This window comes from Miscanthus floridulus, chromosome 8 (assembly GCF_019320115.1).
Source record: "Miscanthus floridulus cultivar M001 chromosome 8, ASM1932011v1, whole genome shotgun sequence".
Taxonomy (NCBI): Eukaryota; Viridiplantae; Streptophyta; class Magnoliopsida; order Poales; family Poaceae; genus Miscanthus; species Miscanthus floridulus.
Genome location: NC_089587.1, coordinates 228846860 through 228960182, shown reverse-complemented (window position 1 = coordinate 228960182; position 113323 = coordinate 228846860). Strand labels below are relative to the sequence as shown.

The window sequence follows — 113323 nt, the reverse complement described above, 5'->3', positions numbered from 1 at the left end:
TGCCAGTTGGGACAAAGGATAGAACGTTCGGCAAATGGTCTCCAAATTGGGAAGGTCCTTTCCGAATTGTAGAATGTGTGCCTGGCAATGCATACATATTAAAGACTTTGTTCGGAGAAGAGTTTACCAGAGCTATTAATGGAAGATTTCTTAAGAAATACTACCCCAGTGTTGAGGTTGGTTCGTGAATGTAGATCAGAAAAACCGACAGAGAGAAAATCGCCTTTGGCCTAAAAGATCGGATACAAGACTGAAAAATAGCCGATATTGTTCATATCGCCTTTAGCCTAAAAAAATCAGATACGAGATTGGAAATAGCCGATATCGTTTATATCGCCTTTAGCACAAAATAGCCGATGCAGTTTGCATCGCCTCTAGCACAACAATGTTTATCTGAAACTGGGTTGTTTTCAGCATTTTTTCTGACAGTTGCAAGTGGAATTCTACCGAAAAGAATCAAAGAAGTAAATATTATTCCAAAAGACGAGATTATTTATAAAAGTTCATCCTAATACAAACTACTCCTCAAACAACTTGTTGAGGACGGATTGGGGGTTTGTGATTTCGGCAAGGGCAGCAGCATGATCGTCGTAGGCCTCCAGACGCTCATCGATGTCGTCGACTTCGTCCGGGCGTCCTCCAACGAAGCCAACTGGCTGGGAGGAGTAGTCCTCGTTGGTTTGGGAGGTCATTGCCGCCAGCCCGAGAGAAGCGCCGAGGTGCACACCTTGGATGACGGCCTGATCAATGCGGCCGTCCACAGCATCCAGGCGTGCCTCGGATGTCTCCCCCTGAGCATTCACCTTGTCGGCAATCTTGTTCGCCGCCATCTTCAAGCGGTCATTCTCCGCGGAAAGAGCTGAGCAGAAAAGAAGAAATGGGTCGGCAAGCAAAGGAAGTCAGGATGACAAAACTAAATGAAGATATCAAACCGGTGATGGCGTCGCAGAATTGTTTCCGCTGGTCCTCCCATTCGGCTTGATCAATGCCGAACTTCTTGGAGACGTCGCCTAGCTCCTCCCGGGCTTCATCCCTCTCCTGGCGAAACTTGAGCGCCTCCTCGTGAGAGTATGGATGGTGTGCGTCTGCTGGCTCTGCCGAACCCCAAGGATTGGAGTGGTAAGAGCTTGAGGAGCTGGAAGACCCGGAGGAGCTAGATGATGGAGTTCCCGGTTGAGCTGCCGTTACTGGAGGAAGGAGATGGTATTGGCTGGAGCTGATGACCCTTATCCTGATGAATGGGGAAGGAGAAATCGGAATTAAGAGATGGACGAGGAAATTACAAAGGGGGCAAAGAACCGAATCATACCCACGACGCCGGCAGCGCGATGCTCTGCTTCCTTCAGCCTCTCCGTCGACAGGACGCTTGCCACGGTTGCCACTGTTCGTCATTTGCTTTGATGGAGGTTAGGGTTTCCTTCTGGGGTGAATCGGATGAAAGAAGTGGAAGAGGCGGATGTGAGAACGCTGAGGCAAAGATAATGATGAAGGCCAGTGGAAAGGTCTATTTATAAGCCGAAGCGAAAGATCGTGGCGAATTCCACGGGGTTGTGGGGCGAGAATCCCGAACGGCGGGGTAGGTTTTCTCCCTTTCGGCTGGACCGTTACTGGACTGGGCCAGGCCTGAGTTAAGTCGAACGTCGCTTGAATATCTCCATGATTTATTGGAGCCAACATTGTTCGGCTATACCCTCACAGTATTTGGATTGGATTCGTTCGGCTATCGGAGGAGTGGAGACAATCGGCTACATTCTAATCGAGTAATTTAAGGGAAAATGGCCGATTGCTTTTTTCCGAACGAATGAAAATAAGTGAACATAAAGTTGTTTAATCAAGGAAAAAAGGGTATCACACTTAAAGTTTATTACAAGCCTAATGTCTACTGGTTCAGAAGATGATTGATTGCTTCTATGGCCTCAGTCCTGATTCGGCTAACATTATCTAGCACTTTTTGATCTTCATCTTCAGAACTCTGGATGCTGGACAACTTATTTTTGATCTGCTGGTCTTCTTTGATGGTCGAAGCTATCTTTAGTGAAGTTGCTTCTATGTTCTTCGGCAGATTGGCTATATGGGCCCTGTGAGACTGAATTTTGGCATTCAGTTCGGCTAGTTGAGCTTCTAGTCTGATTTTTTCATCCTCCATGGATCTCAGTTCAGGCTCCAAGGTTGCCAAAGAATTTCTCGTGGTCTGGATATGAGAGTGAAGATCTTTAATCTCCAGCTTTTTCAAAGATCTATCCTTCTGCAGAGCGGCCCTCGAAGATATGTTCTTGGTTGCCCTTCTCACCATAGCAAAGTGATCATCAAGATGGGCTGCAGATTCTAGGGGAGCCTTGAGAGCAGAAGGGATATCTTGATCAATGAGTTCGAGGAGGTCTTTTATCTGGTCTGCATCCTGAACCAGACTAATGGTATCCTTATTCAGCAGAATAATTACTTCTTTTAGCCGAGCCTGATTCTCCAGTGACAAAGTTTGATGAGAAGTGATCTCTTCACCTTTCTCAGTAATGTAGTCCTCAATAGAGAAGGAGTAACTGGTGGTCGGTTTAGTGATGTTCTTCTAAGACAAAAAGAAAGAAAGAAGGTGTTAGCCGATTGGGTAATTTTGCTAAAATATAGTATGAGACAAGGCATTACCTGTTGGGCTGATTGGTCATCAGGATGGGTTATACCCTGGCTTGCTGGAGGACTTGATTGAAGGTTCAGAGGAGACGGATCTGGAGATTGATCAGGAGAAGTTTCCCTTGCCAGTTCATCTAAGATCTCATCTATTTTCAATAAAGTAAATGATAATGTGCATAAGGGATAGATGTTGTTAAAAAGAAAGGAAAAGAGAATTGGTTGAACAATGTTACCTATAGTCTCATCAGGATTATGAGCCTTTAAATCTTCAGCCTCATGAGTCTCTGAAATTTCTCTATCATGAATTTCTTCATCTTCAGTAGAGACTTCAGGGGTTGGTTCTGCAGGTGCTGAGGTATTGCCCAGTGTGGGAATTTCAACTTGTGGCTGCAATGGAAGTAATGGATATAAAGGTAGTCAGGCTTACTGCTAAGTGAAATTGTTGACCTGATAAGAAAAATAAAAGATTCATACCTTAGGAGGTAATCTGGCTTTCTTGGTCCTTGGTTTCTTGGGTAAGGGGAAACTTTCAGGTGTTTTCCTTTTGCTTTTTCCTCTTGAAGATGCAGCAGCCGAAGTAGTAGGAGTTTTCATGAATGCCTTTAAAGGTGCTGAATCCAAAGTTACAGGAGTTTTCATGAATTCCTTTAAGTCTGGAGCATCAAACCCCAGAGCAGGTTTGGGACCAGCCGGATAGTACTGAATTGCTTTGGTAGGGGGAATAAACTCGAGATCCTGTGCATGACCAGATGTTAAAGTAAGAAATGGATTCAAGAGCAAGAAATGATGAGCATAATAAAATTACCTCACTGTCAGAGGCAAAATCGGGTTGCAAGTTTTTGCATAAAGAATGAACTGATATATTGAAGATATGAGCATGCCATTCTTGCCACCAAGAGACAAAGAAGGGATGAGCAGCATCTATTAGCCCAAATGGAGATGGTTCATATATTGGTAATTCCCATCCTAATTCAAAGACCTTCTTGGCTTCCATTCCTTCTGTTATTACTTCCCTTGATTTTATGATTGTTGAGAAGAGGAATTTTGGAGGCAGTTGACCGCATCCTAATTGTCTGGCCACCATGTTTGGATAATAGAATTCATAGGTGGACTGTACTAATCTGCCATGATGAAATTCGGCTGGCAAAGTGCAAGGTTTGATAAAAGAGTTGAAAATCTCTGTGGATTCTTGGCCTGAGCAACCAATTTCATAGCTAAACTTGCAGGGTAGAGTCAGATCTTCATTTTCTCTGTAAGGAAACCAGAGCACATTGCCGAATCCTTTGAAAAATAGCTTGAAGAGATGACCAATGTCTATATCAATGCTTATAGATGCTGCTGCTTCCCCATAAGTCTGGCAAGCCTTAACCTTTGCTGTGCTGCCTTCAGCATAGTTAACTGAGGGGAAACTTAGGTTGAGGAGGCTCACAGGGGTTATCTGATGCATATATAGTTGGAGCCACATTTGAATTAGCCACCAGGGACCATTCACACAAGAAATTTCTCCACTTTGGCGCATCTGAAGGGTGATCTGATGCATCATATGATAGGCCGACCCTAAAAGATATTTGCCTAATGGGATCTAGGTGCCTGCAGCTAAGTCTTCAGCCATTACCATGTGATTCAGGGTTGGTTCATTGGATTTTCCACAGAAGATGAATCTGCATAACCACATATTCATGAAAGCTTTCAACTCTTTGTCAGAAAAGGTGCCGGATGCATTCATATAGTTCTGGATATGTTTGACCCATCCACATCCAGAACTGACGGCTCTTTGATTACTCTTGCTCTTGTACTTATGAGGATATACTGGCAATGACACATTCAAACTAGTCATCATGAATACGTCGGCTAGAGTGATGGTCATAATACCATGACCAAAAATAAAGGCATTGGTAGCGTCAGACCAAAAATGAGAAGCTGCTATCAGAAGGGAATCATTCCTGGGTGTCTCAGCTAAAGATAACTCCAGACAATGACTGATGTCCTGACTTTCCCAGTGGCTGCTGCTCTTCTCCAACATTCTCCTGTACCAGTTGCGCCATCCGGTAATTGGGGGAAATGGCCAATTCTTGAATGTGTTTGGCCATCGGTTTGGTGAAGTAATCCCAGACTTGAAAAGAATTCTTTGGGTTTCCTTCTTAATGATTTCAGAAGGGTCAGGATTTCCCATTGGGCCGAGGAAATAGGAATCGGGGTTGGCAGCATGAGGGATCAAAATCTGGCTCTTGTACTCCTTTAGAAGATGATTGAAATCAGAGGGGAGTAAATCAAGAGAGAAGCGGAAGAATGAAATGAAAGTTGCCGAATATAAATAAAGTTTACCTCTGGGATTTCATCCTGGGTCGCCATTGAAGATTTGAAGGAGGTCCGAGGTTGCGCTGAAAGCTTTTCTTGGGCAGCGGCTGCGGTTTTGAACGGTGATGACCTAGGAGGATGAAAGAGCTTGTGGTCAATTTCAGAATAAAACAACTTTTATCCCGAAATTGAGGGGGCATGTGTTAACACTGGATTTTGGTCAATTCTGGAAGATGACAGGTAGGCCCACATGCGGGAAGAAGGGTGTTCGGCAAACAACGCAAGCGGTCGGCTAGATGCTTGTGCGGTCGGTTATTCTAGAAGGCGGTAACTCTATTCGGGAAAACAGAAGATGGCAGGCAAGACCGATCGGAAAGATGAGAGTTGTATCAATAAAGGAATCTATAAGTTTAGGGTAAGGAATCGTAAGTTTCCAAGTTTGTTTAGAAGTTCTTTTGTAAATCGTAGTCCTCTGGGACTCACATTTTGTCTGGGGTATAAATATTGACCCTCGACCATTGTAATAAGGGTTCACAACCAAATCAATACAACCGGCCCCGTGCCAACTTTCGAGTCCTTTTGTCGTGTCGTCGAGTTCTTCGAGAGGAGTCATCGATCCGTCGACCTCCGTAAGTTCCGACAACCTTGTTATCATGTTTAGTATCATGCGGTGGATTTAGACGTGATGCAAGTAGTCTTGTTTGTTTTCAATGGTCGTGCGGCGGATCTTTGTTTGACAATCAAGAAGTCTTTGCTTATGCTTTGTTTATGAGTAGATACCGTGCGGCAGGCGTTTGCTCAATATGCTTAGTGAAAGCAAGATAGTTATCGGCTCTTTTAGATATGGCAAATCTAAATAGATTCATTAAGTTATCTAGTGTTGCATGTTACGGAATATTTTATATATATATTTGTAACACACTTTTGCCCAATCTAGATTGATATTATTCGGCCTTCTATCTCTTGTGGTTTCATTCATGCTTCAACGATTATGGCTTCCCATAATACCTTTGCAACTAGATAACGTGCATACAATGGCTGAATTATTTTAATCTAGATTGTCACGTGTCGCGGGTTCATGCATGTTAATCACGTTTAAGCTTTAACAAAACCAGGTGTCGTGCGGCAGATGCAGGTTTTAGATTAGTTTAATCGTTCTTTATTTGCACGTTCCTTCTTCATGGACCCCAATTCGGCTGAACTGCTGAGCTTGGTTATGCATTAACTCATAATTATTTTCACTTGTTCAAACGTGTCTTTCCATGCACGTGTATTCGGCAATCAGGTCTCCACGTGTATTCATCTTACTATTAGCCGAATGGTTTATGAACTCATTGGCAGACAGTTCTCTATAACTGTATGTCGTCGTAAGTGGCTTCTGGGCCGTACATGTGGAACTGTCTGGTATTACTCGACATGTTCCGGTTTGACATTTAATTGTTTTATCCCTTGTTAGTTTTTCAGGTCAAACTGACTGGCACGCTTCCGGATAACGAAGCACCCGGGAACCCGATTGAAGCTACGCTTTTCGGCTTGCTGTGTGTGAGGCACAGTGCGTCACATTTTGTGTCAACAACCGCTCACAACTTGAGTTGGGTCATCCACAAGCTCTGTTGGATGATCACCAAGCTCCCAATCACCATCGAGCCGTCTAAGTGATGGCGATCACCAAGAGTAACAAGCACAAACTCTCACTTGACCATAACAAGCCTAATGAGAAGGGTGGATGCACACTTGCTACTCTCCTTACACTAATTAGGACCTTAATCTTGGATTCTCAAATCTCAATCACCTCACTAGGTGAAAGGTCCTAATGGCTAGAGGGGGGTGAATAGCCTATTAAGAAATTCTACAACTATCGATGTTTGACCACCGATAGCCTACCACGGGGGTCCCCGGGGCAGTATGTTCGGGTTTCAGCGTATGCGGAACTCTACGATTAACGCAAGAGACAGTCGATTTATCCTGGTTTGGACCCTCGATCTTTGATCGAGTAATAGCCCTACGTCCAGTCGGCGTTAGCCTTTGCGTTGGATTGATCGTAAAGTGTTGTGTTGTACAATTGTCGTCTGAACTCCCGATCCAAGGAGCCCTGCCCTCCTTTATATAGTTAGGAGGCTAGAGTCCTAGTTGGTTTACAATAAGAGTTCCTAGTAGGATTATAAAATAATACTACTACTAAGATTACAGGGGAAGAATCCTAGTTAGACTAGTTCTTCTCCCTTCCTTGTGGGGTATCCCATGGGTCCCGCACCGACAAGCCCCCGAGCACTTCATGGTTGAGTTCTGGAAGCCTCGTCTTGTTCCTTCAAGTCTTATCGAGTGGAAACAAGTGTCGTTCGAGTGCTTTCTTGAGCGAAACCGTGTAGCGCTTCGTGAGATCTTCGCGTGGCGTGTACCTTTTTGAAGAAAAAAGTACTCCCATTTGGATGTAGCCCCCGAGCCTCATGCTATTGGGCACAAGGAGCTTGAGGGTCTTTTCTTGAAATCTCCTTGATTCTTCGTCGAAGGGCTCCCGAGCATATACCCGGGTTCTTTGTCGAAAAGAGCTCGGATTTAGCTATGTCCGGGTTCTTTTTGTCGAAAAGAGCTCGGATATAGCTATGTCCGGGTTCTTTCTATCGTGTGGCCTTGAAGTCGTCTACCCTGAAGAAGTCTTTTCTATGACGTGCGCTTTTGAGAAAAAGTGCACTCACTGAGTGTTGCCCCCGAGCCTCTTGCTATTTGGAACAAAAAGTTGGAGGGTCTTGAATCTTTATGTTGTTTGAAAATTCCTGTTCTGAAGAAGTCTTCTGAGTGATGTGCGCTTTTTTGAATAAAAAGTGCACTCACTGAGTGTAGCCCCCAAGCCTCTTGCTATTTGGAACAAAAAGTTGGAGGGTTTTGAATTTGAGTTGTTCAACGAACTAAAAACTTCCCCTGTTGCAGCCCTCGAGCATTGTTCAAAAAGAACTTGGATACAGAATATTGGCATATTCTCTGGTAGTCTGCTGTTGTTAGATGTAGAGTCTGCTGCGTTTAGAGTCTGCTGCTTTCAGATGTAGAGTCCGCTGTTGTCAGGTGTAGTTGTATGGTGGTGGTTGAGTGTAAATGCCTTTTATTCACGGGTTGTACTGTGTTGGTATATTCTCCCGAATATACTTGTTGTTGAGTACTGTTCCTTCATGCCTGAGTTCCCTTTCATTATTGAGTTCTGTCTTTTCACTGTGTCCTTTGTTAGGCTTGTTCCATTGGTGCTCTTGGTCCATGTGCACCGCTCCTTCGGTCTATAAATAGCCCCCTAGAGTGCTGTTTTGATTCATTGAGCATTCTGTTGCTTGTTCTGAAGTCTCTATAGTCATGAATATGGTAGTTTGTGAAGTAGAGCAGCCTTCGGGCACATTTTGTAGTTCTCGTATATCTTGTCATAGCTGGAGGAAGTCTTGTGATAGGGATTAGAGGTAGACTAATCCCACAGCAGTAATGTACTAGGAACTACGTGGCAGTAGTTGGAGGAAGTCTTGTGATGTGGGCTTCGTTCCTTCATCTGGCAGTTCTGGGTTGATCCTCGCCGCTTGTCTTGAGACTGTCCGGTGTAGATCAACACCATATCCAGCATCACATTGGACTTGGGTAGACAGATGCCTGCCGGCCTTCTCTGCTCCATGTTGTCCCGCCATTCTGCTGATTTCTGCCTTGGGTGCACTGTGTCCGTCAGGGGGGTGAATTGGGCTAATTCTAAATTCTTTGCTATAATTAAACCCTACAATTAGCCCACTTCACTCCTTGTACCTAGAATGTGTTTCTATTGATCTTACGCACAAAAGTTTTGCACCCTAGGTTCCAATCCTACTCTAGCATGGCAATTCTAGGAATGTAAAGACATGAAATGAATTGCTCAAATGTAAATGATTAAAGTAAAGAGAGGGAAAGGAACATGGTGATGCTTTCTCGAGGTATCGAAGAGTCGCCACTCCCCACTAGTCCTCATTGAACCACCCACGCAAGGGTGTAGCTCTCCCTTGATCTGCGTAAGGATCAAGTGCTCTCTATGGGCTGATTGTTCGACACTCCGTCGCGGTGAATCGAGCACAACCGCTCACAACTTGAGTTGGGTCATCCACAAGCTCTGTTGGATGATCACCAAGCTCCCAATCACCATCGAGCCGTCTAGGTGATGGCGATCACCAAGAGTAACAAGCACAAACTCTCACTTGACAATAACAAGCCTAATGAGAAGGGTGGATGCACACTTGCTACTCTCCTTGCACTAATTAGGACCTTAATCTTGGATTCTCAAATCTCAATCACCTCACTAGGTGAAAGGTCCTAATGGCTAGAGGGGGGTAAATAGCCTATTAAGAAATTCTACAACTATCAATGTTTGACCACCGATAGCCTACCACGGGGGTCCCCAGGGCAGTATGTTCAGGTTTCAGCGTATGCGGAACTCTACGGTTAACGCAAGAGACAGTCGATTTATCCTGGTTCAGACCCTCGATCTTTGATCGAGTAATAGCCCTACGTCCAGTCGGCGTTAGCCTTTGCGTTGGATTGATCATAAAGTGTTGTGTTGTACAATTGTCGTCTGAACTCCCAATCCAAGGAGCCCTGCCCTCCTTTATATAGTTAGGAGGCTAGAGTCCTAGTTAGTTTACAATAAGAGTTCCTAGTAGGATTATAAAATAATACTACTACTAAGATTACAGGGGAAGAATCCTAGTTAGACTAGTTCTTCTCCCTTCCTTGTGGGGTATCCCGTGGGTCCCGCACCGACAAGCCCCCGAGCACTTCATGGTTGAGTTCTGGAAGCCTCGTCTTATTCCTTCAAGTCTTATCGAGCGGGAACAAGCGTCGTTCGAGTGCTTTCTTGAGCGAAACCGTGTAGCACTTCGTGAGATCTTCGCGTGGCGTGTACCTTTTTGAAGAAAAAAGTACTCCCATTTGGATGTAGCCCCCGAGCCTCTTGCTGTTGGGCACAAGGAGCTTGAGGGTCTTTTCTTGAAATCTCCCTGATTCTTCGTCGAAGGGCTCCCGAGCATATACCCGGGTTCTTTGTCGAAAAGAGCTCAGATTTAGCTATGTCCGGGTTCTTTTTGTCGAAAAGGGCTCGGATATAGCTATGTCCGGGTTCTTTTTATCGTGTGGCCTTGAAGTTGTCTGCCCTGAAGAAGTCTTTTCTATGACATGCGCTTTTGAGAAAAAGTGCACTCACTAAGTGTAGCCCCCGAGCCTCTTGCTATTTGGAACAAAGAGTTGGAGGGTCTTGAATCTTTATGTTGTTTGAAAATTCCTATTCTGAAGAAGTCTTCTGAGTGATATGCGCTTTTTTGAATAAAAAGTGCACTCACTGAGTGTAGCCCCCGAGCCTCTTGCTATTTGGAACAAAAAGTTGGAGGGTTTTGAATTTGAGTTGTTCAACGAACTAAAAACTTCCCCTATTGCAGCCCCCCGAGCATTGTTCAAAAAGAACTCGGATACAGAATCTTGGCATATTCTCTGGTAGTCTGCTGTTGTTAGATGTAGAGTCTGCTGCTTTTAGAGTCTGTTGCTTTCAGATGTAGAGTCCGCTGTTGTTAGGTGTAGTTGTATGGTGGTGGTTGAGTGTAAATGCCTTTTGTTCATGGGTTGTACTGTGTTGGTATATTCTCCCGAATATACTTGTTATTGAGTACTGTTCCTTCACGCCTGAGTTCCCTTTCATTATTGAGTTCTGTCTTTTTATTGTGTTCTTTGTTAGGCTTGTTCCATTGGTGCTCTTGGTCCATGTGCACCGCTCCTTCGGTCTATAAATAGCCCCCTAGAGTGCTGTTTTGATTCATTGAGCATTCTATTGCTTGTTCTGAAGTCTCTGTAGTTATGAATATGGTAGTTTGTGAAGTAGAGCAGCCTTCGGGCACATTTTGTAGTTCTCGTATATCTTGTCATAGCTGGAGGAAGTCTTGTGATAGGGATTAGAGGTAGACTAATCCCACAGCAGTAATGTACTAGGAAGTACGTGGCAGTAGTTGGAGGAAGTCTTGTGATGTGGGCTTCGTTCCTTCATCTGGCAGTTCTGGGTAGATCCTCGCCGCTTGTCTTGAGACTGTCCGGTGTAGATCAACACCATATCCAGCATCACATTGGACTTGGGTAGACAGATGCCTGCCGACCTTCTCTGCTCCATGTTGTCCCGCCATTCTACTGATTTCTGCCTTGGGTGCACTGTGTCCGTCAGGGGGGGTGAATTGGGCTAATTCTAAATTCTTTGCTATAATTAAACCCTACAATTAGCCCACTTCACTCCTTGTACCTAGAATGTGTTTCTATTGATCTTACACACAAAAATTTTGCACCCTAGGTTCCAATCCTACTCTAGCATGGCAATTCTAGGAATGTAAAGACATGAAATGAATTGCTCAAATGTAAATGCTTAAAGTAAAGAGAGGGAAAGGAACATGGTGATGCTTTCTCGAGGTATCGAAGAGTCGCCACTCCCCACTAGTCCTCATTGAACCACCCACGCAAGGGTGTAGCTCTCCCTTGATCCGCGCAAGGATCAAGTGCTCTCTACGGGCTGATTGTTCGACACTCCATCGCGGTGAATCGAGCACAACCGCTCACAACTTGAGTTGGGTCATCCACAAGCTCTGTTGGATGATCACCAAGCTCCCAATCACCACTGAGCCGTCTAGGTGATGGCGATCACCAAGAGTAACAAGCACAAACTCTCACTTGACAATAACAAGCCTAATGAGAAGGGTGGATGCACACTTGCTACTCTCCTTGCACTAATTAGGACCTTAATCTTGGATTCTCAAATCTCAATCACCTCACTAGGTGAAAGGTCCTAATGGCTAGAGGGGGTGAATAGCCTATTAAGAAATTCTACAACTATCGATGATTGACCACCGATAGCCTACCACGGGGGTCCCCAGGGCAGTATGTTCAGGTTTCAGCGTATGTGGAACTCTACGGTTAACGCAAGAGACAGTCGATTTATCCTGGTTCGGACCCTCGATCTTTGATCGAGTAATAGCCCTACGTCCAGTCGGCGTTAGCCTTTGCGTTGGATTGATCATAAAGTGTTGTGTTGTACAATTGTCGTCTAAACTCCCGATCCAAGGAGCCCTGCCCTCCTTTATATAGTTAGGAGGCTAGAGTCCTAGTCGGTTTATAATAAGAGTTCCTAGTAGGATTATAAAATACTACTACTACTAAGATTACAGAGGAAGAATCCTAGTTAGACTAGTTCTTCTCCCTTCCTTGTGGGGTATCCCGTGGGTCCCGCACCGACAAGCCCCCGAGCACTTCATGGTTGAGTTCTGGAAGCCTCGTCTTGTTCCTTCAAGTCTTATCGAGCGGGAACAAGCGTCGTTCGAGTGCTTTCTTGAGCGAAACCGTGTAGCACTTCGTGAGATCTTCGCGTGGTGTGTACCTTTTTGAAGAAAAAAGTACTCCCATTTGGATGTAGCCCCCGAGCCTCTTGCTGTTGGGCACAAGGAGCTTGAGGGTCTTTTCTTGAAATCTCCCTGATTCTTCGTCGAAGGGCTCCCGAGCATATACCTGGGTTCTTTGTCGAAAAGAGCTCGGATTTAGCTATGTCCGGGTTCTTTTTGTCGAAAAGGGCTCGGATATAGCTATGTCCGGGTTCTTTTTATCGTGTGGCCTTGAAGTCGTCTGCCCTGAAGAAGTCTTTTCTATGACATGCGCTTTTGAGAAAAAGTGCACTCACTGAGTGTTGCCCCCGAGCCTCTTGCTATTTGGAACAAAGAGTTGGAGGGTCTTGAATCTTTATGTTGTTTAAAAATTCCTATTATGAAGAAGTCTTCTGAGTGATGTGCGCTTTTTTGAATAAAAAGTGCACTCACTGTGTGTAGCCCCCGAGCCTCTTGCTATTTGGAACAAAAAGTTGGAGGGTTTTGAATTTGAGTTGTTCAACGAACTGAAAACTTCCCCTATTGCAGCCCCCGAGCATTGTTCAAAAAGAACTCGGATACAGAATCTTGGCATATTCTCTGGTAGTCTGCTGTTGTTAGATGTAGAGTCTGCTACTTTTAGAGTCTGCTGCTTTCAGATGTAGAGTCCACTGTTGTCAGGTGTAGTTGTATGGTGGTGGTTGAGTGTAAATGCCTTTTGTTCACGGGTTGTACTGTGTTGGTATATTCTCCTGAATATACTTGTTATTGAGTACTGTTCCTTCACGCCTGAGTTCCCTTTCATTATTGAGTTCTGTCTTTTCACTGTGTCCTTTGTTAGGCTTGTTCCATTGGTGCTCTTGGTCCATGTGCACCGCTCCTTCGGTCTATAAATAGCCCCCTAGAGTGCTATTTTGATTCATTGAGCATTCTGTTGCTTGTTCTAAAGTCTCTATAGTCATGAATATGGTAGTTTGTGAAGTAGAGCAGCCTTCGGGCACATTTTGTATTTCTCGTATATCTTGTCATAGCTGGAGGAAATCTTGTGATAGGGATTAGAGGTAGACTAATCCCACAGCAGTAATGTACTAGGAAGTACGTGGCAGTAGTTGGAGGAAGTCTTGTGATGTGGGCTTCGTTCCTTCATCTGGCAGTTCTAGGTTGATCCTCGCCGCTTGTCTTGAGACTGTCCGGTATAGATCAACACCATATCCAGCATCACATCGGACTTGGGTAGACAGATGCCTACCAGCCTTCTCTGCTCCATGTTGTCCCGCCATTCTGCTGATTTCTGCCTTGGGTGCACTGCGTCCGTCCTTTGAAGAAAATAGTGTAGCCAAGTGCGGTTTGTTCTACCGAGTAGCGATTTGGAACACGTAGTCGTTCTAGAGCCTAGTTGCTTCCGGATTCCTTTTTGCTACTTGCCTGTCATAGTTCTGAGTTCGTTGGGTCTTGTAAGATGCGTAATCTTGTATCTTTTGAAGTCATTTGTAATAGAGAGAATCTTGTCTTTTGAGTTGTCATTCTTTGTTCTGCTGATGTCCTGGTTGTCCATGAGATTCTCGAGTTCTTTATGTTAGGTCCAGGTTGTTATGTTCCTTGTGGGATAACCTTCCATTGCTTCATGGCTGATGAGTTCTTTTTGTAGCAATATGGTAACTCTGCCGTTTTGCTGGATGGATAAGTCCGAAATCTACCCATTGAACTGTACCGTTGCGTGGATTTGTGCCTTCCGTCATTTTAGCTGTGTCAGTAAATGGACCGTTGCGTTCTCACACCATGTTTTAACGGGCCTGGTGGGCCGTGCTTTACTGCTATAAAATCTATTTTAAAGGCCTTTCATCTTTTCCTTCTTTACTGCTCCGCTTTTGCCTTGAAACCCTAGTTTTTAGAAATCCGTTGCCGCCATTGTCGCCATCATCTGAGCACCGCTGTCTTAGCCTTGTCTTTCCCTAGTGCCTTTTTGTTTCTGCTAGTACATGGGTGGGAAGAAAGCCACGAGCAAGTCCCAGGCAACCTTCATGGACGAGGAGTCATCACTTTTCGTGATCGAGAACCAAGAGTTCGTGGCCATGAGGGCTGCCCAGAAGGCTTGGCCGGCTCTGACAACGACTGAAGACCAGCTTCGTGAGCTTGTTAGCGATGGTTTGATCTAGAGCAAGGACATTGCTGAATGGAGAGCTTCAGGCGAGCATCGGGTCCCTGCTCCAGGTCCTAGTGAGATTATTCTTTTCGTCTACTTTATCCGTGCTGGACTTTGCCTTCCTGCTTCCGCCTTCCTTCATCAATTTCTCGGTTATTTTGGGGTTAGTCTGAACCATCTAACTCCCAATGCCGTCCTCCATCTTTCTATTTTTGTTCATCTTTGTGAAACTTTCCTTGGAATTCCTCCTTCTCTTTCTCTCTTCCGTCACTTCTTTTGTCTGAAGCCTCAACCCTGTCGTGAAGACACCAATGTTCTTGGTGGCTGTAGGATTCAGTTTCGCCAGGGTTTCAAAAGCAAATTCTTTGACTATGACCTGGTTGATTCTATGAGGGATTGGCGTGCCGACTGGTTTTACATCGCCAATTTGATTCCCCCTCTCGCTGTTCATTCTAGATCTGGTCCCTTGCTTAATGACCGTTGGGAAAAGATCCCTCTAACGTCGGACGAGCTCCAAGCGATCCAGCCATTTCTTGAGAGGATAAGTACTCTAAAACAGCAGGGCTTGACCAGCTTCGGTATCATCTTGAGTTTTCTTCGCCGTTGTGTTCAGCCTCTGAAGGAGCGAGAGAACTTTGGTTTTGAGTACTCTGGGGCTGAGGATCCTTCTCGCATGGTCCCTGCCCTTGAGTTGACTGACGAGGAGGTACTTGAGCACCTTAAGAAGATGCTGAAAGGAGCAAGCGTTGTCCCGCTTACTGTCTCCGAGTACCGTGCAAACAACCCGCCTCCAGCTGTAAGTTGTTTTTTCTTTGTGCGGGTACTTTTTGTATTTCTTTTGTTGTACCCATTTTTGCTTAATCTTCCTTGTCTTGTTGTTTTATTCTTTTTGTAGGAATTGGGGCGTAATTTTGTTGATCCGATCCCCCTTGATGCCTGCCCTGCCATTGTGGGGACTAGGGATAGTCTTGCTGGGGCTTCTTTAACTAGTAAGTTTCAAACCACCACAATGTTTCCTAGTGTTTCTTCCATGGTTTCTGATGTATATGTGGAGTATGTTCCTCGTCCAGTTCCTCGAGGCCCTCATAGTGTCAGAAAGAGGGGGCGAGCTGAAAGTTCTTCTGGTTTGTCTTCTGCCAAGAAGTCTCGCCAGTCGAGTACTCGTCCAGGTACTCTAGTTGTAGCTAGCATGCTCTTAGGTGAGCATATTAATGCGCTCTATCCCTTTGTTTTCTGTTTTTGTCTTTAACCGAGTACTTTTGTGCTTTTTCAGCTGGTGTTTTGGTGACCTTGGTCGAGAGTGAGGAGGAAGAGGACGATGATGCTGCCCTTGTTACTCGTCGATGAGTTGTTTTCTTGCTTTCCTATAGTTGAAACCTTCTTTTTTGTTTTGACTTTGGTCTTGATCTCTTTGTAGTAAGCGGTCATCGGGTACAAGTTCTTCTAGGGCACCGGCACCAAGTTCCTCTGGAGCTCTGGTGCTGAGTTCTTCTGGGGTTCCAGTACCAGCTATGCCGCTCCTGTCGCAGAGTGGCGGTGACGTCTTTGCTGCCATAGTCCCACCTTTAACGTCTTCTTTTGGTTTTATGAGGAAGAAGATAGCTGAGTAAGTAATTCCTTGTTTTGCTTCTTTGCTTCTCTCTCTGTTTTTCCCTGACTCATATTCTTATCATTGATTTTTCTTAAAATTTTGCAGACCCTCGCCTTCCCTTAACCCTCCGCCGACTTCTTCTCAGTCCTCTAACCCGCCTCTATGCGCTAAGTCTCGGGACTTGGAATGTTCGGTCGGTGATGTAGTTGTGAGGGAAGCCGGGTCCCCTGCCGCTGCTGATCCTGTTGCTCCAGAGGTGACTATGGCCACGGCGGTGGGTACTTCTAGGGAGGTAGCCGGGGCTTCCCAAGATACAGCCCTGGTCTTGCCTTCTTTGCCTACGCTGGCTTCTCCCTTTGCTCCCCTTGGAACCGGCAGTCAGCGTTTGGACAATGATGTGTTGTTGCAGTTCGACGCCACTCATCGTTTGTCAGAGTTGACTGCTGCCTGGGGGGGCATTTCGACTTGTTTTGGTGAAAAGCTTCAGGTGAGTTTTTCTAAAGTTCTTTCTTTGGATGTTCGATCTTCATTTTCTTCTTATGCCTTCTCTCTCTCTCTTTGTTCAGTCTTTCTCTCGGGACCATATAGGCTTCTTTTTCTCATCCGAAAATGAGAAAAGTTGTCTTCTGAGGTAAGCGCCCTAAAGGCTGAGCTTGACCTCCTCTGGGCTGAGTTGGAGACCGAGCGTCAAACGCACCAAAAGGAGGAGAAAATTCTTCGCGCCCAGGTGGTAGAGGTAGAGAAGCAGAAGGATGCTGCGAAGAATGAGTGTAAAGGTATTGCGGGTTCTTTCTGACTTCCCTTTCTGCTGACTTTTGTTTCTTCTTTTGTACTCTGATTTTCCTTTTCGCTGACTCGTTTCTGTTGCCTGGTCCAGCTCTCTGAGTCGAAAAGCAGAAACTCTCGGAGGGTCTTGAGGAAATGAAGACCACCGCCCGCAATAGTCACAATAGGGCTGAGGAGGTAATTACTCGTGCTAAAGAAGAACTCGCGCTTGCCAAACTGATTAGGCATGGAGCTGACAGAGATCTTGTACAGGCTCAAAAGACTATTCAAGACTTGTCTGGTAAGTTGGCGATGGCTACTGAAAACTAGAATGCTTTGTGGAAATCATTTCGGTTAGTAGCCGGTCTCCTCAGGACTTCAGCGGATGATGGTCAGTCTTGGGGTCAGTTTATTCCCCAGGTTCTGACCCGTTTCTAGGAGTTCATGAAGAAGTGCGCCCAACTGTGTACTAGGAATGTTCTTACCTAGGTCCGGGTTCTTTCTCTAGAGTTTTCCCTGTCCAAGATTGCTGACGAAGCTGAAGTCGAGAATATGTTGATGCTATTGAAAGGGCAGAGCCTGAGGTCAAAGACTTAGCCAGTAGGATTGTTGATAACCTTAATATCGATATTTCTACTCCTGATGACAATGCTTGAATGTAGTCAACCTTTGTACTCCAACTTTTGTAACAGAATACTTATACTTCTTGAATGAAGATCCTTTATCTTTGTTGATGCCTTCTTTGTCTAAATGTCTAATCCTTGCTTATTCCTTAAATGTGTCGTCCAAGTGATCAGAATTTTCTCCGAGTAGTTATTTGTTCTAACTTTCATCTGCGTTGTATAAACCACTCAGTGTATGTAGATCGTTGCATTTGACAAATTTTCTTGATTTGTCGAGTACTTGTCTAGCTTTCGTCTGCGCCGTGTAAAACAACTCGATGTAGATCGTTGTCTTGATGAACTTAGTGTTCTTGTTAGTACTGAAAAGATTTAGGACCGGCGATCTCAACTTTTTCGCTTAACTCGAGGTGTGATCAGTATCTGGTGTAGCCCCTGAGCACTTCATGGTTGAGCTCTAGAAGCCTCGCCTTGTTCCTTCAGGTCTTGCCGAGCAGGTACAGGCATTGTCTGAGTGCTTTTCTGAGTGAAACCGTGTAGCGCTTCTTGGGATCTTCTGAGTGTGTAGCCCCCGAGCCTCTTGCTCTTTGGCATAAGGAGCTTGAGGGTCTTGTCTTGAAGTCACTTTGATTTATGTTCAGGCTTAGTTTGTGTCATTTTGCTTTTTTGGTTCGGGTGTTAGCTTATTAGCTACCCTCATCGGTGGGCTCGAGCATCTTTCTAGCTCTTTTGCTCTCGGTCAGTATGCTCAGGCGTCTTTTCAGCCATTTTGCTTTTTGGTTCGGGTGTCAGCTTATTAGCTACCCTCATCGGCGGGCTCAAGCATGTTTTCAGCTCTTTTGCTCTCGGCCGGTATGCTCAGGCGTCTTTTCAGCTATTTTGCTTTTTGATTCGGGTGTTAGCTTATTAGCTACCCTCATCAGCGGGCTCAAGCATGTTTTCAGCTCTTTTGCTCTCGGCCGGTATGCTTTGACGTCTTTTTAGCCATTTTGCTTTTTGGTTCGGGTGTCAGCTTATTAGCTACCCTCATCGGCGGGCTCAAGCATGTTTTCAGCTCTTTTGCTCTCGGCCGGTATGCTCAGGCGTCTTTTCAGCCATTTTGCTTTTTGGTTCGGGTGTCAGCTTATTAGCTACCCTCATCGGTGGGCTCAAGCATGTTTTCAGCTCTTTTGCTCTCGGCCGGTATGCTTAGGCGTCTTTTCAGCCATTTTGCTTTTTTGTTCTTATTGGAAACAACTCGGGGAAAGCCATAATGAGACATATGTTTGTCAAGAAAGAACCATCTTTATTGATCATGAATATTGATAGGTCACAATAGTACATATGTTGTTGATGAGCGCTATCTTTGTGATCATGAACGTTGATCTCTTGTGTCTTGTATACATATTTCCCCTTGAGCTGTTTTCATGTGTAGAATCTTCGTAGCTGACTGATGTGCCATGTATTGTTGACTTCTTTTTCGTCTTCAGTAATCAACTTGTATGTGCCTAGTCCAATGACTTTTGTGATGATAAAAGGACCTTCCCATGGACTGAGTAGTTTATGGCGTCCGTCGGTTTTTTGTATTCTTCTTAGTACTAGGTCTCTGACTTGTAATGATCAAGACTGGGTATTCTTGTTGTAGTGGCGTCTTAGTCCTTGGAGGTATCTTGCTGATTGAAGGGTAGCGTTTACTCTGACTTCTTCTATACTATTGAGTTCTAATCTTCGGGTGTGTTCTGCTTCTCCTTCGTCGTATTGTTTTATCCTTGGTGACATCCAGATCAAGTCTGCAGGTAGTACGGCTTCTGATCCGTAAACTAGGAAGAAAGGTGAGTATCCGGTGGCTCTGCTTATTTGAGTCTGTAGCCCCCACACGACCTTGGGTAATTCTTCAATCCATTTTGATCCATAGTCTACTAGTTCTTCATACAATCTTGGTTTTAATCCAGCTAGTATGAGTCCGTTTGCCCTTTTGACCTGTCCTTTGGCCTCTGGATGTGTGACTGATGCATAATCTATTCTGAAGCTGTAGTCCTGTGCCCAACTTTGGAATTTTGTGGCTATGAAAGGAGAACCCAAATCCGTGATGATTCGATTGGGCATGCCGAAGCGGTGCATAATGTCTTAGATGAACTCAACTGCTTTGGCTACGCTGTATTTTGCGAGTGGTTTGAATTCAATCCACTTGGTGAACTTGTCAATTGCTACAAAGATGTACTCGAAGCTGCCTTTTGCTTTCTTGAGAGGTCCTACTTGATCCAGCCCCCAGCAGGAGAAAGGCCAAGTAGGTGGGATGTAGATGAGGTTGTGAGCTGGCACATGAGCTTGTCTTGCAAACATTTGGCAACCTTTGCATCTTCTGACGAGTTCTTCTGCGTCTTTCAAAGCGGTTGGCCAGTAGAAACCAGTGCGGAATGCTTTGCCGACTAGTATTCTTGAAGCGGCATGATTTTCACAGCAACTTGAGTGTATTTCGTCTAGGATCTCTTTGCCTTCTTCAAATGAGATGCATTTTAGGAGTACTCCTGATGATGTGGCTCTTCTGTAGAGCTTGTCTCCCACTAGGACGTAATTCTTGCTTCTGCGAACAACTCTGGTAGCTTCCTCCTTTTCCGCTGGCAACTTATTCTCTTTTATGTAATCAATAAAAACCTGGGTCCATGAAGTGGTGATTACCAAAATCTGGATGCCTTTAGCTGAGATTTCAGGGGTTATCTCATCGGGTTGTTTGATAGAGGGGGCTGATAATTCCTCTATGAATACACCAGGTGGGACCTTCGCCCTGTCTGATCCAAGCTTGGCAAGGACGTCTGCTGCTATATTAGAATCACGCAGGACATGTAGAATTTCTAATCCTTGAAAATATTTTTTGAGCTTTCGTATTTCTGCACAGTAAGCGCCCATGTTTTCTTTGGTGTAATCCCAATCTTTGTTGACTTGATTGATGACTACTGCTGAATCACCGTATATGAGTAAACGCTTGATTCCGAGGGTAATTGCCACTCGTAGCCCGTGGATGAGGGCTTCGCATTCTGCTTCATTGTTTGTAGCTTGTCATAATATCTGAATGACGTACTTGAGTTGCTTTCCGTCTGGAGAAATGAGGAGGACGCCTGCACCAGCTCCACCTAGCTTGAGTGATCCATCAAAGTACATCTTCCAATGATCAAGGATGGTACTCGATATAGGTTGTTGAATTTTTGTCCATTCGGCAACGAAATCAGCCAGGGCTTGAGATTTAATTGCCTTCCGTGGGGTGAAATCGATATTGAGAGCACCAAGTTCAACTGCCCACTTAGATATACGCCCTATTGCGTCTCTGTTGTGTAGAATGTCTCCTAGTGGGAAATCTGCTACTACGGTAATCTTGTGGCTTTCAAAATAGTGGCGAAGCTTGCGTGAAGTGATCAGGAGGGCGTAGAGTAGTTTTTGCACATGCGGGTACCGGATTTTTGATTCTGATAGTACTTCACTGATGTAGTATATGGGGCGTTATACTTTATATACATGCCCTTCTTCTTCTCTTTCTACGACAATTGCAGTGCTGATCACAGTAGAAGTTGCCGCAATGTACAATATCATTTCTTCGTATTTCTTTGGAGGTGTGAGAACGGGTGAGGATGTGAGATATGCCTTGAGTTTCTTGAAAGCTTCATTGGCTCCTTCTTTCCACTCGAACTTGTCTATCTTCTTTAGCAATTTAAAGAAAGGTAACCCTTTTTCGCCCAGTCTTGATATGAAACGATTTAGTGCTGCCATGCAGCCTGTTAGCTTCTGCACATCTTTGACAATTCGAGGAGGGCCCATCTCTATTATGGCTCGAATTTGCTTAGCGTTTGCTTTGATTCCACGATTACTGACCAGGAATCCGAGTAGTTGTCCTAAAGGAACTCTGAATACACATTTGTTTGGATTCAATTTCCACCTCCATCTTTTTAGGTTTTCGAAGGTTTGCTTTAGGTCTTCAATTAGTGTATCCGGGTTCTTTGTCTTTACCACTACGTCATCCACGTATGCTTCTATGTTTTCATCGATCTGATCACCGAGGCATGTTTGGATAGCTCTTTGGTAAGTCGCACCAGCATTTTTGAGTCCAAATGACATAGTTTTGTAGCAGTAGGCACCGAATGGAGTGGTGAAAGATGTTTTGCCCTGGTCTTTTTCCTTTAACGCAATCTGGTGATATCCTGAATAGCAATTAAGGAAAGATAGTAGGGCAGATCTTGATGTTGAATCTACTATCTGATCAATGCATGGTAGTCTGAACGGATCTTTCGGGCAGTGTTTGTTGAGATCTGTGTAGTCGACACACATGCGCCACTCGTCCGTATTCTTTTTCTGTACCAGAACTGGGTTTGCTAGCCAATCTAGATGGAGGATTTCTCTGATGAATCCGGCGGCCATTAGTTTTGTAATTTCCTTTTTAATCGTTGCCTTCTTGTCTGGTGAGAATCGTCATAGTCGTTGCTTCACAGGCTTGGAGCCTTCATTGATATCAATTCTGTGCTCAGCCAACTCTCTTGGAACCCCTAGCATGTCGGCCGACTTCCAAGCGAAGATATCTTTGTTGTCCCGAAGAAAGTTGGTGAGCGCAAGTTCCTATTTTGCCGATAGGTGGGCGCTGATGGTTGCCGTTTTTGAGGGATCACCGGTGCCTAGGTCGATTTGCTTGACGTCAGCTTCTTTTGGTGGTGCTAGGATGATGGGTTTTTTAGCCGGTATCTCTAGCTCTTCTAGGCTCATTTCTACTGCAACAGTGCTTATTTCTTTTCTTCTATCGTTGGCCTGTGCTTTTGCTACAATTTGAATTGCCTGAACATCACAGTCAAATGCGTGCTTCAAATCACTTCGAAGAGAGAGGACACCATTAGGCCCTAGCATCTTAAGCAACAGGTATGGATAATGTGGTATTGCCATGAATTTTGCTAGTGCTGGGCACCCGAGGATTGCGTGATATGATGAATCGAAGTCCGTCACTTCAAACTTGATAAACTCTGTACGGTAGTTCGAGGGAGTCCCAAAAGTAACCGGTAGAGTGATTTGTCCAAGTGGCATTGCTGCCTTGTCGGGTACTATGCCATAAGAAGGTGTGCTTGTTGGTGTGATCATCCCGGCGAGTTGTAGTCCCATCTTCCTTAGAGTTTCTAAAAAAATGATGTTGAGTCCGTCTCCTCCGTCGATTAGTACTTTTGTAACAGTCATACCGGCAATGGTTGGATCTAGAACCAGTGAGTAATGGCCTACGTTTCCTATGCTGGTCCATTGGTCTTCTCTTGAAAATTGGATTGGATACTCTGACCAATTGAGATATCTTGGTGTAGCAGGTTCTGCTACCATGATGGTTCGTAACGCTAGCTTTTCTTGATGTTTGCTTCTGGAATCTAGAACCCCAGCAAAGATTACTGTCACTATCCCCCTAGATTTTTGGAATCCCTTGTCTTCATGGTTGTCTTCTTCTTTTTTCTGATTATCTTCTTTATTGTTCCCCTTACTATCTTTCCTTGTGTATCTTTCGTTGAAGGTGTAGCAATTTCTGATGGTGTGCTTTCCATTGGGGTGCAAGATGCAACGCATGTTTTCAATGTCGTCATACCTTCTGGGTTTTGAAAACTTCTTTGATTTGTTAGCCATTGCTACTGTGTTGTCTGGACCACGCTTTCTTTTCTGATGTCTGTTGTTTTGAGAATTTTGCCTGTCCGGGTTGTCTCTGTTATTTCTATCCAGGAATCTTTCTCGTGTCTTTTCCTCTATGGTAATCATCTTTTCCACTATTCATCTGAATTCTTCATTATTTCTTGGATTTTCTTTGCAGAAGTCTTGAAATTGCCACCTAGCCATGATTCCATGAGAGAAAGCTTCGATTACTTCTCGTTGTGTGATGTCATGTACTTGAGCTCGTAGTTCGCCAAATCGTCGATAGTAATTTATGAGGCTTTTGCCTCCTTTCTGCTTGAATCCTTTTAACTCTATGTGGGTGATTGGGTGTGTAATGATACCCGTGAAATTTTCACAGAAAGCTCTTTGCAAGTCTTCCCAATTTCTAATTGATCCTGGATTCAATTTGTCAAACCACTGAAGGGGCATGGTTTCTAGGGCCATGGGAAAGAACAAGGTCTTGATGTCATCGTCTCCTCCAGCCAATTCAATCGATTGTGAATAAATTTTGAGCCACTGCCTTGGTTCGGTCTTGCCATCATACTTGGAGTGGTTGGACGGCTTGAACTTGTGAGGCAGTCGTATTGAAGTAAGTCTGTTTGCAAAATAGGGGAATCTATCGTGCGTTCTGGCTTCTGTATATTCTGATTCAGCGCCCCCTTCTTGCTAACTGTTGTCTTGGTGAGAGTAGTTTTGCATGGCTGTCCGAGTAGGTGCTTTGCTTCTGGCCTTTCTTGGTTGTTCGACTCGGTCGTTTTGACTATGATTTCTTCTACTTTCTCTGTTGTGACTTCCACTTGGTCCAAGTCTCTTGAAAGCGGACTTCCTTTGATTTTGATTTTCCTGCTCATGAGATGTTGACCTGTCAGGTAGTCTTGAGCGGGCCCTTCTGTCGTGCGTCCTTAGGACTATTGATCGAAGGAAGTCCCAGAGCTATTCTTGTTTTTCATTGGGATGTGAAGTCGCTCTGAGTTCTTCTCGTGCTTCTCGGATCTTATCATAGGGTGTATTCGCTGCTCGTCCTTCTTTGACCTCTCACTCTGATTTTCTTCTATTGTACTCGGCTAGGTCTGACTCATATTTGATCCAAGTTTCCTTTCACTGCTTAGCATAGCGTTGACGCCCTTGTTTCAATTTGTTCTTCTCTCTCTTGCTTGCCTCTGACTCTTAGTCTCACCATCATGCTCCTGGATAAATGGTGATATGTTGGATTCAGATTCATCTGAAGACCTGATGTCGGGTGCTTCTGGGGGGACCAATGGTGATCGAGGATGGCAAATCATGAATACTTCTCTAGCGTGAGTTGTTCTGTCATCGTCTTTGGTTTCCGTACTGCCAGAGTTGTTGATAACTTCAGTAGAGGCTTCAAGGTCATAGATCGAGTCTCCTTCTTGGTAGGGTAGAGCTATTGTTGTCGCGTTGTCGACTAGTTGGGTGCCATCATCCTCAGAAATGGAACCTAGCCAGTGGATGATGCAGTCTTAAGATGTTATAGTTAAGACGAGACCTTCCTAGGCTCCTTTTAGTGGCATTCTAAGCACGGGATAGGTGGATCCTCTGGGCCATGTCTGATAAGATGTTGCCATGTTGTGGAGTCCGAACAGAAGAGGACCCAACTTCTTTGAGGTACTCTGAATGTACTCCAAGTAGTATTCTTGATAGGTTGACGTTGTGTTCCAGAGCTTTGTCAGAAAAGAACTTAGTTTTCTAAAAGAACTCGGATAAGACTTCGTTTTGGAAGCAGAACCTGAGTTTGAATCGGATGCGTGAAGTCGCGAAATCTGAGTTGGATTGGACATCATGAGCTGCGCGAATCTTCTAGCAAGATGATCTATTGTCGTCGTCGAAATGGAAAAGTCCTGATGATGATCTGAATCTTCGAGGAGATGGCCTTAGAGCTTGCCATCGTTGCCTGCCTCGTAGATCCACGAACCGAAGATGAAGGTTGATCCCTTTGAGAAGATCATGTTGTCTAGGTCCATTGAGCTCTCGGATGTAAAGTCGCCGAAAGCCCCTACCTGGTGTGCCAGCTGTCGATGTTTGACCACCAATAGCCTATCACGGGGGTCCCCAGGGTAGTATGTTCGGGCTTCAGCGTATGCGGAACTCGACGGTTAACGCAAGAGACAGTCGATTTATCCTAGTTCGGACCCTCGATCTTTGATCGAGTAATAGCCCTACGTCTAGTCGGCGTTAGCCTTTGCATTGGATTGATCGTAAAGTGTTGTGTTGTACAATTGTCGTCTGAACTCCCGATCCAAGGAGCCCTGCCCTCCTTTATATAGTCAGGAGGCCAGAGTCCTAGTCGGTTTACAATGAGAGTTCCTAGTAGGATTACAGAATAATACTACTACTAAGATTATAGGGGAAGAATCCTAGTTAGACTAGTTCTTCTCCCTTCCTTACGGGGTATCCCGTGGGTCCCACACTGACAACAACAATACTTAACAAACTAGTTAGATAATTATGAGGCGAAGCAAGTGTTATGCTAGCCTACTAAAATAGCAAGCCACCTACCACAATTCTAGTTTATATAGTTTCTATCCACACAATAGCTATGTCACTACGCTAAGTTAGTGTGCTCTCAAAAAGGCTAACTAAAGAGCCACACTAACCAAACTAACAAGCTCTCACAACTAGCTACACTAAAGAGCTTGACAACTAGTTTGTGGTAATGTAAAGAGAGTGAGCAATTTGTTTATACCGGCATGTCGAGGAAAGAGCCAATCAATCACAAGAATGAATATCAATGAAGACCAATCACCTCGGAATCAAATGATGAACATAATGATTTTTTACCAAGGTTCACTTGGTTGCCGGCAAGCTACTCCTCGTTGTGGTGATTCACTCACTTGGAGGTTCACGTGCTAATTGGCATCATACGCCAAACCCTCAATAGGGTGCCGTACAACCAACACAAGATGAGGATCACACAAGCCACGAGCAATTCACTAGAGTACTTTTTGACTCTCCGTCGGGGAAAGGTCAAGAACCCTTCACAATCACCACGATCGGAGCCGGAGACAATCACCAACCTCCGCTTGACGATCCTAGCTGCTCCAAGCCATCTAGGTGGCGGCAACCACCAAGAGTAACAAGCGAATTCCACAGCGAAATAGGAACACTAAGTGTCTCTAGATGCAAACACTCAAGCAATGTACTTGGATTCTCTTCCAATCTCACAAATATGATGAATCAATGATGGAGATGAGTGGGAGGGCTTTGGCTAAGCTCACAAGGTTGCTATGTCAATGCAAATGGCCAAGAGAGTGAACTTGAGCCGTCCTTGGGGCTTAAATAGAAGCCCCATGAAATAGAGCCGCTGTACCCCTTCATTGGGCACAACACGGGGTGACCGAACGCTCCAGTCAGATTGACCGGACACAGGACTCCAGCGTCTGGTTGTGCGATGCACACCATGTGTCCCCTCTCTTCAAATACTGAGCACCCGATCCCAACAGTCAAGTGATGACCGGACGTAGTAGCTCAAAGTGACCGGACGCTGAGCCCCAACGTCCGATCATTTTCAGTAAGCATCTAGAGATGATTTTTCACGATCGGACATGTCTAGTCATGCTCGACCGGACTCACCCAGCATCCAGTCACATGGTGACTCTTCTGTGCGCTGCCACATCAGCCAGACCGGACGCACCTTGTCAGCATTCGGTCACCAAGTGACCCAGCGTCCGGTCGAAGACTGACGCCAGCTTCTTTGTAGTATCATTGACCAAACGCACCGGTCCCACTAAGACCAGCATCCGGTCACTTCGTGACCAGCGTGACTAACTCCTTTCCAACTCTATCTTCTTTACCCTTGCTCAAATGTGCCAACCACCAAGTGTATCACCTTATGCACATGTGTTAGCATATTTTCATAAACATTTTCAAGGGTGTTAGCACTCCACTAGATCCTAAATGCATATGCAATGAGTTACAGCATCTAGTGGCACTTTGATAACCGCATTTCGATACGAGTTTCACCCCTCTTAATAGTATGGCTATCGATCCAAAATGTGATCACACTCACTAAGTGTCTCGATCACCAAAACAAAATGGCTCCTACAATTTATACCTTTGCCTTGAGCCTTTTGTTTTTCTCTTTCTTCTTTTTAAGTCCAAGCACTTGATCATCACCATGGCATCACCATCATCATGTCATGGTCTTCATTTGCTTCACCACTTGGAATGTGCTACCTATCTCATGATCACTTGATAAACTAGGTTAGCACTTAGGGTTTCATCAATTCACCAAAACCAAACTAGAGCTTTCAATCTCCCCCTTTTTGGTAATTGATGACAACTCTTTCACAAAGATATGAATTGAGATTCAATTGAATCCATGTTGCTTGTCCAAGCATATTTACTATGTGTAAAAGGATATGGACAAGTTTCATGAACTCCAAATGATAGCAATTTCTCCTCCTACATATGTGCTAAGAGTTTGGATTGTAGCTTGCACATATGCTTAGATAGAAAATATAGGAGACAATGTCTACCAAATGATGCTAAGGTATAAAAGATGGACCTTTGAAGCGTGATACCAATTGGAGTGCACCATTATACCATCCTTAGCACCATGGTTAGCTCGATACCACTTGGAAACACTTGGAAATGAAATCACTAGATAATCTATGCATGCTAGATTTTCATTTCATCATTCAAACCTACAACTAGCATACACCACACAAGCATGGATATTGAAATTTAAAACTTGTGTCATGTAAGCAAACATATGAAATGCACATTTAAATGCACCATACAAGTTTATGAGCTTGCTCCCCCTACTTGTGTGCTCAAAATTTTAATTGATCCCTTTTCTTTGTCATATTTCTCCCCTTATGTCAAGTTCTCCCCATTTGTTGTCTTTTCATAATCTTAGTATACTAATATATTTGTTTTTCTCCCCATGTACTAATATCTTTATTTTTCTCCCCCTTTGTCATCAATGACCACAAAGGTTCAAAATGTAGATAGGTTGAGATTATCAATGTCAATCAATGGGGTGAGGATCATTTTCCCAAATTTGGTTCAATTTAGAATATTTACCAAAGATATTTAACTTGGTTTGATCCAAGGACAAGCTTCTTCACACCTTCAAATAAGGGTTATCTTGTACCATGTTGAGTTAAACACTTAGAGCTCATTTTCTAGATCAAACACTAGGTTTACAAGCCCATAAACATGTCATATGCTACCACTAGATCAAAAATAAGCATAGAAGCAATAGTGTCAGAAAGAGCCATTATGCTCTAACCGGACTCTTAGGTTAGCACTTAGGATTTCATCAATTCACCAAAACCAAACTAAAGCTTTCACTAGGCTCTTGCTCTCCCTTGCACTCTCAAGATGTTTCTTAGCTAACAAATGGGCAAGAGACCTCCCTTTGATGAGTGGAGTAAGTATTTATACCCCCTTATTCAAAACATAACGTTTGGAGGTTGAGTCATCACTCCGCAGAGTGACTGGATGCTCCGGTCAGTTATCCCCACCACCGTATCAGAAAGAGCCATTATGCTCTAACCAGACTCTGACCAGCGTCCGCTCAGTACTGACCGGAGCGTCCAATCAAGAAAAATGCTCTCTCGAACCTTACTGATGTCGACCGGACGCTAGCACTCAGAGTCCGATCACTTCGTTGTTCAGCTTCTAGTCAGTTACTAGATGCTGACCAGCGTCCGGTCAAGAAAATCCCTCTCTAGAACCTCTCTAGAGTTGACCGGACACAGGACCCCAACGTCTGGTCCACTTTCACTCAGTGTCCGATCAGTACCAAATGACTTCAGCTGATCAAATGAACTGATCGGACTCACCCTCCAGCATCCGGTCACAACTAGATCAGCGTCCGATCAGTCATTTGACCCTCTGTTCACTTCCAACTCAAAATCCTATGTGAATGAAGTTTACTCCAATTGATCTTAGGGCTATTCCTGAGCTACCTAGTGCTAGATTCGACAAGTATGCACCACACCTAACCCACTAGACTCACCTAGATCAAGCTACTAGTCCATACCCCCTTAATAGTCTGGCCAAAGGAAAAACAAAGTCCTAAACTACTCTAAGTGTCTCTCCAACACCAAATGACATTTAGAACTAGTCCATCCTTAAGCTTGTCGTCCATATTTTGAAAACCAAAATGATTTCCATCGATAGGGGCATGACAATCATGATTGCCCAATCAATTGCTATTACCATGACCTAACTCAAATTGCCTCTGCAAAACACACATTAGTCATAGTAATCTCGTGTTGTCATTAATCATCGAAACCCAACTAGGGGCCTAGATGCTTTCACCCATGGACCGCTTTTTGGGCCCATGGTGGACCGCGACCACCCTCACCTCTACTTCTCTTGGCTCATGGTGTGCCGAGTGCACGGGGCGACAGCGGTGTAGTGGCTCTCTTTCTCCTCTCCCATGATGGCGCTCCCATCGGCGATGAGTTTGCCCATTCTCATGATGTGGTTGCTCGGTGGGGCTGCTAGGGGCCTCTACAGCTTTGTTGGCTCGCGGTGAGCTCATCGGTGGGCCAAAGGCAGCTCCTTGGTGGCTCTAATACTCGGCATAGGCTTCACGGCGGGCGGCGATGATGCGGGGTCAATGGAGGGGTTCCACGGTGCGTTGAGATGGCTCTAGCGAGCTTTGCTGGCTTCCTTGTGCTTCAACGAACATGACTATGACTCTAAACGTGTCTGTGGGGGCTCAACCGAGGCTGGCCATGGCGGTAGTGGCATGACAACAGCAGTGGATGGCGGCGAGGCAGCTACGGCTATGATTGGAGCCGAGGGTGGCTCCCTTCCTTCAATTGGGTTCGTAGGGAGGCTAATCGGCCTAGTGACGGTGACCAAAAAGGCATGGCAAAACTCCGGTGAGCTTGTGGCTATGGTGAAACAAGGCAAAATGGAGGCCTTTCGCTCAACCGGCTTCACGACGGGGTGCATGGGGTCTCGGCGAGGCTCGATGGCTAGATCTCGTCAAGTGAGGCAAACGGAGTTGGTTGGATCATCCCCGGCACGGCGGTGGCATGGGCGTGTGACGGCCCAATGTGGCGGACACGACCAGCGGCCCTCGAGGATTATCTTTTTCTTCCATCTAGCACGTTACGCGTCCCTTGGTGAGGCGCTCGTTCTACCTCTACCGACCTAAGGTGACTGGAACGGAGCTGCGCCATGGTGGGGTTTGGCCATGGCGAGCACGGCGAGCGTGTCATGGTGGTGCCAGCATTCCCGAGCACCAGTGGTTCGGCAAGGCTAGGCCTTGGCTCATGTGTGTGTGTGTGCGTGTGTGCAGTGCATCACAATGGCGAAAAGACTGGCCTTTGGCCCTCCCAAGGGGGAGAACACGGTGGCGCGGCCATGGCGTGTCCACGACGGTGAATAGAGGCGACGGGGGAAGGCTCTCCATGGTGGCAGGGGTAGGTAGGATGGTGGTGCAGTGATGAGAGGTAGCAGTGCAGTGCTGACCCGCGACGGTGGCGAAGACTCCAGCGACCATGGGCGGCGCTCTAGTGCTCCTTCTCCCTTCTCCTCCCTTCTCCCTTCTCCTCCTTAGCTTGGTGTGGTTCGTGGGTTGCCACAGAGTGGCGGTGGGGGTGTAGGAAGGGAGCTAGGGCACCAGCTCGGGGTTTTATAGCCCGAGCTCGACCATGGTAGGTGGCGAACGATGGATGGAGGCGAAGGGGGTATGTGGAGGGCGGATCGACCTCTAGGCTAGGGTTCAGTGCACGGCGCGGGATCGCGGGCGGTTTCGCGCTCTCGAATTCGGACGTCGGCGGTCAAAAAGGAGGTCATGGTGCCATCAGCCGTCGGGGCCACGGCGGCGACGTCATCACGGTGCGACCGTTGCAGGGGCAGGCTGGCAAGTCCTGGATCGTGGATGTGGCGTCCATCCGTGCATCGGTGCCCAACGGCTTGGGAATGGGCAGTGGGGATGCGAGACGAGGCCTCGGATGCCCGCACCGGCGAGGTGCTCTGCTCGGTGGGGAAAAAAGCAAAGGAAGGGGAGAACGAGGGGGATGACATGGGGGCTCCACCTGTCAGCGGCAGTGGGAGCCGACAGGCAAGGCGCGTCGTGATGCGGCGTGGGCGCGGGAGTGGGCTGGCTATGGCTGCTCGGCTGGGCCGGCTGGTAGCGCTGGGCCACTTTGGCCTTTTCCTTTTCCCTCCTTTTCTAAACCCTTTTCTTTTTTCTGTTTCCTATTCTATGCTATACCTTGGGCTCGTATGCATGTATACATGTGTTGCCAAGCATGTACACATCCTTATGTGGTCCACTAGGGGTCAACTAGGGTATTAGGATCAATGCTAAGGGTTGGCAACACACACACAACAAGTTTATTAAAACGTTTAGTTGATTTTATTACATCACAAAAAATCATGAAAAAGCAACTCACAAGTTGAATTAAAATGCAAAATGCTCAAACAAGCTAGCTTGGGATATACTTGTGCAACTACATGGGTGGTTTTCTAGTATGCACACTTACCATGCATGGATTTTGTTAGAAAAAATTTTAAGTTCGGATTTTTGGTTATTTGGATAACCTGGGTTGTTAAAAAAGATCTGATTTTTTTTCCAAGATATTCTAATCAAATGTGTATACGTGTTTTGGAAAACTTTCCAGTGATAAAATGTATGAGGCGCAACCAACATAAATGCATACTCCTTCCGTCTTAAAATAAGAGACGTTTTGACTTTCAGACATCTTGTTTGATCGTTCATCATATTCAAATTTTTTGTATAAATTATAAAATAAATAAATCATTATTAAAGTATTTCTAATGATAAAATAGGTCATAACAAAATGGATGATATTTATATAAAAATTTTGAATAAGACGGACGGTCAAACAAGAAGTTCGAAAAGTAAAAAATATCACTTATTTTGGGACGGATGGAGTATTATATACTCCCTCCGTGTAGAAAAAAATACAATTATGGGATCCGTACTGGTCAAAGTAGCTAAAGTTTGATTAAATTTATAGTAAATAGTATTAATAGTTATGTCTCTAAATAAATTTATTATGAAAATATATTCTATGATTAATCTAATGATACTAATTTTGCATCAGAAAAATATTAGTGTTTTTTATATATTTTTTATCAAAGTTGAAAGTGATTGACTTCATGCTCGTTATGTCTCTTTTTTTTTTCTTCATTGGGCTCGTCAACTGAGGCAGGAACTAACTCAAAAAAGAAAAAAACTGCGGCAACAACTGCCCAACAAGTGTCCGTGTTTGGGCCGTATGGATAGCAGAAGAAGCAAACGAATGGAGGCCCAGACCAACTAGTTAGGGTAACTAAACAACGCCTGGGGAGTGGAGTGGAGCCGCAACCGGCAACGGCATCGGCAACCCCCAACGCCAACGGTTCTCTCCCCAATCGGCGGAACGGAAGGATCGCAACCAATTCGATTCAATTTCAAATCCAAATCGCAAGGCCTGACGAGTGACGACTCCTCCTTCCTCTCCTCTACCCGGAAGCCTGCCCGCATCGGATCGGATCGCGCCGGAGCCTGCCGCCGTGCCGTCACCGAAGCCATGGGACCCACGCCGCCGCAGCCGCCGCCGCCGCACACGGAGGATACTAGGGTTGCGCAGCTCCCGCTCCCCGGCGGCGCCGAGGAGTACGTGCGCGACTCCATCCACGCCTCCCTGGGTCTCCCCGTCTCCGATCGCTCCCTCCGCCTCAAGCTCCTCGCCTCCGAGGACCAGCGCCACCGCCTCCAGGACCACGTCTTCTCGCTCGAGGAGGACCTCCGCGCAGCCCAGCGCCGCATCGACCTCCTCAAGGTACACAAGTCACAACGGACTCTCTCTGCTCTCCCCCGTTCGCTCTTGATTCGCCATCCACTTCCTCTCCTTCCCCAGGCCGAGGCCGCCATGAACGCCACCGGCCTCCGCCGCTGCGTCGAGGAAAAGGAGGCCATGACCGCCGCGTACGCCGACCTCTCCGACAAGAGCAGCAAGGAGTGCCGGCTCTACGAGCGGGACCTCGAGCGCGCCATGGAGTCCTGCGACGACCTCGCAAGGGAGAACGACGACCTCCGCGCACGCCTAAACCAGAACGCAGATGTCAGTTTCCTCCTCTCTTTTTCCCCCTTCCTGATTCCTGATTTCCTAACTACTGGTGCTCTGCTTAAGATCCGTGCTTTCCACTGTCTGGTGGTATTCAAGATATAGATATACATGAAACCGCAAGTTTTGCCTTGTGTGGAGATTACATTTACATCACAAATCCATTCCAATCCAATCACACTAGTATCTACTGTAATTTCGTCACCGTATTCAAAATATAGATATACATGAAACCTCGAGTTTTGCCTTGCATGGAGATTACTTTTACATTACAAATCCAATCCAATCACACTAGTATCTACTGTAATTTCGTCTTTGGGCAGGGTTTTCGGTTTAGGTTTCTATAAACAGGGATGTCCTTAATCCTCCAAAGGTGTCATTTTGCATGAACGTGAAGCGCGATCCCATTTGTCAACCTTCACAAGTTTTTGCTAGTCACAATAAATTTGCGTAATACAGTAATAGATTGTTGCAATTCCTTCAAGTTTGTACTGCACATGCGTTTGTAAATAGGTAGCGTAATACGCCAACATCAGATGATTTGTTTTACTAGATTCCTCTCACCAGTACTATTATTCGACCCATTCGTTTGTGCTGGTTTGGCTTATAAGCCATGGCTGAAAGTATAGTTAACTGATAAGCCATGGCTTATAAGCTAAATACGACAAAGCGAACAGGCTGATTATGTGTTTGCCTTTGGCTTTGACCTGATCAATGCCAACATGTTATGCAGTTGGCAGCATTGATGGCTCAAGTGCAAGAACTACAGAAGGAAAAGGAGATTCTGAAGATGAATCTTGATACAGCGGAGGCGGAGGTATATCAAAAGCACTCATGTCCTTGAGATTCTTGTGTTTTTACATGACTGGTTAGCTATTGATAACAGGCAAATCAATTGTTTTCTTGATTGCTGTCCTTGAAGGTCGTCACGCTGAGTGAGGACAACAGGGCTCTTGATGAAGAGATCAAAAGGCTACTGGGTTTGCTGGAGAAGGAGCGACAGCGCCGGTCCGAAAGAAAGAAATCTGCCAGTACATCCACCAAGGTAAATTGACAAATTCTGTCGCTGGCTAAGAGGAAGCAAAGTGTGATGGGATGATGTGATGAATGATTTTTGTTGCAGAATAAGCGCAAGTCGTCTAGCTTGAGGGATGGCAGCCCCGCTGGCCGAGCTCTTGATTTTGGCTGTGCAGATTCTTCATGGCATCCACTGTCCCCATTGCCCCACGACTCCCCAGACTACAGGGCGCACAAGAAGTGAAGGCAACAACCAACAAACCAACCAACCGTTCAGAGCATTTCCGGATTAAAGGGTGTTAGGATCCGGTGACTAAAATTCAGGAGGTGCCACGTGAGGGTGTTGCATGGGGTGTTCGGATACTAATAAAAATCAAATTACAGAATTCATCAGTACTCCACGAGACGAATTTAATAAGCCTAATTAATTCGTCATTAACACATGTTGACGGTAGCACTATATTGTCAAATCATAGACTAATTAGGCTTAAAAGATTCGTCTCGTAACTTAGTTGCAAGCTGTGCAATTAGTTTCGTAATTAGTCTATATTTAATATTTCATACATGTGTCTAAACATCCAATAGGACACCGACTAAAGTTTATGAGGAGAAACCAAACACCCCCTAACTTGTGCGCAACACGAGTGTTGCATCGTGCCACTGATGATCTGTGTAAGGAAAATTGACTCTAGGCCTATTTACTTTGAATTTTGGTGTTTGATGACCAACACAATCAAATTGAACTAATGAATTTGTAAATAATTGTTTTATAGTTCAATAGGATGCAAGACAAATCGTCACAGTGCAACATTTGTGACGCTACAAAGATGACGACCAGAATTTTGTCATAACTTCGTCACAGATATCTTTCCATGACGCTTTTAGCGTTTACTATGACATTATTAGATCGTCTCAGATGTGCATTTTTTTAGTAGTGAAGGCACACACGAGAAGATCTTGATGATGAGTGCTTACGCCCTCACCTCTTGTGATGGTGTTCTTCACTTGAAGAATCATCCCATGACCATATTGATGTGAGGACTTGGTTCTTGCATGTCTTCTTCTTTGTTTTGGGTGTGGGCTTGTTTGGATAAACTTCCATAAAGTGCCCCACCTCGCTGTATCCATAGCATCCTCTCTTTCTTTGCTTATTTCTTTGATTGGTGAAAATGAGATCTTGGATTTGGATGGGCACACCATTGACATTGAGCTTTTAGATCATCTTCTCCACCTTGTTGATTAGTTTGATTGATTTTTCATCAAGGTCGGAGGTGGAGGAGGAAGATTGATCATTACTTGAATCTTCATCATCATCTTCATCTTCATCTTCTTCTTCACTTGAGAAGCTTGAGCTTGTCTCAACTTGATTGCTCTTCATCTTCTCTTTCTCGCTATATGCGAGAGCTTTGCCTTTGCTTGATAAAGAGGCTTATTTTAAATGCCACTATCTTGCCAATGGCTATGACCGGGGTCATGGTGCTCAAGTCCTCCATGTTGTGAAGGATGGTGATGATGCTTGCATATTTCTTTTGTGGTAGCATAGAGATGATCTTCCTCACGATATCCACGTCATCTAGCTTTGTTAATCCTATAGAATGGAGCTCAATGATAAATTAGATTTAAATGAGAATACATATCACGAACAAGCTCATCATCATTCATTTCAAAGGAATCATAATTTTGTTTAGCTAGACAATGTTTTTACTCACGGACATTACTTATGCCGTCATAATTTTGTTTAGCTAGACAATGTTTTTGAAGGAATCATACATATCACGAACTTGTCCATGAGAAAAACATTGTCTAGCTAAACAAAATTATGATTCCTTCGAAATGAATGATGATGAGCTTGTTCGTGATATGTATTCTCATTTAAATCTAATTATCAATGAGCTCCATTCTATAGGATTAACAAAGCTAGATGATGTGGACATCGTGAGGAAGATCATCTCTGTGCTACCACAAAAGAAATATGCAAGCATCATCACCATCCTTCACAACATGGAGGACTTGAGCACCATGACCCCGGCCATAGCCATTGGCAAGATAGTGGCATTTGAAATAAGCCTCTTTATCAAGCAAAGGCAAAGCTCTCGCATATAGCGAGAAAAAGAAGATGAAGAGCAATCAAGTTGAGACAAGCTCAAGCTCCTCAAGTGAAGAAGAAGATGAAGATGAAGATGATGATGAAGATTCAAGTGATGATCAATCTTCCTCCTCCACCTCCGACCTTGATGAAGAATCAATCAAACTAATCAACAAGGTGGAGAAGATGATCTAAAAGCTCAATGTCAAGGGTGTGCTCATCCAAATCCAAGATCTCATTTTCACCAATCAAAGAAATAAGCAAAGAAAAAGAGGATGCTATGGATACAGCGAGGTGGGGCATTTTGTGGAAGTTTATCCAAACAAGCCCACACCCAAAACAAAGAAGAAGACATGCAAGAACCAAGCCCTCACATCAATAAGGTCATGGGATGATTCTTCAAGTGAAGAAGAATACCATCACAAGAGGCGAGGGCGTAATCACTCATCATCAAGATCTTCTCGTGTGTGCCTTCACTACTAAAAAAGTGCACATCTGAGACGATCTAATAATGTCATAGTAAACGCTAAAAGCGTCATGGAAAGATATCTGTGATGAAGTTATGACAAAATTATGTTCGTCATCTTTGTAGCGTCACAAATGTTGCACTGTGATGATTTTATTCATCATCTTATGGCACGAGGTAACGAAAGCTCATCCTCTAGTGATAGTGATGATGAAATGCCTTCTTATGAAGAAATTATGCAACAAAACCTTAATTATACTAAAGTTTGCACTAGTCAACAAAAAAGCTCGAAAAAATAAAAGAAAAACTAGATAGTTCACAAGAAGCATACAAAACTTTGCTTGAACAATATAAGAATTTTGCTAATCTTAATGTTCGACTATCTGCTAAAATTGAGCAAATTGAGGCTAGTGCAACAACAAATACATGCACAATCAATGATGAGCAACTTATAAAGAAAAATAAAAAATTAAAAAAAAGTTAGCTAGCTCATAAGATGCTTATAAAAGTTTGCTTGCTAAAATAGAAATCATGTGCAAACATTGTGATGAGCTAACTAATAAAGTTACTAATCTTAAAGCCGTTAGTACAACTCCCACTAAGGCATCTAAAAGAAAAAGTTCTAACATATCTAAAAATGATGCCTCTACTTCTTGTAATGATTTTATGTTTAGACTCATATTTGTGCAACCAAGTTTGTGTTGAGAAAGTTATTATAGATACATGTATACAAGAGGTTGCAAAGGAGAATGAGCAACTCAAGCAAGAAGTAGCTCGCCTCACCAAGGGCTTGACTCAAGTGAAAGGCAAGGCGAAGCAAGCCCAACTTCATCAAGATAACACCGTCAAGAGAGTGAAGAAGCTTGATGAAGGACAAACCGTGGTTTGCCACGTGTGCCACAAGGAAGGTCACAAGTCCTATGAGTACAAGGTGAAGAATGGGGAAGGAGCACAGAATAAAGAGAAGAAGCAAACAAGCAAGCTCTCCAACACCTACACCAACAAGGTAGACAAGAAGGCCTCCACACCATACTTGCTAAAGAAGAAGAAAAATGATAAGGTGGTGGCCATCAAGGTAAACAAGTAAGCCAACAATAGGGTCAAACGCTTTTGGGTGCCAAAGTAAATCATCTCCAACATGAAGAGCACCGAGAAGGTTTGGATCCCGAAAGGAAAATGAGAAGTCCAATGGACTTCGAGGAATTTGGAGACTTGGCAAAGTATGGGTGCATTTCATAGGGTGCATTATGATTAGGGATGAAAACGGATCGGATACGGATAGATATCACCGATATTATATTTGTTTTCATATTTCTGTCCGGATTTGGATTCGAATATGGATAGTGTCAACTATGTCGGATAGGATACGATTGGATATCGACATCATAAATATGCAATTTGAGTATTCGGATACGGATACGGTATCGGATGTTGAATATCCAGACTTGAATACGGACAGATCTCAACCCCTCTAAATGGATTCGGTTTCGAATACGGTCGGAAAATATCCGTACCGTTTTCATCCCTAATTATGATGGATAAAATCATTACCAAATGGGTTAGTGAGTACTATGGACCCAAATTCCCCTCCCCATGTTAGGTAACTATATTCAATTTACTTCAATTGGTATTAGATTTAAATTTCCTACAATTGGTATCTTTTAGCATCTAGTTACTCTTCATGCCTAGGTTTGCATTTGCATTCTTATATATTTTGTCGTGCATTCACTAGGTATATCATATGGTAGGCTTGCTCGGTTTCATTCTTAACCCTTGGAGCAAACCTACATGGTTTAAAATTATTTAGGAGCACGGCACATAGCTTGTCTTTTGATTGATTCATCTAATATGTGCCAAAGTTCAAATTGTAGATAACTTCTCTCGAATATCATCTTCGAAAATGATTCTCACATTCATGAGATGTCATCTTTCAAGTGGTATTTTTTATTCTAAAATCAATGTGCATGTTTCCTATAAGTATTCTATACTTGTGTACACAAATTTAGGGGGAGGGGGGCTACTCTACAAGTTGGATGCTTTGAGACTAACATCTTTTTAAGCTTATCATGTGTGTAGTAGTCTCATTGTAAGAAAAATAGAGTCTCCGGAGTTAAGCATCATACTTTAAATATCCACCACCGATTACAAGTGGTTGAAATCAAATTGGTTTCCACATGTGTTATTTCTAAACCGATATCATCATGTTGATTTTATTTTGATATTTATATGCTTTCTCCATGCATTATATAGATTAAATTCCCTTATGCAAAAAATTGTCAATTCTGCATATGCTTTGTTTTCTATCATATGTATGCATATATTTAGGGGGAGCTTAATCTATATAATATGAGAGTCAAATTTTGTGATCTACTTCACTCTACACTCAAAGGATCACAAAGTTTGACCCTCCCTTGTACTACTAATGTCTTCCTTTTCGGTGTTTGATTCCAAAGTGGGAGAATTTAGAGGATCAAAAGCAAGCATTAATAAATATGACCAAAAGCTAGATCATTTACAAGTGGTAATGGTCTACAAGTGGTGTCTACAAGTGATAATGGTCTAAGAAAGGGAGGATAGTGGATTATGGATTAGCTTATGTAATGGGGAGAATTTATAGGAAGCAAGGCCTAAATCCATAATACCACATGGGGACATTTGCAAGGGCAAGATAAGTTTGTATATAGTCTTATAAGTAGTATCTTTTAGCATCATATAATCTTGCCCCTTGCATTGTATCCTAGCAAGTAGATAGTTAAATTTTAAAATTCTATTATTTGCTTGCTTTGGTCGTGTTGTCATCAATCACCAAAAAGGGGGAGATTGTAAGAAAAATGGACCCTAGGCCCATTTACTTTGGATTTTAGTGTTTGATGACCAACACAACCAAATTGGACTAATAAATTTGCAAGTGATTGTTTTGTAGTTCAATAGGATGCAAGACGTGACTTGGACAAAGGCGACGTGATGATCCGATGATCAACACCTTAAGCAAGACCTTAGGAGCACAAGAGAAGACCCAAGATATCAAGCAAAGTCTAAGCACGAAGATAGAAACCAAGCCGCATGCAAGATCATGAAGAAACGAGCTCACAGAAGCGACCGAACGCTGGACCGGACGCTGGAGGAAAGCGACCGGACGCTCCAATCAGGAGGCTTGACAATAGCAGCAGCGATCGGACACTGAACCGGACGCTGACGAAAAGCGACCAGGCGCTCCGATCAGAGGCTCAACAACAACAGCAGCGACCGGACGCAAGACAGCAGTGTCCGATCGAGTACAAAAAGGTTTCAGAGCAGTGAACTTGCGACCGGACGCATCCGGTGGCATGTGATCGGACACTGGCAGCATCCGATCAGTTGTTCATGGCTCCAACGGTTGGGACGACTAGACGCGTCCGATCAGGATGACTCCAGCGTCCGGTCAGTAGCAGAAAAGCGAGACTTCGTCCCCAACGGCTACTTTCTCAATAGGGCTTATAAATACAACCTCCAACCGGCCAAATAACAAGTGTGGAGCTGATGAAACATATCAAGGGTGTTGATACACTATTTTAGTGATCTCCACTTGCATAGTACTTAGTGTTTTATTAGGTGATTAGCGTAGGTGCTTTGCGAAGTGCTTAGGTTGATTAGACCATCGCTTATGCGCTTGCTCTAGGTTTAGGCCTATTGTTTAGTGAGGTTTGCATACCTCTTATCATTCGGTGCTTGCGCACATCATTATTGTACATCGGAGGGGCTTGTAGTCTTATGAGATTACACCAACCGTGTTTGTGGTGTGGCCACCACCGTGTACCAGAGGGAACAAGGCCTGTGGCATTTCGGCTGGAAGCTTGATAGTGAAGACGGCGGAGAGCATATGGGAGAGGCTTACCGGAAGGCACGTCGGAGACCCACTTGCGCTTGGGGAAGGCCCGAGGCTATCCACGGAGTTACCTGACCAGGAGCTTGGCCCTTGCGAGGGGCTCCAACGAGGACTAGGAGGAAGCTTGCGCGCTTCTCGATACCTCGGTAAAAATACCGGAGTCATCGACGGGAGTTTGCATATCTTTACCTTGCTCTTTAGCTTCCGCATTTATATTGATTATATTACTTCTTTTGCAGTAGAGATAGCAACACACTAGCAAAACTGTATTTGCACATTTAGATAGTTTATCTTTTGCATATGTTTTGCTAGGGTTAGAAAAGAGACCATAGTTTAGAGTTAGAATTTTAAGTTGCCTAATTCACCCTTCCTTTTAGGCGTCACGCTCCCCCCTTCAATCTGATTCAAATCTGGTCCCCGCTAATTTTCTATCTTTCCTGTTTTTGTTAGTTGTGATGTTTTTAGACCAAGAGCAAGTTTATCCTACTTCACTTGTGTTCTATTCCATTGGCTAGAGGTTGTTGTTGTGTCTGGAGGAAATGAAAAGGCCCATGGTCTGCTTATGGCTTGATGTATTATGTATCAATGTATGATATGAAAGCAACTTCTCCATTTCACTTGGAGCAAACATGGTTCACTTAAATGCTGCACCTCTACTTTTTGGGAAGAAAAGAAAACGCTGGTGGGTGGAAGTGGAATATAGCAATAGTTCTTATCGTACACTATATCATATATTAGTATAGAGTATGAAAATCAGAGAATGGAGAGAGAACAATCTGGCATGTGAGAAATTGTTTGCAAGGCCTTGATTGGGGCACTGTAATTCGTGTGACGATTTGTTATGTCAGAAGTTGCTGTACCCTTTCTTGAGATGAGCTGTGCTAGTAGTAATTTAATTGATTTCAAAGATTGATCTATAATCCTAGATGATGGATTAAATCTCTTCTTGTGCTTGCCTCCTCTAACTCTCCCAAATGGTTCTTGTGCTTGCCTCCTCTTCCTCTCCAAAATGGAAATCTTTGCCTAAGCATTGATGGTTGTTGTCTAATAGACTTGGCATCTTAATAGGCATAAGATTGTCTCCAACAGAGTTGGCAAACAGCGACACAAATGAAAAATACATCCTCTACGGTGTTTTAGCTGAATGAAATGCGCTCCAACAGAAGACGCATACAACACACCCATTTTGCGAAGCGGATGAACTAGAACGCAAAAAAGCAACGCCTCTCTCGGGCGACGCAAATCTGGGTGAAGCGGAGGAGTGAGTCGAGGAGGTCGACTGGAGTGGAGGGAGGAGGTCGGAGTAGCCCGCGAACGACAATGGCGAGGTAGGACCGCAGCGCTGGTGGCAACAGATCGACGTCTGGCGTAGGCGGGTCTCTAGAACTAGCCCCCTCGCACGTCGCAGTGGAGGCTACATCTGGCCCTTGTGGAGGGAGCGGTGGAGCCTCTAGGATGCGCCGAGGACCCTCGGACGACGATGGTGGCGGCGGAGCCAAACCTTCCCCAACTTCAGCATCTGTGCGTGGCTGTGGTGTAGGCGGCCGTGGGGCCCTAGATCCGGCACTCACGCGCTGCAGCAGGGAGCCCACGGCAGTAGAGCCCGCTCCCGGTGCCAGGGGCACACCGGCGGAGGAACCCGCCGCTGGTGGCGCTGGAGGCCGTGCCGCGCTCATGTGCTCATCCGAGCGTGATTAAGGAGGGGAGGGGAGAGGAGGAGGAGGTGTAAGTGCAATCAAGTCCTATTGTGGATTTTGGCATTGATGACCACCAAATTAGAGGACTAATGAGATTTATCGAGATGACAAGCAGAGAATCAAAAAATGAGGATGATGTACAGGTTGTAGGTGTCCTAATTACAAAAGGTGGCCAAACCTAGCTCAAAGAAAGTTTAAATTCTTTTATGTTTTGAAATTGAGTTTAGGGAAAGTCGTACTATTAAGAGGGATTTTAGGACAGTTGGTCAACTGTTGAACCAGATGCTCAAATTCATAGATCTACATCATCTCACCTAGTCAAAACAGCCAGCCAAGTTTTATATCATCTTACCTATTTTGGCTAGGGCAGCAGTGCCGCCCTGTTAAGAGCGGCAGTGCCGCCCTTAACCGACCGTTGGACCCAAGGGGTATTTATACCCTTCAGGCCCAGCCCACAACGGTCATCTTATTCACTGAGTCATTCTGCTCGAAACAAGATAGAACCAAAGCTCACTTCTCCCCTCCATTGTTGCTACACCATCCCTCAAGCAAATCCTTGATTCCAACCATCAAAACTTGAGAGAAAAGTCAGCCTGGGCACTTTTTACCCGCAAACCGCAAACCGAACCGAACCAAACCGCACCGAACTGAAATATTGGTTTGTTCGGTTTTTTGTTGTCGGTTCGGTTTATGGTTTTGCACTATTCGGTGTTCGGCTTCGGCTTCGGGTTTCTTCTCAAACCAAACCGAGGAACCGAACAAACTGAAGTGCAGGACCTGCAGACCAGAAAACTGGAAACACCGAAACACCTCCGTCGAGTCATCGACCATCGCCTGACTCGCCTCACGCCCTCATGCGGTCACGCCCTCAGTCCCTCACGGCCCATAGTTCGACGGCCCATCAAGACGCAAAGGAAAGTAGGAAACCCCCATCCGGCCATCCCACAGCTCAGCGCATAGAGAGGCAGCGCCGCAGCCCGCAGCCGCTCATCCCTAACCCTAAATCATCGAGTGGCGGCCGGCGAGCGACTAGAGCAGGTCACGACGAGCCAGCAAGGAGAAGGGAGGCAGGAGGCGGAAGGCTGAGAGTGCAGTCGTAGCCTCGTAGGGACCAGGGAGGAGGCGCAGCAGGCGGCCAGGCGCCCAGCAACACCCTTGTGAAGTTTTCCTACCAAGACAACGGCAGCGCGGATGGAGCAATCCTCCAATGTAAGTTTAGATCGAGCTTCAATTCTTCTTCTGGTCTTCTCCTCTTCTCCTTGCTGTTGTTAATTCCTGATTTGAAACATTTTGTTTCTAGATGGGGGACACAGATGAAACTGTTGCTTGTGAGATTAATCAGACTCAAACTCAAGAAACTGAAGCTGGAGCGTCAACGACTGGAGTGGTAGATGCAAGCAAGGAGCAGCAGGAGAGCAAGGATGGAGAGAAAGCGAATGAAGAATCCAGGAAAAGGAAACCCATGGCTCTAAGATCTGATGTATGGGATAGTTTCAGCAAGGTCAAACTTGATAATGGGGAAGAGAGAGCCAAGTGCAAGTGGTGTCAAAAGCTGTTTCATTGTGGCTCAAGAACAAATGGTACGTCATCCTTGAAAGCTCATCTGAAGATTTGCAAAAAGAATCCAAACAAACCAGTAGTTGATAATCAAGCAACTTTGCAACTGACACCATGTGCTGGCACTAGTAGTATGGGTAATGTAACCACTTGGAAATTTGATCCTGATAAACTTAGAAGGATTTTTGCTAAGATGATAATTGAAGATGAACAACCATTTATGTTATCTGAACGTTCTGGTCTTAGGAAATTAATGGCAGAAGCATGTCCATGATTTATTCTACCATCTAGAAGAACAATCACTAGAGCTTGTGTTAAAGTATATGAAGATGAGAAAGAAAAGCTTAAGAAATTTTTTAAGGAAAATTGTGAAAGAGTTTGCCTCACAACTGACACATGGACTGCAAAGAATAGCCAAAACTACATGTGTGTTACAGCCCATTTTATTAACAATGACTGGAACCTAAGGAAGAAAATTATTGGTTTTTTCTTGGTTAAGGGCCATAGAGGGGAGGACATTGGGAAATCATTAGAGAATTGTTTGGCTGAGTGGGGCATTGACAAGGTTTTCACAATAACAGTAGACAATGCTAGTGCAAACAATAACGCAATTAAGTATGTGAGGCGGATCTTGAATGAGTCAAAAGGTTGTTTTGCTGAAGGAGAGTACTTGCATATGCGATGTGCTGTTCACATTATCAACCTAATAGTAGGTGATGGGTTGAAGGAAATTGATATATCAATTCAGCGTGTCCGTGCTGCTGTTAAGTTTATCAGGTGTGGAACATCTAGGTTGGTAAAATTTAAGAAATGTGCTGAGTTAGCCAAGGTACAGAGCAAAGCATTTCTTAACTTAGATATTTGCACTAGATGGAACTCAACCTACCTTATGTTAAATGCTGCACAGAAGTACCAAAAAGCATTTGAAAGATATAGTGATGAAGACCCATACTACAAATTAGAATTAGAAGGAGAGAATGGTCTAGGGGTACCAACAAAAACAGATTGGGATAAGGCTAGGAAGATGGCTGAGTTTCTTGAACACTTTTATGACCTCACTCTCCGTGTTTCTATACAAAGTCGTCCAACATCTCACACTTATTTTCATGAGATTGCTGATGTATTACTTCTGCTGAGAGAATGGTGTCATATTGAAGACAACCTGTGTAAGGAAATGGGTATGAGAATGTTAGTGAAGTACTACAAGTACTAGGGAGATAAGTATGGTGAGAGGTTGGGAGACAGAGAGAAGAGAGGAGAGAAAGATAAGGGGGGTCAGCTGCTCAACTTCATTGTTTTCTTCTGTGTTGCTATTGATCCTAGATACAAACTTTCAAAATGCATTAGAATGGGAATTAAGGTAATGTTTGGGGATACAATAGGAGAAAAGCTGTGGGATACAGTGAACACTTATTTTCGTGCTTTGTTTGAAGAGTACAAGGAAATGTATGCCCTAAAAGATAAGGCACCACAACCTGCTGAATCTGAATCAGCTAAAACTAGCACAAGAGTGAGTAGGTGGATGTCAGTAATTACTAAGTAGATTAACAGTGAGGGTGGAACTATCAAATCTGAGGTAGATAAGTATCTATCAGAAGATAATGAGCCAAACACAAAAGGATTTGACATTCTAAAGTGGTGGAAGGCTAATTCAACAAGATTCCCAATATTATCTAGAATGGCCCGTGATCTGTTGGTGATTCCTATCACCTCAGTTGCCTCTGAGTCAGCCTTCAGTGCTGGTGGCCGAACTCTTGATGACTTTAGGACCTCACTAACCCCAAAAATGGTTGAGCGCCTCGTTTGTGCAAATGATTGGCTTCGTGGAGGAAACTATGTTAGTGTTGAAGAGGACAGCGAACAAATGTTTTTGCTTAAGGAAGGTAACATATTAAATTATTAGTTGCTTCTAATGTGCTTCATGAATCATGATTCATACACTGTACTAACTTAGATCATCTATTCTTTATTTATTTTAGAACTTGGTGGCCTGTCCATTTCTAAGGAATCTACTACAGCTACTGAGTCCTGACTCCTGATCACCTGGTAAAAGGTACATTCATCTGTTTAATATTTCTTGAACTGCTGAGATTCACTAACTGAGACACTGAGTCACTGAGATCACTTGATGGCTGCAGGACCGTGGACTGCTGATGCTCCAGCCTCCAGCAGTCTAGCCTCCAGACCTATAGTCATATGATGCTTATAGACTTGTAGTACTTCAAATGTGATTCTGTCCAGTACTTGTCTCCCCACTTGGTGTCTTGGTGTATAAGTGTATGGAATGGATCCTGGCATATGATGCTGCTGCTGGCCTACGGCTACTTCTCTATTTGAATAATGAAGAACTCTTGAATCTATGTAATTCTATTCTGTACTTCAGCACTGATCTGTACTGTTGTCTACTTGTCTTGAGGCTTGTAAGCTTGTAAACTTGTTGATTTGTTGAATTTATGTAAGCTTGTTGATTTGTTGAATTCATACACTGTACTAATATACCATTTGAGGATTGTAAGCTTGTTTTCTGGAGTGCTTGAATTTATGTAAGCTTGTTTTCTAGAGTTTCGGTTATTTCGGTTAAAACCGAAAACCGAATAGAAAAAATCGAAACCGAATTCTGCGGTTTCCTATTTTCTGGAGAACCGATCGGGGGCTGAAGTCTGAAAACTGAAGTTTTAAATAACCGAATTAACCAAACCAAATTGTCGGTTAAAACCGAACGCCCAGACTGAGAGAAAAGGCAGCAAAACTCGATTGGAGAGCAGATCCACTGATTCCCAAAGTCTAAGAGCATTTGGTTCACGTTTGGCCGGTGGTTCTAGGGTTTGTTACTCTTGGAGCTTGCTCCTAGCCGGCTAGGCGTTGCCCTTGCGCTTGCTAACTCATATGGCAGCCTTGGGAGGTTTGTAACCTCATTCAAAAGCTAAGAAATCACCTCTCACCTCAAGAGTTTGCTCTCTTGATTTGAGAATGAGGGTAAGGCAAGCCTTTGTGGCAAGCCCAGGCCTTTTGTGGCTTCCTCAACAACGTGGACTTAGGCAAATCTTTGTGGTGAGCTGAACCACGAGATAAATCTTATGTCTCGTGTGCTTCATCTTATTTACTTGCTGGTTTAGCTCATTGCTAGCTGTTATTAGGGTTTGGTTGCTCGATCCATGCTTGTGTGAAGTTTCTGTGGTATTCAGTCTTCGAACTGGATCTTGTCTTTCTATTGCAGGATTAAGCAGCTAGTGGGGTTAGGTTCATCTCTGTAAAATCTCAGCTGTGTTAGATTTATTTTCATAGAGCGGCAGTGCCGCCCTGTAAGGCCAGCAGTGTCACCCTCTGTTCTAACAGAGTTTTGAGTTGAATTTTCACAGGCCTATTCACCCCTCGTCTAGGCCTCCTTTATCTTCCTGTAGATCCTACAAGTGGTATCAGAGCGAGGTTGCTTCGTATACGCTTCACCGCGTGAAGTATGGAAGAAGAAGGAGGTTCGAGGACTGTTCATGATGCGAACACAAGTGGTGTGCACATCAAGGATGTCGGCAGCAGCAGTGAGCTGTCCATGTCGATAGCAAGCGATGCCACCATCAAAGAACCTAAGACCACCGATGCTGAAAGAAGAAAGGCAAGAAAAGAAAGAAAAGCCGCCAAGATCGCAACAAGAGAAAAGAAGAAGGAAGAGTAGCGGCTCAAAGACAAGAAGAAAAGAAAAGAAGCTAGAAGAATCACAAGAGAGGCAAGAGCCAAGAGAAGGGCAGTAAGAGCTCAAGAGGAAGAGAAGAATGAGTATGATGCATCATCTAGTGAGCTCTCTAGTAGCTTGGATGATGGAGATGATGATGTGTCATACCATGCTTCGAAAGATAGCAAGAAGGAGAAGAGCAAGGACAAGAAGAAGGATAGCGATGACAAGGGCAGCAACAACAATAAGAACAAATTGCCGCTGTATCCTTTAATTATTCTTATTTGTCTAACCATAACAAAAGGTCCTTTATCAATGTACCCGCGGGCAAGTTGCCTCATTTTGATGGGACAAACTTTGCTAAGTGGAAGCACTTGATGAGTGCCTATCTTGTAGGTCTTCATCCCGGTCTTTGGGAGATTGTGGTGAATGGATTGCAGCCACCGGAAGATCCCAAAGCACCAACAAATGAAGAGTTAGTTGTTGTTCATCTCAATGGCTAAGCCACAAGTATTCTTCTTAGTGCCTTGGATGGAAATGAGTACAACAGAGTGATGAATGTCAATGTTGCAAAACAGATTTAGGACACTTTGCATCTAGCACATGAAGGTGTTGATAAAGTGAGGAAAGCAAAGATTGATTTGTTGATGGCTAAGCTCAATAGGTTCATGATTGTTGATGGAGAGGGGCCACAAGAGATATTTGATAGATTGATGACCTTGGTGGGTAAGATTAGAGGCTATGGATGTGATGAGCTTGATGATCACAAAGTGGTGAAGGTTATATTGGAAGCATACTCACCAAGAAATGAGACCATAGTTACCTTGATTAGAGATAAGAAGAAGTTTGAGCACTTCATACCTAATGATGTGCTTAGAAGATTGTTGACATTTGACATGCAAAGAGAAGAAGCCAATGAGAGGAAAAGACTTGGTGAGTTGCAAGCCAAGATAGAAGGCATGAAAATCAAGGAAGTAGCTCTCAAGGCTAATAAATCAAGCAATCAAGGCACCTCCAACAAGGCAAAGGGCAGCAAGCAAGCATCAACAAGTCAACCCAAGGAAATCAAGCCAACTCCACAAAATGATGATCCAAGTTCATCCTCAAGTGAAGATGAAGATGATGGGGCTGATTACATGAAGATTGATGACATGGCTTTGTTCATGAAGGGCTATCACAAGGGGCTAAAAAGAATGGGTATAAAATAGTGCAAAGAAGGTTCCCAAACAAGAAGAAGAGAACTTGCTACAATTGTGGCAGCACGGAGCACTTCATTGCTAAATGTCCCTATGACAAGAAAGAAAACAAATACAAGAGGGACAACAATAAAGGCAAGCATGAACACAAAAAGAGATACAAGCAAATGAGAGAGGCACATATTGGGCATGAGTGGGACTCAACTAAGGAGTCAAGTGATGAGAATGTGAAGGTTGCAACCGTGGCGATTCAAAAGTCATTCTCTACACCAAGGCTCTTCAACAACATGTCCGATGATGATGACCATCGCTCCACTCATGTTTGTCTTATGGCAAAGGGTGAGAAGGTAAAACAAAGAACCAAATCTCCTCCACCTTCTAGTGACATCTCTAGTAGTGAACTTAGTGATTCTAGTGATGATGATACTAGTGATGTTGAGAAATATGCTAAATTGACTAAAAAGTTGGATCCTAAGACCAAGCTCTTCATCATAAATCTAATGAAGGAATTAGAAAGTGTCAAAGCCGAGCTAGCCGATAGAGATTAATATCTTGAGGAAACCAAAAAGATGTATATTGGCTGCAAAGAAGCTTTTAAGTTAGAGAGAAGTGAGGTGAACTCTTTGAACAAGGCATTGGCCAAAGAACAAAGAGAACATGCTCTCACAAAGAAGGCAAATATTGCACTTAATGACAAGTATTGTATCTTAGTTGAAAAGCACAACAAACTTGAGAAGCAATATAATCTTCTATGCGAGAGCACCCCACTTCCCTCTAACACAAATGATACTTCTATTCCCTCCACTAGCCAAGGATGTGAAAAAATGCTATAATCTTGACTTAAATGTTTATTCCACTAACCTTGCAAACTTGGAGGTTATGAAAAAGGAGATTGCTAGGCTCAATGCTATGTTAAGAAAAAGGTGCATGGAAGACAAGAAACCTGTTGGTGGTAAAGTTGAAAAACCAAAGAGGCCGCAATACAAAGGTGGAAGAAATCCACGCATCAAAGATGGGCTTGGGCACACTCATGGAGGTAAAACCAATGAGAGAAAGGTAATTAATGGATATGAGTGTGTTCAGTTCATGAGCAAAGAGCAGGAAGGTATAGATAGGTCTGCACAAATGGTGGCACAAGGCCAGCCCAGAGCAGCACCGTAGCCTATGGGCAGTAGTGCCGCTATGAAGGGCGGTAGTGCCACCCCCCATAGAAAAGGGAAGACCACCTCCTTCTCCTCTGCTCATGTCAAGCCCAAGAAGAAGGTGTCTCATCCTGAGCAGGTTGTCCAAAAACCAAAGAAATCTATCTGGGTCACTCCAAATAGATATACTTATCAACCAAAGGCAAAAGCACCTCAACAATATTTGAATTCTAACTTTGTTTTACACCACAACAGCAAGGGGAAATTTTTTGCCAAGTTTGTTGGCAATGGTCGAAATGTTTATCTTAATACTTTCATTTGGGTTCCTAAAGTTCTAATGACTAACGTGCAAGGCCCCAAGAATATTTGGGGACCTAAAACAAGGAACTAAACTTGTGTTGCAGGCATACTCCTCCGGTGGGTCAAGTTGGGTGCTTGACAGCGGCTGTACAAATCATATGACCGGAGAAAGGAGTATATTCTTGTGGGGGATATACCCTACCACAAGATGGTACATGGGCCGCACCATCCGAGGTGGCCTGGCCCGTAAGATCGAGGCGTGCACAACAAGATTATAAGTTGTACTAGATATTGTAATAGTACCAAATAGGATACTTTAATTGTAACCCTCCTCCTCCAGACTATATAAGGAGAGGCAGGGGTCCCCCTCAGAGAGGACAATCCATCTAAATCTCAATCAATATAGAATAATGAGACACATGACGTAGGTATTATGCCAACACGGCGACCGAACCTGTATAAATCTTATGTCTCATGCCTCTATAACCATCTGGTTCCTGATTACACGCACCATCTACCAACAATCTACCATCATGGGCATACCCCTAGATGGACTACCGACCATATTTCGTCGACAGTGGCGCGCCAGGTAGGGGGCCCCTCTAGGGGTTATCCCCTTTAGGGGTTGTGCGTGCTGATCTTCCGATGAATCAGATGGCGATTTTCTTCATCAACATCATCCGCAGCTGCAGTCAACCATGACGACATCCTTCAATGATGCATGTCAACGTCGGTAGGATGACAACCTGCTCCGCTAGGTGCAGCTACCGAGCGACTCCGGCCTCAAGATGATTAGCTTTGTGGGCTAGTTTCTCAACCTTCAGTGGCGAACCCCAAGCGCGGCACCCGAGTCTTCTGTCCGAACACAGGCAGGGTGTCGATTCCCTATCATCGCCACACGTCCGGTACATGGCCGACCTCGCCTCTTCACGCGGTAGGATCCGTTCCCAATCGGCCTTGAGGAGGAGATCAATTACGGCAAGATCAGCTGGCGTCAACTACGACAAGGATTTGGAGCTATCCATCTCGTACGGATTTAAAAGGCACATGCAACAGCCGATCAGGGACACCTACCCAAAGCTAAGTCAATACTCTGTATTTAATTTCTAAATCTAATATACTACGATATGGCCATATCTGGGTATCTACATTTGTGCATGATAATTTTGGCAGGAATCCAACTGCGCTCATCGTTGTTCTGCGTTATCATGCATTGATGGCACTCATGTGGTTGGCAAGCCTTAGCTCATTCGTGCGAGCATCAAACTCGATGCCGAAGTGTAATTTGAACAAGCATGAGGATGACCACGCATGCAATAAAGATTTGCATGTATTCATGCATGACGGGGAGCAAAGCATACATTGCAAGCTAACGAACAGGCAACGTCGAAGGGGCATAGTGCCTCGACGACAAGTACGCAGAACGTCTACAGCTCATCTATGTCTTTGACCACATCCTGGCTCCATCGACCACACCACGGACCACGTCAACCACGTCCCGAGCAGCTCCACTGAGCTCCGACCACAGACCACATCGACCACGTCCCGAGTAGCTCCGCCGAGCTCCAACCACATACCACGTTGACCACGTCCTGAGCGGCTCCACCGAGCTCCGACCACATCGATCACCAGACCACGTCGCGATGATGATCGCCATGAAGAACAACGCTATGACAACCGCGACCACCATCACAATAGGCCAAAAAGCTCGAGGACCGGATAACTTTATCGCCATCGACCATATTTCTATCCAAAGATAGTACACTTCTAATATTTATATTTAATATAATTTTCATTACGACGTTTCTCCACAACGTCCTTGTCATGATTATTCTTCAAATAATGTTTGTCCATGTATACCATCTTAAATATAACATACAACTATACTTAATGCAAATCCTCGACCAGTCATGTTGACGCTCGATGCCTCCAGAGATGGCCCTATCTCTGGCTCCTCCCTACATGTGCATGAGCGTTTGCCCTCTGTGTTATGGGTGGTCGGTAGCGGCTCCTTAGCGACGCTTTGTTCTTCCTACACGTGCACGGGCTCCACGCCCCGCGTTATGGTTAACGGGCTAGCTAGGACTAGAGACTCAGCTACATACTAACTGGTTGGGCAGTTTATATTAAGTATAAACACAAACTTCATATTAACACTGATGTTTACAAAGCACCAACTGCTTTATCACATCATGCTCATTTGCAAATGACTGCTGAGCGTCATACGCTATTTCTTCACCACTGGTTTTTTCTCCATAATTTATTACTTTGTACATCATGTACTACCATTCTACATATTTATATTGTAGGAATTTCGAGCTACGCTCGGGGACTTCACCGCTCGCTCCTTGACCTATGCTCGGGGACTACCTCGTCCACTCTCCGACCACAGCTCGGGGACTTCGCTGCTCGCCCCTCAACCTGTGCTCAGGGACTGCCTTGACGACTCTCCAACCATAGCTCGGGGACTTTGCCGCTCGCCCCTCAACCTGTGCTCGAGGACTGCCTCGATGACTCTCCAACCACAGCTCGGGGACTTCGCCGCTCGCCCCTCGACCTGTGCTCGGGGACTGCCTCGACCACTCTTCGACCATAGCTCGGGGACTTTGCGTCTCAACTACATGCAACTGGCGACTCACGTACAATTGGGATATTCTTTCTTGTTTAGACCTTGCTACAAGGCTCATACCTCGCCTTTCAGCAAGCTTAGGGACTATATCGGTACGATGCACCTGCCGGTGCATCTCGTATCGCCTGTACGACGATTGGATTCTCAACTTAACTAGGAATTCTTTTTAGACCCTAGCACCACATGCCTACATCACCTACTACCAGGCTCGGGGACTAAGTGGGCATACTTCACCTTGCGGTGAATGTGTTTGTTTTCAACCCCTACGCCTCTGATGATCAAAGACGCTATGCTTCAAGACACCCTTACGTTTCTTCACAGAAACCCAAGTGGGCACACTTCCTAGGACGGAAATCTTTTTTCTTTCTTCTTAAGAGCACCATATATTCTTCGGACAACCTACTTCTTCGGCAACAACGATGGTCGGAGATGTCAAGAACTCAAGTCTCACTGTTCGGAGAAGGTTAAAATGGTGTGTCACATCAGAATACATGGCGCTCGGGGACTAGCTGTGGAGGATATACCCCTGGGTACCACAAGATGGTACATGGGCTGCACCATCTGAGGTGACCCGACCCGTAAGATCGAGGCGTTCATAGCAAGATTACAAGTTGTACTAGATATTGTAATAGTACCAAATAGGATACTTTACTTGTAACCCTCCTCCCCCAGACTATATAAGGAGAGGCAGAGGTCCCCCTCAGAGAGGACAATCCATCTAAATCTCAATCAATACAGAATAATGAGACACAGGACGTAGGTATTATGACAACACAGCGGCCAAACCTGTATAAAACTTATGTCTCGTGCCTCTGTAACCATCTAGTTCCTGATTACACGCACCATCTACCGACAATCTACCATCATGGGCATACCCCTAGATGGACCGCCGACCATATTTTGTCGACAATTCTCATCATACTCCCTAACTACAAATTCAGATGAGAATATTATATTTGGTGACAATTCAAAAGGGGGTGTGATTGGACTTGGTAAAGTAGCTATTACACTTGATCATTCAATTACAAATGTCTTACATGTTGATTCCTTGAAGTATAATCTGTTGTCCGTCTCTCAATTATGTGAGATGGGCTACAATTATCTCTTCACGGATAAGGGTGTGGAAGTCTCTAAGAGAAAGGATTCCTCTATTGTCTTTATGGGTCACCTCAAGAACAAGCTTTACCTAGTTGATTTCAGCAAAAGTAAAGCTAAGCTTGAGACCTATTTAGTGGCAAAATCTAGCATAGGTTGGCTATGGCATCACCGACTAGCTCATGTTGGGATGAGGAACTTGGCCAAACTCCTAAAAGGCAACCATATCCTTGGACTAACCAATATTCAATTTGAGAAAGACAGGATTTGTAGTGCTTGCCAAGCCAAAAAGCAAGTAGGTGTACCTCACCCACCAAAGAGCATCATGACCACCACACAACCACTGGAGTTGATTCACATGGATCTCTTTAGACCAGTCGCCTACCTAAGCATCGGGGGTAACAAATATGGTCTAGTTATTGTTGATAATTATTCCCGTTTTACTTGGGTGTTCTTTGTTAATGATAAGTCCCAGGTGCAAGAGAAAGTCAAGATATTTGTGAGAAGGGCACAAAGGGAGTTCGATCTTCCTATCAAGAAGATAAGAAGTGACAATGGGACCGAATTCAAGAACACTCTAGTTGAAGAGTTTCTTGATGATGAGGGCATCAAGCATGAGTTTTCAACTCCTTACACCCCTCAACAAAATGGTGTAGTAGAGAGGAAGAATCATACACTTCTTGATATGGCAAGGACAATGCTAGATGAGTACAAGACGTCGGACCTCTTTTGGAGTGACGCCGTCAACACCGCTTGCCATGCCATCAACCGCCTCTACTTACACAAGAAACTCAAGAAGACTTCATATGAGCTTCTAACCGGTAACAAACCAAATGTGTCATACTTTAGAGTGTTTGGGTGCAAGTGCTTTATACTTAACAAAAGACCCAAAACCTCTAAATTCGCATCTAAAGTTGATGAAGGCATTCTTCTTGGTTATGGATCAAATGAGCATGCCTATCGTGTCTTCAACAAAACCATGGGTAGAGTTGAAGTCATGGTAGATGTGACATTTGATGAATCTAATGGCTCTCAAGTAGAGCAAGTTGATTCAAGTATTGTAGGAAAGAAGGATCCACCATGTGAAGCAATCAAGCAAATGGCTATAGGCGACATTAGGCCACAAGAAGATCGAGCCACTGATGATGAGGATCCATAGGATGTTGCTGCACAAATTTCTGTTGACGTACTCCATCAATAAGGGCAGCACTCACCTACTGAAAATCAGCAAGGCGGTAGTGCCGCTCCTGAGGGCGGCAGTGCCGCCCCATCCACCTCAGTAGTAGCTCCTTCAACTCCTACTCCACCACTTTAAGGGCTCAACCTAGAGCCTATCTTTGAACAAGAAGAGGCTGAGGGTCCAGAAGAAGAATAAGGAGGTGTTGAGCATCCAAGGCTACGTCACACTATACAACGGGATCACCCCTTGACAACATCCTTGGGAGCATTCAAAAAGGGATAACAACTCGTTCACATTTAGCAAATTTTTATCAATATTACTCGTTTGTTTCCTCTTTGGAACCTCTCAAGGTAGAATAGGCACTTGGAGATCCAGATTGGGTCATGGCCATGCAAGAAGAACTCAACAACTTCGAGAGAAATCAAGTGTGGAACTTGGTGGAAAGGCCCAATACCAATGTCATTGGTACCAAGTGGGTTTTCCGCAACAAGCAAGATGAAAATGGCGTGGTGACAAGGAACAAGGCAAGATTGGTGGTCCAAGGTTTCACTCAAGTAGAGGGCTTGGACTTTGAAGAAACATATGCACAGGTGGCAAGACTTGAAGCGATTCGAATGCTTCTAGCCTTTGCTACCCATCATGACTTCAAGCTGTACCAAATGGATGTCAAGAGTGAATTCCTCAATGGCCCAATACAAGAGTTGGTATATGTGGAGCAGCCACCAGGATTTGAAGATCCCAAGTTCCCCAATCATGTCTATAAACTCCAAAAGGCGCTCTATGGGCTTAAGCAAGCACCAAGAGCATGGTATAAATGCCTTAAAGAATTCTTGCTCAAACAAGGTTTTGAAATAGGCAAAGTTGACCCTACACTCTTTACTCACAAAGTTGGAAATAATATATTTATGTGCCAAATATATGTCGATGACATAATATTTGGTAGTACTAACCATATGTATTGTGATGAGTTTAGTAGGATCATGACTAAGAGATTTGAGATGTTCATGATGGGTGAGCTGAAGTTCTTCCTTGGATTTCAAATCAAGCAAATGAAGGAAGGGACATTCATTAGCCAAACCAAGTACACCCATGGTATGCTTAAAAAGTTCGACATGGTGAATGCCAAGCCTATCAAAACTCCCATGCCAACCAATGGACATCATGATCTAAATAAAGAAGGGAAAGCCGTGGACATCAAGGTATATCGATCCATGATCGGCTCTCTACTTTACTTATGTGCATCTAGGCCGAACATAATTCTTAGTGTGTGCATGTGTGCTAGATTTCAAGCTAACCTGAAAGAGTGTCACTTAGTGTCTGTTAAAAGAATCTTGAGATATTTAGTACACGCACCTAACCTTGGCTTGTGGTATCCTAAGGGCTCTAAGTTTAATCTACTTGGCTATTTGGATTCTGATTATGCTGGTTGCAAGGTAGATAGAAAAAGCACTTCGGGGACATGTCAATTTCTTGGACGGTCCCTAGTGTCTTGGAGTTCAAAGAAGCAAAATTGTGTAGCCCTTTCCACCGCCGAGGCCGAGTATGTTGCAGTCGGTGCATGTTGTGCTCAACTACTTTAGATGAGGCAAACCCTTCATGATTTCGGATGTTAATTCACCAAAATCCAACTCTTGTGTGACAATGAAAGTGCCATAAAGCTTGCAAACAATCCCGTAAGCCACTCAAGAACCAAACATATAGACATCCGACATCATTTCTTGAGAGACCATGAAATCAAAGGAGATATCAAAATTCATCATGTGAGCACCGAAAAACAACTAGCCGATATCTTCACTAAGCCTCTCGATGAGTCAAGGTTTTGTGCTTTGCGTAGTGAGCTAAATATACTTGATTCTCGTAACGTGGTTTGAAATATGGCACACCTCTATTTGACAACCTAGCGACATAGGAAAATGATTTAAAAGGATACTATATTGTGTTTCAAAATCATTTCAAAAGGTCAACTAAGTGTCATGACCATTGTCTGTGTTGTTGATTGCTTACTGGTCATGATATTTAGATAATATATATCCATATCTGAGGTAAAGAAGGTCATAGAGTTTTAGCGTAATCCCTGCAAATTTGGTAGGGCGGCAGTGCTGCTCTTAATGGCCGGCAGTGTCGCTCTCTGAAAACTGGGTCATTTTCTGCCAATTTTGGCTGGGTTGCGGGGCCCGTTTTCTTCTATCTATTTCTTTCTCTGGCCCCCGACTCAACTCTTCCCTTCTCTCCTAGTCGATGCCGACGCCCGTGCTCCTCTCTTCTTCTCTCTCAAGCACGTGCCACCACCGTTCCTTATGGCCTACCACCCCGGCAGTGCCGCCCCTGCAGCCGGCTGAGTCTCCTCATCGCTAGTCCTTGCAGGAAGCTCCTGGCCAAGCCCTTTCTCATCTTCTCCCTCCACTCCAATGTTTTGGAAGTAATGTGAAACCCTAACCCCATTTGATCTATGCAATATGAAGCTTTTAGTCATGGATTCCTGTTTCTAGGGGGAGTATGAAGGGTTTAGAAAGGTTTTTGATGGTTGAATTGGATTGATTTTGAATTTTACCGGTTGAATTATTTTGGGAAGAGCGGCAATGCCGCCCATGGGACCTCTAGCAGATTCTAACTGCTATACTCAAACTCATAAAATCAATGAAGTTCAGAATGGATTTGATTCATTTATCAAAATTGTTTCTAAAGTTTTTCATATTCAATCTTTCAAATCCATGGCTAGGGTTTCATATATTTTTTGTTTAGACTGTGATTATGAAATTGTGATGATGGATAGACACTGTTGGAAGTAGGATTTAGCTAGAATGAGAAAGGTGAAAATGAACTAGTGAAGCAACTGAGGGCGGCAGTGTCGGCCTCAGGGGGCGGCAGTGCCGTCCTACCATGCTGATTCCAAATCCAGCAAAGCTTTCTGTGTCATTTTCAAAATTCTTTTTCTTGTTAAAACCTGCTTGAAGCTGTCTCTAACTCATCATCTTTTATAGTTTCTTATCAAGTCTCATTTAATTGCATAGATGGACCGAGCAAAAAGAAAGGTGATGATAACTAAGTAAAAGGTCAAGAGAGGTAGGGGACAGGCAACCTATATTCCCAGTGACAGAAATCTTGATGAAGATCTTGCTGAAGAAGAAAGAATTTAGAAGATGGGAATGACCATTCGTGTGTGGCCTGATTCTCCTCTACACATTTTAGAGTTTGATAGCAGCTACATGAGAGATAACACTGATGTGTTCAACCTCAATCCTCCCCAAAATAGTGACAATCATAAGGTCATTGATTATTCTATGAGTTGGAAGAAGACTAGTGAAGCTAGAGAGATTGATCCTTACTCCTCTGATAGATCCAATGGCATTGATTATAGATTTTGGAATGCTTTCCAATCTGATTTTTATGCCACAGCCATCCTATCCAAGTCAAAGGGCAAGATCAATAAGATGCAGTATATTGATTTTGGTGACTTGGAGAGCATAGATGATCATCAATTTACTACAGCCATCAAGACCTGTGACCGCTTTGAGATGACAGACATCATGAGTTTCAGGTATGATTGGAACAGGGAGATTCTTGCATAGTTCCATGCCACTTACTATTGGAATAGGGAAGTGGATGAGCTTCATTAGATGACTGATGGGCGACATTATCGCATTGATTTTATCACCTTCTGTCATATTCTTGGTTTTGGACACATCCATTGGGGATATGAGAGGATTCATAATGAGCATCGTCTTGAGCCAATGGAAGTAAGCTTTATGTGGGAGGATCAAAATCTTGCAGTTCTTGATTGGTCAAGGACCAAGCTCAAGAGCTTCTATTACATCATGAACAATCTTTTTAGAATCACTCTTAACCCTAAAGACAATGCAACAGATTTGAATGGCTATATCACTAATGTGTTGTCTAGGTTTCCCAGCTGTAAAAAGTTTAATGTTCTAAGATTTATTTGGGTTGAGCTAGCATATGCCATGGATGATGGGAGAAGATCTTTGCTCTATGCTCCTTACCTCATGTTTATGATTGAGAGGGTGACTGGCATGTGGTTCCCTAAGAATTGTGAGCACACTGTCTACCCCATGGTGGCTTAAGGGGACTTGGCTTAGCTACTCAGCACACTAGTTTTGGAGGACTTGGAGATAGTGGGGCAGCAGGCTTTCACTCTTCTGGAGCTGCACATAGAGATATTCCTGAGCCGTCTAGGGCTAGGGAACAAAAGAAGAAGTCAAAGTGGGGGAAGATGAGTGCATGGATGAAGGCAATCTTTGCTCATTGTGCATATGCTTCACAGACTGTTTATGAGGATAGAATGGAAAACAGAGAAGCAGTGAGGCATGCTAGGGAGATGGCAGGGCTACCACCCCTTCCACCAGTGTAGTCGCCACCTTAGTTTCCTAACTTGCCTCGCCTGTCTTCCTCTGACGAAGAGCAGGATTAGCCACATGAGCACCATGATGAACAGCCAGATGATCAGCAGTATGGGCACTCATATAAGCCATTCAGTCAGTACTACGGGTATCCACAGGGGCAGCATTTTGAGGAGCCCCCAATGCAGCAGGACCTTGGTGCAGAGATTCACCCTACAGAGGCCGATCCATAGGTTTAGGTAGCTTTGTTTCGCACATATTCCAGGAGACCGCGTCCTTTGACGGATCAGCCAGGTCCTTCTACTTCTGCTGGGGTATCTTCTCCGCGACATTCAGCACGCTTCATTTCACACACCCATGTCGCCGGATGTGCCCGCGTCGACTCCGACAGTGATGAGTGACTTTTCTTATTTTTCTTCTTCTTTTTGGTATTTGATGCCAAAGGGGGAGAAAATTAGAGGGGTCAACAGATTTTCGACGCTTTCGATGCCATGTGTTCTCTATAGCTGTGCCTTATGTTCAGATCTGATGAGAGTAGTTGTTAGATTGTGAGTTTGAAAGTCGCTCAAAACTCTATTTTATGAAATATGCTACTTTATGACTTAATTTGCTTTGGATATAGACATGTATTCATGGTTACTATTTTACCTTATCATATTCTGAGTTTAGATTGTTTTATATTCATATGATCTGCTGTAGAAATCTGATTGCTACCTGATTGATATAGTCTAGACGGTAGTGCCGCCCTCTGGGGTCGGTAGTGCCGCCCTATGCTATATTAGCCAGGGTCTTATGTGCTTAAACTGATATAACCTGTCATATGCTTCATGTTTATTCCTGTGACACCTTGTTCAACACTCCACAGTAGGCTTGGATGTAGGGGGAGGTTCCCATCACACCTAAAATGTGAATCATGGCCTTTTATGCCAAATTGAGAATTCAAATCTCTATTCGCATATTTAGGGGGAGGCTCCTACACCCATGGTTCGAAAATCTCAGTTTAGATTTTATATCATTTGTAAGCTCTAATTGGGTTGTCATCAATTACTAAAAAAGGAGAGATTGTAAGTGCAATCAAGCCCTATTGTGGGTTTTGGCATTGATGACCACCAAATTAGAGGACTAATGAGATTTATCGAGATGACAAGCAAGGAATCGAAAAATGAGGATGATGTACAGGTTATAGGTGTCCTAATTACAAAAGGTGGCCAGACCTAGCTCAAAGGAAGTTTAAATTCTTTTATGTTTTGAAATTGAGTTTAGGGAAAGTCGTACTATTAAGAGAGATTTTAGGATAGTTGGTCAACTGTTGAACCAGATGCTCAAATTCATAGATCTACATCCTTTCACCTAGTCAAAACAGCCAGTCAAGTTTTATATCATCTTACCTGTTTTGGTTAGGACGGCAGTGCCGCCCTGTTAAGAGCGGTAGTGCCACCCTTAACTGACCGTTGGATCCAAGGGGTATTTATACCCTTCAGGCCTAGCCCACAACGGTCGTCTTCTTCATTGAGTCATTCTGCTCGAAACAAGACAAAACCAAAGCTCACTTCTCTCCTCCATTGTTGCTACACCATCCCTCAAAGCAAATCCTTGATTCCAACCATCAAAACTTGAGAGAAAAGGCAGCAAAACTTGATTGGAGAGCAGATCCAGTGATTTCCAAAGTCTAAGAGTATTTGGTTCACGTTTGGCCGGCAGTTCTAGGGTTTGTTACTCTTGGAGCTTGCTCCTAGCCGGCTAGACGTCGCCCTTGCGCTTGCTAACTCGTGTGGCAGCCTTGGAAGGTTTGTAACCTCATTCAAAAGCTAAGAAATCACCTCTCACCTCAAGAGTTTGCTCTCTTTATTTGAGAACGAGGGTAAGGCAAGCCCAAGCCTTTTGTGGCTTCCTCAACAACGTGGACTTAGGCAAACCTTTGTGGTGAGCTGAACCATGGGATAAATCTTGTGTCTCGTGTGCTTCATCTTGTTTACTTGCTGGTTTAGCTCATTGCTAGCTGTTATTAGGGTTTGGTTGCTTGATCCACGCTTGTGTGAAGTTTATGTGGTATTCAGTTTTCGAACTAGATCTTGTCTTTCTATTGCAGGATTAAGCAGCTAGTGGGGTCAGGTTCATCTCTGTAAAATCTCAGTTATGTTAGATTTATTTTTATAGAGCGACAGTGCCGCCCTGTAAGGCCGACAGTGCCGCCCTCTGTTCTAATAGAGTTTTGAGTTGAATTTTTACAGGCCTATTCACCCTTCCTCTAGGCCTCCTTTATCTTCCTGTAGATCCTACAGGAGGAGGAGGAGGGTGGGGGAGGGGAGGGCGCCGGCGTCGGTGGTGCAGGTTGTGCCACAGACCCTCGGACGATGGCGGCGGCGGCGGAGCCACACCTACCCCAACTCCGGCATCCGTGTGTGGCTGTGGTGTAGGCGGCCGCGGGGCCCTAGATCCGGCACTCACGCGCTGCAGCAGGGAGCCTGCGGCAGTAGAGCCCGCTCTCGGTGCCAGGGGCACACCGGCGGAGGAACCCGACGGCGGCGGCGCTGGAGGCCGTGCCGCGCACGCCGGTGGAGGAAGGGAGGAGGACGCTCTGCTGCGTCCGTTGTTGGAGAAGGGAGGATGTGGGTGACATAACCTTTTTACTGTGCGCTATGCAAACCGAAGAATGCGTCTTGTGTTTGGGTTGGGTCTGTTAGAGTCAGTCTAACACGGGACACAGAGCGAGCAAGACGAACCAAACAGTATTAAGGTATGTTTTAATACATATGGTTAGTTGTCTAAAATAGTTGTGGTTAGCTAACAACTAGTTGAAGGCTTATCTAAAAAATTAGACTATTTTTTAGCTAGCCAGTGATTATCCCTTATCCAAATAGGCTCTAACCCTCATGTCTAAATACGTTGGAGCTAATGTTGACTAATGTTTAGGAGTAGCTGCTCCCTCTATGTCCCTAAAGAAAGTTGTTTTGGGCATCGACACGGTCTTAAAAACAATTTTGATCGTTATTTTTTTTTTGCTATAAAACATGGTCAATATATAATTTTATAAAACTACATTTTGAAATGAATCTATTTACATCACTTTTATATTTTCAAACTTAATCCAAAAGAATTCATTTATAGTCAAAGTTTAAAATGTTTGACTTAACAACCTCAAAACGACCTTCTCTAGGCATACGGAGGGAGTAGCTAGCACTTAGCCCTTATCCAAACATGCCTTTATTCTCGGGTTTTTTCTTCGAAAAATTATAGTAGTTCGGAAAAATGGAAAAAAACACGAATCTTAACGCAACACAGACTAGACAAAAATTCAGCGAAATTTCGGGTGAATTTCGTGAAATTTGGTAATTTAAATGATGGTCGAAAGAAAAATATGAAATTTTGTAATACACTGATACATGTGCTATATAACTCTAGACTCATCTTTTTCTATTGTTTATATTGCTTATTCTTCTATTTAATAGATGTGTAGTAATAAATCGTACTAACATTTGTTTAGATCTATTTTTTTTTAGAAAAAGCATACTTCATATGCTATTTTTTATTAAAAATTCGTCGAAACTGTGGCTGAATTTCGTGACATTCGGTAATTTTGGCGGTGATCGAAATTTTTGCAATATACCGAAATTAAAAATCTTGGACCAGACAGCACTTGCTCCGGCAGACCTCCTTCGTTCTCCCACTCCAATCTTATCGATCCGTCTCCGCCGCATTCCTCAAAGCAAACCCTAGCCAATGGACGCCGCCGCCGCCGCCGCCGCCGCCGTTCACAAGCGCAAGCGACCCGATGAGTCCGACCCCGGCCCCGGGGAGCTGGACCTCTCCGCCGCCGACGCCGTCGAGGTGCTCGACCTCCGCGCCGCCAAACGTCTCCTGCTGGCCTTCGAACGCCGCCTCCGAGACAACCTCGAGGCGCGCATGAAGTACCCCGACGACCCCGCCCGCTTCGCCGACTCGGAGATCGCGCTCCACGCCGAGACCGACCGCCTCCGCCTCCTCGCCGGCGCGCCCGAGCTCTTCCCCGACCTCGTCCCCATCGGCCTCGCCTCCTCCCTTGCCTCCCTCCTCACCCACGACAATGTCGACCTCGCAGCCGCCGCCGCATCCCTCCTCGCCGACCTCACCGACTCCGAGGACCCCTCCGACCTCGCCGCCGTCCAGGCCCTCGCCGACGCGCTCGTCGACGCCAACGCGCTCGACCTCCTCGTCCACAACCTCTCCCGCTTCTCCGAGACCGACTCCGACGAGGCTGAGGCCGTCCACAACACCCTCGCCATCCTCGAGAACCTCCTCGACCTCCGCCCCAACCTCGCCGACAAAGTCTGCGACGGAACCAAGCTCCTACGATGGCTCCTCTCGCGCCTCAAGGCACGCGAGTTCGACGCCAACAAGCAGTACGCCTCCGAGATCCTCGCCATCCTCCTGCAGAACAGCCCCGCCAATCAGAAGCGCCTCGGTCAGACCAACGGAGTCGACGCCCTGCTTCAGGCGGTTGCTATGTACAAATCCAGGGACCCAAAGACCTCCGACGAGGAGGAGATGCTCGAGAACCTCTTCGACTGTCTCTGCTGCGTGCTCATGCCCCTGGAGAACAAGGAGAGGTTTGTCAAGGCTGAAGGCGTTGAGCTCATGATCATCATTATGAAACAGAAGAAGCTGGCATACAGCTCCGCGATCCGCACGCTCGATTTTGCCATGACCAAGTTCCCACCTGCGTGCGAGCGTTTTGTTGATGTGCTTGGCCTTAAGACTGCTTTTGCGGCCTTCATGGGTAAGGTAAGTAAACCTTCCTCCTTACCCTTTCCCCAGTCTCTTCTGACATTTCAGATGATCCAGTATATTCGTTCCATTTACTCTCCTATGCTATGTGCTATGTAATAGGCCTAACTTCATCGGCCACTTATTAATCTATCTGCTTCCTGAAATGAGTCTGTTATTAACTGAAAATTCTGCCACAGATTCCTGTGAACAAGAAAAACAAGAAAGAGAGTTATCAGGAGGAGCTAGAAGAGCGTATCATTTCACTTATTGCTTCATTGTTTGGTAAGCAGGCAAGTCCACTCTAGTGTGTGTCACTTCATATTATTATTCTGTGTTGACCAGATGTGTTCTCCATGGTAATTTTTATTCTAAATCCTGTTGCTGCATATACGAGCCTGACTTTGAAGAATGAACATCAATGTATTTATTCTTTTTCTATCAGTTGAAAAATCCCTAGGTATTCTACAAATATGTTAGTCAAACAAACTAATTTCGTAGGGGAAACTGTGGATTACCCTGTATAGAAATATTTGGGCTCAATACCTTATGGTAATTAACTAGAAAGCCAGCAATGGCAAAGTGAATACCATTAAGGGCATATGCTCTTGTGCCTTCAAACTTCAGATGCACATTGAGATTCATGCAATATAGGAATTTTAGAAACATTTTTTTGTTTGCAGTGCACGAATCTCAATGCACATAACGGTGTAAACCACAAGAGCACATGCCCTTACAACAACAACAACAACAACAACAACAACAAAGCCTTTAAGTCCCAAACAAGTTGAGGTAGGCTAGAGTTGAAACCCAGCAGAAGCAATCAAGGTTCAGTCACGTGAATAACTGTTTTCCAAGCACTCCTATCTAAGACTAAGTCTTTGGGTATATTCCATCCTTTCAAATCTTCTTTTATTGCCCTTACCCAAGTCAACTTCGGTTTTCCTCTGCCTCTCTTCACGTTACTATCCTGGTTTAGGATTCCACTACGCACCGGTGCCTTTGGAGGTCTCCGTTGGACATGTCCAAACCATCTCAACCGGTGTTGGACAAGCTTTTCTTCAATTGGTGCTACCCCTAATCTATCACGTATATCATCGTTCCGAACTCGATCCCTTCTTGTATGACCGCAAATCCAACGCAACGTACGCATTTCCGCGACACTTATCTGTTGAACATGTCGTCTTTTCGTAGGCCAACATTCTGCACCATACAACATAGCAGGTCTAATTGTCGTCCTATAAAACTTGCCTTTTAGCTTCTGTGGTACCCTTTTGTCACATATGACACCAGATGCTTGGCGCCACTTCATCCACCCTGCTTTGATTCTATGGCTAACATCTTCATCAATATCCCCGTCTCTCTGTAGCATTGATCCTAAATATCGAAAGGTATCCTTTCTAGGCACTACTTGACCTTCCAAACTAATATATTCCTCCTCCCGAGTAGTAGTGCCGAAGTCACATCTCATATACTCAGTTTTAGTTCTACTGAGTCTAAAACCTTTGGACTCCAAAGTCTCCCGCCATAACTCCAGTTTCTGATTCACTCCTGTCCAGCTTTCATCAACTAGCACTACATCGTCCGCGAAAAGCATACACCAAGGGATGTCCCCTTGTATGTCCCTTGTGACGTCATCCATCACTAAGGTAAACAGATAAGGGCTCAAAGCTGACGCTTGATGTAGTCCTATCCTAATCGGGAAGTCATCCGTGTCTTCATCACTTGTTCGAACATTAGTCACAACATTGTTGTACATGTCCTTAATGAGCCCGACGTACTTCGTTGGGACTTTATGTTTGTCCAAAGCCCACCACATAACATTCCTTGGTATTTTATCGTAAGCCTTCTCCAAGTCAATAAAAACCATGTGTAGGTCCTTCTTCTTCTCCCTATACCGCTCCATAACTTGTCTTATTAAGAAAATAGCTTCCATGGTTGACCTTCCGGGCATGAAACCAAATTGGTTCATAGAGACCCGCGTTATTGCTCTCAAGCGATGCTCGATAACTCTCTCCCTTAAGGCAATAAAACTGCCTTCAGCTGCTCATCATGTAAGAGCTTTAAGTTAACTGTATATATTGATTTCACCAAGTAATACATGATACCTGTGTTACAGTATCTTCAGGAAGAATCCATTGCACATGTGGATCCAATAGTTTCTCAAATAATTGATAGAATGCCACAATTATGCTTGCATGACATGTGATAGCTTCTCACAAGTTCAGTTGCTCATCATGTAAGACCAACCCAACATCTCTTTGGTCCATACTGTATTTTAGTAGTACCTGGCTGCGATTAAGTGCTTTCTTTCTGTGATTCAGTTGTTTTATGTATTTTGTCATGTTTGGTTATTTTATACCTGTCTTTAGGTGGTATTACCAAAGGCTCACGAAGGATGAGGCTACTAGGAAAATTTGTTGAGAATGAATGTGAAAAGATAGACCGTCTGATGGAGTTCTACACAAGGTATATCTGCTGTGGAGAAAGAGGATTGCCTTACCTTTTCGGCTACTTCATTTCTTGATTGCATGGTCACTTGTGTTGTACAGGTATTCGGACAGAGTGAAAGAAGAGACTGAAAGACTTGATAGCCTTGATTTGGAAGATTTAGAGGTGCCTTTTTTATGCCTTGTTTCTTTGATCTCCATCTCCAATTCGAGCAAACAATGAATTTTTTTAACATGTTCCTATTTCTCCCAGATGGACGATGATGAGCGGTATAACCGAAAACTTGAAGCTGGGCTTTACACACTGCAGGTATTGGCATAATGAATTTGTAGTGTTGTATCCGATATAGTTTTCTCAGCCAGTGTTGGTTTGGGTTCTTGTTTACCTTATGATGTTTCTGAACTAAGTCTGTGTATGTTTCAGTTAATTGCGCTTATTCTGGGACACATCTGGCACTCTGGGTTAGTAATGTTTGTTTTGTTTTCTGTGTTACTTCGCTTTGTCGTGCATAGTTGGATTTCAATTCTAAAGTCATCGTCTTTCTTTTGGCATGTCACTGATTTTCAGGAATTCCCAGATGAGAGCAAGAGTGGAATTGCTTCTTAAACAAAACAAACTTACGAAGCAAGATGTGAAGGACATACTTGAGGTGTACCATTCATCTCCATATGTTTGCCGTTTTAGTTTGCTTCTGCTTTAGTTTGATTGGTGCTGCTGCTCTGTAATATTATCTACTATTATGTATGGTCCATAATTTGTATTGTTGTTGACCTTTTCTATGTGGCTTGGTGGTAACCCCGGTGAGAGGGGATGGCATTAAGAGCAATGACTATGATGGAGGTGTAACATCTATTGGTTTTGCATTGCAGGAGTATCATGACAACATTGGGGACTTGGATGGACCTGAAGAGAAGGAAAGAGCACAAGCGCGGACCAAGGAAATTATTGCGGCGTTGTGATGTGCAAGGTGGCCTGGGGTGTAGTTGGTTGTGGAGCAAGACAAGTCTGGTAGATATTTTGCAAGGGTTTTAGGAGAAGACTATGCTGAGCGATTTTATATTGCAGTCAGCAAGTGTGACTTACTACTCTGTTGTAGATGATGGATGGCAGAAACAAGAGGGCACTGCTTGCTTCTAATGTACTCCCTCCATTTCAAATTATAAGTCGTTCCAGCCTTTCTAGATACGTAGCTTTTGGAACGGAGGGAGTAGCGCAGTATTCAGTTCTGTTGTATTCTATTCTTGTGTAGACTAGCTAGTTATTTGCTCACGGGCTGTTCTGCATTTGTAGTCAGGAACAAAGGAAAACATTGTGAGAGGAAATGCAAGGTACACTGTTTGCTATGGATATATGCTATTCGTAGGATTTGGATATGGCAGTTCCGAGAAACTGTCATGTATCGTTGGTGGTGATGACTGTTTGACCTTTCCTTGTTCTAGAAAAAAGGCCTGTCCATGCTAAGGTTCCTTGTACACGGAGTTTTCGCTCATTTTGAACTAAATGATGAATAACAATGAATGATTATATTTAGGGATGAAAGTGGACTATCCCGCGAACCTATATATAGGCTTAATTCGCTTAATTTTGTGGCTTCCCGGAACCCACAAAATTAAGTCTGGATGCAGGTTAGCACATTTGCATCCCTAGTTATATCGCGTCAATGAACATAGAAATATGAATTACTGCCATTCCACAACATTTTTGTTTCGCTTTGAACTAATTTTTTTTTTCATTTCTTGGTTAGTTGGTTTTTTTATTATCTTCTGGTTTGTTTGCTTGGGGTGCCGATGAAGCCGAAAGAGCAGAAGCGCGGCTTGTTGACGTCTCCAGCCTAGCGCGCCACGCCATCATGTATTATCCTCAGCCTGCCGTCTCCGTGCCGGCGGCGGCGGCGGTTGCCCTCCGCCCCTCGCTCCTCGCCCTCCGCAGCCACTCCCACTCCCATTCCCCAAGGGCGTCATCCCTTCTCCACTGCCGCCGCTCCTCCACGCCGCCTCCATGGCTTAGGACTAGGAGGAGGACGCCCATCGCCGCCGTCTCCGACGACTTGGACGCTGATGAACCGGAATCGGATTCCGGCGACGACGGGCTCGCCTCACCATGGGAGGGCGCGTTCGTGTACCGCCGCGACGCCGCCGTCCACCACCTCGAGTACGCCACCACGCTGGAGCGCCTCGGCCTCGGGGACCTCTCCTCCCCCGACTCCCGCGCGCGCGCCGCCAACCTGGGGCTGGGGCTGGGGCTGGCTGGAGGGGGACAGGACAGCACTGCCGCTCAGTCTCAGACCCCCGTCCTCGTCTCCCTCGACGTCACCAGGCGCCGCGGCCGCCTGCGCCTGGACGGCATCGTGCGCACCGTCATCACCCTCGGCTGCTTCAGGTGCCGTGCCGTCAGTCTCAAACTCTTCCTTGTTCGCCACACAAGACTACTCTACCTACCTGTGCTTTGCAAATTGCAATCACTCTCTATGTATCTAGTTGATGAATGCCACCCACACTACTTCCCCATTTAGTAATTTCCTATCTACAAATTATAAAATATGCTCCAATCCTGTCCTGTGAGAATAAAACAATCCCCTTGTCATACCATGGCCTAACTTCACGTCACATTTTCCCAACACACAACAAACAACCTGCCCTGCCTTTCAGGGAAACAAAGTACTCACTCAATCCTCCGTCCCAGAAAGGGTACAATTCTTCTCTTTTTTGTAGTAATAAAAGTTTAGCTCCCCAACAGAGGCAGCAAATCATCATACTAGTGTTTAAGCTGCAAATGTCATGCATTTGTCAAAATATATGAGAAGCAGACAGAGTGAAATTCTTTATCATGGTCATCGCACCTGTTTGTTTTACACTTCTAAGTACACACAAGCCACACTGACACTGAATCATATGCACCCCCAGTGGTAACCACTAACTAACATAAGATATCATGCTTGGCTCTCTTCTTTCCTCAGGTGTGCTGAGCCAGCTCCTGAAGGCGTATTTGCGAATTTTTCCCTGTTGTTGACAGAAGACCCAGTAGAGGAACCAGACGTAGTTGACCTCGGCACGATTTTTGAAGAGGACATCGCTAAGGGTGCTTCACTAGCTGGCGCCATGGATGACGAAGACGATGACCAAGATATCGACTGGGATGACCGGCTGCACTTCCCAGCCGCTGACAAGGAAATCGATATATCCAAGCACATCCGGGACATCATTCACCTGGAGATCACGTTGGATGCAGTCTGCAGCCCCAATTGCAAGGGCCTATGCCTTACCTGCGGCGCAAACCTCAATACCAGCAGCTGCACATGCAGCAAAGACAAGCCGAAGGAGCCCAAGGACGTCAAGGGACGAGGGCCTCTCAAAGAGTTGTTGAAACCCATGCAAAAAAAATGATGCAGATACCACAAAGTTTGTAGAACTAGCGCCACCTCGCCAACTTCATCCCATGCTATAGAGTATATATACTCACTCCCAGTCAGTGTTGTTGGAGTTGAAATGGAGACATGAAGTTTTTCCTTTCCCACTGTTCAATGCCACTACATATGAGATACTTCTAGGATCTTTGAAGTATAGGAAGGCATCCATGCCTACCAGCAAAGATATCGAATAACTGTACATCTGGAGGCAAGGGTGTAGAATGAATGTATTGTAGATGTATTCTCTACCAGCAATATATTTTCATCTTACGCATCAATCAAAAAAGCAAATACAGATACAGTATGAAATCTGTTAGGTCTCATGTCAACTAAAAATACAACACAGGTTTGGTTGTTACAACAAGCGAGCTCTCGTTGAAGGAGCTCATTTGTTCAACAATGTCCATTCTTCTATCTCTGTTCTCCCAACTATATATTAGTCTGTGTCTTTTGCGCAGTGAACTAAAAAGTACCTCGCGCCAACAGAGATGAACACCTTGTGAGAACCACTGACACCTCTTCTTGTTGCTTGGGCCTCCTCGTACAACAACTTGCTTATCCGGCTCGTTCAGGAGATCATCACGCTCACTTTTCGCGCGAAGTCATCGTCCTCATCCTCTAGATCGTCGTCGTCTTGGTACTCCTGGTAGTCATTATCCTCCTCGGCGTTGACGTCCGCCGCCTCATAGTCATAGTCTTCCGCTGCTGCCTCTCCGTCTTGATGCTCCTCCAGCTCTTGGGCAGCTGCAGCTTCATCGTCATAGTCTTCTGCTGCTGCCCCTGCGTCTCGATACTCGTCCAGCTCTTGGGCCGCTGCAGCTTCATCGGCGTTGTCTTCTGCTGCCGCCTCTGCATCTTGATACTCGTCCAGCTCTTGGGCCGCTGCAGCTTCATCGGCATTGTCGTCGTACGCCACATCATCTTCAGGATGGAAGGCTTCCTCTTCCTCCTCTTCTTCTCCAATGCCCTCCATGTTCTCCCCAACCGTGTCATTTGCCACAGTTTGGAATTCTTCTTCCGCTCCTGCAGTGTAGTTATCTGCTTCCTGTATGATGCCAGGCTGGGCAGCGGGGATTTCAGAAGCCGCCTCTCTTTTTCTCTTCAGTATGGCACTCAGGGGCTTTGGACCTTCAAAAGGAGCAGCCTCCCTGCTCGAAACTATTTCTGAAGTCACACGAGAAGAGCCTAAGCCCTTGACGATGGCATCTTCTCCTGACCTGCCAACACCTTTCTTTGCCTTCAACTCTGCAAGGCTCTTTGGACCAGCAAAGTTCAGTGATTCAGTATCCTCACTGCTATTTTCCTTCACCGCCAAATCTTTTGCACTGTTACCCGGTATCTCCTCAGCTGATCTAGCCTTTAGCCTTTCATGAAGCCTCCCTCGAAGGTCTGAGGGTTTTGGTGGTGACAATCTGGCTCTAGAACCTCTATCCCACTCCTCTGAACGTGACCCAAGCCTGTCAAACGATGTCTCCCCAGGTAGCCTTATTCTATCACGCAGTCGAGACCTTGAGAGGCCATCCTGCTGTTCACCTCGCCGACGATGTTGGTCATTGCGCTCATCCTCAAGATGAGTGTCATGCCTACCAGGGGCTTCAGTTGATCCTGAATTATTATTGAGCTTTCTTTGTTTCAGTAGCCTATGGCGCAGATCCGAACTGCCGGCAGCCACAGCGGGCATATGTTCTCTCTGGGAAATCCTTTTCTCTGATGAAGACCTCTCTGCCGAATTTCTGTATGACCTTTCTGATTCATATCCACCATGTGTTTGCCTCGTCATCCCTCCAGTATCATTAGCACGATGGTTGTAAGCGGTATGGTTTCCCTTGAATGACTGTTGAGCGTCGTCGTCAGCAGCACCGACATTCACGCCAGAACCAGCGGATGGTTCTCTCACAAATTCACCCGCCTCCGTACCGTTGTCAGTTAAGCCATCCTGGACTGAAGGCTGAGGCTGGTAACGCTTTGGTGCACCAGGCTGTGCATAAGAATTACTGTGATTCTGATAAACTCTTGATGGATGATCGGCCCTACTCGTCGTCAGACTTTGCTTGTGATGAAGCGGTTTACCATCATGAGCGCTGGCCTTTGGCTTGTCAACTACGCCTACCGCAGGCGTGCTCTGTTGGGACGAAGAGTTGGGTTTTGTCCAGGAGTTCTTCAACGGAGGATGAAGATTAGGCTGCAAGGCAGGGGTGAAGACCTTGGCCGGCGGCTGTGGAGCAGGGTTTCCTGCAGACTGGGGCGCATGCAGGAAGGTACACCTGTCCCCTTTTGTGCACATGCCCTTCTGAAAGTAATAACATGGAACACCCTGCTTGGCAATGGCAGGAACAGATCCATGGGGTTGAGCTGGAACAGAAGCTGAAGCTTGGGGCACAGACTGTTGAACTGGACGTGGAGTTGTTGGTGCTCCGGCCAGGTTGTCTAATGGCTGGAAAGAAAAACACGAGTAGAGTAAAGCAAAGCATCGTGCTTGTGTTACTTAGAATGTGCTGTAATAATCATGGCATTAATTTGTGTTTGGATGTGTAGAGGGCGGAGGGTGGACGGAGGGCGCACCGGGTGCCTGAAGGAGCATTTAGGATTGGCGCAGTTGCCATGGAACCAATACCAGCAGTCCCTGGGATTCATCCTGGCAGCATCGCTGTGACGGTACTCGCATTCACTTCCCTGCATGCAGTGCAGGAGATTATGATTCCAACATGTGAGCGAGGTGAGTCCAACTCAAGCTCAACTAAGTGTAACCTACTGTATGTAGAAATTAAAATTACAGTGCCATGGATATGGATCTGGAAATGATGCAGCAGGTATGTATTATCAGGTGATGGTAGAAAATGGAATAAAGCTTGAACGTTGAAAGGAACGATCTATGTTATGCATGCGACCTTGGAACCGAAGAGTAAGCAACGGATTAAAGAGATCTATAGTAGGAGATTCGGAAAAGGCCGAAGAAAAGTAAGGTGGTGATCCAGATCGAAGGGTAGGGTAGGCTAGGTAGCGTACATGCATGCATCTAGAGGAGGCGAAGAGAGATGCCATGGCATCTATAAGACTATAATTGAAGGGAGCGAGCAACATGTGTGGCAGAAGAATCCAAGAAAGAGCAAATTAACCTTTGTTGCAGTAGTAAGTAAGAGAAGAAAGGAAACCAAAAGAAGAAGAAGATAAAAGGGGGGAAGCAGGAGTAGGTGGTACCTTTTTGCAGGTCAACGGGGAGGCGAGGAAGTAGATGCAGTCGGTGCTCCGGCGGCGGCGTGCCTCCTCCTCGTCGGGCCGCGCGGCGGCGGAATCCATAGCTGAAGCCAGGGTTGGAGGCAGGCAAAGAGCTAGGCAACGGCGGCGGCGGCAAGATTTATTAGTCTGAAGTGTAGAGGAGGAGGCGGAGGAGCAGAGCAGGCCCCGAGTGAGTTTTTGGCGATCGATGCGCTTTGTTTGGGATGGGATGGATCTGTTCGGGTTGTTTGTGGTTGTGGTTGCGAGCTCTCAGCTCAGCAGCTCAGAGGAGAGGAGAGGAGAGCTTACTGTGTTTCTTTTCTTGAGCATCAGCAGCAGCTGCTGCTCGACTGCTCAACAGCTTCCACCTGAACAGCTCTCAGCTCAAGTGGGAGGGAGGCCAGGGAAGACGAGGGGCTCGGGTTCCCAATCTGCTAGCTACTGGCGTACGAATACTCCTAGCCAAGCCAAGCCAAGCCAGCCCTGCTGCTCTCTCACTCTGTGCTCCCTCCTCTACTCTGCTCTGCAGCTCAACTAATTGCCGTGTCGTCTTGTGTGGTCGTAGATAGATGATGGCTAGGAGTAAAAAGTAGTAGATCTGGCACTGCCACCTCTGTGTCCGTGTAATCCATGCTCTGCTCTCCTATTACGTGAAAAGAAAGTTTCCTTCATTGTTAAGGCCTTGTTTAGTCTGGATAAAATTTAAGATTTTGGATACGATAGTACTTTCGTTTTTATTTAGCAATTAGTATTCGATCATGGACTAATTAGGTTCAAAACGTTCGTCTCGCGATTTCCAACCAAACTGTGCAATTAGTTTTTTTTCGTCTACATTTAATGCTCCATGCACGTATCGCAAGATTCGATGTGACGGCTACTGTAGCACTTTTTGAGAAAACTTTTTGGAACTAAACAAGGCTTTAGTGTCCGTTCGCTCGAACTTCAGTCGATTTTTCAGTTAGAATCTACAGTATTTTTTTTCTTATATCAAAAACAATTTTAATTGGTTTATCAGCCGGCTTACCACTCGTAGTATAAACTGTGCACAGATTCTAGTGCGTACTACGCACCATGTTTTCGCCCCTGCTCTGCTTCAGTTGGGTGCATGGGAGTGAGCGCCGGAATGAACATGAACCAGATGACAAGAGATGAAATGAAACATTCCATGTGCACACGTATGCACACCACTATGGCCCTGCGCGCGCACACACACACACGGCACATGTTTTCTTTGGTTGCTCGCCCAATTTTGCTATACGCCCCAGTCCAACCATATATATGTTTTCTTATACAAGAGAGGAAAAAACGAACCCAAACCATTGCACGCCAAGTTTCACTCACATACATACATACATGCGGCGCAGCAGCCATCGCAAGAAAAGATGACTTCCTTTAATGATTCTGTTTATTTATGGAGAAACAAGCTCCGCAATTTGTACGTCATGAATGAATGATTACTCGCACCCATACCATACGGATAGGAGTAGGGATGAAAACGGATTGGGATACGGACGGATATCACCGATATTACATTTGTTTTCATATTTCTGTTCGGATTCAGATTCGAATACGGATAGTGTCAACTATGTCGGATAGGATATGATTGGATATCGACATCATAAATATGTGATTTGAGTATTCGGATGCGGATATGGTATCGGATGTTGGATATCCGGACTCGGATAAGGACAGATCTCAACCCCTCTAAACGGATTCGGTTTCGAATACGGTCGGAAAATATCCGTACCGTTTTCATCCCTAGGTAGGAGACATCGTGAACAATAGATTCAGTGACACTTTGGACTAATAAATAACTTTCGCTATGATGGGAAACGAAAATAATACTAAACGGAACAACTAGCCCTGTGCTGAGCCGTGCCGTGATTGAAAGCGAGAAAGGTGTACCCCACCACCGGATTACAGTCACAGTGACTTTGTCACAAACTCGTCGCGGTGACTTCCACGTCAGGATGCGATGCGATGCGAGAACCAGACGCCCACCACCGGTCACCGGAGTCGGACGGTTATGACAACAAGATAAGGAAGGTGCCCGGACCCAGGACGGAAGCAAGAAAACAACTTTCCTCTTCCATCCATCCCCACACTACACAAGGAGTAAAGATATCAACGGGCCCCGTTTCCCGATTCCCCACGGGGAATTCACCCATTAGAGGACAGGATGGTACAAATCTTATCCCCATGGAGAATTAAATGGGGGAAAAATCATCCCCATAGGATATGACGGGGGCGGGGATGGTATACATGCCCCCGTCCCCGTTCCCCGCGGGGACCCGAAATGTTTAAGACCCATCTAAGAAGGCACAATTCCTATGTACGTATATAAGGCAATTCCTAAGCCTAACCTTATCATTTCCATTCTTTCCATACTCCCAATCCCCTCCCCCGTCCCCCCCCCCCAGCCGCTACTGCCGCCTGCGAGTCGCACGCACGCCCCAGAGCGCAAAACCCCCAACCCCACCTCGCATCCTTCCCGTCACTGTCGCAATCGCAACCCCCGCTGGTGCTACCTAGGTCACGCCACACGTCACCTCTCCCCCGGCTCCGACGATGTCGGCGCCCTCCGACGCCGCACCGGCAGTATCCGGGCCCGCGCCCACGACCACCGTCGCTGCCTCCAGCGGCGGGTTCACCTTCAAGCTCCACCCGCTCGTCATCGTGAACGTCTCCGACCACCACACCCGCGTCAAAGGCGCAGGCCGCCTGCTCTGGGGACAGCTCCTCCTCCTCGTCCGCGGCGGGGGCGGGGGCCGGGCTGCCGCTGAGGGTGTTCGGGTGCGTGATCGGGGTGCAGCGCGGGCGGACCGTGGAGATCTTCAACAGCTTCGAGCTCGTGCTCGACCTCGTCTTAGGCACCCTCGACCACACCTTCCTCGAGAAGAAGCAGGAGCTCTGTAAGCTCCTACTCGAATCTAGAGATTTTTTTAGGGTTTCACGACGCCTGGAATCGTAGGGAATGCTAGGGTTTCGTGGATGGTTTGATGAGTTCTTTGTTACGGCTGTGGCTGTGCAGATAAGAAGGTGTTCCCCGACTTCTACGTTCTCGGCTGGTACTCCACTGGAAGCGATGTGCACGACAGCAAGGTTCTACAGGGAAAAGGGTCAGATTTTTTTGTGATCCGTGTCATGCTGATATAGTGGGTAAAGGAAAGCACTAATTAGTTTGGTGTACACTTCTGGACGATGTGGCATATATTATGAGTAAATATTATACAAAGTTGGTGTATTGAACTATTGTGTGCATTGAGGACTCAACACATGTGCAGTTGATGGCTTGATGCGGGGATGAAGATCCCCGCGGGGATTAAATCCCCGAACGGGGACAGGGATGGGGAAGAAATGCTCCCCATGAGCCTTCACGAGGACGGGGACGGGGGAAATTTTCCCCCGCGGGCACGGGGATGGGACAGTAACCCCGACGGGGAATTCCCCGTTGACATTTCCAACAAGGAGTCAAGTAGACCTTCTCCGAACCTGTTGTTGTGTTTCATCCTCAATTTCTGCCCCTTTCCACAATCACAAACGGAGAAAGATCCTACTAAAGGATGGCATGCCACCCATGTCCATAATTGGTTTTCAATTACATACACACACCCTGCCTCCCTCAACAAAACAAAACAATAATTAATTAATAAATAAATACTTCCCAATACTGTACACTGAACTGCAGCCTTACTTACAGCTACTAGAGCCACGTCTATCTGCGTGCCACCTTGCACCATACCCAGTCACAAACCGCGCTGCTCTGCTTTGCTGCCCAGTCAAAATTGTGCCGCTATATATGGTCTTACCCGACGTTTGCCACAAAGGGCACCAGCCGCTTGTGATCCCTCTTGCGCCCAAGCGCGCAGGTATCAAGAACTCGCCCAAGCAGCAGCCGGGTGTTCTGCAGCGCTACATCCCGTGCCACCAACCCGCTATCTGCGGCGCTGCTGCTGCCACCGCCGCCGCCTTGCCCCATCAAGGACCCGAACCCCGACCCCGTGGAATACTGCAGCGGTCCGCTCCTAGCCTTGAAAGACGACTGAGGAAGCAGCATGCTCTGGAGGACCTTCTCCCCGGCCCCATGCCCATTCTCGCCAAATCCAGCCTCCTCGCCTTGCCCGCCACCCACGCCGCTGCAGCTCCGTAACAGCGCCTCCAGCACGTTCAGTGCCTCCGAGCATAATGTGCTCTCCACCAGCTGCGACACGACATTGTACACCTGGGGTATTATCTGGGACGGATCCACAGGGGTTTGCTGCAGCAGCGATTTAAGCATCAGAAGAATCACCCGCTGGTAATCCAGAGGGCCTCTCTCCAGGAGCCTCAGCAGGTGCCCAAAGGCCAAAGATGAGTGCTTAGGGAACCACTCTGCACAGATTGGTGGCGAAGCTCGTGCAAACAGATCTTCCAACGACATGATTTCCCCAAAGGAATATGCTCTGAACACTTCGGCCAAATCGTCCAGAGACTTGGCACGGCACCATACTGAGATATTGGATGCCACATAGTAAGCTTTCTGGTTCTGTTCTTGCAGTGGCGAAGCTGACCCGAGGGAAGGTACTTCACGTTCCCTCGTGAGCTGCAAACCAAGCCATGGAAGAAGGCCTGTGATGTGCATCAGTAACCTTGTCTCAGGGCTCCCAAATATAGAGTCACACGTAGGTATAGTGATCCTAGATAGCACCTCAATTGCAGATCCATGGCTAACAGTGGACATGAGCCCTTTCAGCACCAGCGGCTGCACCCCTTCAAAAGCAGGGACCTTCCCAGTCTCAGCCACAGATAACAGTCTCTCTGAAGTAGTTCTAGACTCCAGCCTGTGGAGGTCACTTGCATACCCATTGATGTCAAACTCATCACGCGGCATGCTTGAGAGTAACACATTTTCTGTTGTCCGGTCACGGAATGTCAAGCGATCAATTACCCTACAAAACAACTCAAGCACCTGGCAGTAGATGTGTACAAAGTCTGTGTGCATCAGTGCAACGCAGCCCCAAAAGAGCTGTGGATAAAGTATAACCTTCTCAGGTTCCATGTTTTCAACCATGACCTGTAAAGTCAGCAATATCTCCATCGCAAAACCTAGAACAGCTGGAACAGGATTCCCCAAGCATCTGTGGATGCATCTCAGAAGCAATACGCAGCTATCACTTTTAACACTGGGACGTAACGCACGGTATATCTGGTGCGACCGACAAGCCAGGTGACAAGATGTGCACTCCATGGCCCACTTAAGAGCTTCAGAACCCCAAGTCTCACGAAGGTCCCCCTGGAAGAAAATAGCACTAACCATGCTTTGCACGAGTGCCGATAAGAGTGAAGCGCTAGGAAGTTCGGTCCGGACAAGGGTAGGATCCTCGTTCTCCCACATCAGGCTGCCCCTTTTAGACTGAATGTATTTTATCAAGCTCACCACATGATGCTTATTCTCTCTTTCACTACTTTCAACCTCATACAGTTCAAGATGACGGCCAGCCAATGAATACAGGAGATTCACGAGCAAATCTTGGCAATGCTCGAGCACAATGTCTTCTGAGCTATCCATTGAAACACATGTGACGTGGAACAACAGAGGTAAATTTTCACGGAAGTCTTCATCATTTTCATAAGCAATTTCAGCCAGAAGAATCAAAGCTATGTCAGCACGTGAAAGCAAGTGTTGGTGCCCTTGTAATGCTGACTGGAGTTCATTGGCATTGATCCCGTGAATTCCACTGCCCCCTTGATGCAAAAAATCATCTGTTGAGTTTGGGGTATCAAAGTAGTAGTCACCACTATCTCTGGAAACATGGCGGCTCCTCAGATTACCAGCAGAGCTTCGAACACCCATCAACGGCCCCGACATATTCATTAACGCTGGAAGTAGCTGGCCTGATCGGCCTGCCGTTGGGTTTGGAATGCTTACCTCAGGAGCCAACGGGCTCAGTGGGCCAGATACACTTCGGCCGGTAACTGCAGATGTCCGCCAGCTCAGGTTTCCACTGACATTTCTAACTGCACCATCAAGGGAACCACGAACAAGTAGGGGGGACATGTGAGGCTGGCTATCGACGATTGTTGCAACCTGAGAGGCAGTAGGCCCTTGAGAAAACTCCAATACGACATTTGCAGAGATATCAACTTTCCCAGGCCTGACTGGTTCTTCATTGTCCTCGAGCATTCTCTGAGATAGCTCGCAGACCAAGTGATCAATGGTCTGTTGTGGGCAGATCCGAGCAAGGTATAGGCTAACACGCTTCGCAACAGAAAAATAAGTAGCAAATGCACCAGTGATCTCTGCCGATGGATTGGCATCGCAGTCCTCAATCCCTCTGGTGATCAAGAAGTTCAAAACTGGGATGATATTGCGAGTATTGCTTGCCACAGTGCTCCAAAGTTTCTCAATCTCATCAGGAAACTGATCACCATGTTTCCATGTTACATAATAAAGACTTTTCAGTAACCTCTCACTCCAGCCAGATTCCTTCAGTCTCACAAAGTTGAGATTTTCTATCCAAGGAGCCATGCATGTAAGGACCTGATGTTGTGCAATAATGTCCACTGCATCAAGCTGACGCTGCATTATTTCCTCGCACAGATGCTCACTGAGCTCAGGATGGTCCTTGGCAAGCTTTGAGGACAACTTATACTGGAATTGTTGGTAGGAATCCGGGAGGTTGCCAACAACAGAAGCCCGGTAATGCCCAACACCATCAGTATCGTCTTCAGCCCATTCGCGAAGAGAGAGTGTCTCCAACATCTGGAGGGCACTGTCACGGATTAGTTTTGTCTGATCAACCACCTTGTAGAGGATCAAGCTCACAACTCTCTGGATTTCACATTTTGGAATCTCTTGGCGCATGTAGACTTCAGCCAGAACACTGAAATAGCCATCTGCTATTTGAGGGTCTGGAGAGTAGCACTGCAAATTATTGACAAAATATCAGCACCGTTGAGATTTAACAGCTGGTAGCAAGCATATAAATAGAATAATGCCCAAGTCATTGAGAAGTGACAACATATCATTTACTTTCAGATCAAAATGAGATACTGCAACAGTAACACAATCCTCCAAGAATGTTTTGCCCAAAAGAAAAGCACTTCTTGAAGGAGATAACAAACCATAAATCAAGAGGCCAAAAAAGGAAAGAAAAAACTTTCAAGTGTAAACTTGTGGAGGATAAAGCAGTCAATAAGATCAACAATTAATTTATGCATTGTTTTGAGAAGAAAACTTTAGCATGAATAATTTTTAGAGCTGATGTGACTATTTCATGATTCATATGATATGAACGACATTGCAGGTGTGTATTTAGTCTACCTGCCAAGATATTGAGAAAGTAGACATGAGAAATATAAGCTAAACTTACCTGATCTATGCAAGCAGGAAACAAGTCCAAATTTGTCTGCAAAATATTCTTCAGCGCGGTTTTTGCTAAGAGGAGTCGCAAGTGGCTAGTTTTCTGCTTGTCCCTCCCACCAAAACGTCCACCGTCAGTATGCTTTGAATATGACGGTGTTCGCGGATCAACTGGTGAATGTCCAAAAGGTGCTCTTGCAGATGGTTCCATGAATAAACTATTAATCCATGATATCACCCGGCCAGACATCTTTCTTGCATTATCATCAAAACAAGGCCCATAAAGCAATGAAGCAATGGCATTCATAGAAGCCCAGTTAATAGCTTCTAACTGTTCAGCCATTTCCCTGTCAAATGCAAGTTTGTCAAGCGATTCCCTAGACCTCGTATGTTGGTTACTTTTATATCGCTCAATTTCACGACGATAGTCGCTGCTGCTTTCCTGTCCCCATGAACTACCAGAATCCTCACTCCAGGTAAGGACAAGATCAAAAAGCCTCTTACGTATTCTGTTGTCAAACCACTCAGCTTTCGCATCAACAAATTCTGGAGCTAGGTATCTCAGAACAGATGCTAATGCATATCGCAGAGGCTGCAAATCTTGAAAGCTATCGGCCAAGGAAATAGTAATTTGGCGGTATGTTTCTTCAATGAACTTCAAAAACTGCTGGCGCAGCACAGGTTTCCGACTAAGCATCCCAGGCCAAACCTTCTCAGCTATCATTCGATGTATATTCGCAACATGAGTGCGCAGATCCTCACGGCGGGACCTAGGATTCTGCTGAACCAAACACAAGTAGCCATCAGAAAGAGTATTTGAAGAACTGTGCCTATAATCCTCTTTTGTTTCAATTTATTTCACAGGTGGCGATGCACCTTGTCAAGCAATGAACATAGAGATGACCAGAATATACGGATGCAAGTGGGTACCCAATGGTGTTTTCGGGTCAGCTAAATAATTACAGTTAAATGTCATTCTAGTTCATTTTTCCACTCCCCTCAAACTACGGAAATGCCATTCTAGTTCATTTAACCAAAATAAATTGAACTTGCATCCCTACCACTACCAGAATAAGTAGCATATTCTACAAGTTGCAATACAAGGTCAAGCTGACACTATTCAGTCAGAAATTCATACTCCTTTTTTTATATTAGGAACCAAAAAGATATTCCCTTTTATTTGATGTTATAGCCTCACGGGATTCAGGAAAAAAAAAGTTAATTCCTCCAAAAGGGTACTAGCATTGTTTAGTTTGTAGTACATTTATAGGACTCGGAAGAACTTAATGAGCTAGAAATTGACATCCCTTTAATAGGGGCACAAGGTTACATTGTGAATTTTTGTTAATATGTACGAGTTTAAACAAGAAATAAAAAAGAACAGAGAGACTAGTAGACATGGGCTGAACCCCCACTTTGTTTCACCATGTATACCTAATAAGCCCACTAACCCACCATGGACATAAACCAAGGAAGCAAAGGGAAAACATCAAAAAGAAATTACTATTTGCTCCTAAGTGAAACGCTACCACCACTTAACCTCTCACAAAACTAAAGTAGAGAACAGAAAAATAGTTGATTTTCTCGATGAACAAACACTTTGAGCAACATTTCCCAAGAATATGGACAAGTACTGCAAAAGGTATGTATTGAGATCTTGATGACATCTAAGCATGGGGATATGCACTCAACGTTACGCAATAAAGGGCGTACCCAGTGCAGAGAGCTCCCGCTCTGTGCGGGGTCTGGGGAAGGGTGTTAGTGGCAAGCCTTACCCTCGCCTATGCAATGCGAGGAGACCGCGACTCGAACCCGGGACCTTCCGTTCACAGGCGGTAAGACTCAACGTTACGCAATGTGCCCAACAATCTCAAGTCCCAATCTCCGGTAGGAGATCACCAGGGGGGCGGGATGTCTATACTATTTCAAAAAAAAAAGATGCAAGGCGAAGAGCAACAGTTAGTTTTTGCAGCAACATATGAACTCCCTTGAAAGAAGGCAGCGAAATAAACATTCATACCTAATTAATTCAATATAAATTTCACTTTAGGAAGAAAGTTAAGCCTCTGTACCTTCCATTTGGGCTTTCCTTCCGTTTCTGATGACACCTCCTCAACAAATAATGCCAGATCACCAAACATGATTTCACATACTTCTAAATGTGAGTGGCCAAGGGCAGATGTAGCAGCAAACTGCAGAAAGCATCAAAACAATTTCAGTGTATGTGGAGTCAACACTAATCAGCTAATTGTACAATATGCCAAAAGTGCATATATTTAATATGATTCCACCACACAGGAAACCAATATTGTCGCAGCCAAACGAAGAATCTGGAAGGGAAGGACAAGAACGAACTGCAGTATATGCAATTGCAACGTAATATGCAAGGCAAGATAAACCATGCAAAATTAATCATTGCATTAACTTACTGCATATGCTTCTGAACCATGACGCAATGATGGAAAAATCATATGGAAGACTTCTCTTGCTGATTTGATTTTAAATTCTTCTCTAATATCAGGTGGACAAGAGCATGCAAACATGGCATATATCAACCATTGGTCAAGTTTAGTTTCAGAATCTTGTGATTGCTGAGCCTTTCCACCGAGGTCGGCAGGAGTAATCTGTTCAAGTCTTCTAATAACCTCTAATCTGTGGAGTTTTGCAGTAAAGTTAATAAGATACCAATTATAGCTGATCATACAATGAACAATCAAATTATCAAATGAATGCAGAAAATAGACTTCGCCGTAGCTTTTGATCCGATGATAGCTAACACTTTCTTCCGTAAGAGACAGTCCCATTTAGTGACCTTTAGTAGCGGCCAGTACTCTAGTCAAATCGACTTTGTCTTTACAAGAAGGAGGGATAAACGAACATGCGTGGACTGTAAGGTGATACCTGGAGAATGTGTGGTCGCTCAACACAAGCTGGTGGTGGCTGACTTCCGCTTTCTAGTGCAAGCTCGTGGGAACAAACCAGCTAGGGTTGCTAGAACGAAGTGGTGGAAATTAGAAGGGGAGGCATCAAAGGTCTTTAAGGAAAATGTCATTGAAGAGGGCCCTTAGAATGATGAAGGCGATGCAAACAGCATGTGGAAGAAGATGGCAACATGCGTTCGGAAGGTTGCTTCAGAGGTGCTTAGAGTGACCAAAGGGAGCGGATGCGACTCGAAAGACACTTGGTGGTGGAATGAAGATGTGCAAAAGGCTATTAAGGAAAAGAAGGAATGCTATAAGCACTTGTATCATGACAGGTGTGCAAACAACATAGAGAAGTACAAGGTGGCAAAGAAGACTGCAAAACGAACGGTGAGTGAGGCAAAGGGGCGGGCCTATGAGGACCTTTACCGACGTTTGAGTACGAAGGAAGGAGAGAAGGACATTTATAGGATAGCTAGGGCTCGCGATAGGAAGACAAGGGACTTCAACCAAGTCAAATGCATAAAGGATGAGAGGGAGCAGCTCTTGGTGAAGGAGGATGGGATCATACATAGATGGCAAGAGTATTTTGATAGAATTGTTCAATGGTGAGAACGAGAACACCACCGTTCAGCTGGACGACTCGTTTGATGACACTAACAGACGCTTTGTGCGGAGGATTCAAGAATCGAAGGTCAAAGAAGCCTTGAAAAGGATGAAAGGGGGCAAAGCGATGGGCCCTGATGGTATCCCAATCAAGGTGTGGAGATGTCTCGGGGATATAGCTATAGTATGGCTAACCAAGATGTTCAACAATATTTTTCGATCGAACAAGATGTCTGAGGAGTGGAGAAGAAGCATATTGGTACCAATCTACAAGAACAAGGGAGATATCCAAAGTTGTACTAATTATCGGGGAATTAAGTTGATGAGCCACACTATGAAGTTATAGGAGAGAGTCATCGAGCAGCGTCTGCGATGAACGACGCAGATATCAACAAACCAATTTGGTTTCATGCCCGGAAGGTCAACCACAGAAGCAATCTTCTTAATAAGATAGGTTATTGAGCGGTTTAGAGGGCAGAAGAAGGACCTCCACTTGGTTTTCATTGACTTGGAGAAGGCTTATGACAAGATACCATCAAGTCCCATCAAAGTACGTGACCCTCTTCAAGGACATGTACAACAATGTTGTGGCTAGTGTTCGAACAAACGATGGTAACACAGACACAGATTACTTCCCGATTAAAATTGGACTTCATCAAGGGTCAGCCTTAAGCCCGAATCTCTTTGCCTTGGTAATGGATGAGGTTACCAGGAACATACATGGGGATATCCCTTGGTGTATGTTGTTCGCTAATGATGTAGTGTTAGTGGACGAAAGTCATGCGGGAATAAATAGGAAACTAGAGTTATGGCGGCAGACCCTTGAGTCTAAAGGTTTTAGATTAAGCAGAACTAAAACCGAATACATGAGATGCGACTTTGGCGGAGTTGTACAGGAGAAGGAAGATGTGAGTTTGGAAGGTCAAGTAGTGCCTAAGAAGGATACCTTTCGGTATCTGGGATCGATGCTACAGAGAGATGGAGATATTGATGCGGACGTTAGCTATAGAATCAAAGCAGGGTGGATCAAGTGGCGACAAGCTTCTGGCATTCTCTGTGACAAGAGGGTACCACAAAAGTTAAAAGGCAAGTTCTATAGAACGACGATTAGACCGGCTATGTTGTATGGAGCAGAATGTTGGCCTACAAAGATTAGACATGTTCAACAACTGAGTGTTGCAAAAATACGTATGTTGCGATAGATTTGCGGTCACACAAGAATGGACCGAGTTTGGAACGATGATATACGTGATCGCCTAGAGGTAGCACCAATTGAAGAAAAGCTTGTCCAACATCGGTTGGGATGGTTTGGCCATGTCCAAAAGAGACCTCCAGAGCCACCAGTGCACTGTGAAGTCCTAAGCCAAGCTAATAATATGACGAGAGGTAGAAGAAGACCGAAATTGACATGGGGGGAGGCAATAAAAAGAGATTTGAAAGCTTGGGATATACCTAGAGATCTATGTTTGAATATGAGTACTTAGAAAGCAGCTATTGAAGTGATTGAAAAATGACTTGGGGCTCTTGGTGGGTTTCAACTCTATCCTACCCCAACTTGATTGGGACTGAAAGGCTATGTTGTTGTTGTTGTTGTTGAACATAGCAATATACTTAAATTTTGAGAAAAATGAAACCAGTAAAAGCACCAATCAGTTCTCAAAAGATATAGGAAATAATTAAAAAGGAAATATGCTTGGGTTTGAAAGAAAGGGTGTAACTGTTTTCTAGGAAACTATATTCTGTGCCACAACAAATCGGGAAAATATTTAGTGCAAACCACATCTTCGGTGGAATCGTGAAAATCCCGTAGAAAAATATACTTAGGAGTTCTTAAAAAAATTGAATCCATGCACATCCATAGTGCATATATGGATGTATATTGACACAAAATTTGAGATTCAAACTCGTTTTGTAAAAATTCATCTTGTAGTGCTTATGCACCTGAAATTTGTTGTTTTCGTATGTTTTTTCACAAAATGAGTTCGAATCTCAAATTTTGTGGCAATGTACATCCATAGATGCACTATGGTTGTGCATGATTTCCTTTTTTCGAACTCCTTAGTGTGTTTTTCCAGTGGGGTTTCACGATTGTACCGAAGATGTAGTTTGCACTGAATATTTTCCCCAACAAATCACCAAATAAACAAAGGAAAGCTATGTCTATCAGTATTCAGTTATATTGGCCAGTGTCTAATTGAACTTCAGAAAATAAGGTCAAAGTTGACAATGGAAGGAAATAAAGAAGGCACAGTTGCATTTATCATATTGAATTGTGCGTGCAGCAGTTCCAGAAAAGACCAGAGGCATGACCTTGCATACTGCACAGAGCTCGGGCAAAGTTCAGCTGCATATTTCACAATTTCACTGAGGTAGCGAGCCCATCTGCTTTTATCTACACTCTCCAAAATGGATTGAAGAGTCACATCCAAAGGAATAGGGTCCATTTCACGTCTTAGATCATAAGGTCGTCCCGGATCCCAATAACAGCTTTGAACAATGTCTTCCTGCGAATTAATAAAGAAAACCTTACTTTAAGGCATCCTTACTTGTGTGATAAGGGATTGTGAAAAAAAAACGAACAGTTTGATGACAACACTTGTGCCAATGAAATCTAAAGCTCACAGGAACATAAGAACTCCAAGGGGGTTTAGGAGGAAAGAGAAAATTTACTCTCGTATATGTTTCCTTTCCTAAGAACCTCCACCATTCCAAACAAACTTCTGGCGGTTCAAAGAAAATAAAACATGAAAAATGCACAAAAAAGAAGCACTCACCCCATTCTCCTCTATAATATCTATGATAAATATTGGCTCTGGTTCAAGTTTCAGTTTATTGTCACCCAATTCATTTGCTGAGTAATCCCTGAGATCATTTTGCAGTGCTCGAACACATCGCAGTAACTCCAGGGCAGTGAGCCTTATTTGAACATCAGCAGAACTGAGAAAGACAAGGCCAACTGCATCCATTTCTGAGGCGCGAAATTCAGATACATCCCTGGACCTATGGAAAGGAGACCTCTGTAGTGCATCCCCTCCTATACTAGAACGCCTACCATATTGCATGTCTTTTACCAAAGCCTCCTCAGATAGGCATACTCTCCACAAACGCATCAGCTCCACCAGGCGACCAAGTGACGTTTGAATTAAAAGAGGAAATTCATCAGGAAGTTTTAGGATAAAATTGGCCATTCCTTTCAACACAGCAAACCTACGATTAGGTAGGCAACGTACGATCCTGTTCAACACTTGCACTGCTTCTTCACGAACACCAGGGTCAATACTTATGCCATGCTGAGGTATAATCTCAGTCATTTTATCATTACGGCCCACCTCTTCTATCAAATATGGGGTACATTTAAGCACAGACCTGAAGAGTGATCCCTGAGATTTATCCTTGGTTACATTATCTGAAAAATATTAATATTAGAAATCAGAGTGAACAGGAAAATGATGAACTATATTAGGATATTACAAACTGGTCCTGTCTTTTTTATAATTAATGCAACAGTTTCTAGAGCGTTGTCCAAATAAATACAAAGTAACAACAGCACTGGCCGAATAATTCCAAATTTTTGCTACATATAATGAGATATAGCAGCATACCTATTGTAGCCTTTGATGATGTGAGAAGTGCTAGGCTATATGCCTTGTTGCAAGACCTTAGTATTGACTCAATTGCTGACTTCACCTTTGGAATATAGTGCCCAATACCAGACACTGAAATTTAAAAGTAAACACTTACCATACATACAAAACTTGGTTAAACAACATCATCAAAGCCTTGCAAAATATTACCAGAGCCAGGTTACCTTGCAAAACATCCAAGCCAATTTGTTGATTTGATGGAGAAACAACTATCTCGAGCAAAGCCCTAAGACCAACAACCTTAGCTTCACTTAAACTATCTGGTTTCAATAATTCTAGTATCATATGATTCATTGCAAAATCCAGATTGCTCTGAGCTAAGGTCACACAGAACTCAACAAGTTTATCATGCTGCACATCTTGGGTCAGCAAGCCTTTCTTCAGAACGGTCAGTAATTGAGAGGTTATACTGTCTAAATAGTCCCAAACATGATTTCGAGGTTGGTAATCCGCATAAATATTCAAATAGAATTTTACTAGCCGATGAAGACAATCCAAAGCCATTGATCGATGGTTCTTGTCCTGTATGATAATTGACAAATCAGAATTATTCTAAAAAAGCATTCCAAAGGAAGAACATTAAGTTTCAGAGATCAGAAAAATTGAAAATAATTTTCAGTGATGAAATATTATGATATTATCACATGAATTTATGTTTGTGATCATATCACATGTTTACAGAAACATCACCTTGAGATACTTATACAGGATCTCCATATGCTGGGAAAAATTAGAGTTGAATGCATTGGCATCACCAAGACAAAGTAGAAGGGTAACAAGTGGAAAACCAACCTGGAATAAAGGTTCAGCGTCATATATTAACAATGTTATACACCAAAATAATGAGAGACGGAGTAAGGAGCTTGTTGCTTTGTTCAAACATCACTAAAGCTTAACATGCTCAACTTTACAAATAACTTTTACATTATTTCATCCCTATGACATTAAAATCCTTGTTATCTCCAATTAAGTGTGCAATAAGTTTGAAGCGAGCTGTGGTCCTACTGTAAGCAGTCAAGTAACTATGGCCCTGTTTGGCAGAGCTGGTTACCAGTAGCTCTAGGAAATCCTGGATCTGGAGCTGCAGGCATGCTAAGTGCATTTACATGACTCATTTTTTTATATTTTAGATTAAATAAAAAAATTTAAACCACTTCAATTTAGTCTACAAACTACAGATCCAGCATAGATCTCAAGAGTTAGAGCTGTGCCAAATGGGCCCTATATAACATAGCCAGCTTTACATTATTTCATCAAATATTTGATCAGATAACCCTAAGTATGAAGCATGGTTGAAATATTGGGTCCCTAGGTACGAAATTAAATGTTTCAGGAAGTGCTTAGGATGATGCAAGGAATTTTATCACTTATCCAACATAAAGACATACACAATATGAAGGGAGTCAAAAACTTATAGTGTTGGATTACTTTAAACTTGTGCAAAATAAATTAGAAAAGGGCCTGATTTAAGCAAAAGAAAAGACTAATAAAGGACCATTTTCAGAGCCACCCAAAGAGAATGACAGGCACCACACTATAGCAAAGCTAATGCATACTGTTTGTACAGATGCAATATCAATTACATAACTAAAATATCATTGCATCAACTTACAGCAACATGCTTGCTCTGCTTATCCATCCAATACATGAGCTGGACTCTTATTCGTGCAACAGCGTCATACCAAAGTGACAATGCAGGTTCGACACCAAGTGGAGGCCAATGATATTTTCCACCCTCCGCAAGTGGGGCAAGTATACTTGAGAGCATGTTGCACAAAGCATGTTGCAATTCACTCTTTCTTTTGTTGGGAGGACGATTTAGAGGATTTGCTTTTGCAATAAAGGATACAGAAGCATTTAGCCCGCCCTCTGTCTTCACCTGAAAAAGGTAATGAGCTTCAGGAATCAAAATGTTGTCTATACCGCTAGCCATAAGTTTGAAATGCACAATTCGAAGCGTTCCACATGGCCATTTTATCGACCAAACATTAATTTGCAGATGAGAAAATGAACAGGTCACAAATATTCTCGGTGTTCTTATATAAACAATAACTTCTTATTATAATACAAATTATGGCTGCACAAGTTCTAGATCCAGTGTACATAAAAAGAAGCATAGGTGGTTGGGTGCATCTAAGTAAACCACAACATCAATCATGAACATAATTCTTCAAACAGTTTTGTCCAGTCGTGCCTTTCATCCTTACCAATATCCTATCAACAAATACAAATATTGAAAATTTGAAACTATAAAACACTGGAGCAGTTTTTGCATATCATACCCCCAATTTAAGGTAGCGCATCCCGTTGATTATGCTGAGTGTCTCGCTTCTAAGAGCAAGTGAATGTGAATCAATACGCCGCACATTAAGCTCTATGAAAAACCTTTCTGTCACAGAACTGAACCTGTAAGAATAAAACATCATAGGTCTCAGCAACTTATACACGATGCAACAGATTCAAGTGATATTTTCAGTTATATAGACACCTCCCTCCCCATTTACCCATAGAAGTCAATAATGTAAGAAGTATACCTTATGCGTGATAAAGCTCCTAAAAGCTGTGCAACAAGATCTAAGAGTAGACCTCGCAAATCAACCAATGAAGGATACTCTACTTGGCTCACAACCCTGCAGAAAGTATAGAAGGCAGGAGGCAAAATTAGCTTCCACGAGTATATAAGCTGGTGCTGCAATTAAAAAGGAAAGAAAACACAATGGCAGACTCAGAAAATAGGTGAATGCCATTGAAATAACAGGTGAATGTCATTGAAACAAGACAGCAATCATTTATTGAATTAACATTTTTTTAATGAAATGCCAGAATAAAATCGGCCACAAATACAAACTGTTATACTAGATTTGTGATACTTTTACCATACAAGAAACATGTTAGGAAAGGCAGTTAAACCTTACCTGTCTGCATTAATTAGCCAATCAAATACGAAACTTTCTAAGCCAATCCAAAGTTTCTCTAGACAAATTAGAAAGTGCAAGATGTCAGTCAACTACTTCGAAAAGTAACTCTGCAAAGAACTTAAAGAAGCAAAAAAAGGGGAAAAGTAACAACCTGTTATTCCCTCTTGCGGACAATACTCAGCAAACCGAATGCAGGCTGAACAGAATATGCACTCAACAGCAAGCTGAGTAAGGGCAAAAGAAACTATGAAAATTGGTAACAAGAGGATGCAATTACTTATAACAATGAAAAGTAATTCCACTGACTACTTGCAGCTATGCTATAATTTACAGTATGCGTGTCTGGTGTTGTTTATTAATATACAAATGACAGCAGGAAATAAAGTGGTCCTTGTTACAAAAATAAATGGTTAATAGATAACAAACCTTCTTTTGGTATGTTGATGCATCGTGAGCACCTTTTGGGGATTCACTGCCAACCAATTATGAACAAATTTCAGTAAAAGGGAAAGGATGGCAAAGAGCTCAATGCTAAATAATTCAAACCTAATAATATTGTAAGGGTGGAGTTTTTAACATAGTTTAATCAGCATACCTTTCTCTCCACCGAAGAAGAGCTTCCAAAAGAGGTAGAGGTGTGTGTCTAGCAACCATGGCAAGAGAATCCAATACTTGCTCATAACTAGGATCAGATGGCCGGAGGTATTGCCCATCCTGTCATTCTCAAAATTAGAACCGGATATAGTTTGTGTTTTACTTAAAATGCTGTACCCAATAACAGACCAACTATAATTTGGCATCATGCCCATATGGTTGGTAACTACATGCGTAGAGGAAACAGTACTACCTTGAGCTACCCAACTACATATGTAAGTTATGTCTAGATTAAGGTTCTACCCATCTTGCAATCTTGATCCCCTTCCTGCTATATGAAAAAGGTGTATAACCTCCCTAAATGAATCAAGCACATCTTGTATGTAACTAGGATACTATGCCTATAATGGATGTACATACCAAGGTCAGTATTTTATTAAGCTTTTCCAGAAGGAAACAACCTAACTAGCTCGGCATGGCCCCCTTTTTTCTTCTTAATATAATGATACGCAGCTCTCCTGCGTGTTCGAGAAAAAAAAATGGCCCATTAAGGGACAATTTATCAACTTAGTCTTCTACCACCAAATTATAACTGAGCCTATAAACTCTAAAGAACAACAAAGCATTTTAGTCCCAGGCAGGTAGGCTCGAGATGAAACCCAACATGAGCCACTAAAGCTGTGATCAAATAAACATAAAGTGCATGTCAACAAAATTTTAAGACCTTTAATCGAACACCAGTTGACAAGAATACTAATATTAGACAGAGACTTAACACATTTTGGGGAAACTTTCAACAGAAGCTACAAATAAGTTTTTTCCCCGTTATTATTGTTGGGGACCGGCGCAAAATAGCTAAAGGTAAAGAAGAAAGTATTTACAGTATGCTTGTGGCAAGGTTGACCGCGGTGTGGTATCTTTGGTAAGAAGTTTAGTGCAGATGATGAGAAACTGTTACAGGTGAACTCGAGGTGCATCTTGTGAGCAACTATTGCCTTCTGCTGTGAGGAGTAAGGACAGCAGCACATTGATTCGGAGTGGCTAGGTTCCTAGGTTATTCACTCCAGTGCCACAGGCGTTTTGTGTTTTTTTTATAACAGTGCCACAGGTGTTGGTTGTCTTGACAAACCAAAGCATCATACCAATGAAAAAGAATGAGGACAAACATCTCAGTAGAGTGATTCCAATTTGCAGCTGTGTGTTGGATCATGTTGTGACAGGCCAAATTATGGAGAACTTTACATTGTTACAGGAGATGAAAGAAACAATATCATGCCAAGAGAATCACAGCCAATTGTTAGTGTTGTGTGGCATCAATGTCTGCAGATACTGTTGGTAGGGCATGAATAATGCCCGCAGTGTATGCAATATACATGAGGCGGCAGAAATGGAACGATTGTAGAGTAGCACTTGACATGCAAGGGAGCAGAGTAACATGATATGGAATTCACGAGTGCAGGACAAGGGACTGGAGAAGGAAGAAGTTAGCCAGAAATCCCTGAATGGTGGGAAGCCTTGCCACAACAATCGGTAATGGTAATGGTAGCGCCGCGATCTCGAATCCAACCGATGGCCATGATGCCTTGTCACCAAATTGCCAGGTGAGCCTCTTCTGAACAGCGGAGTGGCAACGCCCAGAGGAGACCGCATAGGGTGGGAAATGGAATCGTGGAATCATCCATAATCGAAGTGGGAGAGGGAGCAGCTGACCTGTGCCTGGGCGGTCTCGATGCGGCGGCGGGCGAGCGGGAGGAAGCGGGCGAGGAGGGAATCGACGATCTGCTTGGCGGCGCCGCCAGCGCCCATGTCGGACGTCGAGGCCGCCGCGCTGGGCGGCGTGGGGGGCAGCGGCGGGGGGTACGAGACCCCCGCTGCCGCGGCCGCCGCGGCAGCGGAGAGATGGTGGGAGGAGCGCGGGGTAGCCAGCTTGAGATCGCGGGGAAACCGACCCAGCTAGGCGGCGATGCGGAGGCGCCCCCCGCCTCGGTCTGCCCAGCCCTCTCCGAGGGTACAGACTAGAGAGATGGAGCCATTGGAGGTGGTGGAGGTCCTCGGACTCGACTGGTTTCTGTACGGAGTATTCTCTTTCCTTTTTTCCCGTTTGGGTCAGGATCAGGATTATAACTGCGCAGCCATCATCCAGCCCTTGATTTCATTCGTTCAGAGCCTAGAGCTCCAGGGTCCAACCCAACCCTTAACCAAAAAAATAATAATAATAACACCTATATGCTCTCCCTGTTTTTTTACACGTCACATTAGGTTTGTCCTTCCTATTTCATGTGAGATTTGTGTCTCTACGGCGCATCGTTCGACGTTGCTTCAGTGTAGTTTTCACACCGGGTGGTTTCTGGACCTAGGATTCCAGTTGATGCTTGTGCGAGGTCTAAAATATCAAACTGACAATCTACTAACAAATCTTTCTCTATCGTGGGCATTTTATTTATCACCAAAACATCAGCAAAAGACATGCCTAACCAACATATAACAAGCCTACTACAACCCAACTAGCAAAGAACCTTACATGAAAATCGCAACGCACCTAATAGAGCCAGCGCAACGTTGTACAAATGTGATCGGTTGCTTGGACAAACCCAAAACTACATAACCTAGCCCAAACTAAAGAGAAACCTCTTTCTAGGCCATTTGAACTCTCCCTCTTTGTGAGGATTGTTTGATTCTTGTGAGATCGAAAGAATTGAGTTGAGGGATTGGGTGATCTAGAGAGAAATAAAACAATCCCACTCTCGAGCACTTGCGGATCTTGTCAAGCATTTGGTGAAGTGTTTGTTAGTCTTGGAGGTGGAGCCTCCTGGACAACAAGGAGTTACTCAGTGAGCTCGAGCTCCTAAGCTTGTGGTAAGCCACAGGAAGTTTGTGAAAGTTCTGATTTCATCTCCGCAAGGGAACAAATCGAATAGCGAAGTGGCGAAAGCGGTTGAAAGAAATCTGGCTCCCTTTGGATCGAAGCTCCTCAATGGAGACGTAGAATTCACGAAGGTGAATCCGAACTTCGTTAAAAAAATCAGGTGTATCCTTTGGTTGTTCTTGTTGTTCTTCATTGTTTCTGAAAGGATCAAGATGCCCAAGAGGGAGGGTGAATTAGGCTAATTCTAAATTTCTCTGCAATAATTAAATTCTATGGTTAGCCCAATTAACCCCTTGTGCCTAGAAAGTGTTTCTAATTGTTCTACCGCACAAAAGACTTGCAACCTAAGTTCCAATCCTACTCTAGCATGGCAATTCTATGAATGTAAAGACAAGAATTGAATTGCTCAAAGTAAATGCTCAAAGTAAATAGAGAAGGAGGAACGCGGCGATGTTTTGCTGAGGTATCGGAGAGTCTCCACTCCCCACTAGTCCTCGTTAGAGCACCCGCGCAAGGATGTAGCTCTCCCTTGATCCGCGCAAGGCTACGGGTTGAATCTTCGACACTCCGTCGTGGTGAATCACCCACAATCGCTCACAACTTGAGTTGGGTCATCCATAAGCTCTCCGGATGATCACCAAGCTCCCAATCACCACCAAGCCGTCTAGGTGATGACGATCACCAAGAGTAACAAGCATGAACTCTCACTTGATCACGACAAGCCTAATGAGAACGGTGGATGCACACTTTGCTACTCTTGATCTTCACTAATGAGGGCTTTCTTTGGGATTCTCAAATCTCAATCACCTCACTAGAATCTTGCTCTTTTTGGCATTCTCTAAGGTGTTTCTTAACTGTTGGAATGAGCAAAAGTACCCCCACACACGAGTGGAGGTGGTATTCATAACATCGGCTGAAAAACGAACCGTTATGTGCCTTTGCGGGCTGACCGGACGCTCTGGTCATGTTGACCGGATGCACCGGTCAGTACACCCCGAACTCCAGTGGTTAAGTGTTGACCGGACGCTGGCCAGCGTCCGGTCAGCACTGACCAGACGCGTCCGGTCACGTTTTTCCCTCACTGGAAGCTTACTGATGTCGACCGGACTCTGGACCCCCAGTGTCCAGTCACTTGCTGAGTAGCGTCCGGTCAGTAGCTGGAACCTAATCAGTGTCCGGTCAGCATTGACCGGACATATCCGATCAGGATTCTCCCTCTCCAGAACCTTACTAGAGTCGACCGGATGCTGGCCCTCAGCGTCCGATGACTTGACCTTGCGGCGTCCGGTCACTTCCAGATGCTTTCACCTTGGTCAAATGAACTGACCGGACCCTGAGCCAGCATCCGGTCACACCGGAGCCAGCGTTCGGTCAGTATTTGACCCTCCATTCACTTCCAACTCTCGATCACATGTGAATGAAGTTTGCTCCATTGGATCAAAGGGCTATTATGGAGCTACCTAGTGCTAGTTTTAACAAGTGTGCACCACACCTAACTCACTAGACTCACCTAGGTCAAGCTACCCGTTCATACCCCCCTTAATAGTATGGCCAAAGGTAAAACAAAGTCCTAAACTACTCTAAGTGTCTCTCCAACTCTAATCGACACTTAGAACTAGTCCATCCTTAACCTTGTCGTCCATCCTTTGAAAACCGAAATGATTTCCATCGTAGGGGCATGACAACCATGATTGCCTAATTGATCTCCATTACCGTGACCTAACTTAATTGTTTCTGCAAAACACACGTTAGTCACAGTAATCATGTATTGTCATTAATCACCGAAACCCAACTAGGGGCCTAGATGCTTTCAGTTTCAACCTAATCTACTTGTTGTGAAGCATTTAGTCAAAACCATCTTGTGGAACTTGCTCACCATACTCCCCTATACGTGTAGTAAAAGTAGATCTGAATTCCATTGGTTGAATTGGTAGATCGATTAGGTTCTTCACTCATAAAGTCAGAATTCCACGTCATGGTTGGAATTCCTGATCAAGGTCAAAAATTTCGAGGACTAGAATTCCTGATAGTTGTCATTTAATCCGCTGCAAAGTTTGAAATTTCAAGTTTTCCTATTCACCCCTCTAGGCGACATATCAATCATTTCAATACCCACAAATCCTCTTCTTTGAGTGCTGCTCTGATGCCTCACGTAGACATTCTAAGCCTTATGAGACACTCCCCACACCCTCTCTTTTATGAGATTGATCCATAGTTGCAAAACTCAAGCGGTGGATTGAGTGAGATTAAAACCAACGAGCAACAGAGATTAAGCCATGCCTTGAACACTTGTAGCAGATTAAGATATTGTGAAGCATTTGTTACTCTTGAAGATCATGTCTCCTAGATGGCTAGAAGCTATTGGCGAGCACCAAGGTCGTGGAGTGTCGTGGGAAGTTTTGTGAGGGGCTTTGCTCTTGTCCTCGAAAAGAAAAATGCCAAACTGGTGGATAAAGGAAAGTTGTTGAAAGAAACCTGGATAGAGCCTGACTGCGTGTGGTTGCTCATGGCTTCCTCACAAAAGACGTAGGGTTTGAGTAGAGACCCGAACTTCGATGAACATATCATTTTGTCTCCTTTTGTGCTTTACTTTGCTATATATTTGTGTTTATCTTGATCTAGCAAAAGATTGAAGCTAGAGTTGGAAAGAGAAAATTTTGGTTTTGAGGTTTGCACTGCCATGAATGCACGATTAGTGCAGTTTGACTTGGAGAGACTATAATTTATTTATTTCTGTCTTTAGTCATTTGCTTGGTAGGTGTGTAACTCCTAGACTTGTTCAATATATCTTATTTTTAATGGTTTTCGTATTTTAACTTGGATTTTTTTAGAAACGCCTATCTAACCCTCTTTAGGTGACATCTTTGGTCCTTTTAGTGAGTCCAATGAGGGTGTTTTGTGACCCAGGCATGCTTAGAATCCCTCATATTTGTCTAGTGCACTATAGTAGGGTTCCACTAGAGCTTTGTCACAGTGAACATGTTTGTGAGGCAAAGAGACAACAAAGTTAAATGGAATTCTTCGGTGCCCCACTAGAGAAGTCACCTGAATAACAATAATAGTTACTGATAACTGTGTTAGTGACTGACTGACCATTACATTTTCTTTAGTGCAACTTCCGTGCATCAAAGGAGACTAACCAGTGCTCCCGATTTGAACCCAATGAGTCTGTAAAGGTTAATATGTCTGGGGTCTATATATATTTGGTTCCCTAGCCATGTGAACCTCTTTTTGGACATATGCAAAGCCTCGTACACATACCAGAGTTGAGCATCCACTCACATATTCTTGCTAAGTGTTTTTGGAGAGTGTAAGCTAGATTCTAGTGTTAAACTTTGAGGGAGTGATCAAGTGATGCTAGTGTCGCGTACCATAAACGGGGTACCCCGAGCGTACACCAAAAGAATCACTTAAACCTCATCAATAACAAAGCCAAAGGGTAAGCCATTTGTTAAACCCTAGCCCCGTCCGAGCCCGCCAGCTCTCCGCCTCGCTCCTGGCCTCGCACGGGAGGTCTTGGCGGCCTGCCAAACCTCCGCCTCATGCAGGGCCTCGCACAGAGGGCCTCGATGGGGAACCGATTCTCTGTCCCACCTAAGGCCCCGCGCATAAAGTCTCAGACAAGATGACGGTTCTCCGTCTCGCTCGAAGCTGGCTCGACAACAACCCGTCGCTTCTGCCTCGACCAGCCTCCCCGATAGCATGTCGTGTCCCATTAATGCGTCAACCACTTTTGCAATCTCAGCCGGACGATGGCTTGACACCGTAGAATGGCCGATGGGATAGGAAGTCACATCAATGCCATACTGACCAGGACCGGGCGCGGTTGGGGTTACCGGCCACTGTGTTCTGGTGCTGTGCCCACGATCAGCGCCTGCACTACACTATGCCATGTAACCCCCGCCTCGGAGACAACGTGGCATGGGGAGTCTAGTGCAGGTCATCATAGCCTCGGAATCAGCGTACAAGATCAACTGTTCCCTCCGAGCCTCGGCAATCTACATCCGGGTCTCGGCAATCTCGGGATTCACGTCTACCGAGACCCCCATGATGGCTCAGCCTCGGCACCAACTGAGCCTCGGCTTCTCACGCAGTCAACACACAGTGACCAGCACGTCGACCGCCACACCCACTTCAAGGTGACGCTAGAGCTCCCACGACGCATAGGATCTGATGTGACCAGCGCGTCGCCCCAGTACTTCAAGGACAAGACCACTCCGTCGCCCACGCCGCCATAGTAACAGGCTACAGGGCTCAGACATGCCACCTCCGTTCGCATGACGCCGTGTAGCTAGCGCATGTGTCACCCTTGTCCCCCCCTTCAACTATAAAAGGGAGGGATCAGGGCCGTTTCTAGGGGAGGAGACTAACGATTAGGCCTGCGCCCACACGGACGAACACACGAGCTCCCCTATTGCTTGAGATCAACATCTCAAGCAATCCACGCCGCTCCACCTAGAGACCTGGGACTAGCTCCCTCTCTCATCCTGCTTTAACCCCCTACTACAAGCATTTCGGTGCAAGGAATACAAGATCGATCTCTCAAACTGGACGTAGGGTACCCATTACCCGAACCAGTATAAACCTTGTGTCTCTTTGCATCACCATCCGGGATTGGGAACACGCAGTACAAATTTACTAGTTGGTTGAGGGCTCACCGGTCCGAAACACCGACAGTTGGCGCGCCAGGTAGGAGACTCTGCGTGTCAGCTTCGTCATCCCAACAAGTTCCGGATGGCAGACCCCATACGACCACTGCATCTCGGCACTGTGGTCTGGTTTGGGAGCCTAGAGTTCATGTCTCTAGGGCACGAGTACGACATGGTACTCCTCACACCCTGAGCCCCGCCTGCCAATGACGACGTCACGCACCCACAGCCCAGGCGCAGGCGGTGCCTGGGCGGCCGCTCTCGTCGTGCTCGCCAGGCACGACGCGAGCGGGGCCACGCCAACACCACGCGAACCCAGGGCGACACACCGCGCTCCGCCGGTATCCCATGCCTAGCTGTTGGCACAAGGTCCCTGGTTGGGGACCAATCTGGCCTGAGCTAGGACAAGGGAAAGACGCCGGTGGCGTGCGACAACGCCCCGTCACCAAGCTCTACCCTGCCACCTCCTAAGGAGCCGACTCCGGCGAAGCAGAACCCGGCTCCGGCGAAGCAGAACCCGGCGATGGCACCATCCGTACCCCTTCGGGTTGAGAAACGCCGCCGCCTCCTATGCTTATGCCTACGCTTCCACTCATGCGGAGCCCTCAGGACACCACCAACGTTTCGCCCTCGACTTCAGTACCGCAACTTCGACTCACTCCCACGCCGACTCCTCGGAGGTGGACGAGGCGTGGGCCGGAGCGGATTTCTCCGGGCTTCGCGACCCTAAAGCCATGCGTCGCTTCCTAGCCACGAGTGACTATTGCTTTGGCTACTCCGACTCTAACGACGAAGATACTTACGATCCTACTCATGAGTGCTTCCACGTCGGACTCGGGATGCCAAGCACGGGCGATGAGGACGAGGGGGCAGGCAACTGTACTCTGCTTTGCCAGGGAACAGGCGATGCCACGCCCTCACGCATTGTCCCACCGGCAGCGCGGAACGAGAACCTTGCCCTCGGACAACTTCAATGCCCAGACCTAGAGCAGCTCCGTGAGCTTCAGGCCAAGGTCGAGCAAGATCGACTCCTTCTGCAACAGCTCCGAAACACTCTTGAGCAGGAGCAGTAGGGCCGCGGTGATGGCGGAGGAGCCCGACGGTGGGCTCACGACATCCACCACCGCATCAACGATGACGAAGGGGGCGATCATCCCCCAATCTTTGGTCACGCTAGCTAGAATGTCGTGGCTGCGGCGATGCTAGTGCGCGCGATGCCCGAGCCCTTTACCACAGAGGGGCGACGGGTTCGCGGCGAGCTCCGGGATCTCCTTGAGACTGTCGCGGTGCAGTAGGTCGAGAGTTCTGCCTCCTGACGGTGTGGAGCCGCCTCGGACCTCCCCTCGGCACCGCATCGGCAGGATAGGGAGGCCTCGGTTTGTCCCGAGCCCGCTCGAGCACCAACAATCAACAGGGTCCCCTCGGTCCACGACCACCTCAACAACCGACGCGAGGCGCAAGGCGACCACGAGGTGGTCGGGCGACGATGGCACCACGATAGTGAGGGGCCCGCTCGGGGCTACCATCCGCACCGGGGCGACCGCTACGATAGTGAGGAGGACCGCAATCCTTCTCCCGAGCCACCTGACCCACGAGTTTTTAGCAGAGCCATCCACGTTGCTCATTTCCTGGCCTAGTTTCGGCAACCGGCCAACCTCACGAAGTACAACGGCGAGACCAACCCCGAGCTCTAGCTTGCCGATTACCGCCTGGCTTGTCAGCTAGGCGGCGCGGACGATGACCTGCTCATCATCCGCAACCTCCCCTTGCTCTTGTCAGACTCAGCATGAGCCTGGCTCGAACACCTTCCTCCCTCACAGATCCACGACTGGCGCGACTTGGTTAGAATCTTCGTCGGGAATTTCTAGGGCACATACGTACGCCCTGGAAACTCCTGGGACCTTAAGAGCTGCCGCCAGAAATCGGACGAGTCTCTCCGAGACTTCATCCAGCGCTTCTCCAAATAGTGCATCGAGTTGCCCAACGTCGGTGACTCAGAAATTGTCCAGGCTTTCCTCTCCGGCACCACCTGCCGAGACTTGGTCCGAGAGTTAGGCCGGAACATGCCCCGCTCAGCTGCTGTGCTCCTCGACATCGCCACCAACTTCGCCTCGGGTGAAGAGGCAGTTGGAGCCATCTTCCCCGACAACGATGCCAAGGGGAAGCGAAGGGACGAGGCCACCGAGGCCTCAGCTCCCCGCCTCCCCAGGAAAAAGAAAAAGGGTCGCCAGGGGAAGTAGGAGATCCTCGAGGCTGATCTAGTCGTGGCCGCGGAGCTTAAGAATCCCCGAGGCCCTAGGGGGCCCGGGCTCTTTGACGACATGCTGAAGAAGCCCTGCCCTTATCACCAGGGCCCGATGAGGCACACCCTCGAGGATTGCACCATGCTCCGGCGTTATTACGCCAAGCTCGGGCTCCCCGATGACGATGCCAAGAAGAGGGGCATCGACGACTAGGACAACGACAAGGATGAAGGGTTCCCCGAGGTGCACAACGCCTTCATGATCTTTGGCGGACCCTCGGCGTGCCTTACGGCGCGCCAGCGAAAAAGGGAACACCGAGAGGTCTTCTCGGTTAAGGTGGCCACTCCCTGGTACCTCGACTGGTCTCGGGAAGCGATCACCTTTGGGCGAGATGACCACCCCGACCATGTCCCAAATCCCAGGCAATACCCACTTGTCGTTGACCCGATCATCAGCAACACCCGACTCACTAAGGCGTTGATGGACGGAGGTAGCGGCCTCAACATCCTCTATGCCAACACCCTGGAGCTCCTAGAAATCGACCGGTCGCGGCTCCGGGGTGACGCCGCACCTTTCCACAGCATCGTGCTGGGGAAACGCACGTGACCCCTCGGGCGCATCGACCTTCTCGTTTGCTTCGGCACCCCCTCCAACTACCGCAAGGAAGTCCTTACCTTTGAGGTGGTTGGGTTCAAAGGAACCTACCATGTCGTCCTGGGGCGGCCGTGCTACGCCAAGTTCATGGCGGTCCCCAACTACACCTACCTCAAGCTCAAGATGCTGGGTCCCAACGGCGTCATCACGATTGAGTCCACGTACGAACATGTATACGACTGCGACGTCGAGTGCATTGAGTACGCCGAGGCTCTCGTGGAGGCTGAGACCCTCATCGTCGACCTTGACCGACTTGGCAGCCACCTGCCCGAGCCCAAGCGTTGAGCCGGGACTTTCGAGCCCGCGAAGGCCGTCAAATTCGTCCCAGTCGACCCTGCATGCCCCGACGACCGGGCGTTGAGGATCAGCGCCACTCTCGACATCAAATAGGAAGCCGTGCTCGTCGACTTTCTCCATGCGAATGCTGATATGTTCGCGTGGAGTCCCTCGGACATGCCAGGCATACCGAGGGAGGTCGCTGAGCACACCTTGGACATCTGGGCCGGCTCTTGGCCGGTGAAGCAGCGCCTGCGCCGATTCGATAAGGAAAAACGTAGGACCATCGGCGAGGAGGTGCAGAAGCTCTTGGCGTCCGGATTCATCAAGGAAGTATCCCATCCAGAGTGGTTAGCTAACCCTATGTTAGTCAAGAAGAAAAATGGGAAGTGGAGGATGTGTGTAGATTACACCAGTTTGAATAAAGCCTGTCCAAAAGTCCCCTTCCCATTACCTCGAAGCGATCAAATCGTTGACTCCACTGCGGGATGCAAGACTCTGTCTTTCCTTGATGCGTACTCCGGTTACCGTCAAATCAAGATGAAAGAGTCCGACCAGCTCGCGACTTCTTTTATCACACCATTCGGCATGTACTGCTATGTGACTATGCCTTTCGGCCTCAGAAACGCAGGGGCCACATACCAGCGGTGCATGACCCAGGTTTTTGGTGAACACATTGGGCGAACCATCGAGGCCTATGTGGACGACATCGTGGTCAAGTCTAGAAAGGCTGGGGATCTCGTCGATGACCTGGAGATAGCCTTCAAATGCCTTAGAGAGAAGGGCATCAAGCTCAACCCTGAGAAGTGTGTGTTTGGGGTTCCCCGAGGCATGCTCTTAGGGTTCATAGTCTCAGAATGCGGCATCGAGGCCAACCCGGAGAAGGTCTCGGTCATCACTAGCATGGGACCAATCCGAGACCTCAAGGGAGTGCAGAGGGTCATGGGGTGCCTTGCGGCCCTGAGCCGCTTCATCTCACGCCTTGGCGAAAAGGGCTTGCCTCTGTACCGCCTCTTGAGAAAATCCGAACGCTTTTCTTGGACCCCCGAGGCCGAAGAAGCCCTCGCCAAGCTCAAGGCACTACTCACTAGTCCTCCCATCCTGGTACCGCCAGCCAGGGACGAGGCCCTCTTACTCTATGTCGCCGCAACGACCCAAGTGGTCAGCGCGGCCGTGGTAGTGGAGAGGCAGGAAGAGGGGCACGCTTTACCCATCCAACGACATGTCTACTTCATTAGTGAAGTGCTCTCCGAGACCAAAATGCGCTACCCCCACATCCAGAAGCTGGTCTACGCCATAGTCCTAGCCCGACGCAAGCTACGTTACTACTTCGAGTCCTACCCAGTGACCGTGGTATCGTCTTTCCCCTTGGGAGAGATAATCCATAACTGGGAAGCCTCGGGTAGGATAGCCAAGTGGGCCGTCGAGCTTATGGGGGAAGCCTTGACTTTTGCGCCTCGAAAAGCGATTAAGTCTTAGGTCTTGGCTGATTTTGTGGCTGAGTGGACCGACACCCAACTACCACCTGCTCAAATTTAGACGGAGTGCTGGACCATGTACTTCGATGGGTCCCTGATGAAGACCAGGGCAGGCGCGGGTCTACTCTTCATCTCGCCCCTCGGAGTACACATGCGCTACATGGTTCGGCTCCACTTTGCCGCCTCCAACAATGCAGCCGAGTACGAAGCCCTCATCAACGGCTTGCAAATCGCCATCGAACTTGGGGTATGACGTCTCGATGTCCAGGGTGACTCACAACTCGTCGTCGATCAAGTCATGAAGGAGTCAAACTGCCTCGACCCCAAAATGGAGGCGTACTGCAAGTTGGTACGTCGCCTAGAAGACAAGTTCGACGGTCTCGAACTCAACCACATCGCGCAGAAATACAATGAGGCCGCGGATGAACTGGCAAAGATGGCATCGGCATGGGCTCCGGTCCCCCAAACATCTTTGCTAGAGACCTCCACAAGTCTTCCATCGACTACGCCTCGGTAGCGGAAGAGGGCCCACCGGCCGAACCCATTGCAGGGCTCGAGGCCCCCCTACCACCGAGACTCCTTCGACTGAGCCTGAGGTCATGGAAGTCAACACGGAGCCTCCCCAGACTGACCAGGACATGGACTGGCGAGTCCTGTTCCTTGATTGGCTCGCTCGGGGAGAGCTTCCTAGTGACAGGACCAAAGCCCGACGGCTTGCACGACAAGCCAAAACTTACATCCTCTGCAATGGCGAGTTGTATAGGCGAAGTCCATCTGGCATCCTCCAACGATGCATCACTACCAAGGCAGGCTAGGCCCTACTTGGGGACCTACACGCAGGGGCCTGCGGGCACCATGTGGCGCCTCGGACGCTTGTCGGAAACGCCTTTCCACCAAGGGTTCTACTGGCCGACGGTGGTTGCTGACGCCACCAAGTTAGTACGCTCATGCGAAGGATGTCAGTATGGCAGACGCACCTCCCGGCCCAGGCCCTCCAAACCATCCCCATTACATGGCCGTTTGCCATGTGGGGGCTCGACATGGTCGGGCCTCTACAGAAGGCCCCCGGGGGCTACACCCATCTGCTGGTAGCAATTGATAAGTTCTCCAAATGGATCGAGGCTTGCTCAATCAATCAAATCAAATCCCAGCAAGCGGCGCTATTCTTCACTGACATCATCCACAGGTTCGGGGTTCCGAACACCATCATCACCGACAACGGAACACAGTTCACCGGCCAAAAATTCCTGACATTCTGCGACGACCACCACATCAGTGTGGCCTAGTCGGCCATAGGACACCCAAGGACAAGTGGCCAAGTAGAACGCGTCAACGACATGATCCTACAAGGCCTCAAGCCAAGAATTTTCAACCGGTTGAAAAAGTTTGGCAAGAAATGGCTCACCGAACTCCCGTCGGTCATCTGGAGCCTGAGAAACACTCCAAGCCGAGCCACGGGGTTCACACCTTTCTTCCTAGTCTATGGAGCCGAGGCTGTCCTCCCCACTAACTTGGAATATGGTTCCCCAAGGCTACAGGCCTACAACGAGCAAAGCAACCGTACCACCCGCGAAGACACCCTCGACCAACTGGAGGAAGCCAGAGACGTGGCGCTACTACATTCGGCCAAGTACCAGCAAGCCATACGGCGCTATTAGGCCCGGCACATTCAAAGCCAAGACCTGAAGGTAGGTGACCTAGTGTTGAGGCTAAGGCAGAGCAACAAGGGCCGCCACAAGCTGACCCTGCTGTGGGAAGGACCATACATCGTCACTCAAGTGCTGAAGCCCGGGACCTACAAGCTAGCCAACGAGAAGGGCGTAGTTCTCAACAATGCTTGGAACATAGAACAGCTACCCTTAAATTTCCAAGCATTGTATACATTGTTTCTCGAAATACAATTAAGAAGCGTTCTTCAGTTATTTTAATTCCTCGAGAAACCCCCCAGCCCCATCACAGGCCTCGATAGTATGATAACATCACAAGGGAGACACAACTCTTCTTCTGTAGAACCGAGCCTCCCTCGGGGGCTAGATGGGGGATTCCCCCCTAAGTCCCACGCACCATTTTTTAGTTGTTTTTTAAAAAAATTCCTACGCCAAAATCTCTAGCACGCTCTGATGAATCGGTTATAAAAACCCAAGGACCGAAAAGTCTGTTCCAGGGATAGAAGGCCAGTAGAGTCGTGAGATGGCCTATGCCCCCGGGCTACGGCACTCCCTCACCACCTTTCGCCCAAGGGGCGGCTTAGGTTCCGAGGAGGTTTTTTGCAAAAGAAATCTAATCAGAGACAACAGAGGGCAGAGGCTCAGAAATACAAGAAAAACGATTAAGAAACACGAGCACTTTAAAAAAGGCCTCGACGGCCACAAGCGTTTCGATCCAAAGTTAATCCCTATTCTATTTACATGGCCTCTTGGGCCCAGGTCAAGGCTCAGGGCCTCCAGCATCGGCAGACGGCGGGGGAGGGACCACCTCCTCTTCGAACAGCTTGGCCAGCGCCGTGCCGGGGCCCTCCACCACCTCCATCAGCTTCGCGACTGCCTCGTCGGCCTCCTCGTCATCATCGGGTAGGACGTAGCCATCGCTGATGGCTTGGAGGTCAACGCCAATGTAGTGCGAAGCGATGACGGCCAGTGTAACACCCTAGGTGTTTAGCTTCCACATTTGCACTGCATTTCATAAACATGAGCATCATGCATCCCTTCGTGAACTTATATCACATGAAACATGATTTCGAAACATTGCAACATATTGTATATTTCATGTGTGTTGTTTCTTTTATGAAATGTAAAGTGTGCAACACTTAAGTGCAACATGTGCCACTCACTTTAGTGAAACAAAGTTAGTTAATACTATGCAACAAGATCATGAAACGTGTGAAACATGACTATGAAACAAGTGTAACAATTCCCGTGTTTTTCATTGTTTCAGTGCATACCATGCTTGATTCTTGTGTGACCAATGTGGGGTGTGGTTAATTATTCTCCTAAGAACCTTAGTTATACTTAGGATGTCATTTGGAACATTGTTCATGTTGATCATTTTGCCTAATTAGGTTTCCAAATCATGGTTTGACCAATTTGGACCCCTAGAGCTCCTATGTTTGACTGTTTAAAAAGTGTAGCTTAGGATGTTTGCATGTCTAAGCAACCTAAAACAAAGTTGTAGCAAATTATATAAGGAACAAAAGTTGTTTTATGACCATCTCATGAAAATGTGCAGAATATGCTAAAAAAGGACCCACAAGTCATATTTGGAGGTGGAGTCAACACCTGAAAAATTTGCTAAGTCTTAACTGTCATTTCAGTTTGATTGAGCCCACTTTGGATTGATACAACTCTTGATCCATGGAGATCTGGCTGTTGATTTCTAAATCAAAGTTGAAGCCCTACTATAGCTCTACAACTTTCATGTTCATTGTTTCCTCTAACTCATCACGGTTCAGGAGCTAATCGGTGTTAAACTTGCCCTGTCAGTCGACACCTTTGAGCTCTGAAGCGAAAAGTTCAGACATCTACAGTGTTCACCGATTCAAAAATTAGCCGACTCGTGGTGACGCGCGTCGCCAGTCGCCTGACGCTGCTGCCGGTGTCCTCCACTTGAAGCCACGCGCCTGCCTGACCTGCTCGCCATCCCATTTTCATTTCTCCGCTCGCCACAGCAAGCGCAGCCCACAAGCAGCCGCTCTGCCATTGTCGCTCCTGCTTCGCCGTCACCGAGCTCGCGCGCCGCTGCGAAAATGCGCGCTACGTCTTCCCCGTAGCTCCGCGGTGTTCCTCGCAACCTTCTCCACCACTTAGCTGGGCCATTGGAGCTTGGGTAAGGTCGTTGTGACCATTCCGCGCACCGCCACGCCATGGCCACGCCGGTGACCTCACCATGGCCAGCACGGCACCGTTCCCCTCCTCCTTTCTTAGCTCGCGTTTAGTCTTCTCCATTACATGTAGATGCTTGGATGTAAAGGCTACCACCAATGCCGGCCCAGCCGCGCCGGGACACAGCCGAGCGCCGCCATGCGCTATGGCCGAGCCGCCGAGCTCCGTGGCCGGAGCACTTAAGGACCGCTAGAGCTTCGGTTTTGTAGGTCAATCGATACGTGGGAACTTGGGGAGCACGCCGGTGCTGTTCAATTCGCTGGAGGAGTCGCGGTCGGCGAGTTCCACCGTCGCCGCGCTGTCAAAGCCGCCTCCTCTGTTTTCGTCTCGCTGACGGGTGGGGTCAGCTGACACCCGGGACCCACACGGTAGTGACTATGGATCATAGGGCTAGTTCAAAAAATTCCTGTTTTGAATGCTGATTTATGATTTTTGTATCTTCAAATGTGTAGTTCCAAATACTGTGATTCCAATTTTGTTAGACTCACAGTTAGGTCTAGTATTTAAGAAAAATATGTCTTGAGCACTTTATGTAGAAATTTTGGATGAATTAAATAGGAACCTGAAAAGTGTTTTTGAGTGCATGCAAACTTGTTTAAATCATATCTTGAGTTTCTGTGATCCAAAAATTGTAAAATTTTGTGGGTAATCTAGTATGGCTTAGTAGAAGCTCTGGTTAAAATTTGAGAGACAGTGCATGTGTAGTTTTTGAGTTATAGATTTTCCTTTTATCATTGGTAGATACTTGTGTGAATTTTTGTAAATTATCTATGAATCCTATGGCCATGAAACTTGGTAGGTAGTATCTTGGTACCTTATAGATGCTAGGAAAAATATGAAATCTATTGCTTGACACTTTTCACTAAGGTTTCCTAATTATGTCATTTTAAGCCATTCTGCCTTATCAATTTTGTGTAGGCTGTTGTACTTACTAAAATGGTGCGAAATTTTTATGGTAGTCTACTTAGGGCATGTAGTGTCTACTGTAATTTTTGTAGATTTAATGGTATAGTTTTTCATATATGTTTACTATTTCCTCTAATTAAATAAATAAATTAAGAAAGGTATTAGAGGAAATGTTTTGGGAATGAACACCCTACTTTCTGGTGTTCTTGTGATATATGTGACATGTGAGTAGATTTAGTTTTGTCCAATTATATGTTTACATCATGAGTTACTAATTATTTCGTTTACATTATGTCCCTCTGAACAGATCTGGGGGCTTTAGAAAGCTCCCCATGATATTTTGGTTTTCTGTGATTGTAATGAATACAAGAGTTGTAGATAATTTATGTATCTAGCTCCTGTCAACATTTGAGGGCATTTAGCCTAGTAGTTTAGAAACTACAGCTGTTTAAAGTTAGGTTCCAGTTTTTGCTTATTCTCTGCCTTGTGAGGATAGAGTTCTGTTGATTGATGATTTCGACCTGGTAAAGGTGTGAATCATGCTTTGAGGTCTGAAAATGTATTGTAGACAATTTTATAAGCTTTCCAGATTATCTTGTTGCACATCATTTGGATTTATAAATCTCCAGTTATGGCTAGTTTACTGTACCGCTACATAGTCTCCATTTGGTTGAAACACAAATGCTTGAGTGTATGTTTGCGCAATGTTCTCATTAATTGTTTAGGGGTTAGCCTAACTTGAGAATATGCTTAGGTGCAGGTGCTAGGTCATTAACTAAAGATGAGCAATTATACATTAGGTTGTATAAACGTGGTAAGTGAAAGTGATTTGAATAGGGCTTAAGTTGGAATATGCAAACTACAGCGAACATGTGCATTCCCCGAGCATCCCCGACATTCGTTCATGTGCATCCATGATATTTATCTTACGCATTCATGCAATAGGTGTGCCGGAGGGAGTGATGTTGCTGGAGTTCGAGGGAGCCAACCAGGAGGAGGAACCCATGGTGCAGGAAACCGACGAAGCAGTCGCCGCGGAGGAATTGCCCGAGTGCCCTGACCACTAGCCTTCCTCATTCCTGAAAGGAAAGCCCCGAAGCATATTAAGCCTCCCATGTTTTTACAAATACATTGAGTATCTTTTATTGTTGATGATGCATTACGTATAGGAATTGGTTGGAACCAATTACTGCATTATATATTCTTCCTTGTCTAGATATCGCACTGGAATCCTATTTAAGTTTAGGACGGGTTAAATGCTTAGCCATGCTTAGTGCGGTAGAAGTCAGGTGATTTCCTATCACCTGCGAGCTTAGGGATGAGGTGGATCACGGTTGGTTATATTTGCTATCGTGGAAAAGAACCATGTGAATAATGAATTAAGACCGGGCGGGGTCTTGTGTAGGTTTGGACATAGTGACTCCGTCTGAATCATTCAAGGACCGATACGCTGTACGTCCTCATGTCATGTTGAACGCAGCCTAACACTTAGCTGGCCGGATAAGTCATTCCGACCGCGAAACCTAGTAGCTCGACTCAGGCCGGGGACGCGAGCAATGGCGTGCATTCTGGAGGTAGTAAGGATGTGCGGAGAGCCATTGGCATAAGTCCAAGGCAGGTTAGAGTCCCGAACAACCTTGGCAGAGAGGTTCTCTGAGAATGCTGATCTGTTCGGACTCGTGACTCCTGAATCATACCAAAGGTGACTTGTTTGCGACCCTGACGGGGGAAGCAGGGTTTGTGTTTAGGAATACCCCTCCAGCTGGATAGGAATCGATTCGAATCGCCGTCTCTCCCGGATAGTGACAACTTGACTGAGCAGCGGCAACGTAGATTCAATTAATTTAACGATATGGTTAAATGGATGATGATGATAAGGCTGCCACAATGAATACCTGATATGGTTATTAATGTCTGCACCCTAATAAAATGATTGCTTAGTACATGTGCTAATATAGATGGCAGGTTAATGGCTAAAAAGTCACTGCTAGTCAGAATAAGAGTTGATCATACTACTTATGCTTTTCTGCAAAAAGAAAGTGTCAGCCAGCTCCACTACCTTAAGCTTTGCATAATCCTTGGTGTCATTTGTTTGGTTTTCAACGGGTAAGTCTAGCTAAGTACATTTCCGTACTCAGGGTTTATTTCCTCTTGTTGCAGATGACCTTCTATATCAGGGATTCTATAAGTATTGTCTCCACCCGGCGGGTGATGAAGACTAGATCATGGGCATGATCTCCGTTCTCTTATCTGAATGCTTTTGCTGGCCGTGATCAGCAAACCAGTATGTGTATTTGAACTCAGTGTGTGAGTTAAACTATTTGCTTCTGCATGTTTACAAGACTTGTTTTATAATAACGATGACTCTGTGATGATGTAACCTATTTGTGAACGTCTGCGAAATGTTGTAACGTACGATATGTTATGTTGAATTACTGTGATCTTGGTTGTATGCAAGTTGGTTTGAAATCCTTCGAGATTTTGGTTGACTACCGGGTTTATATGGGCTCAAGTTCGAGAATTTGATCGTTTCGGCGATTGTTTTTGTACTTGTGCTCTTATAAATTGGTCGGTTCTATGACAGCTGGCATCAGAGCTAGATTCAACATTAAACATGTCTTACGGCTATTTAAAACAAAAGCTTTTATTGTAAAAACGGTTTTCAAACTTATAGTTATATATAAGTGTTCAAAAATCAAATTTTTTATGGTATACTGGTGATCACATCCCTTATAGCCCACTTAAGGACTTCTAGGTGGCTTATATATAATTACTAACTTGGGGGAATTGATTGTTTCTATTTCGTCGTCCATGCAGCGTGATATTGCATGGGTGCCATTCGTTAGAATGGTAATGTATGGATCAATTGCCTCTACGCTAAGGTAAGTGTGAGTTGCGAGAGCATGACCGTCCAACCGTCGGTCTAGGGGAGAGCTAGTTGTGGTTACTGGAGTATTTACATGTTGCATACATGTATATATGAAGGTACTTAATTGTGGGTACAATTGTCGGGTAGTTTGGGTACTTAATCGGGGGATGTATATATGGAGAGTATCTTAGTACTACTTGTGTAATTAGCATTATATCTTGTTGGGTTGGGCTGCAATGAAGTTTTTCTGTAGGTACGCTAACAATGCACCGTGTAGATCGACTAGTTACCGCTAATTGAGAGAACGTATGTATGCCACCGTATATTCCGCTAAAGCTTAAATTTTCTTAGGTTTGTGAGGACGTACGGAACGAGCATGCATCATATTCACTCATGACATTCATATTGCATTACTCCCTCCCTTATAATTGCTTATCCCAAGTATAAAGTGCAATCTCTTAGCATGAAGTTGAGGAGATTCGCGGTATTGCAAATTATCGTCTGCAACAGTGGGGTCAAACCGTACGCGAGAGAGACGAGCTTCATAACCAGCTGATGAACCTCACTATTGCGAGCGATGAGGCTGCACAAGAATTGGATCATGTGACCCATCACAGAGATGCTTCTTTAAAGTTAGAAGAAGAGGAATACCTAGAAGAAGTCCAAGGTGTCTCCGATGTGGACAGTGATCACTTCGACGAGTAGTTCGTTAGCAAGTCTCACTAGTTAAGCTTTTGCAGTCATACTTGTAATGCACTTTAATTCGCTCCCTTCGGGATGCGTATCGTAATGGTGAAGTTTAAAACTTGTCATGTTGGAATGCACTGCGTATGGCGCTAGTAATCTACTTGATGATGGGGTGATTGGAGAATGAATTATTGCCTCTGTTTATTGTATGAAGTTTTCATTCTCGTCAGTAAATACAGTTTGGCACGATTATATTGTTCCTCTCCAATGTGCTGACATCATCAATAATTACTGGTTGTGCATTGTGTAGATGCCTCGTACTCGTTCCACCGGTGCGAGTGATGATGATGATCTTCCGCCACCACCACCCACACCAACAGAACTAATTGCAATGCTTGCGGAAGGATAGCGCACTATGGCCGAGGCCCTCCATACGGTTGCGAATCGTGATGGCCGTGGTCCACGCCAAGGACCAGATCCAAATCAATACCGTGATTTCAAGGATTTCCTTGACACGAAACCCCCAATCTTCAAGGAGGCTAAGGAGCCTCTACAAGCTGATGAGTGGTTGAATACTCTTGAGCAGAAGTTCCGTCTGCTCCGCTTGACTGAGGTGCTAAAAACTGAGTACACATCGCACCAACTGCATGGGCCTGCTGGCATTTGGTGGAGTCATCATCGGTCCACTATGCCTGCTAATGCCCAAATCACCTAGGATCTGTTCAAGTCTGCTTTCAGGGGAAATTACATTCCTCCTGGTCTCATGGCGATCAAGCATACAGAGTTCATGAAGCTGACTCAGGGGAACAAGAGCCTGAATGAATACCTGCAAGCTTTCAACAACCTTGCAAGGTATGCTACTGAGTTTGTGGATACCGATGCCAAGAAGATTACAAGCTTCAAGCGGGGACTTAGCCCCAAACTGATGAAGACCATGGGAAATTGCAAGTGCGCTCATTTTAATGAGTTTGTGAGTGATGCTTTATCGCAAGAGAACAACAATGCTGTGTATGCTGCTTCAAAAAGTCGTAAGAGGGCCTATGAGGCGGGCACCTCACAATCTAAGGCTCCCATCGCACAAAGGGCTCCATTCCGTCCTCCAGCGTCAGCCGCTAAGTTTTGCCCACCGCAGAAGAAGAATCCCGCCAAGACTGGGTTTTGCAAGGCATTTACAGTTGCTCTTCCCAAGGGCACTACCAGTCAAGGCAGTTCCAGGGCTCCACCAAGCAACATGCCATGCTAGAACTGCAACAAGATAGGCCACTGGGCAAGGGAATGCCCTTACCCTAAGAAGAATAATTACCAGGGTGGCCATCAGGGACAAGTGAACCACACTAATATTACTGAGATTCCTTCAGGAGAGGTAGTGACTGCTGGTAAGTTTCTGATTGACCAACACCCTGTAGTTGTACTATTTGATTCAGGTGCTTTGCATTCCATCATTAGTCCATCATTTGCATCCAAGTTTATGCAGAAAACATATACTGTTGAGGGTGAGGGTTATTGTATTAGGGCTGCCAGTGGTATTATCCCAACCAAGCTGGTAGTTGGGGACGTACAATTTGAGATAGAGGGGCGAAGTTATTAGGTTGATCTGGTAGT

At 45.5% G+C, this 113323-nt stretch overlaps 5 protein-coding genes and 2 pseudogenes across 6 annotated transcripts; 5 read left to right on the top strand and 2 right to left on the bottom strand.

Annotated features, from left to right (window-relative positions):
* The first annotated feature begins 32411 nt into the window (after positions 1-32411).
* LOC136475273 (uncharacterized) lies at positions 32412-34919 on the top strand. Its single transcript, XM_066472827.1, has 5 exons — positions 32412-32837; positions 32916-33119; positions 33856-33939; positions 34045-34167; positions 34246-34919. The coding sequence occupies exons 1-5, from the start codon at positions 32586-32588 to the stop codon at positions 34381-34383; spliced, it is 801 nt and encodes a 266-aa protein (XP_066328924.1). The 5' UTR covers positions 32412-32585; the 3' UTR covers positions 34384-34919.
* Positions 34920-43553: 8634 nt separating this feature from the next.
* On the top strand, positions 43554-45842 carry LOC136470776 (zinc finger BED domain-containing protein RICESLEEPER 2-like; annotated as a pseudogene).
* Positions 45843-63023: 17181 nt separating this feature from the next.
* On the top strand, positions 63024-67915 carry LOC136478476 (uncharacterized). Its single transcript, XM_066476944.1, has 8 exons — positions 63024-64135; positions 64318-64402; positions 66490-66586; positions 66670-66733; positions 66821-66877; positions 66992-67029; positions 67136-67217; positions 67438-67915. Exons 1-8 carry the CDS (start codon positions 63095-63097, stop codon positions 67525-67527), a joined length of 1554 nt encoding a protein of 517 aa, XP_066333041.1. The 5' UTR covers positions 63024-63094; the 3' UTR covers positions 67528-67915.
* A 441-nt stretch (positions 67916-68356) lies between these two features.
* On the top strand, positions 68357-70063 carry LOC136478475 (large ribosomal RNA subunit accumulation protein YCED homolog 1, chloroplastic-like). The gene is made up of 2 exons (XM_066476943.1): positions 68357-68947; positions 69525-70063. The coding sequence occupies exons 1-2, from the start codon at positions 68418-68420 to the stop codon at positions 69949-69951; spliced, it is 957 nt and encodes a 318-aa protein (XP_066333040.1). The 5' UTR covers positions 68357-68417; the 3' UTR covers positions 69952-70063.
* Positions 70064-70202: 139 nt separating this feature from the next.
* LOC136478474 (zinc finger CCCH domain-containing protein 19-like) lies at positions 70203-73713 on the bottom strand. The gene is made up of 3 exons (XM_066476942.1): positions 73173-73713; positions 72537-72647; positions 70203-72408 (listed from the first exon to the last, which is right to left on the bottom strand). Exons 1-3 carry the CDS (start codon positions 73269-73271, stop codon positions 70543-70545), a joined length of 2076 nt encoding a protein of 691 aa, XP_066333039.1. The 5' UTR covers positions 73272-73713; the 3' UTR covers positions 70203-70542.
* Positions 73714-75733: 2020 nt separating this feature from the next.
* On the top strand, positions 75734-76346 carry LOC136470775 (COP9 signalosome complex subunit 6-like; annotated as a pseudogene).
* A 326-nt stretch (positions 76347-76672) lies between these two features.
* On the bottom strand, positions 76673-93280 carry LOC136478473 (uncharacterized). Of its 2 annotated transcripts, none has more exons than XM_066476939.1 (17): positions 92926-93280; positions 91217-91335; positions 91048-91093; positions 90773-90845; positions 90619-90676; positions 90238-90333; positions 89986-90109; positions 89316-89582; positions 88394-88495; positions 87868-88225; positions 87662-87775; positions 86834-87465; positions 86370-86563; positions 82962-83184; positions 82605-82724; positions 80543-81313; positions 76673-80094 (listed from the first exon to the last, which is right to left on the bottom strand). In XM_066476939.1, exons 1-17 carry the CDS (start codon positions 93019-93021, stop codon positions 76996-76998), a joined length of 6492 nt encoding a protein of 2163 aa, XP_066333036.1. In that variant the 5' UTR covers positions 93022-93280; the 3' UTR covers positions 76673-76995. The 2 variants fall into 2 exon arrangements, with proteins under 2 accessions (XP_066333036.1, XP_066333037.1); XM_066476940.1 differs by having other exon boundaries at positions 80543-81310.
* Positions 93281-113323: the final 20043 nt, after the last annotated feature.

Excerpts from the sequence above, each read along its gene's own strand:
- LOC136478473 (XM_066476939.1), bottom strand. The coding sequence starts at position 93,021 with ATGGGCGCTGGCGGCGCCGCCAAGCAGATCGTCGATTCCCTCCTCGCC. Across the intron at positions 90,334-90,618 it reads TGGCTAATTAATGCAGACAG|GGTTGTGAGCCAAGTAGAGT; the intron begins GTAAGGTTTAAC and ends TACTTTCTGCAG. Across the intron at positions 87,776-87,867 it reads TGGCTTGGATGTTTTGCAAG|TGTCTGGTATTGGGCACTAT; the intron begins GTAACCTGGCTC and ends TTTAAATTTCAG.
- LOC136478474 (XM_066476942.1), bottom strand. The coding sequence starts at position 73,271 with ATGGATTCCGCCGCCGCGCGGCCCGACGAGGAGGAGGCACGCCGCCGC. Across the intron at positions 72,648-73,172 it reads CCCCGTTGACCTGCAAAAAG|GGAAGTGAATGCGAGTACCG; the intron begins GTACCACCTACT and ends CACTGCATGCAG. Across the intron at positions 72,409-72,536 it reads AATGCTCCTTCAGGCACCCG|CCATTAGACAACCTGGCCGG; the intron begins GTGCGCCCTCCG and ends TTTTCTTTCCAG.
- LOC136478476 (XM_066476944.1), top strand. The coding sequence starts at position 63,095 with ATGGACGCCGCCGCCGCCGCCGCCGCCGCCGTTCACAAGCGCAAGCGA. Across the intron at positions 64,136-64,317 it reads TTGCGGCCTTCATGGGTAAG|ATTCCTGTGAACAAGAAAAA; the intron begins GTAAGTAAACCT and ends ATTCTGCCACAG. Across the intron at positions 64,403-66,489 it reads ACTTATTGCTTCATTGTTTG|GTGGTATTACCAAAGGCTCA; the intron begins GTAAGCAGGCAA and ends ACCTGTCTTTAG.
- LOC136475273 (XM_066472827.1), top strand. The coding sequence starts at position 32,586 with ATGGGACCCACGCCGCCGCAGCCGCCGCCGCCGCACACGGAGGATACT. Across the intron at positions 33,120-33,855 it reads GCCTAAACCAGAACGCAGAT|TTGGCAGCATTGATGGCTCA; the intron begins GTCAGTTTCCTC and ends CATGTTATGCAG. Across the intron at positions 33,940-34,044 it reads TTGATACAGCGGAGGCGGAG|GTCGTCACGCTGAGTGAGGA; the intron begins GTATATCAAAAG and ends CTGTCCTTGAAG.
- LOC136478475 (XM_066476943.1), top strand. The coding sequence starts at position 68,418 with ATGTATTATCCTCAGCCTGCCGTCTCCGTGCCGGCGGCGGCGGCGGTT. Across the intron at positions 68,948-69,524 it reads ATCACCCTCGGCTGCTTCAG|GTGTGCTGAGCCAGCTCCTG; the intron begins GTGCCGTGCCGT and ends TTCTTTCCTCAG.